The sequence below is a fragment of the Schistocerca gregaria genome, chromosome 6 (genome assembly GCF_023897955.1).
Source record: "Schistocerca gregaria isolate iqSchGreg1 chromosome 6, iqSchGreg1.2, whole genome shotgun sequence".
NCBI classification, from domain to species: domain Eukaryota; kingdom Metazoa; phylum Arthropoda; class Insecta; order Orthoptera; family Acrididae; genus Schistocerca; species Schistocerca gregaria.
The window spans coordinates 171,740,908-171,885,086 of NC_064925.1; the positions used below are offsets into that span (position 1 = coordinate 171,740,908).

The following is a 144,179-nucleotide window of genomic DNA, read 5'->3' on the forward strand; positions in this document are numbered from 1 at the left end:
AGAGCTCAGATGTCAACCCAGTTCTAAGCAAAGAAGGGAAGGCGGAAAGGTGGAAGGAGTATATAGAAGGTTTATACAAGAGCGATGTACTTGAGGACAATATTATGGAAATGGAAGAGGATATAGATGAAGACGAAGTGGGAGATTCGATACTGCGTGAAGAGTTTGACAGAGAACTGAAAGACCTGAGTCGAAACAAGGCCCCCGGAGTAGACAACATTCCATTAGAACTACTGACGGCCTTGGGAGAGCCAGTCATGACAAAACTCTACCAGCTAACGCGAATTCTTTACAGACGAATGGAAAAACTGGTAGATGCAGACCTCGGGGAGGATCAGTTTGGATTCCGTCGAAATGTTGGAACACGTGAGGCAATACTGACCTTACGACTTATCTTAGAAGAAAGATTAAGAAAAGGCAAACCTACGTTTCTAGCATTTGTAGAGTTAGAGAAAGCTTTTGACAATGTTGACTGGAATACTCTTTTCAAATTCTAAAGGTGGCAGAGGTAAAATACAGGGAGCGAAAGGCTATTTACAATTTGTACAGAAACCAGATGGCAGTCATAAGAGTCGAGGGGCATGAAAGGGAAGCAGTGGTTGGGAAAGGAGTGAGACAGGGTTGTAGCCTCTCCCCGATGTTATTCAATCTGTATATTGAGCAAGCAGTAAAGGAAACAAAAGAAAAATTTGGAGTAGGTATTAAAATTCATGAAGAAGAAGTAAAAACTTTGAGGTTCGCCGATGACATTGTAATTCTGTCAGAGACGGCAAAGGAGACCACACCTGGTGAGACAACGGCTAGAAAAATCGGTACAGTCAGTGCACTGAACACTGTATTTCTCTCTGAATGAAATCAACCAGTCTGATTTCTATTTCAGTCACCGAAGCACCTGCTGGTGTTCCCCTTGTAATAAGGAAGCCTGAGCCCAGGATCTTGTGGTTTCGCTGCCCTCTCATTTCCTAGAGACAACAGCTGCCTGCTTACCCTTCTGTGTCCACATTATGCGGCCACACACTGCATCGACAGTAAGGGGATTAGAAGTCCCAACTCCACAGTAGAGTTCATACTTGTAGGTGTCCGCCGACTGACTCATTGTTCCGTCCCCACTTGCAGCTCCCACTGCAGCTATTGTGACGCCTTCGACCTCCTACGTTGCTTCAGATGAGTCAGGCCAAAGTCCAACTGCAGGTCCCTCATTATCCCTGGACTCGTCAATCTCTCGCACCACAGCTATCGGTGGAGGCAGTCACTGCACCTCCCACTCCACCGTCCCCAAGTGCAACTTGCTTCGACTAGCCTCGACCGTCACCACCAAGCACAGCCATTCCCTACATTGACTGTTAGCCACGCATCGCAGGCTTTCCAACTGCTCACCGTGGTCACGACGCTCGCTTTCAGGGGGTGTTTCCTCACTGCGAGCAGACCAGCTGACTGGCCTCCAATCTTCAGCACTTTGCCAGCTAACCTGGACGTGGCACTAACAGCGCCACAGACTCTGCGCCAGGGCAGCTCCACCACACCAACTCGGTAGCATGGAAGTGTTACATGTCAAGAATTTTAAATTCACGGCGCATTTTGCATCATACGTTATAGCTACAAGGGGCATTCATTAACTGATGTAAAACTTTTTTTTTCTAAAGCAAGTTGGTTTTAATCATCATATTGGTCCCCTCTCTTTTGGATGCAAAACCCTATTTTTCAACATAGTGTCCGTTCAACGCAACAGCTTTCCCCACCATACTGAGAGGGCGAGCATGGTACCACTCTACTGGTCGACATCGGAACCAACGTTTTCGCTGCATCAATAACCTCCTCATAGCCCAAATACAGCTGCCCTCAAAGTGCATCCTTCATTGGGCCAAACACACGGAAGTCGGAAGGTGCGAGGTCCGGGCTGTTGATTCGATGAGGAAGAACAGTCAAATGAAATTTTGTGAGATCCTATCGGATTTGATGACTTGTTTCAGGCCTTGTGTTGTTGTAGAGAAGGAGAAGTTCACTTTCAGCTTTGTGGTGATTTCTTCAATTTTCTGAGGGTAACACGATACACTTCAGAGTTCATCGTTACACCATTGGAGAGGACTACAAACAGCATAATCCCTTCAGAGTCCCACAAGACCGTCGCCATAACTTTACAAATTGATGGTGTGGTTTTAAATTTTTCTTCGGAGGAGAGGTGGTATGTCGCCACTCCATTGACTGCAGTTTTGTTCCTGGTTCCGTGTGATGAAACCATATTTCATTGCCTGTGACGATTTTTTACAGTGAATTTTCACAATCTACCTTGCAACTCACAAGCAGTTCGACACAGATAGTTCTTCGTTGTTCTTTACGATCATCTGTCGGGCAGCGAGGAGCTCAATGGGCACACATCTTTGAATAGAGCAACTGGTGGACGAATGCGTCAGCGCAGCCAACAGAGACGTCCGGTTACGTACAGCGAGTTGTCTGATTGCGATTCATCGAAATATTCGAATAATGAGGGTGTACGTATGTTCCAGCATCGGTGCAGTCACAACTGTATACGGCTGACCGGCACGCAGAAGATCACATAGGTTTGTTCGATGATGACAGACGCCTCCCCCAAAGACGCATTGTGCTTTTGTTCACTACCAGGTCTCCGCATACATACCGCAAGCGACTATGGATACCTGAAATGCTCTCGTTTTCCGCCTAAAGAAACTTAATGGCAGCTCTCTGCTTGGAACGCAACTCCGTTACAGACGCCATTTTGACCGCTGTGTGTAGCGCCTCCACCTACGGGAAATTCATGAAACTATAGTGGCTGAAGCGGTAATATTTCACGATGTCCCACAATACCACAATAAATTCCGTATTTTTCAACCGAACTTGGTGGAGAAACAAAAGTTTTGCATTTCTTAAAACTGTTTATATCCAATGAATCTCCGCCTTGACAACCTACTGTACCTACTGTAATCTCATCAGGAGATCTCGGTAGGATGTTCCTATGATATGACCCACTGTAGCATAATTTGTTAACACGACACTGTGGCAGTCCCAAAAGACACAGAGGCACCTTGCTCCACAAGATGATAGGTCGTCCATTTTTTCGGTGCTGGGAAATCCATTTGTTTTAACTTTCTTGCTTTACTCTTTTTCTCGGGCTCATAGTGATACATTTGTTACTCGTTCGTGGCGATTACGGGCGAAAGATGTGTCATATTGTCCTGAGCATCTGCAACATAACTGCTGCTGCCTCAGTTAGACAGGCTCTTTGAATGGACGTAAGCATTTGTGGAACGCAGGTGGGTGGGAGGGTTTCTGTCGTGTTGGAAACTCCGTGCAAGATGTTGAAAACTGATTCATGACTTCATGCCAGACTTCCAGTTTTCCCAGTACTTCTTTATGATACCTCAGTCTTCGACGACCAGGATGCCATTCCTCTTGTGATTCGTGGTTCTTCTCAGAGATATAACCTGTCACTTCGTTGTGTTGTGCAGCAGAGCAGTATGTTTGGTGCAGCCAGAAAATTTCCGAAGTCCTTCTTGGGTTAGGCCAGAGGCAGAGCAGAATGTGTCAGTAGCCAGGAAGAATTTCAGACAGGAAGAATCATCGATGGTGCAGCAACATGGAATCTACTGTGACGTCTGAATAGAGTCAGCGCTCGAGCAAATGATAGCAAAATAACACCATGCCAACGGAGATATCTTCATAATCCTGCCAGTGGAAAGTTAAGTTAGACACCACTCAGCAAACTGACGTGGTAGAAAGAATGAAAGTGAAGTGATGTACTGAAGAATACAAGAGAGCTGACCAAATGAGAAAAGCAAGCAAGGCACATGAAGTCGTTGCTGGCTCACTACATCAGAGCACACGTGCTCCTCCTTCAGAAGTATTACTTCCTGGAGTTCTATTAAGTTTGCAGCCATATTGTGAGAGGGGAGGCCTATGTCTGGCTACCCTCTGCTCAATAACTCACCTTCGACCCTCCATGGAACAGCAAGTCTTGTCTTGAGGGCTTGGTCGCTGGACACTTCCACAAACTCAGTATATATTGATGCAGCATTGTTTTGCTTCACAGACAAAAAACGAATTTTCAAATGATATTCTACTCTGTCAATGGGCTACTCTAGAGCTTGCTACGGTTCTATGTTGTGGGAATTTCAACGTGAACGAGGATTGCAGAGGTGCACCTACACATAATCAAAAATTTCCGTGCAATCAAAGTAATAAAAATCTTTTGACTACGACTCTTGCCGTCTTTCGACGTCTATCACTGCCTTTATGTGTCCAGCTGCAGATATTCAACATGAGTTGATAGTTTGTGTCATTAAAGCAAACGCTGGTCTCACACACTAGAGACGGAGATGCAAATCCCGGCTCAGATATCCAGATTTAGATTCCCCATGATTCCCGTAACTTGCTTAATGCAGGGGAAGGTTCTGATAAAAGACCGATTTCTTTCTCCATCTGTCCGTAACCTAAACTTTGCTCCGTACCTAACAACCTCGTCGTTGAAAAGGTATTAAATTCAAATCTACGGTGTTTCTTACTTATGGTGAGCTAACACTGCAAGGCTCTGTGTTAACATATAATTAGCGACACTATACCGTTTCCACAATAGTTATCTCAGTTTAGCTGTATAGACTGCTCGACCCCAGTGGCACCAGCTACGGGTTTATCACTTTCACTTCGTAAGCGTGTGATAACTGCTGGGACGCACTAGATCATTTCTCCATACTTACACGATTTTCCGTGACATAGCTTCTTGCTGCATGCTGTTTTTCATTAGTTTGTGATATCTGGTTTTTTGTGGTCCACATCGTAAACGCATACGACTTACGTCCAGACAGTATTTCGTTCCGCAGCTGCGGTACAATCGCAGTTCGGTGCATATGTGGTAGTTGCTTTGAGTCAAGGAGATGACATCATTTTGTGTTGGCAGTGTGGTTTTTATGCTATACACTGCTTGTTTAGAATAACGAAGTTATCTAACAGTTCTGCCGCTTCTTAAATTACATATGTAATTTGTTTTTTGAACGCGAAGAACACCAAATGAAGTCCACATTCATCAACATATTTCCGAGGTTTACGGAGAAAATGCGTAAGTGATTCAGTAGTAAAGAGATTTTCCAAATGTTCAACGAAGAACGCGATCAAGAGAACGATGACGAACGGAGGGGGTGTCCATATTTGGTTAATGACGAATTGGTTCGTGCGACTGAAGAACTTGCAAAGAAGAAGCGCAAGTTTACAGTATCTGGTAATTCTAAGAACTACCCCCAAATTTCAAGATCACTTCTTCATGAAATTGTTTCTGAATACTGAATATTCGAAAACTGTGTGCTCATTGGATGCCACAAACTCTCACAGTTTGACAGCACACTTGACTTCTTGACACTTTGCAATAAAGATGGTGATGATTTTCTAAGCAAGATGGTGACCAGAGACGAGATTTGGGTCGCTTATAAAGCCCTTTCGTAACGACGATCAGTAGAATGCATGCTCCCTGCTTCACAAGAGTGATACCTCGAAAAGTTACGTGTGCAGTCTTTTGCGAAGGACATGGCATTCGCTGGTGTATTTTTTACCGTGACCAGAAATAAAAACACCAATGTTAACTCTGAGACGCTTATGAAACCACATCGCAAATACAGAATGAGTGTCGCAGAAAGCTCACAAACGGTATCGTTTTGGTTCATGACAATTCCCGACCTTACAACGTGAACTAGGCACAACAACTCTTATAGGACTTCGACTGATCATAGTTTGACCACCATCCCTACAGCCCTTACCTTGTCACCAGTGACTTCCACATCTTTTCCCCTGAAAACTTTTCTTGGTTGACGATACAAGGTTCTATGAGGAAGGTATAAAGAACTATTTTCACGCTATGACAAGTACCAACAAAATGCTGTGAGCCATGTAGAAAGATAGTTTAAAATTTTCAGTTTTTTCCTGTAAATAGTTTTCCATTAAAATAGTTCACATTTATTGTTCTGTCTCAGTTACACATTATGTTGACCATAGTGGAAATAGCTTTTCTGGACCCGTGCTCGTTTCGTATTTGTTACCAAACGGTATTGTTTATCTGCACATACGTCATATACTCAGACACTGAAGTTCACTTCAGATTCTGCCTTGACTATTTACCATAGTGAGTTTCCACCAAAAGATTAATAGATTGAAGAAGAGATTGTTCTTTGTTGAAATATCTTGACTCACTGTCACTGGTCTGTCCGCCAAAGGAGGCACAGGAAAGCTACACAGCAGGTATTTTCTGTGATTTGTCAAAGGCATTCAATTGCATGAACCACAACATACTTTTAAATAAATATGAATTCTATAGTGTCACAGGCAGTGCTGCAAAATTGTTCAAGTCATACCTCGCTAACAGGAAACAAAGGGTGTCAGTGCAAGGGACTAGTGAATTAAGTCATCAGTCATCATCAGAATGGGAAGAAATTACATGTGCTGTCCCACAAGGATCCATCTTAGGGCCATTGCTTTTCCTTGTCTACATTAATGATCTCTCATCAGTTACACTGCCAGAAGCTGAGTTCGTTTTGTTTGCAGATGACGCAAGTATTGCAATAAATAGTATGTCGAGTATAGTTCTAGAAAGATCTGCTAATGATATTTTCATGCATATTAATAAATGGTTTAAAGCCAATTCACTGACATTAAACTTCGAAAAGACTCACTATATGCAATTCAGAACCTGCGAGAGGTTTCCATCCAGCATATGCATAAATTATGAAGAAGAGCAGATAGAAGAGGTTGACAGTCTTAAATTCCTGGGATTACAACTTGATAATAAATTCAGTTAGGAGGGGCACACCATAGAAGTGCAGAAACGCCTTAACAAATCTGTATTTGCAATTTGAGTGTTAGCAGACATGGAAATGGAAAAGCTTGCATACTTTGCCTACTTTCATTCCATAATGTCATATGGTATAATATTTTGGGGCAAATCTTGAAGTCAAACAAAAGTTTTCAGGGTCCAAAAGCGTGTAATACGTATTATTTGCGGAGTAAATTCACGGACGTCCTGTAGAAACCTCTTCAAAGAACTGGGTATACTAACTGCTGCCTCCCAGTATATTTACTTCTTAATGAAAATTGTCAAAAATAATTTATCTCTTTTTCCAACAAACACCACAGTTCATACATACAATACCAGGAACAAAAATGATCTGCACAAGGACTTAAAAGCACTTACTTTAGTTCAAAAAGGGGTCCACTAATCAGGAACACTCAATAATTTGCCAGCAAACATAAAAAATTTAGTTACAAATAAAGATCAGTTTAAAAGGAGCCTGAAAGGCTTACTAGTGGCCAACTCCTCCTACTCCACTGACGAATTTTTTAATAGAAACAAATGATATATTGTATATATTCATACTGTTAGTATTGTTATTTCATCTTAAAGAAAAAAATTACGTGTTCCACATCTACAATGATCTCCTCAGCACGGATCTATGGAATGAAAAAGTAATCTAATCTAATCCAATCTAATCTACCATATGAATATGAAATTTATTGTAAAACACGTAAACAATGTTCTCAGACAGAAGCTAGGTTGAAAAACACAACAACCGAAAACAAGTCATTTCTTGAATATTGAAAGAAGAAGAATAGCACCCAAAATCTAAAGCATCTGAAAATACAGCAATTAAATGGAAGTTCCAAAATCCAATCTCCATTTGCTAAGCATTTCACAATCAAAGCCAAGATGGGACGTGCTGTGATTAAAGTCCCAAGAGGAATAGCAAAATTTGAAGTTCCGAAGGGACGCACAAAAGTTTATGTACAGCATGTTGCCGATGGAACACAAAGACAAAACTCCAATGGTCTAGCTCTTTAGTTGGCTGCTCGCAGAGGTGAAGGTGGATGTGGACGGCGTGGTCGAAGCGAGGGCTCCAGAGTGTCATCTTATTTGTGAGTATGCTTTTGTAATCATCGCAAGGCGCAGCAAACTCCTGTAACGTATACCACGCGCGAGCCTATATACTGCCAGGATTCTAGGATATTGTAGGTACTACTTTCGGTCACATAGCCCAAAGAGGTCAAAAGGTCCAAGGGACCAGTGGCGTCTGGCGGGCTTGGGTTGCTGTCTGGTGCTTGGGTGGAAAATGGCCATTCCTTTCCCGTCGCCTGAACATGAGTCTCCTGTGACGTCCGTTTCCACATAACCCGTTTGTGTTGTTGGTTCCTAGTTAGACAGGTGTAAGGTCTCGACACAACAGTTTCGACAATTTTCCAAACCAGTTATGTTGTGGACAGGACTGTTGACAGTTTTAAAAATATCGAGAATCCGATGCATCGATATTTTAGAAGTTCACTATCGGTTCTCTATACATCTGATAAAAGTACTATATATCTATGTATCGACGAAAAAAGTATGGACATACCTGCCTATAAAAATATTAGCTGCACATTGTAAATATACTGCCAGTTTTAGAGCTATAAACCGATTTAATATCAGATACCCTGTAAATCAACAAGCTAGAAGCCTGCCTACACCACGTAGAGCAAGAATTGAAAGGAAAACTGTGCACGTTCATGCTTGGCGGTAACCACTTTGCTACCAATGGTAACTGCATGTAAGTGGCCGAGAGGTTCTAGGCGCATCAGTCTGGCACCGCGCGACCGCTACGGTCGCAGGTTCGAATCCTGCCTCGGGCATGGACGTGTGTGATGTCCTTAGGTTAGTTAGGTTTAAGTAGTTCTAAGTTCTAGGGGACAGATGACCTCAGATGTTACTATAGTGCTCAGAGCCATTTGAACCATTTTGTGACACAATAAAAGGTATCTGATGGGTCCGTCGTTTGGTTTCGCCCAGAACGCTTCATGTTGTCTTCACTGGGTTTTTTCTGCAAACACCAGCGACCTAGTAGTGGCAGTGTCGTAACTGCGTGGTGAAGCTAAACGTTGCAGTTTCTGTTGGTAGCGCCGAGGGCTAATTACGTCAGCACTTCCTTTCACACATCTCCGCCCACTGCAATGACCAATCTTGTCATTTAGATTTTTGTTCATCATTTTCAGAATGTCGACGAGAAGAAACATCACATTGGTTCGATTAAAATTGTTTTTAATGCTGTTTCTTTATATCGTAAATCTTGTTATTTCATCTACACCGCCACCCGCCACCCGCCATATATACTTACTTCACACAGTGAAAGAGGACGTGATGAAAGCTCAAGAAGTAGTAAGACTTCTTCACGCAGTAAAAGTAAAATTGTGTCTTACTACAATTTCAAAAGAACAAATTCATATATTTTTCCGATATTTGTGAAAAAATATTATATAAGATAAAAACATATAAAATAAAAAAAATATTGGCGCTCGATTTGTCGTTTTTGTATCGATATATCGGGGTAAAAAATATAGCGAGCACATACTGATGTTTTTTGAAAAATACATCGATATTTCATCAACAGCCCTATGTAGACCCATTAAATTATTCAATAAGATATTCAGTTCGTCGTCGGAGGCATCAGTTCACAGCATACACTATTTTTTTCAACCAGCACCAACCGCCGTCCGTAAACACTTATAGTTATATATTGTCAGTATTGTAATACTTTGGAGAACATTAACCCATGTTGCTTTGAATGTACACCACAACCTTTCACGATTAGAAGGTATAAGATGTATTTGAAGACAAATCATAAATGAATATACCTATCTTCGTTTCTCTCACTACCTCTGTGAAACTTGCCGCATCCTTGGTCAGTAAAACAGGAAGGTTGTTAACGCCAGACACCTTAGGTAGTATTTCTTTGCTTTGCTGTGGGTCACATGATATGACATCTGATGACTTCCAAAATGGTTACAGGGTTGAATACAAGTTGTTCCAAACCATTCTTCTGTGGTTTTCCATAGGACCAGTAGCAGGGGCAGCATGCATCCAACAATGCATGTTTACATTAAGGATAATCTCTGCTAATCAGCTTTAATTGTAGAATTTTTTCACCATATCTAAACGCATTTCGCATTTGAGTACGATTTTAATTGTCTCAATGTGACAGCAGTTTACGATTTTGAACCACACACTGATTCATGACAGGTTTGTGTCCCTCGTTTTGGTTTCCCTAACGTACTGTTTCTGATAATGCTGTACTTCATAATAGAAAACTTTTGATTTAATGTCATCGCCGACACCCAGGTGCAGTTTTAGCAATCCTTCCAATTTAGTATACCTCTTGTGATCAGCATTGTCATAAACTCTGTTAGCTTTGCAAAATACACACAGTGCTTATCCTAAATCCACGTTATATGATCGCCTTGTCCACATTCGCAACCATTTAGTTTGCATCCTGCATGTAGGGCCTATAACAGTTGTCAAATGTATGATTCACAAAGGGATCGAAACTGGTCCATGAGCACGTTTGTGTTCGAATAAAGTGAGCCGTCACCTGCTCCATTTTTTCTCATCCTTTTTAATTTACGTTCCCACTATTATCATGATTTTCTGCGAACAAACGCTTATGAATAGAAAGAGCTGCTTTTTGACGTGGGTCACTATGTTTCTAAATTTCAACTGCTCTCATTGTTTTCCCTTTATTTAAACCCACATTTGTAAGTATGTAAGTAACCACTTTACAGCATGACAATTCAGCTGTTGCAGAACAGAGTCGCAGATGGACCCGTTGTTCAACTATATGATTTAAATTAATCCAAGCGAAATCTTGCTGACATGATATACCTGTTAGTGAAAAATGTACAGAAGTCACTTCCGCCGCGCGGGATTAGCCGAGCGGTCTAGGCGCAGCAGTCATGGGCTGTGCGGCTGGTCCCGACGGAGGTTCGAGTCCTCCCTCGGGCATGGGTGTCTGTGTTTGTCCTTAGGATAATTTAGTTTAAGTAGTATGTAATCTTAGGGACAGATGACCTTAGCAGTTGAGTCCCATAAGATTTCACACACATTTGAACATTTTTTGAAATCACTTCCAAGCTTGTATATGTACAGGGACGTTCTATATTCAGTCATTCATGCAAAGTTCACACAAACTGAATATGATGGTGAGATTAGGCCCCAGCACACACTTACATCCTGAAGTAGGAAAGAAATAACGACTGGTAACATTGGTGGCCAATAATTGGAAAGATCATTAATACATTACCACGCGTAATAGGGCGTAGGAAAACCATTGGCATTCAAAACAGCTTCCAGTAGTGTCGTAATTGATAAACATAGGATCTGTGTGGTTTTCGAAGGTATATTATACAACTCTTCCCTAAAAATGATGGCAAGTTAAGATGGTGGTGGTGAAGGCGGATAGTAGTCACATACCCTTCTCTCCAAAGCAGAGCACAAAGGGTCAATAATATTGAGATCTGGTGACTGTGGCGGTCAGGAGACAGTTCATTCTCGTGCTCACAGAACGAGTCCCGGACGATGTGAGCTGCATGAAAAGGGGACCCGTCGCCTTGGAACACAGCATCACAATTCGGGAGCAAACATTATACCACAGGATCGAACCGATCAGCCAAAATGATCACATAATCCCTTGGCAGTAGCGTTACCTTGGGTGGTACCCATGGGCATCACAGAATACCACGATATGGCGGCCCAAATAATAACCGAAAACCCGCCACGTTTCTCTCTGCGGACGTAAACTCATCTAAAAGTTGAAAACAGTGTGCAACAAGGGTTATTCGACCAAATGACTTTCTTACACTGCTCCATAGTCGAAGTTTTATGGCCTTGGCGACGCATTTCTCTGTTACATAAATTTTCCTCACTGATGAGTAGTTTTGGAATTCCATATCGCCCTGCTATTGGCTGCTTGTGCAACTCGCTTCGTGATGTTTTGGTGCTGACGGTGTCCGCGAGGTCAACATTCAGTTCAGCAGTGTTATTTTCCGTCACAGTCCTCTTCAATGATTGTGTCTCACTATCACTCATCACACACTTTCGTCCACGTTGTGATGCCGTTCTTCGACTTTTCCAGTATGCGATGTAAATCTTCAGTATGGTGCCTCTTGAATCACCAACACTTCGGGTACCGTGGTTACGGAACCACCCACCAAACGAGTACCAACAATTTGACCACTTTCGAAAACACTTATCTCTGCCACAATGGACTCACAATTGCAGTGTGTTCTGACAACGACTGACACTTAACGTATTGACGTCATTATGTAGGGGCACTTTGTGGGCAGATTTTTTTTTGAGTCATCAGTGTTCTGTCTGCTTTAATGCGGCCCGCCACGAATTTCTCTCCTGTGCCAACTTCTTCATCTCAGAATAGCACTTGCACCTTTCGTCCGTAGTTATTTTCCGGGTTTGTTCCAATACCTGCTTCCTCTACAGTTCTTGACCTCTGCAGCTCCCTCTAGTACCATTTAAGTGTTCCCCTGATGTCTTAACAGGTGTCCCGCCATCCTGTCCCTTCTCCTTTTTAGTGTGATCCACATATTTCTTTTCTCTTCGATTCTGCCCAGAACCTCCTCATTGCTTACCTTATCAGTCCACCTAATTGTCAACATTCGTCTGTAGTGCCACGTCTCAAATGCTTAGATTCTTTTCTATTCCGGTTTTCTCACAGTTCATCTTTCACTCGTATACAATGCTGTGTTCCAAACATACATTCTCGGAAATTTATTCCTCGAATTGACAGCTGTGTTTGATACTAGTAGACGTGTCTAGGCCGAAATACCAGTTTTGTCGATGCCAGTCTGCATTTTTTGTACTTCTTGCTTCTTCTGTCTTGGGTTATTTTGCTTCCAAAATAGCAAAATAACTTCGTTTATGTTGTGACCGCCAATTTTCGTCTTATGTTCCTCATTATTCTCATCTCTGCTGGTTTTTATTACTTTTGTCTTTTACCAGTTCACTCTCAGTCCATATTCTACACTCATTAGACTGTCCATTCCATTCAGCAGATCATGTAATTCTCGTTCACTTTCACTCACGATGGCAATGTCATCAGCAACTCGTATCATTAATACCCATTCACCTTGAATTTTAATTCCACTCCTGAACCTTTCTTTTATTTCCATCATTGCTTCTTCGATGTACAGATTGTACAGTAGGGGCGAAATACTACGTCCCTGTATTACGTCCTTTTTAATCCAAGCACTTCGTTCTTGTTGGTCCATTCTTATTATTCGCTCTTAGCTCTCGTGCATATTGTATATTAATCGTCTCTCCCTATAGCGTACTCCTATTTTACTCAAAATATCGAACATCTTACAACATTTTATATTGGTGAACGCTTTTTCCAGGTTGACAAATCCTATGAATGTGTTTGATTTTTTTCCAGTGTCGCTTACATTATCACCTGCAACGTCAGAATTGCCTCTCTGGTGCCTCTAAAACTAAAAGTCCGTCCGAACTGGCCTTGGAAAGCCCAACGGTACCGACCGGCCGCCGTGTCATCCTCAGGCCACAGGCGTCACTGGATGCGGATATGGAGGGGCATGTGGTCAGCACGCCGCTCTCCCGTCCGTATGTCAGTTTACGAGACCGGAGCCGCTACTTCTCAATCAATCAAGTAGCTCCCCAGTTTGCCTCACAACAGCTAAATGCACCCCGCTTACCAACAGCGCTCAGTGGACCGGATGATCACCCACCCAAGTGCTAGCCCAGTCCAACAGCTCTTAGCTTCGGTGATCTGACGGGAACTGGTGTTCCCACTGCGGCAAGGCCGTTGGCCCTCTGGTGCTTCTACCTTCGTTAAAGAAAAACTGATCGCCATCCAACAGATCCTCAATTTCCTTTCCCATTTTCTGTACGTTATTGTTGTCAGCAACTTGAATGCATGAGCTGCTAAGTTGATTGTGCAATAATTTTCGTACTTCTCACCTCTTGGAATCTTCGGAATTGTGTGGATGATATTTTTCCGAAAGTCAGATAGTATGTAGCCACTCTCATACATTCTACACACCAATGTGAATAGTCGTTTTGTTGTCAATTCCCCCAATGGTTTTGGAAACTCTGATAGAATGATATCTATGCCTTCCGTCTTCTTTGATAGAAAGTCCTGCAAAGCTCTCTTAAACTGTGATTCCAATACTGGATCCCCGATGTCTTTTAAATCGACTCCTGTTTCTCTTCTGCCACACCTTCAGTGTACTCTTTCCACCTAACCACTCTCTCCTCTGTATTTAACAGTGGTATTCCCGTCGCACTCTTAAAAAAAATGGTTCAAATGGCTCTGAGCACTATAGGACTTAACATCTTAAGTCATCAGTCCCCTAGAACTTAGAACTACTTAAACCTAACTAACCTAAGGACATCACACAGATCCATGCCCGAGGCAGGATTCGAACCTGCGACCGTAGCAGTCGCGCGGTTCCTGACTGAAGCGCCTAGAACCGCTCGGCCACTACGACCGGCTTGAACTCTTAATGTTGCTACCATTGCTTTTAATTTCACCGATGGTTTTTCGAATTTTCTATCTGCTGAGTCAGTCCTTCAGACAACTTTGTCGGACAGTGTATATGAAACACATCATGTCATAAGAGAATTTAGAATTTTATACATCAGCGATAATTTTCTTGCTCCAGGACTGTTGGGACTGTTACACAAACTGCGTAAATCCCAGCTTTAAAAATGCTACGTCAGACTCAGAAAGTTTTGAAGTAAGTGCATCACGCACGGTCGTTCTGGCTGGACGGCAAGCAGTGCACTGGGAACTAAATTCGCGTTTAGGATGTACAGCCGCTACAAGGGTCCAGGATTTATACTCTTATAAAAGAGCCGAGGCGACTTTTAGCTCCGGAGAACACTTGTTTGCTGGAGGGAGGCGGACATGGCCGGCCCGGCAGCCAGCGGGAGGCGGGAATAACTTGGCGGGCCGCCTCATAAAAGTCTCCGGAGTTATCAGGGGCGGCCAGTGGCGCAGCGCCGCGTCCGTGCTGCCCTTGCCTGCAGCCGGAGAGCTCCGTGAAGGGGAAGGAGGTGGGGTGTGGGGTGGGCAGCAGCAAAAACCCTTCCTTAAGGGCAGCGATGGGTTAATGTTCACTGAACCAACAACTTTACATTTACGTCGCATGTCTAATAAAATAAATTCCAACACCACGAAAGCAGCCTGTAACAAACGTCAAATCAGCAGTAAGTTTACTGCGTTTCTTATTGTTTGCTGGTTACTTCCAAGAGCTGTTTGACCAACTTTATAACGCAAACTCTTTTAAATAATGACACAATATAGCATTTAAAATATCGATTTGCAAACCTCATTTTTTTGTATTGTACTGATTTGCGAGCGTGCTTTTAAATTCCTTAAAAAGCAGAACAAAAGTACGTATAGTTAGGATTGCTGTTTTGATTTTACCCTAAATGTTATTAGTGACCGAATTTTTATTTATCTTTTACAGCCTCTTCGTATTCTTGCACAGAATAGGAGTGTAACTTTTTCCTGCTTGTTGAACAAGGTTATTGGGTTAATTCTTTCACGTATTAATTAATTTCTGAACAAAAAGAGAAAAGAAGTTAATTTTACTCTTCGTTCTTTTCAGATAATCCCTTACAGTTTCATAACACCAGATACAACATGTTCGACTTGTTCGCACAAAAAGAACGTACCATACACGACTCGTTACCCACAAATACCCGATCCCGCCAAAAGAAAACTGATGAAAGACATACGTAGCTGTACAGAAATACTATCTGATAAGCACATAAAATTATCATTGTCTGTTATACGTTTACAATTTAGTACTTGATATTTTTACTTTTAAATTCAAAATTAGTACTTTAAGTGTTCGCGAAAATTGTAAAAAAATAACAATAATAAACATTACTGAAGCTTTCAAGATTACAAAATATGACAAATATTTTGTATGACGATATTTCTTCCAAAATAACTCTTCCATATATATTTTCACATTCGTAAATAAACAAACTAAATTTTAGCAACTGTTTGGTATCAAATGAAAATCAAAAATATAGTTCTGCAAAAAGCTCATTGACACTTTATTGAACGTATCACTCTTGTCTGTCCTGTACAAGCCTCTGTAGTTCTGCTACACAATGGAACCTACCGTCATTTGAACTGCGTACTGTATTTAAGGCTTCGTCTCCCTTCGTCTCTCACACTTACTTCCATTACGAAATTGACGATTCCTTGATGTAACCTATCAAAGGATCCCTTCTTTTAGTCAGATTGTGCCACAAATTTCTCTCTCTTCGATTCAATACCTCCTCATCAGTTATTCTACCTACCCATTTAATCTTCGGTTTATCTCCGTAGCATCAGATTTCAAAAGCTTCTGTTTCCCTTTTATCGGAACTGATTATCATCCATATTTTCTTCCGAAAAAAGCTAAACTCCAACAAAATGCATTTAAAATAAACTTGTGAACACTAAAATGTGTAGTCGATAACAACAGATTTCTCTTTTTCAAAAATGAGTTTCTTGGTTCCATTCGACATACTACATCCTCTTTAGTCTGCATACTACATCCTCTTTAGTTCTCCATCAGTTATTTTGCTATCAAAATATCAATATTTATCTACAACTTTTAGTGCCTCATTTTTAATCTAATTCTAACAGCATCATCTGAATTAATTTAATTATATAATAATAATATATTATATAATATTATATATACAATTATATATATATAATTATATAATATATTATATATTATATAATAATAAAAGATCAGAGTTCGAACAGAAAGGTTTAGGTGTTCGTTTTTCCCGCGCGCTCTGTTCGGGAGTGGAATGGTAGAGAGATAGTATGATTGTGGTTCGATGAACCCTCTGCCAAGCACTTAAATGTAAATTGCCGAGTAATCATGTAGATGTAGATATTCGATTACTCTTATGTTACTTTTATTTCCATTAATCCTATAACCACTTTTCAATACATTATGTTAAGTAAGGTAACTTAACTGCTTTTTGAAGTCCTTCGCCAACTTTGACAGATCTACACTGTAATCACCAAACGACAAGGTGGTTGTTTCTTCTCAGTGATTTCTACTTAGTTTCCTCATTGCCTGCGTAGTGTACAGACTGAATAACATTGGGGAGAGGCTATACCACTGACTCATTCCTTTCTCACTACTGCTTCCTTTCCACGCCAGTATACTCTTATACACTGACGAGCCAAAATATTATGACCACCTGTTTAATACTTTGTTTGTTCGTCTTTGCAACTAAATTCATCAGCTACTCTGTGAAACAGAGATTCGACATTTTGTTAGTGGGTTTGTGGAAGTATGTGGCATCAGAGGTCATGTACTTCGCGTAAATAACGGACCGCTGATTTGTGTACGCGGTGATGGCGCCCGGTAGCGACCGAGATGGGCTCCATAGTATTTTCATCACGCGAATTTGATCGCCGAAACATCAACATGAGTTCATTACAATGCTCCTCAAACCACGTAGTACGGTTCTGGCTCGGAGACTGCTGAAAGAAGACATCGCCATAGGGGAAAACATCAAGTACGAAGGGATGCAGGTGGTTCGCAGCTGTCAGCGCGTCTTCGATTACTACCACAGCTTCCATGCAAGTGCAGGAGAATGGCTCCCACAGTATAATACTGCTCCCACCAGCCTGCGTCCGTGGCTCGCTACACACGTCGAGTCGCCGTTCACCTCGACGACGTCGTTTGAGGAGACGACCAGCGACCTAGTGTAGCAAAGGTGTGATTCACCCGAAGAATGGACACGTTACCAATAATCGGTGGTCGAATTCCGATGCTCCCGTGCCAACTGCAATCGTAATTGACAGTGTCATTGGGTCAACATGTGAACACATAGGGATGGTCTGTTGCGGAGCTCCATGTTCAACAAAGTACGATGAACGGTGTGCTCCGAAACACTTGTACGTGCACCTGCACTGTGCTCATTCAGCAGAGATGCCACAGATCACCATCTGTCCTACTTTATAGAACAGGTAAGCCTCTGAACCTCACGTTCTGTCAAGAGTCCTGGACGTACAACAATTTAGCGCCTAGTGGTAGTTTCACTGTCCTTCTACCTCTTTCCGCAGTTGCTCACGACAGTAGCACGTGAATACTCGACAAGCTTCACCGTTTCGAGATACTCATTCACAGGCTCTGCGTAACAATAATATGTCCTTCGCCAGAGTTACTTCTCTCAAGTGATATTCCCATTAGCAGACCATATATTCGCAAGCCGCATACCTGTCCACGTCTGCTCCACTTATTAACTGTTGTTATCGCGTCACGTGTGCGCAACGCCACCAGAAGGCATTCGACGTCACGGTGGGCAGTGGTCATAATGCTTTGGCTTATCAGTGTATGTGACAATAACAGTTGAAGATTGCGGTATGAACGTAAGTTAAACATAATGACCAAAGTTTCTCAGTGTACATACTAATAGAAACTTGTACTTGAAGGTCCATATCATCAATCGGAAATCCAGAGATAAAGAAGATGGAAGTACGTAATGTGTGGCTATGGAAGAATGTTAAACATTGTGTAGGTAGATAAAATACGAAGTGAAGAACTGTTTAAAAGAATGAATGTGATGAAAATTTAGGCTGGTCCCGGCGGAGGTTCGAATCCCCCCTCGGGCATGGGTGTGTGTGTGTCTGTCCTTGGGATAATTTAGGTTAAGTAGTGTGTAAGCTTAGGGACTGATGACCTTAGCAGTTAAGTCCCATAAGATTTCACACACATTTGAGCATTTTTTGATGAAAATTTAGAAGGCACTTACCACAAGAAACCTTAGATGGGCGTCTGCAACGGCATCCAATGATCGTGAACAAATCGTTGTAAGGAGTAAGAGATGGGACACTTAGTACCCAAGTGACAAACTAATCCAGACGGCGTATTTCTCCACTACAGAGATTAGAATATCCAAAAAAATTATAAAGGGCGCTGAATGCTACAGTTACTTAGAGATGAAAAAAGTAGCACAAGATAGGAAAATATGGAGAAAACCACAAAACTAACAGAACGACTGAAGACAAAAAGGGCCTTCTTAGATGTTTAAATTCAGTACTCTTCCTCCTCGTGTGAAGGGCGATTTAAGGGAGTGAAATAGTTACAATGTTACTTTACTTAACATAGTTACATTTATTAATATAACATGTGATAAAATTCTAAGTTAATAATTTCTGTAACTAGGAGTAAGTTACATATTTCACAAAATTTTGCAATGCTTTTCTGGGTCTCCTGTAGACAATTTTTTAATCAATTTAGGGTACTAACAACAGCTTTTCTGTAAAGACATTTGCTTCATGGTGAAGTCTGTCATTTACATTCGATCATCAAAACAATAGTAGTTTCGAAAACTCTAATGGAAATAAAACAAAATCTTCCACTAGTCACAACATAAGCTGACTACTGTCGAGACATTGCTCGCATCATGATTGTCGATGTAATAATCACGTGATATTAGATGTGACACTGAAGCCATGGACTTGGTCGACTTTATTTTTATTCTCTTGGGTGTGCTGCACACGTCCTGCACTCATTAGACTTCAGCTGTTAAATAATAAATCCTGCTGTAAAGTGACTTCAGTTTGTTCAAAATTGAAACTACTGACGCTACTGTGTCTTTTTACATATCTTCCAGACTACAAGCGAACATTTTCTTTCTTATTCACCATGTAGAGACACTACACTAATGAATGATGTTTGCAAATAATAGAATGCACACTGGAAAATAGTTGCACTGCAGAATGGTTACTTTGGAAACAATTACACTGCAAAATGCTACACTGAAACACTGTTATGCTAGAGAACAATTTGTTATAGCGCTGCTGTAACATCAGTAAATTTCTTACAGTTTGCTGTAACGTAACTAGCTGATTCTAGTCGGAGGTAGTAGTAACAACTTGGAATTGTTTGGAACTATTTGTAATTTGCTCACTGATCTAAAGGACATTGTGCAATAATGTGTACATATGCTTATCCAGAGGAATGGTAGTCATCGTCTATCACCAAGACTTACACCTAGCAGCCTTCTAACTTTAGGATGCATAGCCAGAATTATACGTATTTAATCAATAGGATTGCAATTATAAACGAACTTAGAAGGCACAACCTGAACTGACATCATGATGATGCGACTGAAAGTGCTGCCATCTTGTATCTTCGTGTTTGTAACAACTCTTGAAAGCTGTAACTTACAGTTTTCTGTGGCAGCAAATAGTGTCAACATCAGTACCGCAAACATTCTGGACATCCCTCAGCTATGAGGTAGGACGATGAGACCGACTATCAGGCGCTTTGTTTTGTAGTTAATAATGGAGAGCCTGGAAAATCTTGTTATTGATTTTGGTAACATAAATTATGCCGAAAATGGTAGGTTCATTAGCAAGAAGAATTCAAATGTCCTTACACCCATTACAAAATCGCTTTGGTTACAATGCTATGATTTTTATCTTAATTTTATTGTAACTTTATGTGAATGTAATAACACACATACATAGACACAAAATAAAAAAAATGATATACAATCTTCATATGTTGCTATGTCAGCCTGCCTTACAGATACATTTTATTTTCATATAAACTCTTAGATGTTAAGCACTATTCCTTTTTTTTAATGCACAGACAGTAAACATTGTATTTTGCTTGCCCCACACCTTTCAACACCCCCCTTAAAGTAAAATGTTTGTTTTAATGACTCTAAATCACAAGCTTCACATATTTAGTTATCACACAGTCATGGTAATTGTTTCATAATAGCATTTCTAAATTTCTCAACTCCTTGTAGACTTTTGGTCAGTATGTCTGCTAATCATTCTTCTGTATTACAATATTTTATCTTGAACAAATCTTCTCTGTATTGTTCGCTAACATAGTGAAATTTTACATCTATATGTTTGCTTCGTCTAACCAATTGTCCTGATTTGATCATTTGGATAGCACTTTGATTGTCTACATGAAGAATGATTTTCACTTTTCTTCTGGTTAACTCTTGCATTAGGGTAAAGATGTGTTTTATTTCTTTGGTGCATTCTGCTACTGAAATATTTTCTGCTTCAGTTGATGAAGTAGCTGTCACACTTGGCTTCTTGGAACACCAACTAATAGGAGCACCATTATAAAGAACTACGTATGCACTTATACTTTTTCTGTCACTTAAATCTTGTGCATAATCGATATCACAATAAACATTTAGATGAATACTGTCACTTCTTCACTTTCTTTTTTCTTATTAAAAAATCATAATTCTTGGAACCTTGTAGATATCTAAGAGTTCTTTTTACATTTTTGTAATTCCTTTTCTTGGGGTCTTCTGTGAAACGGCTCTCATAATTTACTGTAAAAACAAGATCTGGTCTGGTTTTACGTGACAAACAAAGAAGGCTTCCTATGGCTTCATGCAAATTCAATGTGTTCGTTTTCTGGATTTTCCTCATTTGTCTTTCCCTCTGGAACTAATGGAGTCTCCATGGCCTTATAGTCAGTCTTATTGAATTTTCTAGTACTTTCTCTGCATACTGTTATTAGTGTAAAAATATTCCATCGATTATTCCATCGACTGTCTTCATTATTTGTATCCCTAAGTACATATTTGGATTGTCTACCATAACCATTTCAAATTTCTTTTTAAGTTTCTTTAGTATATTTTCAATTTTCTCCAAGTCTTTTGCCATTATGATTCCATCATCAACATGTATAGTCATGTACATTTCTTCAGTTGCATATTTAAATATGGACTGATATGATTTCAATTGAATTAGTTCTTCTGATTTTAGGAAATTTCTCAAAGTTTTATTCCATCTGGATGTGGCATGTTTCTTCAAAACACAGATTTTTCCAGCTTCTTTGTATCCTTCAAGGTATCTTCATAAAAATTTCTTCATCCAGTTTCCAATACATAAATGCTGTTTTGACATCAAACACTCTCATGTAAAAACTTTTCTCTGCTGCCAGCGAAAACAACAGTCTCAATGAACATATATCTACTACTGGGCTGAATAATTCCTTGAAATCTATATCATTTTCTTGTTGACAATCTCTGATAACTGGACTGGCCTTATCTCATCCATCATCCTTGACTTTAAAGATCCATTTGCTTTCTGAGATTTCTTTCCCTTTTGCTTCCTCTGGACTAAGCAACTTCCATGTTTCATTCTGTTGAAGAGTTCTCTTTCTTCTTCAATTGCTTCTAACCAATTTTCTTTGTCTGGACCACTCATACATTCTTGATAGGTAAGTAAAGCTGTTTCATAATCATTATATTTTACAGATTTTTTAAAAATTAGTTCTTTTCCTAAGGTTGTAGTTTCCTGTGTCTTCATTGCATGTTATTACTTCTTGATTTTCTTCTCCTTGATTTTCATGGTCTTCTATTTCATTTTCTTGCTTGCTAGTATCATTTGATAGTTCACTAATAACAAAATTTTTCTGTGGTTTCTTTTGTCACTTTCTGCTCAAATTCAACATCTCTTGACACGACAATATTTCTTCTTTTTTCATAAAACAGTCTGTAGCCATTTGGTGCATAACCAACAAAAATGTATGCATTACTTCTTAAATCTAGTTTCTTCAAATAGCCTAAATTTTTGGCAATGACTGTTGATCCAAAAAATTTGAAGTCTTGACAGATCTGGTCTTTTCCCAAACCACTTCTCTGCAGGTGTGGCATTCTGATTGATAGTTGGGCTTCTATTGATTAAATATGTAGTTGTCGATACTGCCTCTCCCGGTAGCTCTTTCTTTAGTTTGCTATCGAATATCATAGCTCTTGCCTTGTTCATTGTTATCAGCTTTAGTCTCTCTGCTTTCCCATTGAGCTGAGGGCTATAAGGAATACTATAGTCTAGCACAATCCCTTTCCTTCACACCAGTTCTTAAACTCAAGGCTGGTGTCTTCACCACCTTTATCACTTCTTACTTTTGTATTGAACTTATTTTCAGTTTCTAACACATATTTTCTTATGAATCTTTCAGCCTCTGACGTATAACTTAACAAGTAGGTTACACAGAAATGAGTGAAATCATCTAACACTGTCATGTAGTGCCTATATCCAATAAATGTTGTTGGTTCTATATCTCCACACATATCAGTATGTACGATTTGAAGAGGTGTTGTTGCTGTTTCCCTCACAGTAGATAATGGTTTTCTTGTTAATTTAGCTCTCACACACACTTTGCACAATTATTCTGCTGAGCATAAACTATTAGGAACTCCTTCACACATTCTCTAGATCTTTGAAGTACAGCTTATGGCTGGATGACCTAGTTTCTTATGCCATTCTCGTTTTTCCTCTTTTATCCATAGTGATTGCATTCCCAATTTAATGTTCACTTCATACAACCCATTTCTTGTTTTTTTGGCCTTTTAAAACAAGTATTTCACCTTTATAGGTTTGAACAGAATGTTTAGTAAATACAACTGTATAATCTTTATCAGTGATTACATTTACAGACATCAGATTTCTGCTCACTTCAGGAACATACATAACATCTTTTAGACACCGTTATCTCCCACAAAGTTTCCTGTTGCAACTATTTTCATTGATCCACCTTGTTTCGTAACTTTTTCAATACTATCATAATGTCTCACATTTGTTAACTTGCTCACTTCATTACACAAATGTCCTGTACATGCAATATCAGCAACCATGACCATATCTTCTTTTTCATTAGCTTCTTGTGAAATCTTTCCCTTGTTACATTCATATGCAATATGTGCAATGTCTTCCATCTTCTTTTCTTCATCAATGTCTTGTTTCTTATTTTCTTGAGTGCTTCTATGTCTTCAAAAGTGCAAAATGATATTCTTTCACTGTCTTTGTTCTTAAAATAACAATCTTCTTCTTTGTGTTTAGTCTCTTTGCAGTGAAGACAGGCCTTGAAAGATCTCAATTTTGGTTCTTAAATTTCATTTTTATTTTTGAAGTAACGCTCTTCTTCTTTGTGATTATTCCTCTTGCATATAGAACAGTGTTCTTTCTTAGGCTTCTTGCATTCTCTTGTAAAATGTCCACGACCACCACAATTTTTACAAATTATATCTTTTATTTTATTTTTGTTAAACCCAACATGAAAGGCAATACTCTGTTCTTGATAATTGTTTTTTAGTCGTTACTCTTCTCTTATAACCCTTGCAATTAGATTTTCCATAGTCTTCTCACCACTGGGTGAAGAATCCCATGCTGGAGAAAAATGTTTGTATTTTTCTGGCAAAATAGACAATATCTTGGGTATGATCATAATATCTGTCATCTTTTCTGACTGAGACGATTCAGTTCAAGTACTATATTCTGCAGTGCATTTATATTACTAGCTATGTCTCTGGTTTTATCGTACTTGAAACTATAAAATCCTTGAAGCAACTGCTGAGTTCTTTGAGATGCATCTCTTTTATAAATTGCTTTATCATACATTGCCTTGGAAGTTTCACAACACACTACACGTGGCTTTACCTTTTTATCAACTGTTCTCATTATAAAATGTTTTGCCTTGCGGTCCATTTTCTGACATTCTTTCTGTTTTTTTAAAGTTTTGCTATTTTCCAGTGTTTCAGTTCCATTCACAAAATCACACAGGTCTTGCGTATTAAATAATATTGTAATTTCAACATCCCACAGAATGAATGTACTATTATTTTTAAGTACTTGTATATCACGAAATTCTCCATTTTCTTGAAACATCTTTAACTATTTTCTTCCTTATTCATGCATTCTATTTTTAGCTTTTCTATTTCTTATTGTACTGCGCCCATAACCTGCTGTGATTTTTATCTTATTTTTAATTGTAACTTTATGTGAATGTAATAACACACATACATAGACACAAAGTAAAAAAAAAGCACTATACACACTTGATATGTTGCTATGTCAAGCTACATTACAGATATATTTTATTTTTATATTAACTCTTATATGTTAAGCACTATTTTTAAGGCACACACAGTAAACATTGTATTCTACTTGCTCTGCACCTTTCAACATACAATCTGTGATCAAGAGGAGGGATGGTCTGCAGTTTTAAGGACAGAGATGTGTGGAACGTTTAACAACTATCTACATGTAAATTCAGCAAGATCATATCTAAAGAACATGGCATCAAGGCAAAACTACTACTTTTCCTGCACAGGACAACAATGTGACAGCAAGAGGGATAGTGGAAAAATCGACAAGGAAACGTTACAAACCATTTCGATTAAACAAAAACATCCTATAGTTATACCATGTAAAGTGAAATTTGCTGACGTTAAAAATGAAAGGATGTTCTAATGAACAAACTGCCTGGCACATTGCAGCAGCTCCATATAGCTGACTATTACCTCATAGGTTCTGATATACAGCAAGATTTTGTTTGTGATTTTTAGAGAATGCAGAGGTACGATTTCGTAACATTAAACGATAACTTCTGTGTACAAGGGGACTACTAAGAAAACTGCAGTGTGATTGTAAATGACAGTAGGACACTGGGGTCAGACTGTTTAACGTGGATGAGCTCTATACCTAAAATACTTATACCAAAATTAAATGTCTCATTAAACGCCCAGGATTTAACAAAGTTATTGGTAACCGTCTTATCGATTTTATAATTTTCCTTTATTCGCATCTATGAGATACTTTTATATCTTTCTTGGTTAATTAACATAGTATTACCAGACCGGAAACTACGATTTATTGCTACAGAACGGATGGTGTGTTTGGCTCTGGGAATGTGACTTAACACATTCCATCCCTAAAATACATATACCAAACTTAAATGTCTCATTAAAACCCCAGGAGTGAACAAAGTTATTGATAACCATCTTATAGACTTTATAATTTGCCCTTATTCGCATCTATGAGATACTTTTATATCTTTCTTGGTTAATTAACATGGTATTACCAGACCGGAAACTACGATTTATTGCTGCAGAATGGATGGTGCGTTTGACACTGGGGATGTGACTTAACACCATCAAACAGTACTTACAATGTGCTCCACTGTACTCTGCGCCAGTCACCTCAACAGAGTGTAAATTATCAAACAGCTTACAGAACAGTCACTGTGTTATGTTTAACACTGCTCTGCAGTTTTCTAGTGGGGTAATAAGAATACATGAAATTTGACTGCTTGAATAGAGTCGGGGGGACTATAAATGTGATTATATTGAAAATCTTAATAAAAACTTACTAGTAGTCGTCGGCTGATACTCGTATCCGAGTTTTCATTTCTCTCCTGAGATTTCCTTTGTCACGGTTCTGGCGTGGAAATGTCGTTGATGGCTTAGCAATCCAATTCTCGCGTGGAACAGGCGGTCACAGACATTACAGCTGATGGAAGGTGGAGGACGTGGCTGAGCCTGGAGAAGTTTACGTCTCCGGCGTTTGTCATTCTCCATTCTTCGACGCTCCAGCTCAAAGTTTTGAAGAGCATTTGAGGTAACTGAGCGCCAGCGACTTCAATCTTCTGCTATTGTGGACCAGTTACTCGGATCGATGTTCATGTTTTTTTCAGATTTTTCTTGTACTGATCCTTGTAACGTTTGAGAGGGACGCCTCGTGGCCATTTTCTGTGCTCGCTTCTGTGCACAGCATTCGGCGTGGAAGTCTGTCATTTTCCATCCGCTGGACATGTCCGACCCATCTGAGTTGATGCCCAATGATAAGAGGGCACAGCAATATAACGTCCAGGTTTCGCAACCATATAGCAGGGTGGAAACGACTACAGCTTTGTACACCATCAGTTTGGTGCACAGTGTTATGTCTTTATTCAGGGAGACACGCTTTTTAAGACGTCCAAATGCTACATGGGCAGCACATCTCCACATCTTTTCTAGATGAGCAGTTAGATGACAGTATGCTTCCTAGGTAGAGGAAGTGGTCCACTTGTTCCAAGGGTGTATCATAAAAGAATATGCTGAAATGAGGAACGGAGGAGCCGGGAGTTGGCTGCACCATCACCTTTGTCTTTGGAATATTGATGGAGAGACCAAATCATTCGTATGCTCTGCTGAAGGAATCAACTGACAGCTGCAACTCTGCAGGTGAATGGGCTGGAGAAGCAATGTCATCAGCATACTGCAGCTCTGTCACACGAGTGGTACTGGTAAACCTTTTTGAATGGAGTCTGGACTGGTTGAAAAATCCTCCATCGAACCTGTACTTTAGTTCTATTCCTGCATCGTTTACGGATGTCTCGTAAAGCATAGCTGCCAGACACAATAACGTTGGTGCAAGAACGCATCCTTGTTTAAGCCCACTTGTTATTGGGAATTCACCAGTTGTTTCATTCTGGCAGAGGACCTGTCCAGTTATATCATCGTGGAGAGCTTTAATCAAGTCACCAAAATGTTCAGGACAGCCGAACCGTTTTAAGACCATCCACATGGCTTCTCTGGGAACTGTATCAAAGGCCTTTTCTAGATGGTAGAAACCAAGTAGTAAAGGCTTTTGCTGTTCTCTGCACTTCTCCTGTAGTTGTGCACAGAAAATCATGTCAATTGTCCCTCTTGAAGGTCGAAACCCGCATTGAGACTCAGGTAGTATAGTCTCTGAAAGTGTCTGGAGGCGATTTAAAAGGATTCTTGCAAAAATTTTGCCACTGGCAGAGAGTAGAGATATTCCCCAGTAGTTACCACAGACGCTTCTGTAGCCCTTCTTGAAGATGGTGACAATTGTGGAGTTCTTCAAGTCAGCTGGTACCTTGCGGGTTTCCCACATTAACAGAATGAGTGAGAAGAGTCTAGTTTTTAGAGGCAAGCCGCCACCCTCAATACACTCCATCGGGATGCTGTCAGGTCCAGGAGCCTTCCCAGGTTTCAGACTATTGAGTGCCTTGCAAAATTCTTGAAAAGTTGGAGTATCAGCCATCCAGGATTGTGGAGGCTGCTGTGGGTCATTTTTGAGAAAATCTCCTGCGGCAGTAGAAGGGCCGTTTAACAGTGAGCTAAAGTGCTCTTTCCAACGATTTAAGATGTCCTGACTTTCAGTAAGAATGGTGGAGTTGTCAGCAGCTTTCAGTGTTCCTGACGAGGAGCGGATAGGTCCATACAGCTCTTTAATACCAGCGTAGAAGCCACGCAGATTCCTTGCATCGGAAAGATTTTGGACTTCTGTGGCTTTCTGTTGCCACAATTTGTTCTTGATTGCTCGTATTTCACTTTGACATTTCTGCTTGAGTTCTTGAAAGTGTGCTTTCTTTTCTGAGCAGGACGGATATTGAGCAAGGGATAGGTAAGCATCCCGCTTTGCATTGACGATGGCTTGGATTTCTCCATGGTTGTCATCAAACCAGTCACTTCTTTTCCGTGCACTAAGACCAACAACATTCTCAGCAGTTTCTTTGATGATGTTCTTTAATGTGGTCCATTCTTGTTCGACATCATCTGTGGTTGCTGGAGCTTTGTTAAGTTGTTCAGTCAGTATGTCCTGGAAGTGTGAGCGAACGTTTTTGTTCTTCCGGTTGCATATGCTGAATTTTCTGCGTGTTGGGTTTGAAAAGTGGGATCGTGGCTTCCTATATTTTGGTGCTCTCAGACGGCTGACTAAAAGTCTATGGTCAGTCCGGCACTCATCGACGTTTAGTGCTGCTTTTGAGATGAGAGTGTCTTTCTTGTCACGCTGTTAAGTAATAACATAGCCAATAAGATGCCAATGTTTGGAGCGTGGGTGCATCCTTGTGGTCTTATAGCGGTTAGACAAGCGGAATTGGGTATTAGAGATGAAAAGCTTGTGCTCAGTGCATAGACCAAGAAGTAACAACCCATTTGCATTGCAGTTTCCGACCCCTTGTTTACCCATAACGTCTCTCCAAAAACGGTTGTCCCTTCCCACTCTGGCATTGAAATCACCAAGTAAAATTAATTTATCTTTCATGGGTATCTTAGAGAGAGTACTGTTCAGTTGGTGGTAGAGCTGATTCTTTGTGTCTTCATCGCCGTCTAAAGTAGGAGTATATGCGGAGACGAAGGTGATGAAATGGGTATTCTAAGAGTCATCAGTCTTTCATTAATTGAGACAGGTGTAAGTCGAAAATCTTTCACTAATTTCGTTTTTACGGCAAATCCTGCACCATGGATGCGTGGTTCTTCTGCATCCTTTCAATTCCAGAGGATGGTGTACCCGGAACATACCTCACTAATGTGTCCCTCACCTGAGAGTCTTGTCTCACTCAAGGCAGCTATGTCTATATCTAGCCGGGCTAGTTCTTGGGTGATGAGAGCGGTTCTTCTCTCTGGCCTGTAATTGTTCACGTCCAAGAGGGTCGTCACATTCCATGTCCCTATTGTCATAATCATTTCATTCTTCTTTTGTTTACGTCCACAGTATAAGGTGTGGCCTACTGGGTGCAGATTACCAGCCCGGTTCAAGTGTGACTTCCGATGTTTAGCCCACATTTTCTAGGGCCTTCCTCATTCAGGGCGGGCAGCGGTCATCCTAAATAGGCCTGCCCAGTCGCAGATGCAGGGCCAGATTCCCGAGTAGTCACACGGGTTCTCAGGAAGGCGACCATCACACACCTGCTGCCAATGTGAAGGTCCAGACTAGTAGCTTCCAGCCTCACTCGGAGCCTGCTACCATCGTCCTTATCCCATCGCCATTGGTCTTTAGAGAAAATGACAGGAGAAATTGCCATTTGCGTGAGTTTGTTTAAGGTGGATTCCAGCTTGCAAGGAAGTGACACACACTATGATTCTGGAATAGTTCATCACGGCACATATGTATGTGACATGTGACTTCAGGTATCAGAACTGCAACGAACTGCCGCGAGCTCAATGATGGCTGAACGGCGCCTTTACATCCAGTTCGTCTGGCATGACCTCTTCCGCCTCCACGATCGTTGAGAACCTGGGATATAAGATTCTTCTTCCGCTCGTTTCGGCGTTGGGTCGAAGGGTAGATAACAGATACTAGAGCGGAAAGTGAAAGACACCCTTGGGCCTCGGAAACCTAATACTGTTGGGATCGAAGAAACCAAGAGTTGGCCAAGGGAGACCGCTTAGGAAAGGAAACAGGACAAGCCTGACACAAGAAAGTGGCAGTAATGCCAGGCTTAGCTAAGGTCCCGTGTGGTTGCCACCCACACACTCCCAAGACGGGACCCCCTGCGGAAACTTGCTACTTAAATAATTAAAAGGAAAATTTTGAAAGAAGGATAAAAAAGGATTGGAAAGTATTCATATTCTGGATGAACCTTAAGTGGCACATATATTCAGTATCTAACATTCGTAAATTTACTTACATCCGTTTTTGTTACAGTTATTGTGCATGGAGATTGGTATGACAATATTGGTTCCAGGTCGCCCCTCCTCTGCTCTCGCGAATTCTTCTTGTTAGCTTCGATCCTCTTGATACAAGATTCTCGGCGCGTCGCGGAATAATTAACAGGAAATAGCTGTGCGAATAAACTTTGTTATCTTGATAACAGTTTCACTGTACAATTGGATTACATACCTTATACGTAAAAAAAGAAAAGAACTAGATAAAAAGAAAGTAATAACAATAATATGGTTCTTCACAGGCTGTACAAGTCAACCACCTAGACAGTCACGACCAAGAAATGATTATAAACTATTTTTGCCTGCCTATGATTGTAATTATATACCTGTAAACTCTGTGGATATTCCTAACAAAGACTACAATAAAGACGAAATAAATATTACACATTGGCGTTATATTAAAGCTGGAGAAAGACATTTTTCTCAGTCGAGGACATTGTTGCCCCCAGCACTTTCAGATATAGATATTGGCAAATTAGAAAAGTTCCCGTAAATAGTGTGATTCCACAGGTCTTAAGAAAAACAATGTGTCATACAGACTTATACCATTCCCTGTTACAGAAATTTCTCCTTTAAGTACAGTTAATACGTTATGTGTACACAAAAGTAAACAGGAAATTGAAGAGGTCAAGTTCAAAAAATTAAAACTGCAGTATATGGTGAGAGCAACTGCCTTGATGGAACAATACAGACTACAACTGGAAAAAAGAAGAAGCCATTGCACACATGCAAACGAGATATACAAATTTTAAAAAAATCTGGACACAACTGCAAAATATTGCATATGAGCATTTACTGTAAATAGAAATATAAAGTGGCCGTACAGCTGAGTATTGGCGGAAAATGGATTCAAGGACATTTATTATGTTAAAGGATACATGAAAAATCTGTTTACAAACCTCCATTTTTGTGTAGATCTGCTTAAAAGTATTGATCACATTATGTCCAAATGCAGTGGACTGATTATTGTGCATCTAGCAACAGAAAGGCCGTTTCAAACATCGTGAACTTAAAATTCGATAAGGGAAATCTGCAAGAGTGTGAGTGAGAGGAGTTCGTAATGTACACTACGAAGATGTGGAATGCTTTAACAATAGTGTAATGTAGGAAATAAAAGTCAAAATATAACTTCCTGGATGCTCTCAGCTAGGATAATTGCAAAAAGGAAAGGAACTAATTGTTAAGGCCGTACAAAATATAGTTTTCTATTTGTATTTGAGAACATATATTCTTTTTATTTATCAGATTACTGGATGGAAAAGAAATTAGATAATTTTGATGTAGATTTCATCTAAGTTAAAAATTCAGCTTGATTTTATTAGAACTACAGCAAACAAAAATAAGAATGTGTTCTTTTCAGTGTGCGGAGTTATATGCAAATATTAATAAAGATTTTGTACAATATTATTGGTTTTCTTATTTGTTACCCTGCAAAAAATCTTAAAAGAATCTAATTTTATAGGTCTTTCAGATAGTGACGTTGCAAGATAGCCAAGACGGTAACTGAAACGAAATAGCTGATAACATTGTTACACTTACTTCGTACCTACATGATTATGAGTCATAGATTTGTTACGTGGCTTGTGCCATTATGGTAGGACATTGACCAACCGAAAATGAAATCACGAATGTAAACAAAATGAGTGACGGAGAACCTTGTTATACTATTGGAACAAAGGAGAGTTGATGCAGGGACTGCCAACAGAAATGTAACATAGAGTGTGCATGGAATTTTCAAAAAACGTTAATGAAGTAATAGAAACTGGAGTATCTTTGGTGGAGATTAACATAGTGACCAACCCAAAAGAGTCAAAGTAGTTTTAAATGTGCAGGTCATATGTAGTACATTCAGTGATGCTGGAAGGAGTGACAGTGTCAAAGATGTATGCAGATATGACACTCTGATCAGGAACGTCTACAAAGGTTTCTGCAGATGTAAGGAAAGTAAACTCAGGACAAATCTCACACCCCTTTGATAAACTGGAAGAGGGCAATGTGACCACTGTTTAACGTTCCCAGTGAATGTGACTATGGGACACCGTTGTGTAGAATCAGTGGCAGTCTTTTCTGTAACTGGCTATGTGATAGGAAGATTGGTTAATATTTTTGTTGGGTCACACATATCCTGGGCAGGTCAGGGTGTATTTTGTGGAATACGTTTGAACCCACCACCTTTGAGAGTAGGTGATGTAGGTGAGGAATGTTGGGTTTACAGGTGGGGGATGAGACTTCTGGGCTTTTGTGGATGTTCTCGTTACTCTGGGCATAAGCTACAGTGCCATACTTGGCCTAGATTTCCTAATTAAATATCAGGCCAAAGTCAATTTACGACAGTGAATAGTAGAAGGAAGGAAGACTAGGGTTTAATCTCCCATGAACAATGACATCATTACAGACAGAGCAAAAGCTGGGATTGTTTCATGGCTGAGAAAGAAAACTGGCAGTGTCTTTCCGAAGGAACCATCCTGCTATTCTGGGAAATCATGGAAAACCTAAATCTGGATGACCACATGCGAATTTGAACCATCGTTCTCCCAAATGCTAATCCAATGTGCTACCCACTGCAGCACCTCGCTCAGAGTCACAGTGGAGCTTGATGGGACATCATTCCACCTTGGTTTTACTGCTGAAAGTTCCAGACTTTCGAAATAAACGCCCAAGATGTCATGGAAGCCAATTAAACTTAACACACGGTCCCTTTGACTCGACTCGTAGGATATAATACTGAAAGATATGGGGAAGGCGATCTGGGTGGACTTAGCAGCTAATCTTCCAGTTAATTATATGTGGTTGATAAATGGATGAGGCGCAATGTTTGATACAAAGTGTTTTGTTCTACATACAGGAATTTTATGGAATCTGTATAGTGGCCAAGAATGTGGACAATTTTGCTTCAAAAGAAGTGAAACTATCGCATGGAGCACTTGTAGATAACTTAGAAGTGTTAGAGAGATTTGAGTTGGATAGAGATTTCAGTGTAGATTCTGTCGATTTAGCCGTGCTAAGTGAGGAGGTATCGCATTTAGGACATGGTAGGGAGGATATGTAGAGATTTTTAGGGGAATACATGGATTTATTTAATCCTTCTGTGCTATTGCCAGATACACCACTAATGTAGTACGATATTCCCACTGGGAATGAACAATCTGCATACAATAAACCATACCAACTTCTGCACAATCTACAACCAGTAATGGCTCACCAACTCTATGACGGAATTGCAGTAGACTTGTCCTTGGAGAGCACCAGTGGTCATTTTTCCCAAAAAAACGTTCTCAGATAGCAGTAAAATTTTCAGATTTTGTTGTGACTGTAAGTAATGAAATCAACACACTGGTGACCACGTACCCAGTGCCTAACTTTACAGAGATCTTGGATAACCTGGTCTAATGATATTACTTTTCTACTGTGAGTCTGTGAGCTGGGGACCACCAGTTAGAAGTAGCACTAGAGCATCCACCCAAGTTAGCGTTTATTGTTCCATCTGGTAAATATCAGTAACACCGGCAATAATTCGATTTGAAATATGCAACGCCAACTTTCCAATATCTGTTAGAGTGGTACTACGGGATCTGAAATCAAAACAAGTATGGTATTCCTGCATCACAGACTGTATTTTCCAAGGCCATCCAAGAGCACGTAGTGTGTTTACAAACAGTCGTTGATCAATTACATGTAGTGTGACTGACACTTACAAAAGTATAATTTTGTATTACAAGAAGTTCACCATTTAGGCCCTGTTATAGACCAGGATGGTGTATGAACTGACCTATGACTTGTACAAGCCTTGAAGGAATTCCCAACACCTAGACCAAAAAAAGAAGTATAGTCGCTTTTCGGCCACACTAATTGTCATAGAAAATTCATTCCAAAATTCTCAGAGGTAGCGAGATGCCTTCGATATTAATTAACGAAGGGAGAAAAATTTAATTGGAGTCTAAGTTACGAAGTTACGTTGTTTAATTAAAGGATGTATTGAGAACTGGTCATGCTCTCACTTTGCCAGACTATCAGAAACAGTTTATACTTCTATGTGATGCCAGCAATCATGCCCTAGTGTGTGTATAGAGCCAAGACTTACAAGTTTATGGAACAGAGTACTCAATAGCTTATGGTTCTAGCCAGCTCCCTAAGGTGAAGAAGAGATGTCCAACTACAGAAAAGGAAATGCTGGGATTAATGTATGGCATCATTGATTTCCGTTGTCATATGTTCAAATGTTCAAACGTGTGTGAATTCCTAAGGGACCAAACTGCTTAGATCATCGGTCCCCAGACTTACACACTACTTAAACTAACGTAAACTAACCTATGCTAAGAATAATACACACACCCATGACCGAGGGAGGTCTCGAACCTCCGTCGGGAGGGTCCGCGCAGTCCGTGACATGGCGCCTCAACCCACGCAGCCACTCCGCGCGGCTAAGTGTTACATGTACATATGATGTTTTAAGGTAACAACAGATCATGCATCGTTGAAATGGCTTATTATCCTTGAAGATACTATAGATCACGTGACTTGATGGACTTTATGGCCTAGTGATTTTAATTTTTGCATCGACTATGCAAATCACATAGTATTATCGACGGACAACGTCGCAAAATACTCGCCTAGAATGTATTGGTGTAAATGTGGAAGAATGGCACAAAGTTCAGTCTGCTGAGCTGCATTATCAACAATTCAAGAAGTAAATGTAATACAGCACTGACAAACGGTGTGCTGTACAGGAAAAGGAGATGTGGCCAGTGCATTGTTATCCTGGCAAGTTAACATAATGAGTTATTGACACACGCTCATGACTCTGAGCACTATGGGACTTAACATCTGAGGTCATCAGTCCCCTAGAACTTAAGGACATCACACACATCCATGCCCGGGGCAGGATTCTAACCTGCGACCGTAAAGGTCGCGCGGTTCCAGACTGAAGCACACGCTCATGATTCCACTTTGGCAGGACATGGTACTTGAAGAGGCATGGGGTGCTACATTGCAGAAAATTATTGGTGGAAGGTGAAGAAGCGTGATGTAGAGCAGTTGTAAAGAACTGCATTCCTTGTCTGCAGAGAGCAGACAAAGTGTACCTTAGGCGGACAGACCATTCCAAATTATCCGTATGAACGTTCTTGCCTCCTTTGCACACACACCAGCAGGTAATCTCTTAGTACTATATGTGACTGATTATTTCTCGCATTTTGTGCCAGCGATTGCTATACTGAATCAACAATCAGTCGCACAGGTAGTTACTAATCAGCTGATATTTACGTCTGGTACGTCAGATACAGGTTAACGAAGCAATTATGCCATTATGAAGTAAAGAACTAATGCATTACACTTCTGACTGGTTTGATGTGGTCCACCATGACTTCCTTTCCTGCACTAACCTCAACATCTCAGAGTAACATTTCTGCTTCACATCCTCAATTACTTGTTGGATGCGTTCCAATATCTGCTTCGTCCAACGTTTTTACCCCCAATAGCTTCCTTTAATACTGAGGAAGTTATTTCCTGATGTCTTAACACAAATCCTATCACCCTACCCCATCTTCTTGTCAGTCTTTTCCATATCTTACTTTTTTACAAGGTCTACTGACAATCACCTCATTCCTTATCACATCAGTCCGCCTAGTGCTCAATTTCGTATTATATAGGAGTGTCAGGATACAGTTCACCAGATAGTGTATTTTTGCCCAGTAACGGCTGAGACATGAAAAATGGAACGTAGTAAGAAACTTAGACCGCCTTTTGAATGATTCGTCGAAACCGGCATCAGTGACAGAATACAGGCTTATATGGGACAAGAAAGAGGAAGAAAACCGGCCAGAGCCGTATCAGAAAAGCCACTCAGGAACTCGCTTTAATATACTGGGGAAAAAAAAGGAAAATCTAAATGCAGACGACGGGATGGTGATCTGAACTCAACTTCTTCCGAGTTATGGCTTAGTGCTCAAACCAATGTGCTACCTCGCTCGTTAAGCAATAATAAGTCGTTTTTACTGCGAGCGTTGCGTTAAGCCGCAACTGATACTAAAAGTCTAGAAGGCAGTCTGAATCCCCGTGGAAGTGGAGACGTGTCTCCTTTATGGATATGCCTTGAGGCGCAATTCAAAATTCTAAGGAAATTAAGTTTAGTACCCGGTTGTTAATTTTCTTAACGGCATTTATACGACGTCTGAGACTTCTCTCAATCAGGGATAATAACTGGAATGGCTTTCGAATGATATAAATTTACGTTTATGCTCTAACCCCCCCCACCCCCCTGCTCTTCGCCATGCGATGCTGTACTGCGATGTGAACGTAATTGCACAAAACATTATTAAAACATTTGAAGCAGAACCGATTTCATATCAGCAGAACTGTAGACTCTGAGAAGAGCCTTCATAAAAATCAATTACGTAGCAGAGATAAAATCTTTGTTGACATGTCAGGTACTAATGATGAGCTCTTTCTAACCAATTGTATTTGTTTTGGGTACTGTTTTATTAACAGTGTAATTTTTTTTCAAAAGGCTTATTGTTTCATTACCTCCTCCTCTTAGATCTAACCCACACTTGTTTGCTATTATACAGATGGTACAAACCTTATTCGTTAAATATTTGACCACTTCAAAAAAGTATCTTTGATGTATTTGTATGGTCATTCGTCAACCAGAGCACATACTGTTTGTGCTGACTCTATGAAGAACACAAGTTACTGATGTACACTATCTGACAAATTCAGTGAAACACCCAGAATGGGAGGAGGAAACTAAATGTGGTGTTACTTCAGTAATTACAAAATGATTCAGGTTTACATGATAGTATAAGCCCACTAATCAGTGTGACGCTGGATGTATGCTATGATTTGGCAGGACAGAGGCTTCGTAAGGCTGCTGCATCCTCTTCTGAGGAAAGTTGACCCACAACTGTTGCCACCGACCCTTGAAATCCTGAATGCTTGCACTGGGAATGACGTCCGAGTTCGTCCGACACGTGTTCTGTCGAGGTTGTATCTGTTATTCTTGCTCGCCACATGAGTACACAGCATCACGCAGACAGTTAATACAGGGTCAAATGGCTCTAAGCACTATGGGACTTAACAACTGAGATCAGCAGTCCCCTAGATTTAAATCTAACTCACTTAAGGACATCACACACACAGCCATTCCCGAGGCAGGATTCGAAGCTGCGACCGTAGCAGCAGCGCGGTTCCGGACTGAAGCACCTAGAACAGCTCGGCCACAAGGGGCCGGCGAAGTTCATACAGGCACGTGTCATGTGTGGATGAGCAATTTTGAACAATGGCATCACAATACCGTCGCATTAGAGGACGCAGTATGCCTGTGACGCACCTTTGTGCCATCAGAGTTCCCTCAATACCAATCCGAGACGTACCCAACGGCTCCCCGATCATAACGCCAGGATTAACGCCACATGCCCTCCACAAACCACTGGAAGAACGGCAACTCTCTCCAAGTCGTCGCCAAAAACACAGACCATGGTCATCTGCGGTAGTGCCGAAAACCGATTCATCGCTGAACACAATACGACGTTCATCAGCATTCCATGTTTTCCAGTAACGGCACCACACCACATTGTGATGGGAGTGGCACCCCTCACGTAGGACGGTAATTCCCTAGTCTGGCTGCTCCGTGTATCTGACCAGAGGTGCAGAATGACAGAGAATGTTGCAGAGACCTCACAACGGTTCTCACGTGGCCTGCTCGAATGTGAAGGTATTGTGATATGCCTGGTGAACAATACGACGATCCTTCGGTCACATGTGATCCACCGGAAGCTAGACGACGATTGTGTCTGCCCTGACGTTCCCATGCAGCTCAACATGACATCCAACTACTGCCACATCCAAATGGATATTGGATATTACACGATTAGACCATCCGACCAAATGAAAATCCGCAATGAGGCCCCGTTTAAAACTGTCTGCTGCTGATAAAGCTATCAGACATGAGAAAGCGGCATCTCCACGTCTTCCACAATGATCACTCAATACCTGACACTGTTCGGACCTGGTAGCAACATTAACCTCAATAACACTAATGCAAGCTGGTGTCCATGCAACCAATGACAGAGAATGCAATTGTAGCCACTTACATACCCACCGACGATGTGTACCTGTGCGAAGTTAGATTGACATCCTACCTGCCTTCTGGATGTTTCAATTTTTTTCATGCAACGTATCTACGAGGATTGTGTCTTAGATTTCACGTCAGGCAGACCTACTGGCCTGGACAGCATTGGTATTCGAGGAAGATTGTACAACTTTCCAACTGCTTCTATTGTGTAACTAGCGCGGCAACCACTACAATTGAGATAGTTAAGGTACCAGTCCCAGACCAGTACATGATTTCCGTCGTTCAGATTTGATTGTGGCGGGTAAAGCTTCTGTCTGTTGCAATTAGAGCTTTCAGCATCGACACAGGGCCATGGTAGTGTATTTAGAGTACCACCCGCCATATGTATGGAATGTGAGTCTACAAAGCACCACCACTGATTGCTCGAGCGTCGTAATCTACATACTGCCTATTAGTCATAGCCCAGATATGTGCAACATGCGAGGTATTCCATTAACTTACGGGTATGCAGCCCAATATTTCAACAGGATGGACTAACGCAGCTGACAAATCTCGAGGTCCTGGATGACTTGGCACCTCTGAACAAAGGCACGAAGTACGCCTTCACTTTGAGCCAGATGGTGACATCTGTTAGCCGGCAGATAAGTCAGGGCGAACACGCAGGTTTGAAAGCAGTCAATTCCAAGGCACGTTCCTCGACATCTTTCATAAACACAATGGCAGTAGCAGGTGAAAACGGGCTAAACGGGCTTCCCATCGCAACTCCAGCTACCTGCTCGTAGTATTAGTCGTTGAATAAAAAGTAAGTGGTGCCAACACATGTCGAAATAAGTTTGTTAATTCAGCACTAAGCCTAACCTCAATCAACCGTAACGAATCAGAGAGAGGAACACGAGTGAAGGGAGAGCAGATAATAACTTAATAGAATATCCGACTCATTCAAACGCACTGCCTCTAAACAACGCAAGAAACACGGCGAGTTCTTAATGTGGTGCTCACTCGTCCAAGTATAGGGCTCAAGGGAGCTGCTAGTTGTCTTGCTACAGGATATGCTGGAGCACCGATACCACTCACAATGCAAAGTGCACTGTCGCTCTTGCTGTGATGTCGTGATCAAAATATTGTTCCAGCGTTTGCCAAAGTTGCTTCCTAGGTAGAACAATTCCTAAATCATCCACTTCGTGTTCACTAGTCCTGATGTTCAGTTTCTCACTCTCCTGATTGCTGCTGCTCCTCGTTATTTTCGTATTTCTTCGATTTATTCTCAATCCATATTCTGTACTCATTACACTGTTCATTCCATGTAACAGATCGCGTAATTTTTCTTCTCTTTCTCTGAGGATAGCAATGACAACAGCGAAGCTTACCATTGATCTCCTTTCACCTTGATTTAATTCCACTCTTCAACCTTTCTTTTGTTTCCATCTTTGACTCTTCGACGTATGATTGAACAGTAGGGCGAAATACTAAATTCCTGTCTCACACGCTTTTTAATCCGGTCACTTCGTTCTTGCTCCTCCGCTATTCCTGTTTCCTCTTCGCCCTTGTACATATTGCATATACCTATCTTTCCGTATAGCTTGCCCCTATTGTCCTCATACTTTCGAACATCTTGTACATTATCGAACGCTTTTTCCAGGTCGACAAATTCTATGAACGTGTTTCGATTTCTCTGTACTCTTGCTTCCAATATCAACCGCAACTTCAGAACTGCCGCTCTGGTGCCTGTACCTTTCCTAAAGCCAAATTGATCGTCATCTAACACATCCTCAATTTTCTTTTCCATTCTTCCGCACATTAGTCTTTTCAGAAATTTGGATACATGAGCTGTTAAGCCGATTGGGCAGTAATTCTCCCATTTGTCAGCTCTTGCAATCATCGGAACTGTGTGGATGATATTTTTCCGAAAGCCAGATGGTATATTGCCGGACTCATATATTCTGCACACCAATATGGACAGTCGTTTTGTTGCCATGTCCCCCAGTGATTTTATAAATTCTGATGGATTTTTATCTATCCTTCACAATATTTGATATTAAGTCTTCCAAAGCTATTTGAAATTTTGAAACTAGATCCCCTATCTCTTCTATACTGATTGCCGTTTCTTCTTCTATCACGTCATCAAGCAATGATTTTGGAAATTTTGATGGATTTGTATCTATCTTTCTACAATATTTGATATTAAGTCTTTCAAAGCTCTTTCAAATTTTTATATTAGATCCCCTGTCTCTTCTGTATTGACTGCCGTTTCTTCTTCTATCACGTCATCAAGCAAATGTTCCCCCTCATAGATGCCTTCAATGTGCTCTATCCACCTATCCGCTCTCTTCTGTGCATTTAACAGTGGAATTACCACTGCACTCCTAATGTTATCTCCCTTGGTTTTAACTTCACTGAAAGTTGTTTTGACTATTCTATATGCTCTCTCAGTCCTTCTGACAATCATTTGTTTTTCGATTTCTTCACATTTTTTCTGCAACCATTGTACCTTACCTTCCCTGCAGTTTCTTTTTATTTCATTCCTAAGTGAGCTGTATCTATGTATTGCTGAATTGCTCTGAACATTTTTGTACTGCCTTCTTTCATCCATCAACTGATATTTCTTCGCAGTTACTTTCTTTGTACCTAAGTCTTTCTTTCCAGCTTTTTGAGTGCCCTTCTTAGAGATGACCATTCCTCTAGAGCTCTACTGCCTACTGAGCTATTCCTTATCGCAAGATCTGTAGCCTTGGAGAACTTCAAGCGTATCTCTTCCTTCCCTAGTACTTCCCTATCCCACTTCTATGCGCATTGATTCTTCCTTACTAGTCTCTTAAACTTCAACCTACTCTTCACTACTAATACATTGTGATCTGAGTCTGCATCTGCTCCTGGGTACGCCTTACATTTCAGTACCTAATTTCCGAAACTCTGACTGATCGCGATGTAATGTAACAGAAATGTTTCCGTATCTCCCGGCCTCTTACAGATGTCTCTCCTTCTCTTGTGATTCTTGAACAGAGTATTCTCTATTACTAGCTCAAATTTATTTCAGAACTTATTAGTCTTTCTTCTCTCTCATTCATAGTAACACGCCCCATATTCTCCCGTAATCCTGTCTCCGATTCCCCCATGGCTATTAGATTTTTGCCCCCCCTTTTATGTACTGAATTATCCGTTCAATGTCCTGGTATATTTTCGCTATCTCTTTACCGTTCGCTTGCGAAGTCGGTATGTATACCTCAACTATTGTCGTCAGTGTTGGTTTGTTGTCGATTCTGATGAGAAGAAGCCTGTTACTGAATCACAGTAACTCACACCTGCCTAGTCATAAACAATCCTACTCCCTTTATAGCATTTTCTGCTACTGTAGATATTATCCTATACTCATCAGACGAGAAACTCTTGTTTCTTTCCATTTCACTTCGCTGACACCAACTATGTCTAGACTGAGCGTTAGAGTTTCCCTTTCAAGATTTTTTAACTTCTCTGCCACTTCTAAAGTTCCACGGCCCGACTCGTAGAACGTCAACTCCTCGATGATGATTTAATCATCTTCTGATGTTCGCCTCCTCGTTGGACCACCTCGCCCCCCCCCCCCCTCTCCTCCCCAGCTCCGAGAGAGAGACTATCTCGGAGTCTTTTGCCTGTGGAGAGAGAAACATGACACTTTTTCAGTTATAGGCCACACTTGTTGTTACATAATACGTGCCTTTAATTCAGTGGTTTTCATTGCTTTCTGCGTCCTTTATCATTTCTGATTATTCCTCTTTTAGGGGCAATTTTCCAGCCCAAGGACGAGAGACCCTGAAACACTGTCACCCTCTTTGACATGGCCTTGGCTGAATGTCGGCGACTTCCATGCCTGATGCCTTCGACCGCCATTACCAACGACTTTTATTGTAAATTTAACCTGTGGTGGGTTTCGAATCCAGACCGCAAACGTTTTGATTTCTAATAAAAGACGCTATCCCTAGACTACGGGTCGTTGTCAACTATTACTGCAAATTTATTTATGAAAGATTTTGAGGAACGTGCCTTGGCGTCGGCGACTGTTTTTTTTTAGACATCTAGACGATACTTTTGCTGTTTAGTGTCATGTTAGTGAGAATTTGAACGACTTCTTATAACACACGAATTCAGTCCACCCGAATATTTGTTTCACGACGGAGGTGGAAAAGGATGGTTGTCTTCTCTTCCTTGATGTTTTGGTCAGGAGGAGAGTGGATGGTACAATGAAAGATACCCTCTACAGGAAGCCTACTCACACTAACTTCTATCTGTCGGCTGACAGTTGTCACTATCTGGCTCAGCGTAAAGGCTCACAGGACCCATATCGTCCCGGACTCCCAGAGTTTGTCAGCTGAATTAGCCCATCTCGAAGTCACTTTTCGTCGGCGTAGTTTGAAACGTCCCCTTTGAAAAATTATACATGACTGTGCATAAACTGACACACAATATTTTTAGCGCAACGCAATCTGACTTTCAATAATACCTACAAAAGATTGGCCCTGACTTACATTAACCTATACATTTCACAAATCGCTTACCTCACTAAAAATCTTCGTTACTCCAACTACTACAATACAGCGAGCGCCACTACTGCCAGCTAAATAAAAGATTCAAACTACGGAAGTTACTAACTATTGATAGGCACAGTTATCAATTGAAAGATTTTAATAGAGAACAAACAATGTATTTACCTTAATAGTCATAATATATATAGCAGTTCATGACATCAATTCTTACAAATTTCAAAACTCTGCCATCTCTCTCCCCACGTCCACCACTGCTGGCGGCTCACCTCTAACTGCGCAACGCTACGCGCTGTTAGCATCCAGCTGCCCAACGCTACAATGGCGAGTATTACAACAATGCCAACCAGCCACAGACTGCGCACAGCACAGCACAGCACAGCCAGTGATCATCATACAGAGCGCTACGTGGCGTTACCAATAAAAAAAACCTAAACAGCCTACTACTCCCCACAAAAAAATTTACAAACTGTTTTGGGCAGTGGCCAATACAGATTTGAAAAATTTTTTCATCATTACAACAACAAAGATATCAAATGCACACACTTATTGATACAATGTTGGTCAAAAGCTAAAATTTTCTTACAGTCCATAAAGAGAGTCCTGATCGTTCATCACAGTAAAATAGCAGTGTGTTTCTCAAAGTCTGAGCAGTAAAAGAAATGCACACGGAAGTTGTGGATTTCAAAGCAGTCTTGAAGAAGTAGTGTTGGCCTTCAAACGGAAAGACAGTGCTGACTCTTGACATGCAGACAGGTAATGGGCCACAACAGAGCAAACCCACAGCAGAGTCAGTCGAAGTTTTGAAGAATATTGGTAGGTTGGTCATCACAGAGCAGACCCACTGTAGTCCTGGTAGAGATTATGTTATTGGTGGGCCACCAGAGGTGCAGACCCACTGCAGTCCTTGTAGAAATAATGGTATTGGTGAGTCATCAAAGGTGTAGACCCACTTCAGTACTTGTAGAGACAGCCAGCAGACATCTGTTGCCATTGTGCAGGTGCACAATCACCATCGAAGAGTCTTGCGGAGAATATAGCAAGTCCATCAACCACCACTTGTGCACGCACAAAGTTTTTGGAATTGTCCTTAGAACCAGCAATGCTGTTATCCAGTCCTTTGCTGAATTATTAACACACGTGCAAACACTATCAGTCCCTACTTCTCACATATTGTCCATATACTATGACCAACAGAAACGTGTGCAGTGAAATGAATCTTAATTTGAAGAACTGGTGTCTATTCAATCATAAATTTAAAACATAAAAATACAATTACAAAGGCACAAAATACATCATTAAAGAACATAACAATACATACGGAAAAAGAGTGGTTCTATTTTGCGGAAATATGATGTGGAGTGTGTTTTACTATCGCCTTCTAACATCAGTGTCCTTTTAGATTCCCTAAAGGATGATCTTAGTTTATATAAGACGGGTGCCTACCATATTCCTTACAGTTGTGGCATGTCACATATTGGTCAGACTATCAGGACTGTAGATGACCGATGTACTGAGCATAAGCAGCAAACGCGATTACAACAGCCGAGTAAATCCGCCATTTCAGAAGATTGTCTTGGCACGGTCATCCTACGGAATATAACACGGATATTCTGGTATGCGCTTCCAGCTATTGGTTAAAAAATGATACAAATGTCTCTGAGAACTATGGGACTTAACATCTGAGGTCATCAGTCCCCTATAACTTAGAACTAACCTAAGGACATCCATGCCCGAGGCAGGATTCGAAGCTGCGACCGTAACTGTCGCGCGGTTCCAACCTGAAGCGCCTAGAGCCGCTCGGCCACACTGGCCGGCCCAGCTATTGGGATAGTGTTGTTAAGGAAACTATTGAAATTAAATTAGCAAGTAAGTGTATACATAGATATGGTGGTTTTTGTTTAAATTCTGCATGGAATCCTGGTCTCTCAATCCGGGTCTCTCCATTGTCAAAAAAACAGAGGGACAGAGTTTATGCTATCTCACGCACTGATTATTAATTTCGCTATCGATAACTTCTGATGTCTTTCTGGTTTGTGATGGCGCTAGTGTTTATAGTGTGTGTGTGTGTGTGTGTGTGTGTGTGTGTGTGTGTGTGTGTGTGTGTGTGTGTGTGTGAGTGTTATTTTTCCGGAATTTTTCTAAACCCCAAGGTATTAAATTCCCTGCCACAGCACTTACTTTCTGCACTTTTTCGTTGAAAATGACAGTGTGTACTCCTGTAGAAATATCGGCGGTTGTCAATGTCACCCGGGTACATATCCGTAAGCTATTTGAACACTGTATACGCCGGAAGAAATTTTTCATGTGAGGTTGCAAGTATAGCACCAGCACATTACTGTACGGCAGCGTGTTAAGCTCATTCTATGGGATTTAACGATACTTAAAAGTAAAACAACTGCCAATCTGCACTGAATGAGCTTTAACTGCATAGACGATATACGGTTGTTGTTGCTGGCTTACTGTTGTTGTTGTGTCCTTCACTCTGAAGACTGATTCGATGCAACACCCCTTGCAAGTCTGCACTGTACGTACCTATTGTAACCTACATGGACTTGAAACTGTAACTGCAGTAAAGTCTTGATCTCCGTAAGAAGTTTTTAGCTCCCAAAGGGCCCTTCACTATCAAACCGACGAGTATTTGATGCCTCTGGATATGTCCAGTAAATCAGTCTGTTCCGCCAGTCAAGTGGTGTCATAACGTTTTTCTCTCCACAAATGGTTCAAATGTCTCCGAGCACTAAGGGACTTAACATCTGAGGTCATCAGTTCCCTAGAACTTAGAACTACTTAAACCTAACTAACCTAAGGACATCACACACATCCATGCCCGAGGAAGGATTCGAACCTGCGACCGTAGCAGTCGCGCGATTCCGGACTGAAGCGCCTAGAAACGCTCGGCCACCACGGCCGGCTTTCTCTCCACATTTCGACCCAGTACTCCCTTTGAGTTCTTTGTTCTTAAACGTTCTCCTGTGGCCCTATATTTCAGAAGTTAGCATTCTCTTATCTGTACTGTATGTCACCCATGTTTCATTTCCTAACAACAGCACACAGCAAGCAAATACTTTCAGAAAAGATTTTCTTATGATTAAATTTACATTCAATGTTAAGAAATGTCTCTTTTTATTATACTTTGTTCTAGCATTTTATATCCCTTTACTTGTGCTATCATTGATAATTTTACTGCTAAGATAGCGAAACATGTACTAATCTTATTATATTCTGTCTCTTTTCTTAAAATCATTTTATATGATTAGTTCCATTACCCTTTTTCTAGTTTGCTTGATGTTCAACCAATAACCAATTTTATAAACACTTTCCATTCTTTTCAAATGATATTCTAAGTGTTAAGCAGTATTTGAACGAACTACAATGTCATCAGATAATCTTACCGTTTTTCCTCCCTGAAGTTTAACTCTTTTTCCAAATTTATCTTTAGCTTCCTTTAATGAAATATAATGACTACGAATTACACACATTTACATGTTTTGGGAGATCACATAACAAAGTCAGCGCTAGAGTACACAAGATGTAGCACTTACTAGTAAAAACATACTGCCAGTGAAGCTACAGAAAATAATTTGTAAAATTGTACCATATGAAATGATGAGATTTCCACGTGAAATGTGTGTGTGTGTGTGTGTGTGTGTGTGTGTGTGTGTGTGTGTGTGTGTGTATTGGTGAGAACTGATCTGGGTTCTGATAGGTTCTACAATCATTATTACGAATTTCCTGTATTTTCTGTTCTGTGATGTGTTCAAGTGTTTCGTCAGTTATCTTGATTATGGTTACCTCTTTATTCTGAATTATAGTTTCCCTGTAACTTTGTGACGCTACTAGAGTAGCTATGGCAACGGCTTTGCCGCAGTGGATACACCGGTTCCCGTCAGAACACCGAGTTTAAGCGTTGTCGGGTGTGGTCGGCACTTGGATGGGTGACCACCCGGGACGCCATGCGCTGTTGCCATTTTTCGGGGTGCACTCAGCCTCGTGACGCCAATGAAGAGCTACTCCGGTCAACGAAAACCATCGTAATGGCCGGGAGAGTGGTGTGCTGACCACACGCCCCTTTTATCCGTATCCTCAGCTAAGGATGACACGACGGCCGAATGGCACCGATGGACCACTTGTGGTCTGTAGACAGCGTGAGTTAAGTTGAGTTACTAGAGCAGTTGTCGACACAGTTACGAGACTGACCCATGCTACCAAACAAAAATTTTTACGCAAAATTCAATGTTCTGAATCCGTTTCCTGTTGGTCCATTTAAATGAAATGTTGCTCGGTATAATAGAAAATAGCAGTCAGGCGAGTCCAAGAGATAGTCTGTATATGTGATGAAGTTTTGTAAATTAATGTATTTCGAGAGAAGCCTGTTTGCCCTATACGTATGTTGATAATTATGTTACCATTGCAAACCTGATTTAGTCTTTTCCATTTTCTGTAAGTACCAGTTGTGTGTGTCACTTTGTTATAAATGATAGTGAGAAGTATTTGACTTTGTCTCCAGCTATTTGGCGTAATTGGAAAGGCCTCCACTTCAAAAGGAATATTTGCTAGCATGGAGAGAACTGGATTTTTGTTCAGACTACATAAATAGAAAAATGCAGACAATCATGGTTAGACTTTATCTGTTGGTCTATGTGACACCATAAAACAATTTATGTTTTCTTCAGTGCCAAAAACCAGAAATATAAACTCCTTCAGATGACTGATCCACACTTTGTCTCAGAAGCAGGACTAAAAATACTCATCACGTTTAAGAACTTAACAGGCACAGTTGCCAGAAAACGAAATGTTCCGACCACCATCCGAAGCAATGTATCAATGTCTACCACTAATATCGCGCTATCCTCTAAAATCCTACCCTTTGCATACGTTATTAAACAGAGCAGTGGAAACCAATTAAGTCCTTCCATTTCCTAAGATCATATAAACTACCTCTTGTAACTTATTCTCCCTATCCATCAACCACACGTCTGCAGTCAGCAAGATCCTTCAAAGACTCCCTACCCAACCAATCATTCAGCACGTATCAACATTCCTAACCAATCATTACATTCTGAGAACTCGATAGATGATCTAATATTTATCAGTAACGAGTTCAAGTACAGCAAAACAAGTAGAAAGTCGGTCCCGAAACAATACCAGATTACTAGACCCAAACTGTGTACAGACCTGAAATAACGCTATAAAAAGGAAGGTGGCCGATTCTAAAGAACATTTTAACGTGCGATGAAACTTGCCCAAAAGACAAAGCATAAAATGGAACAAAATCAGCTCACATGTCCGAAGGAAATTCAACTCGCAAGCATCAGCGGGGAAAATCATGTTGAACGTCTTTCGGGATGCCCAAGGTGTCGCCTTTCGTGATTATTTGGAAGACAAGCATATAATAAACAGTACCTACTCGTTAGACATGCTGATGAACAAAATGAAACCAGCCCAAAGGCATGATATTGCTACACGACAATCCTCGCCCTCGCACCACCCAGCTGAACCAACACAAATTTAAAAATATGTTGGGAGGTACTGTCTGATCCTCCCTACAGTCCAGATTTGGCACCCTCCAGTTATCAGTTTTTTTCCCTCAAGGAGTCATTCCGAGGAAAAATGTTCAGAAAAGACGAGGGAGGTAAAGAACTTGTGGGAAAGGTAGCTCAAACACCAAGAAAGACTTCTTTGCATAAGTTATAAGAAAACTAAATCATCTTTGGAGCATCTGGATTAATATTGGTGCGGATTATGTTGAGAAGTACTAAAAGTTTTATTCTGAAAGAATACACATTTTTTTCAACATAAATTTGTCTGTACCTCATACAATCAACCATACTCTCATTCATATCGCAACGTATTTGGGACCGGCCCTTACCATGCACCATGCACAAGTTTTCTCTATGGTGTCTTCATCCTTCTAGCTAGAAAACTCTTATTTCCTCCAGCCTCATTAATGCCAAAGTTACCTATATCTCTGCCCATCCTAAACCTACAAATCCCTTCAAGGGATGAACTTCGACTCATCTTCTGCATCCACTCCAACTCACATTTTTCTTCAAGTCGGCCAGTTCCTAAACGTCCTTCTCTTCCATCTTCGAAATCTGCATATTAACCTGAATACCTACTAACTATTCCACACAGCCAATATTCAATACTATAATCTGCAATCGAAGTATTCTGATGCTATTAGCGTAACACCTCATTTTCCATACCATGTCCATCCCCTTCCGCTTTAAACCTATATATATTCTAAATTAAATTCCTCCACCGCATTTTGCTGTCTCCATGAGAAAGTTAATCCCAGGAACTACCGGAGGGATTTTGGTATGGTTTTAATTAATAGATAGACTGATTTACGAGGAAGATTTGTTTATATAATTCATTAATACTAGGCCAGAAAAGTCTCCCGGCCATGGAAAATCGCTAATTTATTATATGTTCATTACCAAAAATGCATCTCAAGCCCGGGTTCCCGGGTTCAATTCCCGGCGGGGTCAGGGATTTTCTCTGCCTCGTGTTGGCTGGGTGTTGTGTGGTGTCCTTAGGTTAGTTAGGTTTAAGTAGTTCTAAGTTCTAGGGGACTGATGACCGTAGATGTTAAGTCCCATAGTGCTCAGAACCATTTGAACCATTTTTGAACCAAAAATGCAGTCTGCAATGACATAAACACTTTTCTGCATCTAAAAATAGAACAACGTCAGCGTGTGCCACCATTTCTCCTACCTCATGTTCCGTAATCATCGTTAGCTGTCTCCCGCCACGTTTTCTAAGGTCCTGTTAGAGAAAATCTGTTTCAGATCAATTGTGAATATGGTCATCTTCGTACATCACTAACACCGTCACATAATGACAGTATCATCACTGTCTTCGTTTCACTACTGTGTAAAACAATCTGGGTATTTTAGTAATTCGACAATATGTCAACTATGTACAGTTCAAAACCACAAATATCACCTCAGTTGTTATACTTTACGGGCGTTTAGTAAACTATATTCCCTTTTGTCCCGGGTGGAACTCAGTTCGCCCTTTTTTCACGCGATATACTGCGAACAATGGATGGAGGGCAACAGGCAGATTTCATATTTCTAGATTTCTGGAAAGCTTCTCACACGGTGCCCCATTGCAGACTTAAAGCAGGTACGTATACATGGAATAAGTTCACAGATGTGTGAGTAGCTCGAAGTCTTCTTAAGTAAGAAAACCCAACATGTTGTCCTCGGTGGCGAGTGTAAATCAGAGACAGGGGAATGGTCAGGAGTGCCCCAGGAAAGAGTGACAGGTCCGCTGTTGTTCTCTAAACACATAAATGATTTGGCGGACAGGGTGGGCAGCAGTCTGCGGTTGTTTGCTCATGACGTCGTGGTGTACGGTAAAGTGCCGAAGTTGAGTGACGGTAGGAAGATATCCGGCCGGTCTGCCCGAGCGGTTCTAGGCGCTTCAGTCTGGAACCGAGAGACCGCTCCGGACGCACGTTCGAATCCTGCATCGGGCATAGGTGTGTGTGATGTCCTTAGGTTAGTTAGGTATACGTAGTTCTAAGTTCTAGGGGACTGATGACCTCAGAGCCATTTGAACCATTTTTGGTAGGAAGATACAAGACGACTTAGACAATGTTTCCAGTTGGTTTGATGAAAGACAGCTAGCTCTAAATGTGGAAAAATGTAAGTTAATGCGGACGAGTTTTGAAGAACAAACCTGTAATGTTCAGATACATTATAACTCATGTCCTGCTTGCCACAGTCAAGTGGTTTAAATATTACTGGGAGAATTTTAGGAAAGAGTGGTTCACCTGTAAAGGAGACCGCATATAGGACGCTGGTGCGACCTATTCTTGAGTACTGCTCGAGTGTTTGGTGTCCTGACCAAGTCGGACTAAAGAAAGACGTCGAAGCAGTTCAGAGACGGGCTGCTTACCGGTAGAATCGAACAAAACGCTAGAAAGAGGTATGGAGATGCTTCGGGAACTCATATGGTAAGGGAAGGCGCCGTGGTCCCCCAAATCTCCAGTCAAAAGGATGGACATACAAAAATAGGAAATTTTGGTTTGAGGTTAGGAAATGAACCAATTCTGGGAGAAAGAGGGTACTATGATAACAAAGGAATGGTAAAAGAAAATTTCCAAATGCCACTGAATAGTACAGTAGGATCTTAACGTAAATAATAATTCGCAATATTTCAGCGTAATACATTTAGATAAAAAATATACATAACGAACGAAAAAGTGCCACCTTTATGATTACAAGGTGTACAGACATAACACAATTCAAGAAATTTATGTTATTTAAAGAACGTACAAGGCGCACGAAAGAGACGTCAGCCATTGCTGATATTTGCAGAGGCTCTGTGCGTCTGTCGTCCTTGGCTGAAGCGCCGTGTTGGAAGCATACGGCGGGATGAAACTCGGCATCCAGCGCTTGTCCTTCCGCGCTGCTCTCGAGGGACGTCTGATGAATGTAGGCCTAATGGCCGCAGCATTCACGTCCGAAAAAAAAATCTCGTTATCAAAGGAAGACGCTGCAGGGGTGCCAGGAAAAGACGTTACGTATCTGCAAACTCCAATTGCTGCCCAGAATTCGGAGGCAACAGCGATCATTAGAGTTCCATTTGTGGAGGAAATGTAAGCGTCGTTGTCGACAAATGCTCTAACTACGTCTCTTCAAAAACTGCTCCGCTTTGTGTTGTATCTAGATACAGTAGGAATAGTTTGTTTCAGAACCTACCGTGGGGCTTGAACATATCCGTTTTCAAATTAGAAACTCGATTGAAGAGAAGGCAGAGAGTGTGAGAAAGACTGATTTTAAGGTGGCGTTGGTAAACAGCTTCTTCCAGTGGCTAATTACTAGTGTGGTGCTCTCTGCCGTATACATGGTGGTCCATTGATAGTGACAGGGCCAAATATCTGACGAAAAAACTACAAAGAACGAAACTCATCTAGCTTGAAGGGGGAAACCAGATGGCGCTATGGTTGGTCCGCTAGATGGCGCTGCCATAGGTCAAACAGATTTCAAGTTAGTCTTTTTTTTAAATAGGGATCCCCATTTTTATTACATATTTGTGTAGTACGTAAAGAAATATAAATGTTTTAGTTGGACTACATTTTTCGCTTTGTGATAGATGGCGCAGTAATAGTCACAAAATATGGCTCACAATTTTAGATGAACAGTTGGTAAAAGGTACGTTTTTTAAATTAAAATACAGAACGTAGGTTCGTTTGGAGAATTTCGGATGTTCCAATGTGATACATGTACCTTTTGTGAACTTATCAGTTCTGAGAACGCATGCTATTACTGCGTGAAATACCACATTAATGCAATAAATGCTCAAAATGATGTCCGTCAACCTCAATGCATTTGGCAATAACTGTAACGACATTCCTCTCAACAGCGAGTAGTTCGCCTTCCGTAATGTTTGTACATGCATTGACAATGCGCTGACGCATGTTGCCAGGCGTTGACCGTGGATCACGATAGCAAATATCCTTCAACTTTCCCCACAGAAAGGAATCTCGGGACGTCAGATCGACGACCAACCCACCTGTCATGAAATATGCTATTCAACACAACTTCAACCGCACGCGAGCTATGTGCCGGACACCCATCATGTTGGATGTACATCGCCATTCTGTCATGTAGTGAAACATCTTGTAGTAACATCGGTAGGACATTACGTAGGAAATCAGCATACATTGCACCATTTAGATTGCCATCGATAAAATGGGAGCCAGTTATCCTTCCCCCCATAATGCCGCACCATACATTAAATCACCAAGGTAGCTGATGTTCCACTTGTCGCTGCCATCGTGGATTTTTTGTTGCCCAATAGTGCATATTATGCCGGTTTACGTTACCGCTGTTGGTGAATGACGCTTCGTCACTAAATAGAACGCGTGCAAAAAATCTGTCATTGTCCCGTAATTTCTCTTGTGCCAAATGGATGAACTGTGTACGACATTCAATGTCGTCGCCATGCAATTCCTGGTGCATAGAAATATGGTACGGGTGCAATCGATGTTGATGTAGAATTCTCAACACCGACAATTTTGAGATTTCCGATTCTCAAGCAGTTTGTCTGCTATTGATGTGCGGATTAGCCGCGACAGCAGCTAAAACACCTAATTGGGCATCAGCATTTGTTGCAGGTCGTGGTTGACGTTTCACGTGTGGCTGAAGACATCCTGTTTCCTTAAATTAGAAAATTGCAGCGAAATGCAGCAAGATCTGCAGCTGATAGGCACTTGGTGCAGGGAGTAGCAACTAACCCTTAACATAGACAAATGTTACACAAACTGAATTTACGTAAAGTCGTGAGACTTTGATCAAATGTGGCGAACGTGACAAGAGTTGATCATAATCGGTTGCTTAGGTCTGTGTTAAGTGTAACCTTTAGTAACACGTGATTTGACGTGATAGAATTTTCCTGAAATTTTGTTGCATAGATAAGAAACTGCACAGAGACGTAACTTAAAGTGCTTGTAATAGATTTTGCTGAACAACAGGAAGGGAAATTTGCAAAAAAAATTGACAGAAAACTACTCACAAACGTTGCGAAAAATTTTATTGGAGTGTAACGCAAGGCAGGAAAGAGAAGATATAAACCGGAAATTAAACCGTGGTAAAGAAGTGGCAACAGAATTAAAAATGGAGCCGTAAAGTGACACAGCACATGGTAACAATGTACGTACAAGCGAACATGAAAGGTCCACCTGATTACCAACAGATGACACCTGTAGTGAAATGTGTAGCTGCGGGTGGGGCCGATGACATAGGATTTGAAGACAGTGTTTTTATCTTTTTTCAGAAACATAGTCGAAACCAGTCACTCCACGTTAGTGAATGTGAAAAAGGTACAAGAAACTCACTAACCATAGGACGGGATACTAGATCAGAGTGTAGTAGAGGTGCAACAACGATTCGAGGCTGAAATAATGCAAGTGTTAGGGGACATGAGTGGCCACGTGATCATCGTGACAGGGAGTATGAATACGTCAAATAGCAGTAGGGCTGTTCTGCATACTCAGTTCACAACTCAAATGGAAGAAAATAGCCAGAAAATGGAGGCTAATGTTGATGATAAGATGAAGGAACTGAAAGCTAATTTTACGAGTGCAATGAATTAATTAAAAAACGATAGTAAGAAATGGGAAAACAAATTGGAAGTGAAGGTATCTATTTTGACTCAACAAAGCGATAGAACAACAAAGCTTGATAAATCTATGAGTTCCATGAAAAAGGAAATATTAATTGTTACTGGTATCTACAGTTTATACGTGCATAAAATTATTGTCTTTGTCAAATATCTGACTCTATCGTGAAGAGATTTTGTAAGAAAGGAAATACGAATGTTTAGTAGAGAAGCTGATAGGGTTCACTCCATATACAGCAAGTACCATTGACGAAAAGAAACAAATGCTTCTAACTAAGATGAATAAGCAAGCAGAAGTCAGGTCATGATTAAAAGATAAAACGAAGAAAATTTAATATTGGGAATTTAGTTTTGGTTAATATGCATGAAAAATTAACTGAGTTCAACTATGAGATAACTAAGTTTCAGTTCATGTAGTAATAGCCCATTTGTAGTTGTAAACTGTCCCAATACCACTGCATATTACTAATAGTTTCCTACACAAAGAAAACTGCTGGGACTACGTAACATTACAGGCCTAAGAAAATATGAACCAAGAAGTGTGAGTGGTAATAATCAGCATTAAAAGAATAATCTGAATAGAAGATACATAAATTAACATGTTATATTAATGTAGCAATCTGTGAAAAAAAATTTAAAGTGTTCCAGATGTTATACTACTATATAGGTATAAAATGACTGACTTTGTCAAATTTCTGAAATACCTCTTGTAGCTTGCAGTCACTGACATCACTTAATTGATGGTTGGAAATGCAACATCGTTGTTACAGGCAGTCTGCGAAAATCAATACACAGATAATAGGTTTGTTTATCAATATCTCATCTGCTACCAGTCACGATTTTCTTTATTTTATTTTTCGCACGACACTTTTCAGGAAATGCGTTTTTCGTGTTTGTTGATCATTCCTACATGATGTTGTCGATGTGTGAGATTCTGCTTCATTTCGTTGACTTTACTGCAATATATAAGAAAACACGCGATTTTTAGTTGGTTGTCGATCTATTTGTGAAGTTAGTGGCGAAATTTAGAAGAAAACACAAAAAGATCGACAACCAGCTGAAAATCACTTTTTTTCTTATATGTTGCAGTAAAGTCAACGAAATGAAACAGAATCTCACACATTGACAACATCACATAGGAGTGACATAACAAACACAAAAAACGCACTTGAAAATGGGAATCATTTCCCGAAACGCGTCGTGCGAAAAATAAAATAAAAAGAACCGTGACTGGTAGCAGATGAATTATTGATAAACAATCCTATTGTTTTCACAGTCGCAGGCTTTCAGAACCATTTAAAATGGATCAAATCAGTTCATAGATGTTGGCCACTGATGAATCGTGTATATGGTTGGAGTTAACCCCCTCAACAAGGCCTGAAGATGGTGCAATGAAGCACCGAAACTGGTAGCCACAAAGTAAATAACATCGGAAGGACGCCTGGAGATTTTCCATTTTATTACGTAACTGAAATGCCGAAGTCCCTCAAACCTCCAATCAGAAGGATGGACATACAAAACTTCTAACTTATTCGTCAAAGTGGAAATTCCCTTACCCACGTGTGTTACGAATCTTCCCCGACAGCCAGAAATCTACATTCACATTGCAAGATACTTTCAAGAGATGGGTATTCGTCTCTAAATTCCAAGATGAGAGGACACCGAAGCACAGTAATCACAATCCTTGGTAGGCTGAACAAGTGTACACCAGCAACTGATACCAGAAGACGAAAAGTGTGAAGTCATTTTATAACTGGTTATATCTATATAGTGCTAATCTCTATCCTGTATAATTTTTTCCAATTATGAACCCCAAAAACTTACTCCAGTGAAATACAATTGCCAGTTATTAAAATTCTTAGCGTAAGAATAAGAAATTGTATGCGATTTTGTTATTTGTAGCGACACTCTGTAATTAAAAAATAGTGAGGTGTATCGAAAATTCACTTTGAACATGAAAAAGAATGTGCTACTATAAATATATCAATAATAACTGGCCAAATATCTGGGCAGGTTGAGGCCAAATAAAAACGATAAATTAAAAAAATCTGCCCAGACCATGAAGCGGTTGTACACCTGCCACCAGAGAGCCATTTTCTGCTGCCGTGGAATTGTTTACATGTTGGATATTGATTCTGGGTTACTTGCTTGTGGTTTCAGTCGAAGAGTTACGCTTAGGCTAACAGTGCCAGTCAACAATTGTCGATGTTTCAGTTGTATTTTATGAGTTAAAATGAATTTGTCAACATGCTCTCTAGAAAAGATAATTATAAAGTATTCAGTCACATTAATGTGACCACCGTGTGCATTCATCCTCAACGCGCAATAACCACTCACAGACGGCAGTGGCAGCCCTAGCATTGGAGGGTATACAGGGTGAGTCACCTAACATTACCGCTGGATATATTTCGTAAACCACATCAAATACTGACGAATCGATTCCACAAACCGAAAGTGAGGGGAGGGGCTAGTGTAATTGGTTAATACAAGCCATAAAAAAATGCACGGACGTTTTTTTTAACACAAACCTACGTTTCTTTAAATGGAACCCCGTTAGTTTTGTTAGCACATCTGAACATATAAACAAATACGTTATCAGTGCCGTTTGTTGCATTGTAAAATGTTAATTACATCTGGAGATATTGTAACCTAAAGTTGATGCTTGAGTACCACGCCTCCGCTGTTCGATCGTGGGTATCGGAAAGCACCGAACTACGTAGGGATCCAAAGGTAACGGTGATGGACCTTAGGTACAGAAGAGACTGGAATAGCACATTACGTCCACATGCTAACACCTTTTTATTGGTCTTTTTCATTGACGCACATGTACATTACCATGAGGGGTGAGGTACACGTACACACGTGGTTTTTCAATTACGGAGTGGAATAGAGTGTGTCCCGACATGTCAGGCCAATAGATGTTCAATGTGGTGGCCATCATTTGCTGTACACAACTGCAATCTCTGGCGTAATGAATGTCGTACACGCCGCAGTACATCTGGTGTAATGTCGCCGCAGGCTGCCACAATACGTTGTTTCATATCCTCTGGGGTTGTAGGCACATCACGGTACACATTCTCCTTTAACGTACCCTGCAGAAATAAGTCCAGAGGTGTAAGATCAGAAGAACGGTCTGGCCAATTTATGCGTCCTCCACATCCTATGAAACGCCCGTCGAACATCCTGTCAAGGGTCAGCCTAGTGTTAATTGCGGAATGTGCAGGTGCACCATCATGCTGATACCACATACGTCGACGCGTTTCCAGTGGGACATTTTCCAGCAACGTTGGCAGATCATTCTGTAGAAACGCAATGTATGTTTCAGCTGTTTGGGCCCCTGCAATGAAGTGAGGACCAGTGAGGTGGTCGCCAATGATTCCGCACCATACATTTACAGTCCACGGTCGCTGTCGCTCTACCTGTCTGAGCCAGCAAGGATTGTCCGCGGACCAGTAAAGCATGTTCCGTAGATTCACTGCCCCGTTGTTTGTGAAGCCCGCTTCATCGGTAAACAGGTAGAACTGCAACGGATTCTCTGTTAATGCCCATTGACAGAATTGCACTCAATGATTAAAGTCATCACCATGTAATTGCTGATGTAGAGACACATGAAACGGGTGAAAGCGGTGACGATGCAGTATGCGCATGACACAATTTGACTCAGTCCACCGGCTCTCTAAATGTCCGTGTACTCATGTGTGGGTTCATGGCAACAGCAGCTAACACACCAACTGCACCCGCTTCTCCTGTGACGGACCTGTTACAGACCCGTTCGCGTGCTACGACCATACCTGTTGCATACAATTGGCGGTAGATGTTTTGCAATGTGCGGAACGTTGGGTGCTCTCTGTCCGGGTACCGTTCTGCATACACCCTGCAGGCTTCAGCTGCATTTCGTCGACACTCGCCACAGATGAGTATCATCTCCGCCTTTTCAGAGTTCGAATATACCAATAACAATAGCAGCAAGCGCTATATGCGGACACTGCGACAGCTAGTCCAAACCACAACAGTGCACTACAGCAACACTCGCAAACACGGTCGTCATCGTAAACATGTCCCTGCAGATGCTGCTCGCCGACCGTGGCCCGTGTTTGTTACAACACGCAACTGAACGTCGGAGGTTTCAAGCGTCAACTTTAGGTTACAATATCTCCGGATGTAATTAACATTTTACAATGCAACAAACGGCACTGATTACGTATTTGTTTATATGTTCAGATGTGTTAACAAAACTAGCGAAGTTCCATTTTTAAAAAAACGTAGGTTTGTGTTAAAAAAACATACTTCCGTGCATTTTTGTATGGTTTGTATTAGACAATTACACTAGCCCCTCTCCTCACGTTCGGTCTGTGGAATCGGTTCGTCAGTATTTGATGTAGTTTACAAAATATATCCAATATCCAGCGGTAATGTTAGGTGACTCATGCTGTATAACATGCGTCAGAGGCGTGAGAAGGGGGGGGGGGGGCGACGCCGAAAAACAGTACAATCTTTCTTGTAATGCGGAAACAGGACGATTTGTCTGACGTCCAGAAGGGCAGGATCACTGACTTCGGGCCAAAGGTGGAAGCATTTCCGAAACTGCGAAGTTTGTAAATTGTTGGCGTGCCGCCATTGTCAAAGTATACCGTACTTGGCAAAATGGCGCTATCCAAAACCGGTGCCGAAGCAGTAGCGGTGTACCGTGAGCCATAGATAAAGGGGGTGTACGAGATGTGTACGGGCTAACAGACATGCAGCTGTTGAGAAACTGACCGTCCAGATGAACCAATGTGCTACCGACTGTGTCTTCTCAGCAACCGTCCAGGGAATGTTGCTGCATATAGGTCTCTGCAGCAGGAGTCTGATTCAAGCACCCATGCTAACGGCTTATCATCGGCGACGAAACCAACTGGACGACCAGTGAGTGACTATAGGTGCCGTTTCAGATCAGTCACGTTTTATGCTTCATCGGATAGAGGCCATTGACGAGTGCGGCGTGAAACATCTGGAATGAAACATTGCAACAATCGTGAGAAGGGTCCAGGCTGGAGGAGGGAGTGTGGTGGTTCAAATGGCTCTGAGCACTATGGGACTTAACATCTGAGGTCATCAGTCCCCTAGAACTTAGTACTATTTAAACCTAACTAACCTAAGGACATCACACACATCCATGCCAGAGGCAGGATTCCAACCTGCGACCGTGGCAGTTGCGCGGTTCTGGACTGAAGCGCCTAGAACCGCTCGGTCACCGTGGCCGGAAGGGAGCGTTATGGAGTGGGGAATATTTTCATGGTATTCCCTAGGTGATCTCGTCATTTGGGAAGGCACAGTGGATCAGTACACGTATGCATCAATCCATGCGACCAGGTGACACACAACATGCAAACTGATTTTCCTTGGTACGATGGCATCTATCAGCAGAACGATGTGACGTGTCACATAGCTTTCAGTGTACGTGTGTGGTTCGAAGAGCATCAGGATGAGTCTGCCTTAATGACCTGGCCACCGGACTCCCCCGATTTAAGGCCAATCGAGAATCTACTGGACCAACTCCATCGAGAAGATGGCACTATGGACTCTCAAGCTGTCAGCCCACGGCAGGAGTCAGCGTGGCTCCCCATCCCTGTCTGTACCTTCCAGAACATTACATTTACTCTCTTCTAGACGTCTATCAGTGGATGTGATTATTCAGTCTTGTCACATGTGGTCACATTAATGTGACTGGACGATATATCTGAGTCATTAACAGAGGCTTGGTTATAATGTAGTTTGCTTCCATCGGAAATATATGTTAAACTGATGGTGAAGATGTCCGCCGACTGCAAGACAGTAACTAGTAAAGAATGAGACGGAATTGCATTTTTCCCTTTCTTTCTGTCTGTCTATGTCGTACTTCATCTCGCTTTTCTAACAGTAACTCTCTACTGGGTAGACTGATAGAGAGCGATGCTTCAACCAGAAGGTTGATATTATCATTACAGAGCCTGAAAAGTCATTCTGTTACGTATGTACCATGCATGCATGTTTAATGACGAAATTTCGAAAAACCAGCTTTCTCATTACATTCTAATAGATCCGTATTTAAAGACGAAATTTTGAGAAACCAGCTTTCTCGTTACATTGTAACAGATCTTTATTTCATTGTGAAATACGAATAAGAAAACTGATGTTCTCCAACACGCACAATATACTCCAGAAAGCTTGAGAATCACTTTAAGGATCTCATACGTCACCGGGTTAGCTGCTAACTGAAATGTTCATAAATTAACCAGCTTAACATCAACTCACATTTCTTTTGCAAGCAGTGAGTCTAACGTGGGAGAAAATAGTAAAAGATAATATACATATAAATGCTTCACAGAATTAAAACGAAGAAATAATTAAAATAAAACGTTTAACAGGAATATTTATCCCGTTAACTCAACCATCACTGCTTAAATGGATATCACTTTGCAACACTTCATTAATTAAACCGTTTTGGCATTTCTAGCTTCATTTTCATCACAGAGTCTGATAACCATAACTTAATAAACATTGAGATAACTCTCATACAATACTTGACGTTGCTTTAAGGGTATCACTTCGGCAATAAATTTCTCAAGATATTTCTTCTCGGTGGGAAGCTTCGAAGGCAGGGCAGGCTGTAATTAATAATCTTCCTCGGAACAGCTCGTAAAGCTCTAAATTCGCTTCTGTTCTTCCGAAATGGCTCCCCTGACATGCAAGTAATAGCTGTTCTCCGGCTTGAGTGGAAAATTAGTTTCATCCGACATTTTATACAACGGCGTCTTCTTTAGATAGGTTAAGGGCAGCGATGAGCTCACTTGGCTTTGCATACTGAAAGCCTAGACGCCCCTATCACGGTGACCGACTTTCGAAATACTAGCGCCTACATAAAATAGGAATATTCTAAATGGCGAACCAATTCATTTTGTTTCTAAAAGGCGAGTTTTGTGTGATTTACAACTAAGGTTGTTCATACAATGTAAGCTTAAACTGCCGGTAGTGTCTTCACTTAAAACTTCCGGGCTGATAGGCCGTGGTCGAAGTATAAACCTGTCTCCTGACGTTTCGTCTCCCGCAGTCAGAGATGAAACGTCAGGAGACAGTTTTATACTTCGACTACGACCTATCAGCCCGGAAGTTTTAAGTGAAGAACTAAGGTTGCTGAAATTCAAGATAACTCTTACAGTATATTTCAAGTTTGTAATTTTGCTCTTCCTAGTCCATGATTCTGTCATTCAAGCTACATCAGTCCACTTTCCTTCAGTAAGTTTGAATAGTTTATTCACAGTGTTTAACTGACCGTAACCAATATTTAATTTGGATCGGTCCATCTTGGTAGTGTAGAGTAAACGACACTATTTTCCTCCTACAATCGGTCATGTGTTCAAGATATATTTGCAAATTCATCTTCAAAATAAAAAATTTGTCTGCTACGGACTGTTCGCTTATTTGAAACTGCCAGCACATCAAAACTGTGTGCCTTACCCTGGAAACGAGGCTCTAGGCTGGAGTTATGCCATGTTTCCGCAATATCCTTTCGCCCAGGGCTGTTAGTCCCTCACGGAACGCGGGAGAAATTCTGTGAGGTCTGGAAGGTGGGAAATGAGGCACAGGCGGAAGTAAACCTGTGATGGTGGATTCCGAGTCGGGGATGAACAGCTCCGTCGTTAGAGAACTTTCCCTGGAAACAAACATGTCAGAGTTTCGAGTCCCGGTCGGTTTCACACTCTTAATCTGCCGTGAAGTTTTACAATTCGCCGCAGAGCGAATATTCGTTCTGGGTCCACCGCTACGTAGTTGCCTATTGACACTTGTCGTCGGGTCTCACTACTGACCATTGTCCAAATTAGCTTTGTTTTGGAGGGTACAGTTTTTTAACAGATTGATGCACCTGTGTTAATATTCGAGATTCCATGTGACGCTGGTGTAAGTAGTCCTATTCTGGACAATCGACAGACTGCCTGGCTGCTGACTGACAAAAAGACTCTTGTAACTGCAGGCTGGTTAGCTTCTAGGTACAGCCTGCGTTGAACCGAGTTCCTCAGAACTAGAAAAACATCTACAGGTAGTCTCGATGGCTTAATGTCTTTCTTTTCTTTCCTTTATCTGATTCATTCTCTACACAGGAATGAGATGGTAACTGCTCTCCAACTACATCTACATCTGCATCTGCATAGATGTTGTATGTTAACCGGGGACCCAGAAACGACTGAGAGGCTCTGTCTCCGCCGCAGCCGCAGTGGTCCACATCCCGACAACGACTACCACAGTCCACTTCACCCCTCCGCCGCCCCACACCGAACCCAGGGTTACTGTGCGGTGCGGCCCCTGGTGAACCCCCCCCCCCCCCTCCCCGCCTTCACCCGGTGAACTTCTCACATCAGACGAGTGTAACCCCTATGTTTGCGTGGTAGAGTAACGGGGGTGTACGCGTACGCGGAGAACTTGTTTGCGCAGCAATCGCCGACATAGTGTAGCTGAGGCGGAATATGGGGAACCATCCCGCATTCGCCTAGGCAGATGGAAAACCTCCTAAAAACCATCCACAGACTGGCCGGCTCACCGGACACGTCCGCCGGGCGGATTCGTGCCGGGGACCAGGTGCTCCTTCCCGCTCCGGAAAGTCGTGCGTTAGACCGCTCGGCTAACCGGGCGGGCTTCTACATAGATATTCAGCATGCCACCATACACTGCTTGGCAGAGGCTACCCTGTACCACTGTCATTTTCTTTCCCGTTCTACTCGCAAATAGAACGAGGGAAAAACGACTGTCTGGTTCAAATGGTTCAACTTCTGTTAACTTCTGAGGTCATCAGTCGCCTAGAAATTAGAACTAATTAAACCTAACTAACCTAATGACATCACACACATCCATGTCCGAGGCAGGATTCGAACCTCCGACCGTAGCGGTCGCTCGGCTCCAGACTGCAGTGCCTAGAACCGCACGGCCACTCAGGCCAGCAAAAACGACTGTCTCTATGCATTTGTATGAGCCCTAATTTCCCGTATCTTGCCTTCGTGATCCTTACGCGCGATGTTGTTGGCGTCAGTAGAATCATTTGGCAGGCAGCTTCAAATGCCGATTCTCTGAATTTCTTGAATAGTGTTTCTCGAAAAGAACGGCAAATTACCTTCAGACCAACATAACTGGTTTACACAGACTATCTGTCTGCTTAAGCCAATTATGTTGGCCGCTGTTGCATCGTATATGTGGATCGTGATAACCCCTTCAGCATCAAATAAGGCATGAAGATCGCGCATTGAAGAGCCGAAACTGGTACTGCACGATAAATAAGATGGTAAGGACGGCTGTAGGCGTTTCATTTTCTTACAAACATTTCCAGGGTTCTTGTAATTTCTTCTGTGTAACCAACTCTCCCGGCATGAATTTTCAGCCTTTTCTCCTATGACGTAGTTTCAAGTTGCTTTATCCCAGGTTGCTTCGTAGTCTTAATATGCCCATACAATTTTAGGACTCGTTTTTTCATGTACATGTAAATTTTGGTATACGTTTGAACTTTCATATTTGCTATTGATTCAAGGGCTACCGTGGTCTAGGGCTAGAGTCACTGATTGCTAATCAAAACGTACTTGCACCTACGTTCGATTGCAGTCACTGTTCAAATACTGAGTAAAAATCGGCCGCAGTGGCGATCTAATAGTTTGGGTCAAAGAGGACAGAGGAGCGGACGGGAGTTCGAGGCAACTTTTGCATTTGGGGTGAGAAGTAGGACCTAAAACGTGGAAGAATCAGAAGACTGTGGAAACCGCACTAAAGGCACACTTGAGTATCTGACAGTTAGTTGAAGAACTGTAATCTGCTTTTGGAAAAATCGTTATTATTATAATTATTATACAGGTGATGTGCACTTCAAAATGCTTTCCAAACAGACGTACCAATGGAAATTGATGGAATGAGTAACTGCCATCCGGGACAGTCCTGCGCCATAGCAACGCGCGTCGACATACTATGTTTTTGGCGGCAGTAGAATCATTTGGCAGTCAGCTTCACATGCCGATTCTCTGAATTTCTTCAATACTGTTCCTCGAAAACAACGACGTCTGCCCTTCAGGCCAACATAATAGGTTTACATAGACTACCATCGATACAACAATTACATTGTGAACTATTTGACCATCCGTCCTACAGGGTGGTAAAAAGTAACGTGCCGCGCCGCAACACCCAGAGACTATTTTCCCAATTTGCGTCTGAAACGATGCCTTGGCTGGCAATAGTTTGAAGATGAGGAGGAACGCTAACATGGAAATCGCTCTTGACATTGTTGCACCTGTTTTTCCAAGTTTGCACATTTTTCTTTTTCTTCGTCCCTATCTCTTCATGACATATATCTCTTCTGTGACCCCACTGCTGAATATAGAGTTTTGGCCTGAAATAGTTTGTTACGGAAGACTTTGACGTCACGTGCACTGTTGTGTGGAAGCGCTAGTCTGTAAATATGCACCATGTGATCGAAAAAAATTTAATTACAATTTAAGTGCTGCAAATTCTGTTTTATCCTCTGAAATATGGATTTCATATTCGGGCAGCTTTGACAGCCCATAACAAATACATGATAAAATTCATGTTGTTAATATAACGACTGTATGATTTCCATCATTTCACTGTCTGCATAATAAATGTTTTCATCCGATTTGTTATGTATTTTCTTGATTGATATATACGCAGAATATTGTAAGTCATCAGAAATTTAATTTTCGATACTAGTTGCATGTTCTGTAAATAAAAAAATCGTAGAGAGATACTAAATTAAATTGTACATTTCTCCTATTAACTGATTAGGATCTTATCCCCCCCGCCCCAGCGAGTGTTGCCTGACAGTAACTGGTAAGTGTACCAAGTTTGTTTGAAACTAGTCCTATGATTTGGTAGAAGACGTGGAACACACATACAACACACACACACACACACACACACACACACACACACACACACACACACACACTGACGCATTACCTGGTATTCATTTTGCTAATTTTCTTTTAGAAACGAAAACAAAAAAGAACTGCGTTTTTAGCGTACCCAGAATATAGGGAAAAAAATCATTTCCATGTATTCGTGAAAACACCTTTGAAATTATGCAGTAAACACGCTGTGAGATGATCCTGGGCCGTTTCTGTACGATGGACGCAGCTGCATCGCGTGTCTGCAAGACAATTTTGCAAATGTCTCTGTGGCAACGCCTCTCTAAAGCTCTGTAGACGGCTATTGTTTCCGCTTGCTGCATTTCGCGCTTCGTAATTGAAAACTGTCAGCCACGGTGTCAGGCATCAGGGATTCCTTTAAGCTAACTCTACTAGGAGCGTCTTAGCAGTAAAGAATAAATGTAACAGAACTCCATGCAGGATCTGGCAGTTTTTCATATATCTCAGTGTTTATGACGTCACACATCTCTTGAACTATGTGTCGTACGATGATGCATTTTTGTGTAGGTACATTTTGCGGCATACGTGAATACTGACTGTGAGATGTGTTGCGATTAGATTTGGTGGCAAAGAAGTAAACGACGTGTATGATGAGACATTTCTTTACACAACTCGGTGTTTATGACGTCATAATTTGTACTTACCCCCATGGCGAGTGTTGCCTGACAGTAACTGATACGTGTACCAAGTTTGGTTAAAACTGGTCCTGTGGTTTGGGAGAAGATGTGGAACACACACACACACACACACACACACACACACACACACACACACACACACACACATCTATAGATAACACCTATAGATAACAAAAGAGGAGATTGGGCAGGCTGTCAATATCCGTATACCCCTCAACGCGTTTACAGTATGAAGTGCTTTGTTGAGTCATGCATTATCCTGCTGGAAATTGCCGTCTGGTACCCTGATTCTCAGGGGTATGGCAACAGGGATTCTAATTGTTGACACAAACTCCAGAACATTCAGCCTCTCTTCAACAAGGATCACATCACTCCCGTACTGATATCCAATAGCTCCCCACACAGTGTTTCCAGGAGTTGGAGAAGTATGCGTACAAAATCAATACTTCCTGTGACCTTTCACCAAGTGGCATATGGACACGTTAGAGTCGATCTGATCATCACAAGTCAGAACGGGAGTGGCCTCTGACTGCCCCATTTGACTAATTCTCCATTAAACAAACCTTTCTTGTCTGTAATACGGCATCAGGGGTGAACGACAAATGGTAACTCGAGATCTCAAGTTCGCTTTTAATACCTACTCCCGACGGTTAACTGTTACACTCTGCCTGCAACTCCTGGCTGATGGGAGTTGTTGTCGTCGAGCCAGTGAAACAATACTTCTATCTTCTCTTAGACCTTCTGGAAGGACTCAAGCCTACTCTACTTGCGACCCCGGTGAATTGCGTCCATTTAGTCACCACTTGTCCAGCAGTCACTGCACCACAGCAAACTGTTTGTGTGATCTCTCAGTAATATGACCCCATGTTCCTCGTGTCAACGATTTGACATCTAAGTCCACAAGACAGCGATAAAATGCGTTTGCACGTTTCCTGGGCACGTTGTGTTTCGATCTCAACCTGGAAAGTTCCAGTAACGCTACATATAAAACAGGAATGATGTACTCACGCCATTATTCATCCGTAGGAGTGGCTTTTTTGTCCTAAAAAGAAAGTTGGCATTAGGACTAAAATCGCTCGATCGAGATAATCACAGTGCACACAGTGTAATACCTTTCTTCACAAGTTGTATTAGAAATAACTTGAATCCGTAGTTGGCATAGGACCGGGGTAAATAGTACCTGCATATGTAGTGGATTAATTAAATCCGATCAATGGGAAACATAGCTTCTATTTATTTGTTTCCGTAAATCGTTTCACTCTGCGTCCAAGACAAAAGAAGGATTTTTTCACCCCCTGACATAGCTTGATAACGAGGTTATTTCGAGGTTCTTACTTCGATATGCCTCCAAGATGAAGAAAATAATGGCAGACGAAATTTACAAGAAACACAAGAGAAATACAAAGCTTGATCTCGTGTACATTATTAATAAGCGCTGGTATTGTAACGTATCCCAATAAATGAGGAAAGACATTAGAATTGTAATTGAAATGCCAATATCGCTTTGTTCAAGACTCGAATTGTTCGGAAGCAGGGACAACGTCACAATGATCACTGTAGGAACACAAAATAGAAAGAAAGCTAAGATAACTTCTGTTCTTAATAACTTATTTGCAGATGATCTATTTAAGTAGACTAGTATCGCCAATTCGAGCGCTTGTATTTATTACGCAGTGAAACTGAGGTTTTAAATATAAGTGGTTGTAATTTATTCATATGCAGATTCTTAGTGCTCACCTGAACAGTGTGCGGTTTTTAGATCCTACCTGAGTGCTATGAGGAAATGAGTGAGAAAGGACGAAGAGGTAGCATGAGAGAATGAATGAAAAAAAATCAGGAAAATAAATGCTTTATTCTACAATTTAACCTTACAAAACCTCACTGTAAACCATATTTTTACTAAATATTCTTTCGTAATACTGAACTACACGAACAATTAGGTCAATAATAGTACGCTGTTCACAGCTAGCTCGTTCGCCAAGTTCATTAAATTGTAATTCTTCATGGATTCCAGGAAATTCTGGCATTAACGTTGGAACAGGTAATTCGAATAATTGACATGTCAGACTATGACCATTCAAAATATCAGTTTATAATAGTGTTCTGCTGTGAGAAATTTCTTTATTCTATTCCCTTAAGAGATCTGCGCAATGAAATATTCTAAATTGGAGCCACAATATTAAAACATCTGCTGGTATGTTCAACGCACAAATTACACCAAATAAACGATGCGTTTGCTTTGGCAAATTCAGTTCCTTTGCTTCATTTAAGCATTCACGCCATTCATTGTCATTTGAAGCAATACTGCGAGCGTGACATTCTGTAGCAAATACCTTGTAAAGAATTCAATTACGAGTTCTAGCGTCGTCAAGTGATTTAGGACGACAAACGTGGAATAATAGCAAACGTAAATGAAAAGTTCTAACTCCCTTGGATACACTACATACATGTGTGTAATCATTTTATCGTCACCACATGCTCCCTTGTTCCATTTTTTAGCATCTACCCAAGCATAGTGCAAAGACGTGTCAGTATGGATCGGTTTCAACTAGTGCAAAGAATAACAATTTTCAACTGCATCCCACTCTTGTCCTACTCCGAAGTAAACACTTTGTTTATGTGGCAGATGAATATCAAGCCTAATGGTAGTGTGGGACTGAAAATACGATGGGAATTCACAAATTTACCTTACCACTTCACTTGATCTGACATTACAGCCATTCACACAATTGCTCCCTTCATCCATCTGATCTACATTACCATGTATCCTTTCACTGCCTACTGCTACAGATGCACAATCGTGTCCTTTAGGGCACAGTGTGGCTATTCTGCTATGGAGTTAATCCTCCTGAAATAAGAAACGCAAAAGTGCGCTAGTTCCTCACAGTCAAGGTCGTTTTGCCTTCAGTGTGTGCCCGTACCTCCATGCCGCCGCATGTGGTTGTAATAAGGGTGTTTCCCGTCACAAATTTGACAGAACAGAAGAGCAAACTCTAAAGGTAAGCAAATTATTGTGGGTTATTGCCATAGTTAAAGAATACAACCTAACAAATTAAGGCGTACCATGCACAACAAAGTGAAATTCTAGAATCTTTTTTATCCTTATGTAACAACGTAGGTTATGCAGTGTGTGTATCAACAAATACTGCTCGCTTTTCCCGCAAAGGTTTGATATGCCGCGTTTTACTAAATACACTCGGGGCCACTACGACCCATACAGGTGGGGCTATAAATAATTAGTTTAACTGATATTTTACTGCGAAATTCTAGAGAAAACGTTTTCTTGGTTTCTTTTCAGAAGGTCTGCACATGTTGTTGTTGTGGTCTTCAGTCCTGAGACTGGTTTGATGCAGCTCTCCATGCTACTCTATCCTGTGCAAGCTTCTTCATCTCCCAGTACCTACTGCAACCTACATCCTTCTGAATCTGCTTAGTGTACTCATCTCTCGGTCTCCCTCTACGATTTTTACCCTCCACACTGCCCTCCAATGCTAAATTTGTGATCCCTTGATGCCTCAAAACATGTCCTACCAACCGATCCCTTCTTCTAGTCAAGTTGTGCCACAAACTTCTCTTCTCCCCAATCCTATTCAATACCTCCTCATTAGTTACGTGATCTATCCACCTTATCTTCAGTATTCTTCTGTAGCACCACATTTCGAAAGCTTCTCTTCTCTTCTTGTCCAAACTAGTTATCGTCCATGTTTCACTTCCATACATGGCTACACTCCAAACAAATATTTTCAGAAATGACTTCCTGACACTTAAATCTATATTCGATGTTAACAAATTTCTCTTCTTCAGAAACACTTTCCTTGCCATTGCCAGTCTACATTTTATATCCTCTCTACTTCGACCATCATCAGTTATTTTACTTCCTAAATAGCAAAACTCCTTTACTACTTTAAGTGTCTCATTTCCTAATCTAATTCCCTCAGCAACACCCGATTTAATTTGACTACATTCCATTATCCTCGTTTTGCTTTTGTTGATGTTCATCTTATATCCTCCTTTCAAGACACTGTCCATTCCGTTCAACTGCTCTTCCAAGTCCTTTGCCGTCTCTGACAGAATTACAATGTCATCGGCGAACCTCAAAGTTTTTACTTCGTCTCCATGAATTTTAATACCTACTCCAAATTTTTCTTTTGTTTCCTTTACTGCTTGCTCAATATACAGATTGAATAACATCGGGGAGAGGCTACAACCCTGTCTCACTCCTTTCCCAACCACTGCTTCCCTTTCATGCCCCTCGACTCTTATGACTGCCATCTGGTTTCTGTACAAATTGTAAATAGCCTTTCGCTCCCTGTATTTTACCCCTGCCACCTTTAGAATTTGAAAAAGAGTATTCCAGTCAACATTGTCAAAAGCTTTCTCTAAGTCTACAAATGCTAGAAACGTAGGTTTGCCTTTTCTTAATCTTTCTTCTAAGATAAGTCGTAAGGTCAGTATTGCCTCACGTGTTCCAACATTTCGACGGAATCCAAACTGATCCTCCCCGAGGTCCGCATCTACCAGTTTTTCCATTCGTCTGTAAAGAATTCGCGTTAGTATTTTGCAGCTGTGACTTATTAAACTGATAGTTCGGTAATTTTCACATCTGTCAGCACCTGCTTTCTTTGGGATTGGAATTATTATATTCTTCTTGAAGTCTGAGGGTATTTCGCCTGTCTCATACATCTTGCTCACCAGCTGGTAGAGTTTTGTCATGACTGGCTCTCCCAAGGCCGTCAGTAGTTCTAATGGAATGTTGTCTACTCCGGGGGCCTTGTTCCGACTCAGGTCTTTCAGTGCTCTGTCAAACTCTTCACGCAATATCGTATCACCCATTTCGTCTTCATCTACATCCTCTTCCATTTCCATAATATTGTCCTCAAGTACATCACCCTTGTATAAACCTTCTATATACTCCTTCCACCTTTCTGCCTTCCCTTCTTTGCTTAGAACTGGGTTGCCATCTGAGCTCTTGATATTCATACACGTGGTTCTCTTCTCTCCAAAGGTCTCTTTAATTTTCCTGTAGGCAGTATCTATCTTACCCCTAGTGAGATAAGCCTCTACATCCTTACATTTATCCTCTAGCCATCCCTGTTTAGCCATTTTTCACTTCCTCTCGATCTCATTTTTGAGACGTTTGTATTCCTTTTTGCCTGCTTCATTTACTGCATTTTTATATTTTCTCCTTTCATCAATTAAATTCAATATTTCTTCTGTTACCCAAGGATTTCTAGCAGCCCTCGTCTTTTTACCTACTTTATCCTCTGCTGCCTTCACTACTTCATCCCTCAGAGCTACCCATTCTTCTTCTACTGTATTTCTTTCCCCTATTCCTGTCAATTGTTCCCTTATGCTCTCCCTGAAACTCTGTACAACCTCTGGTTCTTTCAGTTTATCCAGGTCCCATCTCTTTAATTTCCCACATTTTTGCAGTTTCTTCAGTTTTAATCTACAGGTCATAACCAATAGATTGTGGTCAGAGTCCACATCTGCCCCTGGAAATGTCTTACAACTTAAAACCTGGTTCCTAAATCTCTGTCTTACCATTATATAATCTATCTGATACCTTTTAGTATCTCCAGGGTTCTTCCACGTATACAACCTTCTTTCATGATTCTTAAACCAAGTGTTACCTATGACTAAGTTGTGCTCTGTACAAAATTCTACTAGGCGGCTTCCTCTTTCATTTCTTAGCCCCAATCCATATTCACCTACTATGTTTCCTTCTCTCCCTTTTGCTACACTCGAATTCCAGTCACCCATTACTATTAAATTTTTGTCTCCCTTCACTATCTGAATAATTTCTTTTATCTCATCATACATTTCACCAATTTCTTCGTCGTCTGCAGAGCTAGTTGGCATATAAACTTGTACTACTGTAGTAGGTGTGGGCTTCGTATCTATCTTGGCCACAATAATGCGTTCACTATGCTGTTTGTAGTAGCTTACCCGCATTCCTATTTTCCTATTCATTATTAAACCTACTCCTGCATTACCCCTATTTGATTTTGTGTTTATAACCCTGTAATCACCTGACCAGAAGTCTTGTTCCTCCTGCCACCGAACTTCACTAATTCCCACTATATCTAACTTTAACCTATCCATTTCCCTTTTTAAATTTTCTAACCTACCTGCCCGATTAAGGGATCTGACATTCCACGCTCCGATCCGTAGAACGCCAGTTTTCTTTCTCCTGATAACGACATCCTCCTGAGCAGTCCCCGCCCGGAGATCCGAATGGGGGACTATTTTACCTCCGGAATATTTTACCCAAGAGGATGCCATCATCATTTAATCATACAGTAAAGCTGCATGTCCTCGGGAAAAATTACGGCTGTCTGCACATACAAATGAAAATACCTAAGTGTTTCATGATCCAAGCAAGATATGAAACAAGCAGTAATAAGTGTCATAGGCATGCAAAAGGTCAAAAAATGCATACTTTGGAAAAGTAGACAACAGTGGTATAAATCAATAGACATTGTAAGGAAACATGGTGTGAACTGGAGGGATAGAAGGCTGATAAAAATCTATATCTGCAAGAGAAAATATGAGTACAGGCTGGCAATGAGGTGGCGGAGGAGAGCACAATTGGAAGGGGAGTGAGGAAATTCCAGATATTTGGAGCACATTATTCAGAAATGTTTGAAACAAAATAGAGGACTCCAGGTTGCTGATAAGAGGATAGAATGTATTCAATTTACGGATGACGTGTTATAGGCAGAGCGAAGGAACTGTGACTGCAATGCTAAAAGAATTAAATAAGATCTGTGACGAATTTGGAATGAGAAATAATAAGAAAAAGACAAAATGTACGATGATATGTGTAAGAAAAGTAAGAACAACTATAAAGTTATGACGTGATTTTAAAGTACAAGTTAGTGGTTTCAGATGTCCAGCAAATATTGTTAGAGACGATATGAGATGTGATAAGGAGGTGAAAACACGCATAGCAACGGCCAAGGAGGCATTTAATAAGGAGGCTTATATATGGGTGCATGGACAGGGACCTGAGCAAGAACTTTATATGGAGCGTGGCATTCTACAGAGGGAGACGTGGGCACTGAAGAAACAAGAAGAAAGAAGAAGCATTTGAGATGTGTATTTGCAGGAGGATGGCATGGACGGTGAAATGGGTAGACAGAGTGAGAAATGAAGAAAGTAAATATAGACTTTATGGTACAACGTAATTATTGTCAAGCGACTGTTGTCGAACATTAACGCTGACACCATTATCACGCCGTGTGTACAATGGATATCCATTAACTGATTATCATGTGATTTCACAGAAATCTTTAGGAATTTTATTTTGTGCATCTTCCATCTCCCATAGACAGAATTTTGATTAAGTGAACATCATGGTCCATGCATCATATGTTTCACAACGTTTCGTATAGTTCGACTATCCGGAATTTCTTCAAATTGTATTTTATCAATATCACTAATGTCTGCTATTTTATCGATTTCCCAGAAGTGGTTAAAATATAGGCCTGTAGCAACCCTCTTTTTTGAAATTCAGTAATGTAAATGATTGCCTGAATTTTACCAAAAATACGTTTCATTACTACTGCATCAAATAATTCTTTTAATAGATCCTTGAATATGTGCACAATAATTCCGGGACGAAAATTATCAGATGTATGTGGATCAATGTTGTTAATAATTTCCGATCTGTTAGGATTTCATTTCGATGCAACAAATAATGAAGGCTTCCCAAAAAGTTGAACAATGAACATTGCATCCAAATAATTTTTATACATATTTCTTGGAGAAGGCAAAATAACTCTTCTTCTAAAAATTTACAGTATCATTGAGGTTTAGTTCGTAACTGATCGCATCAACAGACTGATTTTGCCTTACGAAATGGTGTATCGTACGTTCAATACGTACATAGATATCAACAATCCACTGCAAAAATAGTTCTATGAATGATGTAAATGACTGAAATCATCTCTAACTGAAAGGCAAGAGCATACATATTGCAACATAGTAAATTCATTTCTAGATAATGGACGTATTTTGTGCATTATGGAATAAATTAACATGCCAACCAGTGTCTCCATTAGGAAATAATGGATATACTAATGGATCTACTGAGGAATCTAAAACCGAGATATTTCTGAATGCAGCAGTGTTTAAAAGAAATCACCGCATTTTTTTCGAGTAGTGGCTCACCGTCACATTTGGTAAAAATATCGGATACATCAGTTTGAATTGCATCGCCAGATTTCTAAAGTTTTATTAACCGTAATAACCATACAAATTTCTCTATTTTAATTTTCCACTCTTGGACAATAGTCTTTCATTACAGTGAAGGAACACACAAAAGTATTACTGAGTTCTAATTCAATAGCAATTTCATAGTTTGCATTGGTATCAGAACAGCATGGTTGATTTGCTTGTTCATTTAGTCTCTAGCGAACAGTTGTGTCGATGTCATAAAAAATCAATTGCACTTAACATGGTGAATAGTCTTAGCTAGAAGTCATTGGACCTGACGTGCGAAAAAAAAAAAAATTGGTGCATCTTAAAGTGACCCACTCTGCGTAATGCTCTGTATTTTGGCCTCGGAACTGACCATAGCAAAAGCTGGATTGGAGTTACTAATATTATTGAAACAATTCTTTCATTTCTCTTGAATTCTTGGATCATTTGAAGGGCGTCCTTGATAAGGTGTGTTGAAAAATAAATTTTATGTTAACGCTAGCAAATTAACTTCTCCCTTATGACAGCACAAGGTGAATGACGTATCGCGTACAGCAACCTCTGATGCTAAATGTTTCGCATTACAAAACCTGCACTGTAAATTCATCAAACCGCAATTGTAACAGTTAAAATTATGTGTAATTACCTTCAGTATGCATTTAAAGGTATCTTTCAATAAAACAGTAGCATAATTATTATGAATGTCCACACTGTTATTACCTTGTATACGCTAAAATTGTGTTAGCGTAACTCTGCGTCCTTCACTCCGACCCGTTAGCGTTATCCTTTTGGGCATAACCTAAAGCAAATATGGTTTCCGTATGGTAAGTGAAGTCATAAGTCGTAGTTACACAAAATGAGAAATTAAAAATTAGGAGCTTACTTCGAATTTTCTGGCAACGACGGCAAATGACCACGAAGTTACTGTAACAGAAAAGTAAAGGAAATAATGACGCCAATATACATCGTAGCTGCAAATGAACCAGGTAGACATCAACGGCCCTAAAATGCGATTCCAGGAAACGTTATTACTTGCGTGTGTCATTTCTACAGTGATACCTCATCGTCATACAGGGTAGAGATTGGTAGAACTTCCAGTATCGATGTTCACATATTGGGGATTTTAATGCATGATAGAGAAATCGTTCTGCAAATTTAAACACCTGGGGTCGTACATACAGAGGGACGGAAGACTGAGAAGCGAGATACAACACCGAATAAATTCCTGTTGGAACAACTGGAGGAAAATGAGTGGAGTGTTGTGTGACAAGAAGATGAGCATTGGGTTGAAAGGGAAAGTGTACAAGTGGGTGGTAAGGCCTGCTATGATATAAGGGGCAGAGACATCAATCACACTAGCCCGGGAAAGGAAGATGGAAGTGGCGGAAATGAGGATGCTGAGGTGGATGTGTGGGGTAACAAGGAAGGACAGGATTAGAAATTAATTTGTTAGAGGAGCTGTGAAAGTGGGACCCATGGGGAAAAAGATACAAGAGAGAAGATTAAGGTGGTACGGACACTTACAGAGAAAAGGAGAAGAGTATATCGGAAAATGAGTTGAAGATATAAAGATTGAAGGAGCGAGAAGGAGAGGAAGACCGAAGATGTGGTGGAAGGATAAGATATCCGGGGACCTAAGGGAGAGAGGATGGAAGAGGCAATGAATAGAACACTGTTGAGGAGAAGGATCCAGAAGAGCAACGCCCACCCTACGTGACGTGGGACAAAGTGACGATAAAGAAGAGGAAGAAGAAGAAGAAGAAGAAGAAGAAGAAGAGAAGGTATCTTCAGCGGTACGACTATGAAAGCCTCTACTTCCTTTTACCACTCTTAACGAATACGTTCATACATGATAATTTTCTTTGTGTATATCTATAGCAAAGTGCCTTTCGAATGATGTAAGTTTCATTGACTTCCTTGAATAATTCATATTAAACATCGGTACTTCAATTTTCGTGTTCAAGTATTAACATCATGATTTTGTTACCTGTTTTAGTAGTCGTCAGTTCAACATCTACGTTGGCGAGCAGGTAAGTTTGGAGAAAGCGGACCGTGACTGAACGCAGTATAATGTAACAGAATTATTTGGATTGCACTAGAAAACATGAATCGGAGTTCGTTACATAAATTTAAACTGCAAAGGTTCGACTTTATTTATATGTTGCAAATCTGCACGGTGACACGTCACCAGATTGATCGCGCTCAACGTAATTAGCACTGAAACATGACAAAAGATTTCACACTGCGTTAGTAAAGGGTAGTAACATCATTTTTGATGAATAAAACATAGACGAAGTTCGTTTTTATGGTTGTTATTATTTTAAATATGTTACGAGCAAATAACATGTGATACTTAAAGTATGATAATCGAACAAGGAAGACAGACAAGAGACAGGAGGCGAATCATGCCTCAAACATTTATAAAATGAAGATCGAAATTTATCAGAGATCTTAGATAATCACAGTATTACACTTCACTTCGAACTTTTTTAATTACACTAAATTAATTTATTAAACAATGGTTCATGCAATAAGCAAATAGAGGGTTTACCTCTACGCTCATATAGGCAAATTCCAGGGTGTACCCACGCGTCCACCACTGACATTCAAACGACAAAAACATTGAAAGGCAATGAACACAATTTGTAGGATCACACTTATTACATTGTAATATCACATATCATCCAATTTTCTCCCCCTCACCGTTTTTTGGCAAAAATACATTTTTATTCCAGGAACTGGTGACTCCTCCCCTGCAGTGGCTTCTACTAAGGGAGAAAATTTGACAGCGAGCCACTGGGAGGCAGTCGGCTGTCGAATAAGTTGCCACACCGGAAAAGCGCAGGAACATCTCGTTCCAAAAGGGCGTGTCGCCTTGTCATGTGAGTGACTTCTAATGAATAAGATACGGGGAAAATAGTTTTTCCAGAGGCACTCGGCCGAGAATCATATTTTACGCTGATGGAAATCTTTTAACATGCGTGAAGACGCCCCAAAAGCCTACGCAATAATGTAGAACAAAATCATGTACCGTTATAGTGTGAGAATGCCGCAGGTTCACTGAAGGGAGTGAAAGTAAATTTCGGTTGAGGAATAAAAATTCAAGTGGAAGAGAATCCAGTGTTCACGTTGATAGACTGCTAGCCCTCTTGACAGTGTAAGGAAAACTTTGACCTACTGAGAGCCACACTGAGAACATACACTACCTGGTCAAAAGTATCAGCACAGTTATTAGGGTAGATTAAAATGAGGTGGTCTACCTGCCACAATTGTGACGGTTACAGCTTCACTAGGGACACTTTCACTTTGATGAGGCATCTTAATGTCAGTGAGGGAGTGGCGACCCATTCTCCTTGCAGAGCCGGAACCTATGAAGGAAGGCATGTGGCATTGGGTTCAAATCCGCACTCGGGGTACGTTCCACTTCAGGAATGTTACTGTCGACGAACCACAGTCTCACAGATGCTGTATCACGACACAGTCCATTGTCACCCTGATACAATCATTTATCTCTCCGAACTGTTCCTCAACTGTGTGCAGTGCACAATGCTGTAAAACGTCTCCATATCACTCAGCATTTAGAAGTTTTCTTATGCGCTATAAGCTGACTACACCCTAATAACAAAATCACCCCATACTGTAACATCGTTTTCTCCGTACTTCGCAGTCGGCACCACAGGTGATGGCATAAAAAGTTTTCTAAGCGTTCGGCAAACGCAAAACCTTCCACCGGATTGCCATAGGATACGGCGTGATTAATCGCTTCATATCACGTTTTTCCTCTGATCCAGTGGCACCGCTCTTTACACAATCTCGAGCATCGCTTAGGATTAACTACCAAAAAGCGTATCTTAGGACTAGCTGCTCTACCGTTGTACCCCACTCTTTTTAACCCCACAGACGCATTTTCCTGTGTAAATCACAATTTCCTTTCAAATAAATTATAATATTATGGAGTAACAGTAAATGCTGAAAAATGGTTCAACTCTTACATCTCTACCAGGAAGCAAAGGGTGTTATTAGGAAAGAGACACGTATTTAACTATCAGGCAGCATCCAGCTGGGAACTAATCAGATGGGGGTCCCACAAGGTTCCATCTTAGGGCCTTTACTTCTTGTGTGTCAATGACCTTTCACCAGTAACATTACCAGATGCCAAGTTCGTTCTGTTTGCCGATGATACAAACATTGCAATAAATAGCAAATCAAGTGTAGCCTTAGAATGATCAGCTAATAACATATTTGTGGACATTAATCACTGGTACCTAGCCAATTCTCTGTTACTAAACTTCGAAAAACACACTACATGCAGTTCAGAACTTTTAAGGGGTGTCCCACAAGTATATGTCTAACATACAATGACAAGCAGATTCTTGGGATTACAGCTTGATAATAAATTCAACTAGGAGGAGCACACCACAGAACTGCTGAAGCGTCTTAACAAATCTCTATTTGCAGTGCGAATTGTGTCAGACATTGGGGATATAAAAATGAAAAAGCTGCCATAATATGCTTACTTTCTTTCCATAATGGCATATGGGGATTATTATTTGGGGTAATTCATCAAGCCAAGCTAAAATTTTCTGGGCACAAAAACGTGCAGTAATAGTTATATGTGGTGTGAACTTAAGAACATCCTGGAGAAGCCTGTTTCGGGAACGAGGGATACTAACTACTGCTTCCCAATATATTTATTTCTTGATGAAATTTCTCATTAAAAATATATCACTTTTTGAAAACAACAGCTCAATTCATGGAATAAATACTAGAAATAAGAATAATGTTCACAAGGATTTAAAGTCACTTACTCTTGTACAAGAAGGCGTGATTATTCAGGAACACACATTTTAATAACTTACCAGCAGCCATAAAAAGCTCAACAACCAATTAAATTCAGTTTAAGAGAAGCCTAAAGGATTAATTGGTGGATTTGTGACCAATTCCTTCTACTCCATTGATGAATTTATATATATATAAAGTTGGTTCTACTGAGCGTCTTAATATATATATATATATATATATATATATATATATATATATATATATATATATATATATATATATATATATTCTACACAATTTCAGTGCAGTAATGTGTTCATTGTAAGTAAGTTAAGTGTGTGTATAGGGGTAATGTATGTAAGACACTATGTAAATTGTTTATTATGTTAAATACTTTTCTGGTGAAATGTTGCATTTAAAAATATTTGTGTGTATAAACAGTGGTTGTTAATTTAAATTTGACAATTTAAGAAATGGTCACGCTTAGGAACACTGTAAGAAATAGGTGTTATCTGAAAGCTAATGTGCTTTTCCTTGAAACGAAAGTGGCTCTGGGGAGTGGAAAAGGTGCCAAGGGCGGATTGGCGCGCCACCTAGAGCAAGTGCGGGTTAGTAAGTCACACAAGTCTGTAGGCAGCAGTGATTGGGACAACATCTTTGTGGAGCAGGAAAAGTTTCACCTGAAAATTTGCACAATAATGCCTCGGATGAAGACTGCAAAAGGCTTACGGCATAGCTGCGAGTTGTTGGGTTACTGTATGTAAAACTGAACTACGCCAAGAAGAGAAATTGAGCCCATACAGCAAGTACAAGCAGGCCGTATTGTGGGTAGTGTAGCCGTCAAATTGTTCGCCACAGCAAGCCTACAGCCACCAGATAACTTTTTTTTTACTTTTGTACAGCGTGAAGCATTAATTTAAATTGTGTTTTAATAATCATTCTTGAAGATTAAAGAAACTGATTCGCCCTGTTATAGCATTCTAGTCCCACACCTATATAGAGTTCCTTCCTGGTGTTTGATTAATCAGAGTATCCTGTTTTACAGACTTATGAAGTGCCAAGTTAATATAAAGATTCAACATTTAAATTGTTTTTGTGTAAATTATAAAAAAAATTCTTAACTATTGCAAAGTGTTTTAGTAAAAGTTTGCTTAAGTAAAATTCAATCAGAGTGAAGCCAAGTTACTAGAATCTGTTAAATGTCTATACAGAATTAGTGCAAAGAAAGTAAATTCCAGTAAGAAAGGGCTTCTCTTGAAGCGAAATGTTCAGTATAAAAAGTTTCTGCTTTAGTATCTAAGTATTTTAATATTTAACTTTGTTGATTACGGAAAGTTCGTTTCTAACGGTCCCCCCTGGCCAAATTTTTTTAGCTTACTTGAAGTTATCTACTGGGCTTTTTCTCTTTTAAAAATGTAATGTGTAACAGTGTAGTGCAAAATTCTTTAAGTGGAGTAATATTTATTTGAAGAACCAAATTAAACAGTAGCAAGAAAGTAGGCAAAATTCGTACTTCTGCTTGTCCAATACTTCACTGTTTCATTGCCTGGATATGTGGCGACCATTAGAACATGTTTTAAACCGCTAAATGAACTTGGATCTGAGTTGTCCTAGCTTCAGTATAATGTTTTTCATACTGTGTTTCCATCTAACCGCTGGCTAAGATCTGAGGAAAAGAAGTGAATAGTCTGAGTCACTTATCCATTACATTCAACACACAGTCAAATCCTGTAAAATGAGTAATTCTGTACATTAGCTTTTCCTATAAACAGGAGTATCCTCTCACAGTGTATTTTATTTGGAAACTAAACTAAAATTTACATGGCAACATACACAGGGTTTCTGTTATTTAGGTAAAAGCATAATAAATTACAATAGTAGTGGTAGGGTTATACTTGGTTTAACTGTGATTATTCATTCACTTTTCCACTATACAGTCACAGTACCGAAAGTCCACTAGGGAGACATTAAAGATTGAAATGTCCCTGATGGACTCAGATGACATCCAATGACTAGTCACTGACCCACCCATACTGTTGTTGCTGTTCCTTTACTGGCAACAAAATACTCCCTACCTCCTTTTATACTAGCAGGTCCGTCCCTATGACATATAGTGGTCGATTCCGCAGGGCTGTCAAGATACTTTTGATCAAACAGTGTATACTGCTGCTCATGAAATTTGCAATACTTGGGTGTATCATAGGAGTTAATAGCATTTACTTATTGTTCGTTTGCAGCATAGAAGAAATAATAGACGATTAAACTTATGATTTGGTCGTGTATGGGATCCATCTCTGCAGCAATAATGGCTCTACCTCAGCCGGCCATCGAGTCAGACTGAACTTGGATGACTGTCAGACCATGCCATTTCAGCTCTATCTCAGAGTCCTGGTGATCCAGCCTCTCGCCACGGCCATATGTTTTTAATACGTCAGAGATCTGGAAGAGATGTTGAGCAGGTAAAAAGGATCCAAAACCCTTTGTACCGTTATAAGTCAACGCTCAAAGGGCTATATGTGAGCTTGTTGATGGTATCACGAGATCTCGAAGGTTCTGCACTGCCACCATCTTTAACAAATACTATCAAAGTTACTGGCCACGCGAACCAGAGATGGTCGTCTTGTATGCATTAAAATCACTGCCTTCAAGGAAAACAACAATCAAATGCGATTTATGAACAATAAGCTCGCTGTGCAATCCTTCCTCACATGCAGAATGTGGAAGTCGTAACTCCTACAAACTTTGTACTGTTGATTTGAAATGTTATTTATTTGAACAACTAAAACAGTTTGGCGTTTGCTGCATTCCGTCTTCACGACGTTGCAATTTCAATTGACTTAGTACAAAAAATAGCCTAAGATTAATCAAAGCAAAGACGAAGGTGATGAAGGGTGGGAGAAACTAGAATAGCGACTTGTGTAGTATGAAAGTTGGAAACGACACAGTAATGGAAGAAGTAAACAAATTCTCCAGTCTAATAATTGAGACTATAAAGGTTGACCAAAGCGAGGAACTCATCAGAACTGGACTGGCGCGGGTAAATTTAGCTTTCTTCACTAAAAGAGTTCTGCAGATACCCTATACTCATACGGAAAAGAGGAACACAACGTTATATGTAACTGAAATGAGGAACTTCGAAATACCTAAGAAGAAGAAAGTGAATGGATTCAAATTGTGGGACTATGGATAAATTGAGCCGTGGCGAGCTGGTGCCAGGCTTATTTTGTTCTTGTATCGTTGAGATTGATTGTGGTTGAGGTAAGCTATCTTAGCTTCTCGCGTGTCTTATCTTGCGGCTTCGTAGGCGAAGCGAGTTGGTTGTTAGCCTTCGACGGATAACCCTCGAGATCTCATGTCATTCGCGGAGGACACCAGTGTGATGACCGTTACACGTTGTGCTGTGAAATTGGTTGGGCGTTTTATTGACTGGGCAGCTCGGAGATACAAGTTCTGTGACTTCGCTGGGAACAAAGTTTGAAGGGAAGCGGTGAAGCTGTGGAACCCGCTCCCTCGTATTGTGTGCTTCATATGGAGTAACTCGTAATTGTTTGTTCACCGACGCACTCAGAGATTTTAAATTTTTTATTCTTATGGGAGACTTTCTTGGCCTAGTTAAATGGTGGCTGTTATATGAAAATTTTCTTACAAGTTTTTTGTCTCTTGCAATCAAATGATTTTATGTTGCTGTTTTTAATGTCTGCACCCTATTAATACAGTGGTCCATGTGTAAGTGAGTCAAAAGTTCTGCCTAGTGTTTATGTTTCAGAGTTATTGGAATGTCTTTGTAATTCAGACAGAAACTTTTAATTGTGCCAGCGCTTTGGCGGGGATTTAAACGTCATCCGAAGTATAGGCCTGGTAGTGTTTACGAATCTGGCCACTACCGGAATTGCTCACATATCCCCTTTCAAAATTTAGTATTTATATTCCTTCCGTCAAGGCGGGTTAAGCTGGTAAATATATATTTTGTATGTAACCTGTTTGTATATGACCTTATTTTGTTAAATATTACGGACTGGCAACTGGCTAAACCTTAAACTGCATAGCATCTGCTGAGTTCCTTCTGCAGTTTTGTCTAATAATTTTTTATTAACACGTCTGAGTACGTAAACATTTATTTTTTTGAGATCAGTGTCTCTGTTGTAGTTTTTTTAAAGTGATTCTATCATGTTAAGTAATGGCATCTTAGTTTGGCACTAGGGCTCAAGTGTTATTAAGTCACCTTTTACCTGTGATTGTTTCATTATATCTATTTTGAGGGAAGTCTTACATGGGAGTTTGAAGTTCTCAAGTTTGTCAGTAACTTCCTTTTCTTAATTTGGAATTGTTTGTTACAGTACTGAGGACGTTTGGTTTCTAATTGTATTTACAAAGTTTTATCTAGTGGTTCGTCCACAATTTGTAATTGTCAATTTTATTTTAAAAAAGGGATTGTGAGAGTACTGTGTACGTTGGGTTCCTAATTGTATTCGCTAATTTTTATCTAGTGGCTCGTTCACAATTTGTAATTCTCAAATTATTTTTTAAGGGCGTAATGCCAATAAAGTGTCTTAATTATAGAGTGTGGCTACCAACCATGATTCCATCTCGCTTCCTCTTTTACGGTATTTAAGATATGCTGTGCAAGTGTGGTACGACTAAGGAAGTACGAATCATAAATGTTAAAAATTAAGTGGACAGGTACACTGACGGGTCAAAACATTGACTATCTTTTTAATAGATTGTTGGTACGTCTTTGGAAAGAAATGCGCCACTTATTCTGCGTATCAGAGGCCCGACAGTTTGTTGGTAGGTTTCTGGAAGTATGTGGCACTAGATGTCTATCCACAGGCCCTGTAATGCGCCTAAATACCATGCCGCCGCTTAACGCACGCGGTGAAGACGCCCGACAGCCACACAGGTGGGTTCCACAGGATTTACATCAGGCCAATTTGGTCGCCGAGACATCAGCGTGTGTTACCTATAATGCTTCTCAAACCCCTGTAGCACGGTTCTGGCTCCGAGACCAATTACATGCTGAAAGATGACGGCGCCGTCGGCGAAAACATCAAGCATAAAGGGATGCATGTGGTTTGCAGCTGTCTTAGATTACTACAGGTCTCGTGCGAGTGCAAGGGAATGTCTCCAGTAGCATAATACTGCTCCGACCAGCCTGCGTCCGTGGCGCGCTGCACGTTTCGAGCCGCCCTTCACCTACACTCCTGGAAATTGAAATAAGATCACCGTGAATTCGTTGTCCCAGGAAGGGGAAACTTTATTGACACATTCCTGGGGTCAGATACATCACATGATCACACTGACAGAACCACAGGCACATAGACACAGGCAACAGAGCATGCACAATGTCGGCACTAGTACAGTGTATATCCACCTTTCGCACCAATGCAGGCTGCTATTCTCCCATGGAGACGATCGTAGAGATGCTGGATGTAGTCCTGTGGAACGGCTAGCCATGCAATTTCCACCAGGCGCCTCAGTTGGACCAGCGTTCGTGCTGCACGTGCAGACCGCGTGAGACGACGCTTCATCCAGTCCCAAACATGCTCAATGGGGGACAGATCCGGAGATCTTGCTGGCCAGGGTAGTTGACTTAAACCTTCTAGAGCACGTTGGGTGGCACGGGATACATGCGGAATTGCATTGTCCTGTTGGAACAGCAAGTTCCCTTGCCGGTCTAGGAATGGTAGAACGATGGGTTCGATGACGGTTTGGATGTATCGTGCACTATTCAGTGTGCCCTCGACGATCACCAGAGGTGTACGGCCAGTGTAGGAGATTGCTCCCCACACAATGATGCCGGGTGTTGGCGCTGTGTGCCTCGGTCGTATGCAGTCCTGATTGTGGCGCTCACCTGCACGGCGCCAAACACGCATACGACCATCATTGGCACCAAGGCAGAAGCGACTCTCATCGCTGAAGACGACACGTCTCCATTCGTCCCTCCATTCACGCCTGTCGCTGCACGATGTTGGGGCGTGAGCGGAAGACGGCCTAACGGTGTGCGGAACCGTAGCCCAGCTTCATGGAGACGGTTGCGAATGGTCCTCGCCGATACCCCAGGAGCAACAGTGTCCCTAATTTGCTGGGAAGTGGCGGTGCGGTCCCCTACGACACTGCGTAGGATCCTACGGTCTTGGCGTGCATCCGTGCGTCGCTGCGGTCCGGTCCCAGGTCGATGGGCACGTGCACCTTCCACCGACCACTGGCGACAACATCGATGTACTGTGGAGACCTCACGCCCCACGTGTTGAGCAATTCGGCGGTACGTCCAGCCGGCCTCCCGCATGCCCACTATACGCCCTCGGTCGAAGTCCGTCAACTGCACATACGGTTCACGTCCACGCTGTCGCGGCATGCTACCAGTGTTAAAGACTGCGATGGAGCTCCGTATGCCACGGCAAACTGGCTGACACTGACGGCGGCGGTGCACAAATGCTGCGCAGATAGCGCCATTCGACGGCCAACACCGCGGTTCCTGGTGTGTCCGCTGTGCCGTGCCTGTTATCATTGCTTGTACAGCCCTCTCGCAGTGTCCGGAGCAAGTATGATGGGTCTGACACACTGTTGTCAATGTGTTCTTTTTTCCATTTCCAGGAGTGTATATGACGGCGTTTGTGGAGACGCCCATCGACCTAGTGTAGCAAAAATGTGATTCACTCGAAGAGCCGACACGTTACCGTTGATCGACGGTCGAATTCTGAATGTCCCGTTCCCACTGCAGTCGTAATTGAGGATGTCGTTGGGTCAACAGGTCAACACGGAGATGGTCTGCTGCGGAGCTCCATGTTCAACAAATTACGATGAACCAGCATAGTGTTCTATCGACAGTGATCATCACTATTTATCCTACTTCACAGAGCAGACAAGTCTCCGAACCCCGGGTACTGTGAAGAGTCGTGGGCGTCCAACTATTTAGCGCCTAGTGGTGGTTTCACTGTCTTACCGCTTTCTGTAGATGCTCACAACAGTAGCACGTGAACATTCGACTAGCTTCTCCATTTTAGATATATTCGTTCACAGGTTCTGCGTAATAATAATGTGCCCTTTGTCAATGTCGCTAATCTCCATATAGTTCCCCTTTTGCAGTCCATTTCTGCGCTCATGTCTGCTCCGTATACATGCTTTTGCTACCACGACACGTGCCCGCAACTTTACTAGATGGCACACAACATCGCGGTGGCCGGCTGTTATAATGTTTTGATTGTTCAGTATGAAGTAAAGAACTAAAGTAATGTAGCGACCCGGCATATTCAGAGCCGCTACGTATCAGGATGAGTGAGAGAAATGGTGCGGGAGAGGGCACATTTACGCCGTACACGGTGAAGCAGTGGTAACATTAACAATTGTTTATTTCGAGCAGCAATCTACAGGGCGACGACTGTCCTCAAAGCCGTACACTGCAGCTGGTTGCGGAATGTGATGATGGTCCAACGGCGCCTGTGATCTGCATTGCCCTGGGTCGTGGACATATTTCACCATGACCACGGCACCATGAGGCCTAGAAGCTGACGAAGGAGCGGCCGTAGCCCTCCAAGAGCCTCTGGAGTCTGACCGGCCATGCACTCGCTCGCTTACTCATGGTCCCATGTTGTGCGTTCGGGCCGAGCAGCAAAGCCCTGGTCTCCCACTAGGGATCATCCAGGACGCTGGCCGATAACGTCTAGATGGCTAAGAAGCAGTGAGGGCGAGACGCCCCCGCCGGATTGTAGATAGTCTGTCGCCTGAAGTCCTCGTAGGTCTCGGAGGTCGGACGCTGTTGGGCCACAAATGTGGCGTGCCTCAGGCCAGAAGTTGAAAGGTTGATCAGGCAGCCAGTAGATCTCCATCACTCGAGTGTTTGTCGCGGCTGCTCTGAAACTCAACAAACTGTCTTTCTCTCTGCTTCCAGACCCAGACAGAGTAGTTGCACAACTGAATATCTTGAGCCTCTAGTCTGGATTATTTATACACTTACTAGTTGTTACCCCACTTATCAATTAAAATGATCTGAAATATGCATATGGCTTTATTAGCCAGGAGACCCTGTCCGGGATGCTCAGCCTCTTGGTGCAAGAGGTGGCAAGTTCCTATGGGACCAAATTGCTGAGGTCATCGGTCGCTAGGCTTACACACTACTTAATGTAGCTTAAACTGACTTACGCTAGGGAGAACACACTCACCCATGCCCGAGGGAGGAATCGAACCTCCGACAGGGGGAGACGCGCGAACTGTGGCAAGGCGCCCAGACAGCACAGCTTAGTGCAAGTATTTTTATCTGATGCCACTACAACGGCTTCCCCGTCTGTGATGATAAAATGACGGTGTGGACAACACACAGACCCAGTCCCTAGAGGAGAAAATCCGACCCAGCCAGGAATCGAACATGCAACGCCTTGACAGACGGTGAGCAACGCTATGTGCAACACCACGATCTGTTGAAACATGTCAGTGGTGTTCTTATCGTGTGTGATAGTGACAGTAATAAATGACGTAGACTTTCTAGAATTATTAAATAGCGCTAAACTGATGAACAAAGGGAATAAATACTTTGTCGTTTTGTGCAGCACAAATTTTATAATATTTGTACATGTAGTAAAGTGAGCTGCTCTCATGTGTCTGCTTCTAGCACGTAGCTACATTCTCATATCGTAATCAAATGCAGCTTCCTAAGTTCTACGTGTAAAAGCAGACGATTCTCTGTTTGTCCTACAGCATTTAAATGACGAGGATTTTGTGAGTCTTAAAGCGTCTCAAAAACTATACAGATGCGTGGCGCTCAGCGATCAAAATGCAAGGGGCTTTTGACTGATTTTAGCGTGGAAGCATGGATCAAACATGTATAAGCATTGTATAAGCGCTGTATTCACTACGCTGAAGCGTATTATGACGAACATTTCAAACAATAAAAGTACTTTCACAAATATGATAAAATTCAAAATTGAAAGAGTAAATAGTTTCTTGACAGGGTAATTGTTTCGCGTTATATTCTTCAAATCAACAAATATCTTGTACTATACACTTTCTAAAGTAGATTTCAAGCCCTCTCCATTCCAAATTACAGCAAATTCGATTCAGCGGTTTAATCGTGAAAAGTAACAGAGAGTTACTTTCACATTTATAATATTAGTACGGATTACTTTGCTTCTAACATAGTCCTACGGCGAGAATAAGTGGATTTCTTCCACGTTGCTCGTCTCGTCAGATTTTCCCTGCCTCGCTCTACGGCTCCACAACAAGCACAGGTTGCTAGGCTCACTCACATCCGCACACAGATGCTCTGAGTTATAAGATGTTATTTCACCCTTGATCACACTGTGTTGCGGCGGTAGATGTTATACTTGCTACACACATATCCAAAACTCTGAAGATTTCGTAGGTCGCCTTAAAACTCTTACTCCGCAATCGTCGGATCTCTTAGGAAGTTTCGATGTTGTGTCGTTATTCACAAAGGTGTCCTTGCAGGACTGTTTAGGGCTCAGTAGCAACAGGTTTGACGAGGACATAGTGACATTATTTAAACACTTACTTACTTCAACGTACTTCTTATTTCATGACCAATATTTTGAACAAGTGGACGGTGTCGCCATGGAGAGCGCATGTGTTACCTGATCCTGAAAGCCTGTCAAGTGAAATACATTTGAAGACAGTGTTCCGACAAAACGGTTGTTCTGAGAGACAGATAAGTAGTGCATTCAGGCCCAATCGAGTTCGGCCTATGGTGCAGAATGAAGATACGAAGACACCCACCACTTTAGCCTTTTTGCTGTATTTTGGTGCCACGTCATCATCCTCGGAAGATATGATATTAAGTGTGCTTTTCGACCATCTGTAAAACCGAGGAACCTGTTGGGATCGATTAAGGTGTTCTTGGCCTGAAGAAATGTGGTGTGTACAAGATTCCTTGCCAGTGTGGGGAAGCGTATGAAGGCCAGACATTCCGCACAGTACAAGAACGCTGCGATGAACATCAGTGTCATACACGCCTACGTCAACCGGAAAAGTCGGCGGTTGCGGAACACTGTCTGAATACAGGACATCGCATGATTTATAAAAAGACGGAAGTTTTATCCCCGGCATCATCTTTCTGGAATTGCATCATTAAGGAAGCAATTCATATCCGTACAGCCGATAATCTCATCAACAGGTATGCGGGATTTCAACTGAGTGCCGCCTGCAACCTGGCATTGGCTGCTATTAAATCACCACGAGAAAATTAAGATATTTATCGACAACAGACCCGCCATAACATTGGTCTAGTAGAGTTTTTTTTAGTGAGTGACATCTGGCGGCACTGTCAGTAAACATAGTGCACAGCGCACACGATGGAGGACCATTCTGCGATTTTCGGCAGAGGGTGTTTCAGTGTGGCACCATCTATCTGCAAATCATTGCGCATGCGTGATTTCCGCGACTACGCATTCTTCGCAATCGTGTTCTGCACTATGTGATCAAAAGTATCTGGACACCCCTAAAACACACTTTTTCCTTATTAGTTGCATTGTGCTACCATCTACTGCCAGGTAATCCATATCAGCGACCTCAGTAGTCGTTAGACGTCGTGAGACAGCAGAGTGGGGCGCTCCGCGGAACTCACGCACTTCTAACGTGGTCAGGCGATAGGGTGTCACTTGTGTCATACGTCTGTACTCGAGATTTCCACACTACTAAACATCCCTAGGCCCACTGTTTCCGATGTGATAGTGAAATGGAAACGTGAAGGGACGCGTACAGCACAAAAGCGTACAGGCCAACCTCGTGTGTTGACTGGCAGAGACCGCCGACAGTTGAAGAGGATCGTAATGTGTAATAGGAAGACATCTATCCAGACCATCACACAGGAATTCCAAACTGCATCAGGATCCACTGCAGATACTATGACAGTTAGGCGGCAGATGAGAAAGCGGATTTCATGGTCGAGCGGCTGCTCATAAGCCAAATATCAAGCCGGTAAATGCCAAACGACGCCTCGCTTGGTGGAACGTAAACATTGGACGATTTAACAATGGAAAAACTTTGTGTGGAGTGACGAATCACGGTACACAATGGGGCGAGCCGATTGCAGGGTGTGGGTATGGCGAATGCCCGGTGAACGTCATCTGCCAACGAGTGTCGTTGTGTTGGCAGAGGAACCAACACCGTGTTACTAGTGGGGGCCGAAATGCACGCACTTTAGCTCACGCAGGCTGGCATGAGGTGGGAAGGACTCTACTGACGTGAGGTCTGGAACATGACAAGGAATTAGTATTCTGAAAGCGGGCGTAATCAGTTTGATACTTAACTTTAATCCATTAATGATGAACGTCGCTCTTGACGGTACATGATTCACAATATTATCTGTTCCGAATAGTACCTGAATATGGCGCCTTGTTAGGTCGTAGCAAATGACGTAGCTCAAGGCTATGCTAAACTGTCACCTCGGCAAATGAGAGCGTATGTAGACAGTGAACCATCGCTAGCAAAGTCGGCTGTCTAACTAGGGCGAGTACTAGAGAGTCTCTGTAGACTAGACCTGCCGAGTGGCGGCGCTCGGTCTGCAATCACTGACAGTGGCGACACGCGGGTCCGACGTATACTAACGGACCGCGGACGATTTAAAAGCTACCACCTAACAAGTATGGTGTCTGGTGGTGACACCACAAGAGTAGTGCCAACAGTAAAATTCGGATCATGTTTTTCATGGAGGGGGCTTGCACCCCTTGTTGTTTTGCGTGGCACTATCGCAGCACAGGCTTACACTGGTGTTTTAAGCACCTTCTTGTTTCCCACTGTTGAAGAGCAGTTCGGGGATGGCAATTGCATCTTCCAACATGATCGAGTACCTGTTCATAATTCACGGCCTGTAGCGGAGTGGTTGCACGACAATAACATCCCTGTAATGGACTGGCCTGCACAGTCCTGACATGAAACCTACAGAACATCTTTGGGATGTTTTGGAACGCCGACTTCGTGCCAGGCCTCACCGACTGACATCGATACCTCTCCTCGGTGCAGCACTCCGCGAAGAATGGGCTGCCATTACCCAAGAAACTTCCAGCACCTGGTTGAACGTATGCCTACGAGAGTGGAGGTTGTCATTAATGCTAAGGGTGGGCCAACACCTTACTGAATTCCAGCATTACCGATGGAGAGGGCCACGAACTTCTAAGTTATTTCCAGCCAGGTGTCCGGATACTTCTGACCACATAGTGTGTCTCCCAGGTCATCGACATGCCGATACCGTCACCCATACCCAGCCACCAGCAAAGTTGAACCACCTGAATATGTCTGACTGTTGCTCCGAGGAAATGTTGTGGAATTTGCACTATGTGACCCGGTGGCAAACGCGCGAAGACTAATTCAAACATATCCGCCGGGAAAGCTTGAAGAGTCCTTTATCGTTGGCTGTTGCGTAAAATGTTCAAAGGCGTCCATCTTTGTATCAGTAGTCTTGTGCTATATTTGGCAACTTTGAGGAAGCTATATATCAGAATCGCTGCGTACTTCATATTCAACAAGAGATATGCTGCAGCGGTTAGAACACTAGACTCGCATTCGGGAGGACGACGGTTCAGACCTGCGTCCGCCCATCCTTATTTAGGTTTTCCGTGATTTCCCTAAGCCGCTCCACGCAAATTCCGAGATGGTTCCTTTGGAAAGGGCACGGCCGACGTCTTCCCTTATCCTTTCGATGGGGTCGATGACTTCGTCGTTTGGTCACCTCCCCCAAATCAACCAACCAACCAACTTAATATTCGAAGCACTAGATTTTTGACAGTAGTAGCTTCATAAATACATTAAGATTAGCAAAGGATAGGGAGAGTTGAACAGCAGTTGACAAAATGGAGATTTATTAAAAATTTGGCAACAGGAAGAACTGCTGACCCAAGAAATGAAGTAATACTAAATTCAGGTTGAGCAAGTGCTCATTAAATTTGTATTGCAAGTACGAGAATGTTACAAAAAAACAACAGCAAAACAGGTGTTCAAGAAGGACTTTTTGATGTTCAAGTCAGTCGACAGCGAAAAACTGTCTCTGGCGTTCTCCATATCTGCCACATAGACTTTTCCGCTAATTTTGAGTTCGTCAGACACAAGCTTCAGATCCTCACAGGAAAACAGCGGCTATAAAAAATTGAGTGTGGTATAAAAACGTGGCAGGTACGTTTTACGTTTGCCCAGCCAACTAGTCTGTGATTACAGAGAGAATTACAAGTGACCTTTCGGGCGCTGCGGCATCCCCGGAACGCTTTAAACTGCACGCAGCCTGGCTTCGTTCGCGAATTTGCGAGTATAATGCAAGTGGTTTACCAGCGTATCGGTGCATCGCGGAATGCATATGCAACGTCACGACGCTCTATTAGGCTCGGCTGGTCTCTGATAAGCGAAACGTCAGTGCTTGTGCAGCGGCGCGTTTGTAAATGATTGTGGCTGCAAATGGGACGTATCATTCGGTAATCGTCGTCAATGTGCGGTTATTTAGCTTGTTACTGGTAAAAATAAAATCGAGGACTGTTAGCGAATTAAGTTCCACATACGTAACACACAGCGGTTAAAATTTATCGGTCGATGTCATAAGTCTGTAGCTATAGCGAATGCAAATTTGTGATCCTACGGATACCTGAAAGAGGAAAAATATTTTACGCTCGGCCTTAATGCATCCCATGTGAGCTCCATACGTAATATTCCCCAAAACATATACGAATGCTTCGCCCGCTACACAACAAAATCAGCGACACTATCTTCAATAACTATAGTGGAACAGCAGAAGCTTTAGGAGTCAAAACAGTAATTACACAAGTATGTATGATTGTCCCTACATCATTTTCAATATTTTTTAGAACTTAATCACACCTTTTATACGTAGTTGAAATATACATTGCAAAAAAATGGTTCAAATGATTCAAATGGCTCTGTGCACTATGGGACTTAACTTCTGAGGTCATCAGTCCCAATAGAACTTAGAACTACTTAAATCTAAGTAATCTAAGGACATCACATACATCCATGCCCGAGGCAGGATTCGAACCTGCGACCGTAGCGGTCGCGCGGTTCCAGACTGAAGCGCCTAGAACTGCTCCGTCACCCCGGCCGGCTTATACATTGCAGACGGTGGGAGTTTGTCTCATTAGGCTGAGACGACCAAGGTAATCGCACTCTCTGTCCTCGAGCTCCAATATACAGATGTATTCAACGAGGGGTACATAAGATTGGCGTAAATCTCAACAACAGGAAAACACAAATTTATCAACTTCACAAAATACATTCTGTACACGCAGCCACAACACTTGAAAAGTGTATGTATTAGGAGAAATAGTTATGAGAGAGTTACATATCATGAGAAATGTTACATGATGGCAATTATTGAACTATATGGAAGAAAACTTAAATTAATCACAAACTATGGCGTGCACGCACTTTATTCAACATGTAAACGTCACTACAGATATTCGGGTTTAGGTTATGACATGTTCGCTATCCCAGCCATCCTTAGCGATGATGTGGCGCAGACGAATAGCGAAATTCTGCATGACTAGCTGAAGTGCATGAACATCGACGCTGTCGATGAGCTCCTGAATTTTCAGCTAAGCAATGGTTTTGGGATTACTGCTGTACACCTTGTCTCTAATATAGCCCCGCAAAAAGGCGTCGTATGTGTTCAGATTATGAGAATATGTCGGCCAATCGAGGCCCATACCAGTGGCCTCTGGGCACCCCTGAGGCACAGTGCAGTCCTCAAAGTGCTCCTACAGGACATCAAACACTCTTTTGCTTTGATGAGGTCGAGTTCCGCCTTGCATGAGCTACATCTTGTCGACATCAGGGTCACTTTGGAAAATGGAGACGAAATCATCTTCCAAAACCTCCACGTATCGTCCGGTAGTCACCTTGCCATCAAGGAATAACGCGCCGATTATTGCGTCACTGCACATTGTACACCACACAGTCACCCGTTGAGGGTGAAGAGACTTCTCAATTGCAAGATGCGGATTCTCAGTCCCCCAAATGCACCAATTTTGCTTATTAATGAATCCATCGAAATGAAAGTAGACTTCGTCGCTAAACCAAACCATGAATCCGCATACCAATTCCCATCATCCCCCGCGGCCAACCCTATCGTTTGAACGTCCTACCGCAAAGAAGCTATGACAATGTATTTAATATGGTTCAGTAATTGTCATTCTGTAGTTTTTTTGGTATATTTGACAGTTTGTTTGGAATGTGTACGACTATGAGCATCTTTTCATGTCAGAACACATGAGTGATACGTATTCTCTGGATAGCAGAGATTGGAGTGTTATTGAGCATAGCTGGGACGAGCCAAGAAGTTGGAGGCAGTTGTCTACCGGAGGTGGAGAGAGGGTGTTGTGTCACGGCATAGTGAGAAGCTTGGATGGCGGACGTACCACAACAAGAAATGGGATGCTCCCTGAAGTGTGAGTGAGGACAGAAAATAATTTTGACGTGATTTCATAAAGAGACGAACTTTTGGAAGAAGGTATCATACATTAAGTTTCATATGTTGCACGCGTTAATCGCGATGTATTGTAGTTTGAAAGATTTCATTGTGAAACAATATCTAAGTGCTGGTGTCCAATGAGAATTATCAGTCATGTGTTCAGAACTCTAGTTAGCCTTCCCCGTCCACTGTTAGTTGAAGTATTTCATTAAGAAAGGCAAAGAGTGAATCTAATATAATTTAAAGATCGCGTAGAAAAGTAAATTTTATGGACTTGCCAGGTCAGCCGAGAGGGCTAATGCGCTGCTTCCTGGACTCGGGTAGGCGAACCGGCCCCATATCGAATCCGCGCGGAGGATTACCGACGTCGGTCGGTGTGCCGGCCAGCCTGAATGTGGTTTTTAAGCGGTTTTCCACAGCCCGCTAGGTGAATACCGGGCTGGTCCCCACATTCCGCCTCAGTTACACGACTCGCAGACACCTGACCCCGTTTGCAAAATGGTTCAAATGGCTCTGAGCACTATGGGACTTAACATCTGTGGTCATCAGTCCCCTAGAACTTAGACCTACTTAAACCTAACTAACCTAAGGACATCACACACATCCATGCTTGAGGCAGGATTCGAACCTGCGACCGTAGCGGTCGCACGGTTCCAGACTGTAGCGCCTAGAACAGCTCGGCCACCCTGGCCGGCCCCCGTTTGCACTATCCCATGAATTCCACTAGACGCAGACAACAGGGGTACACTATTTCCGTCCCGGGGGGTACGGGGTGGCGGCAGGAAGAGCATCCGGCCACCCCTCTACATTAACCTTGACAAATCCGTTCCTAACAATGTCGACCCTGCGTCAGCGCGGAACATGGCACCAGTGAAAGAAAGGAAGTAAGTAGAAAAGCAAATTTTATGGTGTCCAACAATGCTAAAGGAGGGATATAGTTACTTTAGTAACATGCATTTCTTTGTCATTAAAGGGTTTCAGCATAACTGCAGAACTTTCCTACTCGTTTGTAAATATTTGACTGTACTTTATCCCCAATATTCGATGAAAGATAGATTTGCAAAACCTGCACTGTTACGCCTTGCACTATTGCGTGGATAGTGGACCATATTTTCAGATAAGAAAGAAAAGTTTAATCTGCTGATGAAGCCTGATAAATAATTAATAAGATAAGACAGTTAGCCATGCAGTGACTTACTTCGAGTGCAGTCTGTTCGGCACTTTATATTTTTGCAGTGTACAGACAGCGTAGAGCTCAGTTGTCCGTTGTAACGTTGAATCTATGGACAATACTCATTTTCGACTGAGCCGTGCCACCAATAGACACGTCGCGTCACGCTCACGAGTGTATTCATCTTTGACAAGAAGGCGTGGCTGGTGGCCTGCTACGCCTCACCGGTAGGGGGCTCGCTCCTTTGAAGTACGGCCGCCGGACAGTGTGGTACGCTGAGGAGCAGAGTCAGGCTTGGCTCACGATTTTACTCCGCATTGGCTCTAGTGATCTCGTGGGTCCGTGATTCGTCTCCGAAGTCATCCCTGGTGCACGCCGGGCGTGCTGGCAGTGGCTACTTAGACGGGTAACGTGGGCGGCTGAGATGAGCCAGCTGCCTGGTGTTCACCGCCGTATCGGCGTCGTTGTGGGCAGCAGCTAGCAACGAAGGAGTTCTCTCACTGGGGGGAAAGCGACTCTTATACCGATGTCACCCTGTGTTCTGTAGCAGTTTGTCGGGCGCATATTACGGCTGAGCACGTTTCGAAACTATTACTGAACTTAAGCTCGTTGTGTCACACGCTGTGACGTTAGGGCGAGGCAGTTTGCTGTGCGACCAGTTCTTTCAGTCTTTTCCTTAGCTTTAACCGACAGTGCTATGTATTCTGCCCCTAGTGTTGCTGTCTGTTATAAATTTGACTCTCCGGTGCCGAACAAGCCGGTTTTAAATTGTTAAATATGTGTATGGAAAATTCAGCTGCTCTTAAAGTGTTTCGGGAATCCGTAATTAATAACACCCCCTTCAAATTTTGTAGTTCATAAAAGAACTCTGAAGCACTCCCCACTTGCGCTTCTTCTGACCAGATAATTTAATAAGAGTAACTTGCGAAAATTGAGAGAGTTAATTGTGCCCCGTTTCTGTGTATTGACGGGAGCTGCCATCCTTACTTACAAGGGAAACTCCCCATGCACCCCTTCAGATTTAGTAATAAGATTTCCAGGGGATAGCCCGTCAAAAGCTGGATACAGGTGGAACATGAAAACAGGAAGATGGTGTACTGAACAGTTGAAAAAGAAGAAAACTCGAAACGGTCAACAATACAAGCTCAAGACGTGCAACATCGAGTAAACCTCAGTAGCGGCGGCGTCATAGTTACACGATGAGGGTGCTGGAATGCTAAAGGGCAGGTCCATGTTCAAATCTCCCTCGTCCCCAACTTTTTTCTCCACACAATTATGAACTGTGCGTCCAATCATTGATGTGTCTGTTCGCTGTATTCAAATTTGTGTCTGTGTCGTTGTGTAACGTCCGTTTGCAACAGCGAGATGTAAGGAAGGGACCTCCAGGTGTACGTACCACCTGTTTGTTCTACACACTTAACGCATGTTATGACTCTTACGTTCCGTTTTGGAAGTTTTGACGCCTGAATTGCTTCGTTGTAATACAGTTCACACCCGATTATTTGTTGTTTTCATTTCTGTGAGAGGTCTATGCGACATCTCGTTTGGTCTCACTGTTCATCACATTAATTTGCGACTGTAACATGTTCTTACTACATGACTCATATTTTATTACCAATGTATAGTATGACAATTGCCAAGTCTACAGAAGGAGAACAGACGTCAGTGACCCGACGGTAAGTTCATAACATTGTAAAGGAAAAAAAATGGGGCACGAGGGAGACTTGAAGACTGATCTCCCGCTTTGCAGTCCAATCCTGTGACCACACAACCACGACGCTGCAATTCTTGCAATGCGCTCGATGTTGCACGTCTTGAGCTTGGACAGTTCACTGTTTCCATTTTTGCTTCTTTTTTCGCAGTTCAGTACACCTTCTCCCTGTTTCCATGCTGGACCTTTCCTCAATTTTTGACGGGCTCTCCACTGGGCCATTATACCACTAAATCTGAGGGGGGAGGGGGGGCATGGGGAGTTCTCATTGTTAGCACTGGAACTCGCTGTACCGTAGACTTCAAGTGCAGTAAATGCGACGAAGCGGGTGTGCATCTTCATTCTTCGTTTACTGGTTTGACATGCAAGCAGTATTTGGATATAGGTCATTTGTTACGGAAGTTGATTCTTATCGAGTTCAAGTTATTTATTCTAATATTAGCTCTGGCGCCTGTGCGTCGTTATTTAATTGCTGTCTCTAGAGAATTGTTTTAAACTAATTCAGACTGTGCCCTCTGCTTTTTGTGGGAGTACATCTACTTTCATTAAAACTACTGGGGTTTTAAATCAATTTTAAGTAATTATTTAATTGTCCTGTCAAGCATATTAAGTGACTGAAAAGAGGGTTCTAATTTTTGTTCGAGCGCAAGTGCGTTCAGCAGCATTTTGACCTTCGGGTTACTAACCTTGGTGCATATCTAATTTGCCTTCTGAATCTGTTGGTAATTGAGTTAACGTGTGTATCTTGCTCGCTGTTATGAACGCATGAGCGTTGTTATATTTACTGAGTGATTATAATTAAAGTTAAGCATTCAAACCGTTGTAGAAATAACACCACCGATCAGAATGACGTCAAATTGCAACGAAATATTATCGGACAGGGGTAAAACGTATGTCAGAAGAAAGATAATAATGGAGGAATAAATGGCGCTGTAAACACCATAATTTAATAGTGGACGACTACAAATGACAAATGAATCCTGCAACAACGCCTAAGGTGTACGTTTGACATTTAACTGTACTACTCAGTGTGCATGGGTGTACAGGTGTGACACTGTTAGTTACGTAAGCCCATTGCCACGGTAAGGTCATATCACATCGGATGGGAAAATCGGTTTTTAATTGCCATCAGAGAAGTTTGGAAGGAAAACATAGGTACAAAGAAGGTAACTGCGAAGAAACCATGGGTAACAGAAGAAATACTTCAGTTGATTGATGAAAGGAGGAAGTACAAAAATGTTACGGTAAAAACTCAGGAACACAGAAATACAAGAAGAAATGAAGAACGAAATAAATAGGAAGTGCAGAGAAGCTAAGACGAAATGGCTGCAGGAAAAATGTGAAGACACCGAAAAAGATATGATTGTCGGAAGGACAGACTCAGCATACAGGAAAGACAAAAAAACTGTCGGTGACTTTAAAAGCAAGTGTGGTAACATTAAGAGTACAATGGGAATTCCACAGTTAAATACAAAGGAGAGAGCGGATAGGTAGAAAGAATACATTCAAAACCTCTGTAAGAGCGAAGATTTGTCTGATGGGATAGAAGAAGAAACAGGAATCGATGTAGAAGAGATCCAATATTAAAATCACAATTTAAAAGAGCTTTGGAGGACATAAGGTCAAATAAGACAGAACGGATGGATAACATTCCATCAGAATTTCTAAAATCATTGGGGGGAGTGGCAACAAAATGACTATTCACATTGATGTGTAGAAGGTATGAGTCTGGCGACATACCATCTGACTTTCGAAAAGCATCATCCACACAATTCTGAAGACAGCAACAGCTGACAAGTACGAGAATTATCGTACAATCAGCTTAATACCTCAGGCATCTAACTTGCTTACAAGAATAATATACAGAAGAATGGAAAAGAGAATTGAGGATGCGCTAAACGACGATTAGTTTGGCTTTAGGAAAGAAAAGGTACAAAAGAGGCAATTCTGACGCTGCAGTTAATAATGGAAACAAGACTAAAGAAAAATCAAGACACGTTCAAAGGATTTGTCGACCTGGAAAAAGCGTTCCACAATGTAAAATGGTGCAAGATATTCGAAGTTCTGAAAAGAGTAGGGGTAAGCTACAGGCAGATACGCGTCATATACAACATGTACAGCGGCCAAGAAGGAATAATAAGAGTGGACGAACGAGAACGAAGTGTTCGTACTAAAAAGGATGTAATACAAGAATGTAGCCCTTCGCCCCTACTGTTCAATCTGTATATCGAGGAAGTAATAACGGAAATCAAAGAAAGGTTCAGGAGTGGAATTAAAATTCAGGATGAAAGGAATCAATGATACTATTAGCAAATGACATTGCTATCCTAAATGAAAGTGAAGGAGAATTACATGATCTGCTGAATGGAAAACTTTAATGAGTACACAGTATGGACTGAGAGTAAATCGAAGAAAGACGAAGGCAATCAAAAGTAGTAGAAATGAGAACAGCGAGAAACTTGACATCAAGGTTGATGGTCACGAAGTAGATGAAGTTAAGGATTTCTGCTACCTAGGCAATAAAATAACCAATGACGGACCGAGCAAGGAAGGCAACAAAAACAGACTAGCTATGGCAAAAAAGGCATTCCTAGCCAAGAGAAGTCTATTAATATCAAATATCGGCCTTGATTTGAGGAGCCGGCCGTGGTGGCCGAGCGGTTCTAGGCGATACAGTCTGGAACCGCGCAACCGCTACGGTCGCAGGTTCGAATCCTGCCTCGGGCATGGATGTGTGCGATGTCCTTAGGTTAGTTAGGTTTAAGTAGTTCTAAGTTCTAGGGCCCCCCCCCCCCCCCCCCATGAACCATGGACCTTGCCGTTGGTGGGGAGGCTTGCGTGCCTCAGCGATACAGATGGCCGTACCGTAGGTGCAACCACAACGGAGGGGTATCTGTTGAGCGGCCAGACAAACGTGTGGTTCCTGAAGAGGGGCAGCAGCCTTTTCAGTAGTTGCAGGGGCAACAGTCTGGATGATTGACTGATCTGGCCTTGCAACATTAACCAAAACGGCGATGCTGTGCTGGTACTGCGAACGGCTGAAAGCAAGGGGAAACTACAGCCGTAATTTTTCCCGAGGACATGCAGCTTTACTGTATGATTAAATGATGATGGCGTCCTCTTGGGTAAAATATTCCGGAGGTAAAATAGTCCCCCATTCGGATCTCCGGGCGGGGACTACTCAGGAGGATGTCGTTATCAGGAGAAAGAAAACTGGCGTTCTACGGATCGGAGCGTGGAATGTCAGATCCCTTAATCGGGCAGGTAGGTTAGAAAATTTAAAAAGGGAAATGGATAGGTTAAAGTTAGATATAGTGGGAATTAGTGAAGTTCGGTGGCAGGAGGAACAAGACTTCTGGTCAGGTGATTACAGGGTTATAAACACAAAATCAAATAGGGGTAATGCAGGAGTAGGTTTAATAATGAATAGGAAAATAGGAATGCGGGTAAGCTACTACAAACAGCATAGTGAACGCATTATTGTGGCCAAGATAGATACGAAGCCCACACCTACTACAGTAGTACAAGTTTATATGCCAACTAGCTCTGCAGATGACGAAGAAATTGAAGAAATGTACGATGAAATAAAAGAAATTATTCAGATAGTGAAGGGAGACGAAAATTTAATAGTAATGGGTGACTGGAATTCGAGTGTAGGAAAAGGGAGAGAAGGAAACATAGTAGGTGAATATGAATTGGAGCTAAGAAATGAAAGAGGAAGCCGCCTAGTAGAATTTTGTACAGAGCACAACTTAGTCATAGGTAACACTTGGTTTAAGAATCATGAAAGAAGGTTGTATACGTGGAAGAACCCTGGAGATACTAAAAGGTATCAGATAGATTATATAATGGTAAGACAGAGATTTAGAAACCAGGTTTAAAATTGTAAGACATTTCCAGGGGCAGATGTGGACTCTGACCACAATCTATTGGTTATGACCTGTAGATTAAAACTGAAGAAACTGCAAAAATGTGGGAAATTAAGGAGATGGGACCTGGATAAACTGAAAGAACCAGAGGTTGTACAGAGTTTCAGGGAGAGCATAAGGGAACAATTGACAGGAATAGGGGAAAGAAATACAGTAGAAGAAGAATGGGTAGCTCTGAGGGATGAAGTAGTGAAGGCAGCAGAGGATAAAGTAGGTAAAAAGACGAGGGCTGCTAGAAATCCTTGGGTAACAGAAGAAATATTGAATTTAATTGATGAAAGGAGAAAATATAAAAATGCAGTAAATGAAGCAGGCAAAAAGGAATACAAACGTCTCAAAAATGAGATCGAGAGGAAGTGCAAAATGGCTAAACAGGGATGGCTAGAGGATAAATGTAAGGATGTAGAGGCTTATCTCACTAGGGGTAAGATAGATACTGCCTACAGGAAAATTAAAGAGACCTTTGGAGAGAAGAGAACCGCGTGTATGAATATCAAGAGCTCAGATGGCAACCCAGTTCTAAGCAAAGATGGGAAGGCAGAAAGGTGGAAGGAGTATATAGAAGGTTTATACAAGGGTGATGTACTTGAGGACAATATTATGGAAATGGAAGAGGATGTAGATGAAGACGAAATGGGTGATACGATATTGCGTGAAGAGTTTGACAGAGCACTGAAAGACCTGAGTCGGAACAAGGCCCCCGGAGTAGACAACATTCCATTAGAACTACTGACGGCCTTGGGAGAGCCAGTCATGACAAAACTCTACCAGCTGGTGAGCAAGATGTATGAGACAGGCCAAATACCCTCAGACTTCAAGAAGAATATAATAATTCCAATCCCAAAGAAAGCAGGTGCTGACAGATGTGAAAATTACCGAACTATCAGTTTAATAAGTCACAGCTGCAAAATACTAACGCGAATTCTTTACAGACGAATGAAAAAACTGATAGATGCGGACCTCGGGGAGGATCAGTTTGGATTCCGTCGAAATGTTGGAACACGTGAGGCAATACTGACCTTACGACTTATCTTAGAAGAAAGATTAAGAAAAGGCAAACCTACGTTTCTAGCATTTGTAGACTTAGAGAAAGCTTTTGACAATGTTGACTGGAATACTCTTTTTCAAATTCTAAAGGTGGCAGGGGTAAAATACAGCGAGCGAAAGGCTATTTACAATTTGTACAGAAACCAAATGGCAGTCATAAGAGTCGAGGGGCATGTAAGGGAAGCAGTGGTTGGGAAAGGAGTGAGACAGGGTTGTAGCCTCTCCCCGATGTTATTCAATCTGTATATTGAGCAAGCAGTAAAGGAAACAAAAGAAAAATTTGGAGTAGGTATTAAAATTCATGGAGACGAAGTAAAAACTTTGAGGTTCGCCGACGACATTCTAATTCTGTCACAGACGGCAAAGGACTTGGAACAGCAGTTGAACGGAATGGACAGTGTCTTGAAAGGAGGATATAAGATGAACATCAACAAAAGCAAAACGAGGATAATGGAATGTAGTCCAATTAAATCGGGTGATGCTGAGGGAATTAGATTAGGAAATGAGACACTTAAAGTAGTAAAGGAGTTTTGCTATTTAGGAAGTAAAATAACTGATGATGGTCGAAGTAGAGAGGATATAAAATGTAGACTGGCAATGGCAAGGAAAGCGTTTCTGAAGAAGAGAAATTTGTTAACATCGAATATAGATTTAAGTGTCAGGAAGTCATTTCTGAAAATATTTGTATGGAGTGTAGCCATGTATGGAAGTGAAACATGGACGATAACTAGTTTGGACAAGAAGAGAATAGAAGCTTTCGAAATGTGGTGCTACAGAAGAATACTGAAGATAAGGTGGATAGATCACGTAACTAATGAGGAGGTATTGAATAGGATTGGGGAGAAGAGAAGTTTGTGGCACAACTTGACTAGAAGAAGGGATCGGTTGGTAGGACATGTTTTGAGGCATCAAGGGATCACAAATTTAGCATTGGAGGGCAGTGTGGAGGGTAAAAATCGTAGAGGGAGACCGAGAGATGAGTACACTAAGCAGATTCAGAAGGATGTAGGTTGCAGTAGGTACTGGGAGATGAAGAAGCTTGCACAGGATAGAGTAGCATGGAGAGCTGCATCAAACCAGTCTCAGGACTGAAGACCACAACAACAACAAGTTCTAGGGGACTGATGACCACAGCAGTTAAGTCCCATAGTGCTCAGAGCCATTTGAAGCCATTTTTTGATTTGAGGAAGAAATTTGTGAGAGTGTTCGTGTGGAGTACAGCATTGTATGGTAGAGAAACATGGACTGTGGGAAAACCGGAACAGAAGAGAATCAAAGCATTTGAGATGTGGTGCTAGAGGCAATGTTGAATATTAGGTGGACTGATAAGGTAAGGAATGTTGAAGTTCTACGCAAAATCGGAGAGGAAAGGAACATGTGGAAAACACTGATAAGGAGAAGGGACAGGATGGTAGGACATCTGTTAAGACATGAGGGAATGACTTCCATGGTATTAGAGGGAGCTCTAGAGGTCAGAAACTGTAGAGAAAGGCAGAGATTGGGATATATCCAGTAAATAATTGAGGACGTAGGTTTCAAGTGCTACTCTGAGATGAAGAGGAGAGGAATACGTGGTGGGCCGTATCAAACAAGTCAGAAGACTTAGGACCAAAACAAATTGTCCTGAGATCAAAAACCGCATAAAAAGCATCGCTCTTATCGCTTCTAATTGCCCTGAGACCAAAAACCGCATAAAAAGTGTCAATTACATCGGTTTTTAATTGTCCTGATGCCAAAATCCGCATAAAAGCTTCAATCAAAAACAAATCGTATAATTAATTTCCGTGTGACTGGTGTAAAAAAAGTTCAATATGCTGTCCACCGTTTTCTCCAACAAGTTGGAATCGAGAAATGAATGTTCCAGAACTGATCAAAGTGTTTCCGGGGTAACATTCAGAATGTGTTGCGCAATGCGTGCCTTCAATGCAGCTAAGTTTACAATCGGAACACTGAACACAGCATCTTTCAGAAAGCCTCACAGCCAGAAGTCATACGGATTAAGATCACGTGATCGCCACACTGAGGCTGTAGGGAAATGGCGGCTGATTATTCTAGCATTTTCGAAACGGTGCTTCAGCAGTTGCTTAAATGGATTCGCAATGTGCGGAGATGCGCCATCTTGCATAAAAATGATTCCATCCACACATCCGCAGTTAACGCAGAACAGGGAATCAGCGATCATAAAGCAGTTACTGCATCGATGATTTCAGCCGTAAATAGAAATATTAAAAAAGGTAGGAAGATTTTTCTGTTTAGCAAAAGTGACAAAAAGCAGATTACAGAGTACTTGACCGCTCAACACAAAAGTTTTGTCTCAAGTACAGATAGTGTTGAGGAAGAGTGGACAAAGTTCAGAACCATCGTACAATATGCATTAGATGAGTATGTGCCAAGCAAGATCGTAAGAGATGGAAAAGAGCCAGTGTGGTACAACAATCGAGTTAGGAAACTGCTGTGGAAGCAAATGGAACGTCACAGGAAACGTAAACGTAGCCAAAGCCTTGCAGATAAACAGAAATTAGACGAAGCGAAATGTAGTGTGCGGAGGGTTATGCGAGAGGCGTTCAATGAATTCGAAAGTAAAGTTCTGTGCACTGACTTGGCAGAAAATCCTAAGAAATTTTGGTCTTACATCAAAGCGGTAGGTTGATCAAAACAAAATGTCCAAACACTCTGTGATCAAAATGGTACTGAAACAGAGGATGACAGATTAAAGGCCGAAATACTAACTGTCTTTTTCCAAAGCTGTTTCACAGAGGAAGACTGCACGGTAGTTCCTTTTCTAGACTGTCGCACAGATGACAAAATGGTAGATATCGAAATAGACGACAGAGGGGTAGTGAAACAATTAAAATCGCTCAAAAGAGGAAAGGCCGCTGGACCTGATGGATACTAGTTCCATTTTACAGAGTACGCCTTCCTGCAGCGGTGTACCGTAGGTCTCTAGAAGAGCGTAGCGTTCCAAAGGATTGGAAAAGGGCGCAGGTCATCCCCGTTCTCATGAAGGACTCTGCAGGAATCAACATGGGTTTCGAAAAAGACTATCGTGTGAACCCCAGCTCGCGCTATTCGTCCACGAGACTCAGGGGGCCACAGACACGAGTTCCCAGGTAGGTGCCGTGTTTCTGGACTTCCACAAGGCGTTTGATACAGTTCCCCACAGTCGTTTAATGAACAAAGTAAGAGCATATGGACTATCAGACCAATTGTGTGATTGAATTGAAGAGTTCCTAGATAACAGAACGCAGCATGTCATTCATATTCCGAAGCAACAGTGATTTCAGGTGTGCCGCAGAGGAGTGTCGTAGGACCGTTGCTATTCACAATATACATAAATGACCTTGTGGATAACATCGGAAGTTCAATGAGGCATTTTGCGGATGATGCTGTGATATATCGAGAGGTTGTAACAATGGAAAATTGTATTGAAATGCAGGAGGGCCTGCAACGAATTGACGCATGGTGCAAGGAATGGCACATGAATCTCAATGTAGACAAGTGTAATGTGCTGCGAATGCACAGAAAGAAAGATCCTTTATCATTTTGCTATAATATAGCAGGTCAACAACTGGAAGCAGTTAATTCTGTGAATTGTCTGGGAGTAGGTATTAGCAGTGATTTAAAATGGAATGATCGTAATATAAAGTTGATCGTTGGTAAAGTGGATGCCAGACTGAGATTCATTGGAAGAATCCTAAGGAAATGCAATCCGAAAACAAAGGAAGTAGGTTACAGTACATTTGTTCGACCACTGCTTGAATACTGCTCACCACTGTGGGATCCGTACCAGATAGGGTTGATAGAAGAGAGAGAGAAGATCCAACGGAGAACAGTGTGGTTCGTTACAGGATCATTTAGTAATCGCGAAAGCGTTACGGACATGGTAGATAAACTCCAGTGGAAGACTCTGCAGGAGAGACGCTCAGTAGCTTGGTACGGGCTTTTGTTGAAGTTTCGAGAACGTACCTTCACCGAGGAGTAAAGCAGTATATTGCTCCCTCTTAAGTATATCTCGCGAAGAGACCATGAGGATAAAGTCAGAGAGATTAGAGCCCACACAGAGGCGTACCGACAATTTTCCTTTCCACGAACAATACGAGACTGGAATAGAAGGAAGAACCGATAGAGGTACTGAAAGTACCCTCCGCCACACACCGTCAGGTGGCTTGCGGAGTATGGATGTAGATGTAGATCCACGCTGTTGGAGAGCGGGGAGAGCTGGAATGACGTGGTTGCGCAAGAGAGACTCATAGGGCTTACCAGTGACGGTACAGGTAACAGAACCGGAAATACCTGTCTCTTCGAAAAAATACGGCCCTCTGGAAAAATGATGAAGTAAATCCGCACAACAAAGTGACTTTTCCAGTATGAAGTGGTACTGGGTGATTTGCATGTGGATTTTCGATTGCCCATACTCGACAGTTCTGTTTATTGACATATCCTGTCACATGGAAGTGGGTTTCGTCTGTCCACACTACCTTCCACAACCAGTCATTGTCCACTTCCATGCGATCAAGAAATTCTAAAGCAAAGGTCTCTCTTGCTGGCAGGTCAACAGAGAGCAACTCGTGCACGTGAGTAATTTGAATGGATAGCAAAGAAGGATGTTTGGTAAAATTTTATGCACCGTGCTCACGGGTATGTTCAAAGTTCGTGCAATTCTCCGTGCACTACACGTTTGCACACCACCACTCGTCTCCTCCTGCAATGCTATGGCCAAAGCTTCCACTGACGTCAAATCAGTTCGTTTCTTCCCTCTACCAGGTTGCACACCAAAGGAACACGTCTTTTCGAATTTCAGAATCATTTTCTCCAGACCCACGATAGTCATCGGACCAACGCCTTTTTTCAAGCTTTTCAGCGTCCGAAACTTCTGCAGAGCGACGTGTGCACAGCCATCATTCTTGTAATACAGCTTTACAAGGAGGGCGCGATCCTGCATTGAGACAGTCATGGCGAACGTCGCAGACGAGAAATGAGGAAAAACCGTGTACTCGGCGTGTTTATGCCAACTTCAGTGAGTCGTGCGCCTGACAGGCGTTCTCATTTACGAATACGGACGCATACAGCGCCATCTAATCATCAATTTTCACACTATTTTTTTTCTTCTGCAATACGTTTTCCCCCTTCTCCGAGAATACTCAGTTGCAATTTGACGTCATTCTGACCAGTGGTGTTATTCCTACAGCTTTTTAGAAAGTTTAAATTTAATTATATTCACCCTGTACTTTGGCGTAGACTCCACTCAAGGATAATCCTATTCGGTTTTAAAAAGACTCTTGTCACCAGTTACATAGTGTAGCCTATTAACTTCATCTAGTGTTACGGAATGCATTTCAAGGTTGTTTTGTGTGTATGTTTTAAAGTGAAAGGAGTTCTCAATTCCTTGATCAGCCTAACATGCGGAGCGTCCTGCTTAGCGTTCCGACATCAGGTTTCAAAATTTTTCTCTTCAATGTCAGCTGGTATCATTCACTGGCAGACTTAATTTCACATTCTCAAATAACTTGGTTATTACAATGAAGTGTACTTACAATTAGTGTCACGAATGGTGTTCAGTGTCTGTTTGCCAAGTCCTTCCACCTCCAAGGCAGCCAAAAGCTGGCTGCGTTTCAAGATTTCATGTAAATTCAATAGATGCTTTTTCATGACAGGGTACATTTTTGCTACGCAGCAGTTAGCCATTGTATGCGAGTCTTTCATGAAAAAGCTATACAGTGTATTACTAAGGACCATTCTCTATATTCAATCTTATTTACAGTTGGTTAAACCCAGTTTAGTTTAATTGATAACACCCACATCAAAAGTAATTTGCGTAGTTATGTTGATGTTTGAAAGTAGGGTAGCGAAGACCAATCTGTATCAGAATAAGTAAACGGAAATTTAAAAGTCACTGGCTTTTACATCTCCAGCGAGAGAATTTTGGTTCACACGCAGTTAACAGTTAACGAATTTCAATTTCTTCAGTTAGGTTCACACTCAACGGTGGAATCCTGAGGAATGTTGACACCTTTCGTTATCTTGGCAGTCAACTCTCAATTAACGCAAATATTGACGCTGAAATCCAGCATGTGCTAGCGCTTTTGGCCGGATCATCGACAATCGAGGTCTCAGCTCTCTGACTAATATTTTGGTCAATATCAACTCTCATATACTGAAGTGAGGCCTAGATCACCTATAGAAGACACCTACGGCTCTTCGAGAAATATCAGCGCCACCACAGGTAATCGAAACGGCAAGGCCGGAGTATCATCAGTACTCTGGAGGAAACAAGCACTGCCAATGTAGGGGCCCCTCATCATCAAACACCAGATTCGTTGGGCTGGTCATGTTACCGACATGCCCGGCACCTGTTAAAACAAACAATGTATGGCCAACCCAAAAACGGACAACGAAAACAAGGTCAACTGAAACGATACAAAGACGTCCTGAAGTCGCAGTTTAAAAAAAAATCCATTTTGGCACCGGCAGTCTAGAAACCACTGCCTCCTATCGTCCGAACATCGCGACGGCATGCTTACGATGAATTACAGTACATAGAACTACAATGGCGAAGACAGAGATCGGAAGAGTGGAACCGCAAGAAAGAGCAAGGACACCTGATGAGCGATAAAACACGTCCAGGCTTGTTCCATTCTCACTAAACTCTCCCAATGTAATAGGGTCCGATGTATGCACCTACACATTTCAGAAAACGTACTTGAAAGACGAGGGATGACAGATATATCCTCGGCGTAAGTCTCCAAGAGGACATCACATGCACAGTTACTTGGAGAGGGATACGAGCAGAAGGTATCTCCTGCAGCAGGCGTGCCCTCTATTCGATAATGCAGCCCGTGTGATTCAGGCACTCTAAGACAGTTGCACACTAATGTGAACCTATTAAAAAATGAACTCTTATTCCTCCTTTTTGAAGTACGTGTAGTGTTCGGTGTCATTGGCGCAGCTCCGAATAGGGAATAACTATGCAATGGTCGGTTCTGAAGGTAGTTTGGTGAACATGGTATATGCCAGAAAATATTGGTTTCATCGATACTTAATTCAACATATTCACTTCAGAACTGCTATTGCAGTGAAATATAAGAAACAAGATAAGATATGGCAACTACAGGAATGGAACACATTTACACTTCAGAGCAACTGAACTGGAGGCAGCTGGATAAGAGAAGGTATTCCTACCGCCAGACCAAGAGCTTGGGTATAGCTCAAAATGAGCTATGCTCTAGGTATCTGCATTTCGGACTTCAAATCGTTTTCACACATGTGAAATGGTCTGTATCTCAAAAAATATTCAGTTCTGGACGTTGTAACCCCCCCCCCCCCCCCCAATCTAAACGGTTAACGCCATAATATGACCGTGACTGCGTGTGCCAAATGAACTTGATTTTGGGTGAGGCTATCGTCTGCGAAGAAACTGTGATCTGTTAGTGGAGAGAAGTGTACAACAAATCGTTCTAATGACCAGCCTATTCTACTCCTGCACGTTCTACTTATTTGGATTTTGTTTAATAGTTATAACAGAGCCAACAACCACATAAAATAGGAATGTGGTACCACGTGACTCAAAGGGTGCATAACAAAACTAATTGAAATACGACATAAATTAATTAACACAGTGCCCAGCCCAATCGGACACTGTCTGTCCAATGTCGGATCGATAATGCGGACACCATGGTTGTACGTGTAGCAACAGAAGCATACACAAGTTTCTGGCAACAGAATACTTTGCGAAATAATAATGTACAAAGAACTAAATGGTTAATACTCAGAGATGTTAGTTCGGAAAAGGTATTTTAAAATTATTGTCGAAATGTCAATGATTTACTAGAGATAGCTCTTTTATTGCATAAATGATGTACACAATCTCAGACTAACATTTACTTACGTCCGCTAGTTTCCTGGATAGGGCAAACTACATACTTTGAGCGGAATGTAATTACTATGAACATTTATTGGATCAAATAAGCAACTGTTGGTTTTCAGCAGATTGACAACCCCGAAATACGAACCATGCCAGTATACAATAGCATTATTACAATAGACACAGATGTGAAATACGTGAACTTAATTTATTTTTGCCTTTAGATTGAAATTGCCAAAACTACTTTAATTTTAAGTTACTTTATTTTACTTTATCTTCACTCTGTTATCAAGAATGATATTTCCCTTTGAATATTATTGAACAACACTGTTTACTTACTGAGGCTTCATTATTAATTACTTTTCGATAGCTTTCAGCGAACAAACAAAACTGGCAACGACATTCTTTTAATACTTTAAACTATTTAAGCAACGACACTCAGGTAATCAGTAACTGGAAAGGAATCGGATCCTAAGTAAGTGACAGTGACAAGATCAGGTACCTACAGTTTCTACGTAGTACACTTAATATTGAAATAAAATCCACTAAGAATGTCGCTGGTAATGCCTCACAAAGTTTATGACGTTAACAAAAGTAACACAACCTTACAGTTCGTAGTGCATGCTAAGCCGTCGTCTTCGTCGTCATCCACATTGCTCCCATTTCTCCATGTAATATTTCGGGCACATCTTAATTCACAGTGACTAATTATGGGGCAGGATCTTGATGTTATTGGAGCCTCCAACATCCGCCCACACGTGGTGCCTCACTGGTAACAATACATAGGCCCGACAATGTCCGCCAGTCTTACGTCCCACAAACAAGTAATTCTCCTGCTCGCTCTGCTCTGACGTCACCCGCGCCTTGCTCTGACGTCACGCTCGTGTCCAGAGACAGAGCACCTACACAAGTCTTTACTATCTGACAACGATATTGTTTTTTTAACTTTTTCTAACGGCATTAACCAAGAATAAATACATCACAATACAAAATAATTTATACTGCTTATTGCAAATGTCACAGTTCTAATCAACACACAGTATCTAAAAATTTACAGAATAAAATAAGTACACCATATTTACAGTGAACACAATCCGCAAGAATCTCAGGTAGCACATGTATATTGTAGTGTCACAGCATATCTGTAGAGGTCGCAAAATGCCAAGCAGTCTGCACAGAATTTTTTGTCTTATTTTGATTAGTACTACCTGCTAATAGAATATGGGACGCATTTATTACCACCACATACGTGACTATAACTGTTACTATACTTACGTTAAATTATAAACTTATCAATATGCCACAATATGAGGCAATTTGAACAATGGAGGGAGGGAGAAGAAGAGAGAAATTATTTACAAAGCAGTTATTAAGGATCTCATTGCTGGAAGAGGATAGATACACTATATGTTGAATATCTAGCTACCAGTAGAAGTAATTATGACGTCGGATGTATAGCAGTAATGTAGAATATGTACTTCTCTACTGAAAGAAGTGAGATGGTTCTAATGGCTCTGAGCACTATGTGACTTAACTTCTGAGGTCATCAGTCCCCTAGAACTTAGAACTACTTAAACCTAACTAACCTAAAGACATCACACACATCCATGCCCGAGGCAAGATTCGAACCTGCGACCGCAGCGGTCGTGCGGCTCCAGACTGTAGCGCCTAGAACCGCTCGGCCACTCCGGCGGCGAAGTGAGATGGCCAGAAGAATTTTTGACTATCACGATCCCAATTAATAGAAAGAAACACAACAACTAACGTGAATAATTCAAGACTGTCAGCCTAATACCGCATGCATCAAAGGTGTTGATAAAGCCAGATTTATTAATGCAGAATGGTATAATATTCACACACAAGGAACACACAGCACGTGATCGGAGGAACTTTGATTCGCAGCGCCATCTACCGTGGCAACAATGCATTTCCAGACACATGTTCATAGGATCTCTTTTCCTCTCATTCCAGTCGGGCATCCGTCCCTGCAATCTAACGGTTTTATTAATATTCACCCTGTATACTGCAGTTCTCAGACTATAACCTGTGCTTTAGATGTGGAAAATGTAACACACTGATTGTACATGTATTATGAAACATGATTCTAACCTACAGGTTGTATACGTATTCTAACTAGGGCCTGCAGCATGAATTAAGTCGAAATATGACACTTTAGAAGACGTCAATTCCAGTACCTACAATATACTCTTTATTTGCCTGCGTTTACATTTCTTCACAACGAGCTTTCATTTTTCGGTCTACATTGCCATTTTCCAGTGCATCTGTGACTGTTGTGATCAATAAAACTTATTTACGTCTGACTTATGAACAGTAACATCATTTTTATAAATTACATTTTTATTGACGTCCTGTTGCCAACGGTGAGCTGTCTGTTATGAAATAATATTATTGTATCCAGAAATTTTTAACATATAAAATTTTGGTCGATAATTGTTTGTCAGCTATTCGACAGTTGGGATCCTTAGATCCTATATGTTCGCAGAGGTTTCTTCTTCGGTAGTCAAAGATATTGTGTTTTTTGCACACATACTTCTTGGTTAATAATTTTTGTATATGTGTTCTGTGATTTCCTATGTTCATCCTATCTCGTGGTCGAAAATTTGAATAAAATTTTCTAAGTGGAGCCTGTGTTTCAGTTCAGTTTGTTAATTGAGTAAGTCACTTGGTAAATTCCTCGTAACTGTGTATGTGTCTAATTCTTCCTAAATAATCATTGTACGTTTTCTCGATATTTTGTGTAAAACTTCTACCCTGTTTTCACCGTGTTCTGCTCCGTGCTTTTCATTTTTAAGATGTAGGTGGAAAGTTATCGATTGCTTTTACATGCTCTCATGTATTTTTTTAACCTAATGTTAATATTTCTTCCCGTTTGTAAAATGTAGAATTTTGTACAGTTTTCACAAGAAATTCTGTAGACCCCCGGGATCGGAAATTATGAGATTATGGCTTTTCCTGATCGAATACATGTTTTGAGATTAACAGTCGTGCAAAATGTTAATTCTAGAATTTTCTTGTGTAAAATTTCGTTCATTTTATTCGTTACCAACAGAAAAACCTAAAATACAAACCCTACACATTGTATACCTCCTAATATGGTATCGGACCTCCCATAGCCCAGTGTAGTGCAGCATGGACTCCACAAGTCGTTGAAAGTTCCCTACGGAAATACTGAGCCATGCTGCCTCTATCGTCGTCCATAATTGTGTTACCGGTGCAGGATTTTGTGGACAAACTGACCTCTCGATTGTGTCCCAAGTCGGACTATCTGAGTGGCCGAATGATTCACTCGAGCTGTCCAGAATATTCTTCAACCAATCGTGAACAATTGTGGCCTGGTAACATGTAGCATTGTCATCCACAAAAACTGCATCGCTGCTTCGGAACATGAAGTCCACGAATGGCTGCAAATGGTCTCCAAGTAGCCGACCATTACCATTTCCAGCCGCTGATTGGTTTATGGACCGGAGGACCCTGTCCATTCCATGTAAACGCAGCCCACTGTCTTTTGGACCCAGTACTAGCTTGCAAAGTGCCTTGTTGACAGCTTGGATCCCCAGCTTCGTGGGCTCTGCGCCGCACTCGAACCTACCGTCAGCTCTTACCAATTGAAATATGAACTCATCTGAAGAGACCGCGGTTTTCCAGTAGTGTGAGTAGGAACCGATATGCTGACGAGACCAGGAGAGATGCTGAGGCGATGTCGTGCTATTAGCAAAGGCACTCGCGTAGGTCGTTTGCTGCCGTGCCGGAGCCCGTTAGCGAAAAATTTCGCCACAGTGTCCTAAAAAATACGTTCGCCGCACGTCCCACGTTGATTTCTGTGGTTATTTCACACGGCGTTGCTTGTCTGTTAGCACTGACGACTGTACGCAAACGCTGCTGCTCTCGGTCTTTATGTGAAGGCCGACGGCCACAACGTTGTCCGCGGTGAGCGGTAATGCCTGAATTTTGGTATTATCGGCACACTTTTACACTGTTAATCTCGGAATATTGATTTCCCCAACGATTTCCGAAACGGAATGGCCCATGCTTCTAGCTCCACCTACTGTTCCGCGTTTAGTCTGCTCATTCTCGTGGTGCGGCCATAATCACGTCGGAAACCTTTTCATATAAGTCAACTAAAAACAAATGAAGACTTCACCAATACACTGCCCTTTTATACCTTGTGTATGTGCTACTACCGCCATCTGTATGCTTGTACATCGACATCTTTTTCTTTTTTTCTCAGTTTTTATATGAGGATATAACACTGAAAACAGGATCTACAACTAAACCAAAACTAACATACGTCCAAACGAATTATCTGGGCCACACAACGAATAAAATGAACGAACATTTACACAAGATAAATCTAGAATTTGCGTTTCCCACGATCATTAATCTGAAAACATGTATTCGATTAGGGAAGGTTAAAATCTCTAAATTAGACAGACGGAAAGAAAGATCAACATTAGATTTTAAAAAACATACGAGAGCATGTGAAAGTAATCGATCAACTTTCTACTTACATCATAAAAACAAAACTCAAAGTAGTAAACAAGGAAAACACTGTAAATATGAACGTAGTATGAATGTTTTGGAATAATTATAGATGTAGACACAAGAGAAATTTCACTAATGACTCACTGAACTTACAAAACAACCTAAAACACAAGCCCTCCTTAGAAAATTTTACTGTAATTTTTGTCAGCGGGAAAAGATGTCATATGAAATCGCAGATAACACATATACAAAAATTTTTAACCACATACCATCTATGCAGCAAACCACCATCGTTGACTACCAACAATGAAAAACTTCTAAACATAAAGCACCACAACACATCACAAGATCCCTACCGTAAAAGAGATGCAAAAAAATTATCACAAATAATTTCATACTGTAAAAACTATCTGGTTATAATAATATTGTTTCATAAGAGACAGCTCACAGTAGGGACCTGGATGCCAAATGATGATCAATTCCAACTAGACGTAAGTAAAACTCTAATTTATAATAAAGATGTTATTGATCAGACATAAGCCATAAATATGGTTCATTTTTCACAACATCCACATGTGCACTTGAAAACGGCATTTTAAGCCGAAACAGGCTAGCCCGTTGTCAGGAAATCTCCAAAAACAAGTAGACAAAGATTGCATTGAAACTACAGTTGACTTCTTAAAAAATGCCGTAGCTCGGCTAAGTTCATGTTGCAGGCCCTTCTGAGGAAAATCGGTAGAAGTTATCATCAAAAGAAGATATGAGGAACATATCTAGTTATTTGCGTCTACAGATCAAGGTCTTGAAATTAATCGAAGTGAAAGCAAAATCATCCATAGTGCAACACCTCAAGCACATCGGAGTAAAAATATGGATGAAAGAAGAAATTACAAAGAAGTTATCACAGAAAAATGTATTCAACCAAGAACTGTAATTAGCTCACTTAAGACTATGTAATAACTTAACACAGCTAATATTCGATTATGCAAAAAGATTTACAAATACGTAAACGCACAAGAAATATTTGGAAAAGTTGATGGATATTAAATACTATAGACAATAACCTGAACAACAAATTACGTTACCTTCCAATTCTGTACACGCATAAATAATCAAAGGAACATGGAACTTACGAAAAAAGAAACTGACTTAATAGAAGCTTAAAATATAACCTAGAGCCATAGGTTACGTAGAACATCAATTAAAGAACTAATAGCAGCAACAGCTATCGATATGTTTAGCCTGTGCATGTAGGTATTCTTTGTGTCATTCTGCGTTTAGACGTTATTACGATCACAGAGTGCCTGGACCGATGACTTTGATCCCTTTACTGATTGACGTAAAGACCAAACCTACTTAGGGCTTAGATATAATTTTACTTTCGAACCCGCTGAATGCTTCATACATGACTCTCCTTATACTAATTTAAGCTTTGTTGAGTTTTTGTTTGTTGTCGAGGCTTAGGCTACGTTTATATCAGAGAGAGAGAGAGAGAGAGAGAGAGAGAGAGAGAGAGAGAGAGAGTGAGAAAGAGGGAGAGGGAGAGGGAGAGGGAGAGGGAGAGGGAGAGGGAGAGGGAGAGGGAGAAGGAGGGACGGAGAGCATTTTTCTAGTATAGCTTTTGAACCATGTTGTGTTTTTCCTGTCCCTCACAGCTGCGCTCGGCAGATGCTCGTCTGAGAAGCTTTGTACAATGTTTTTCAACTTTCCCCATTTGTCCATAACATCTTCATTCCTGTATATGAATGTTTCATGTTTACCACTCAGGTACTGAAACATTCGTTGGTGAATAGATGCCACTTGCTTGAGGTCTTTAAAACTTCGTTCCTAAACATGGTTCTGAATGTTCTTTCAACGAAGTTTGTACACAGGTAACCTTAAAGTTTAGTTACCTTCTGTGGTAGATCGTATGTTGTGATTGTGGAGCTTACAGCTCTCGATAATTTCATTTTTAGCCACATTTCAACCACAATAAGATCTTTTCAGACATTTTATAGTAGCACGCCGATGTGTGTAAGCGTTGTTTCGAAAATGGAAGGTGAAAAAAGCCCTCCGAAACGTCGCCGATACCGGTTAAGAAACAGGTGAGATTTTATTTGATTGATGTAGCACGAGAACCTTTACTGGCATAGAATGTAAATGGTTTTCTATGCTTCTACTATCGACTTATCCTCTTCTCAGCAGTCGCTTAACATTATGGAACGGTAATAAAGTGTCGACTGTTTTCTTCAAATTTCGCCCTGTGTTGAAGACTACTGTCGTTATCAAGTGTTGAAACCTCAGGTGCTTCTCGTATAATGAAGCTGAGATTATTATTGCGAACCGTAGAAGTATATCAAATGACCCTGTGTCTTCACCTCAGAATAGTTTTGATTTCGGTAGAAGCAGAATTCAGAAATTACAAGAGAAACTAAGATGTGTATCGATTGCATCGGCTTGTCAGATATTCGGCAGTATTTATTCTCTGTTGCAGATCCTTCCGAAAGCTTTAGTTAACTCGAATCCGTACTCATTACAACAGCAACATTGTTGTGCTACAAATTTAGGCGATCCAGTAAGCGCAAAGCCATTAAGATGGTCCCTATTATTCTTGCAACTGCTCGGTTTCACGTTTTATGAAGTTTGTTTAAAGTGCATTTCTCTTCGATCCATAAAACAAAACGCTGTCTCTTTCTTCTGGCCTGCAGATAAATTACTTTCTCGTAGTTTCGAGGCGATAGCTGTTGATGAGAGTTGGCAAGTTAGCTAGTCAAGACGGAAATTAAAGAATATGGAGCGGTAAAACTTAAATTAACGGAATTTCAGTGCATTCTTCCACTGTATCTTGTTTTAAGACAGCTGAAATTAAAACACTGAACCTATCGAAATATGTGCATTGCTGCAATATGTTCACCGCTCGAAGATGGTTGCTTAAACGTATATTGCAATCCATTTAGCAAATAATTTGGCCAGTTCTGGGATATATGTATCTATATTGCATTCCTAAGCAGTTAATAAGTATATGCAATTACTCAATCAGTGGAAAAGAAGTACATTCTTTATTTTACTTTAATGTAGTAATGACTTTAAGCTGTCTTTGACATTTACCAAAACTATACACATATTAAGAGTTTCGTGAGACTGTGACTTGCTACCAAAGGCCAGATTACCTCAGTATTAAACAAATACCGTCCAGAACAGTACCAATGCTAATATGAATGTACTAGAGTGGTAATAGATAGGTAGATAAGTAAAACGAATCAAAGCAATCTAATAAGAGAAAATGCTATAATAATAATGAAAATGAGGATGATAGTGACAGTAATGGAAACAGACACTGTGTGCAATGTAGATCAGAATGAAGATCCTCAAATACTGTACTACATTCACCATAATACTTCACCTTAATGAGTCATAAACTTAATGAGTCACAAACTTTGTGCGTCATTGCCAGCGACTTTCTCAGTGGATTTTATTTCAGTAATAAGTGAACTAGGTAAAAATTGTAGGTACCTGATATTGACATTGTCACCTACTTAAGATACAATTGATTTCCAGTTATTGCTACCTTAATGTCGCTGTTTAAATAGTTAGAAGTATTAAAAGACTCATTGCTAGTTTTGTTTCTTTGCAGAAACCTACCTAAAAGTAATTAATAATGAAGTCTCAATAAGTAAACAGTGTTGTTCAATAATATTCAGGGGCAATGTCATTCTTGCTAACTGAGTGAAGACAAAGTAAAATAAAATAAATTAAAATTAAAGTAATTTTGGCAGTTTCAATCTAAAGGCAAAAATAAATTAAGTTCACGTATTTCAGAAGTGTGTCTATTGTAATAATGCTATTGTATACTGGCATAGTTCGTATTTCGGCGTTGTCAATCTGTTGAAAACCAACAGTTTGCTTATTTGATCAAGTATATGTTCATAGTAATTACATTCCGCTCAAAGTATGTAGTTCGCCCTATCCAGGAAACTAGCGCACGTAAGTAAATGTTATTGAGGGTATGTACATTATTTATGCAACAAAAGAGCTATCTCCAGTAAATCATTGACATTTCGACAATAAGTTTAAAATATCTTTCCCGAACTAACATCTCTGAGTATTAACGATTCATTTCTTTGTTCATTATTATTTCGCAACGTATTCTGTTGCCATAAACTTATCAAGCTTCTATTGCTAAAAGTAAAGCCAAATTGTTACGTGTTAATTGGTGACCGCATTATCGATCCAACATTGGACAGACAGTGTCCAATTGGGCTGGGGACTGTGTTAATTAATTTACGTCTTATTTCAGTTAGTTTTGTTTTGGACCCTTTGAGTCATATGGTTCCACTTTCGTATTTTATGTGGTTGGTGGCAGTGTTACAACTATTAAACAAAAAAGAAATAAGTGCAACGTGCAGGAGTACAATAGGCTGGTCATTAGAACGATTTGTTGTACACTTCTCTCCATTAACCGACCAGAGTTTCTTCGCAGACGATAGCCTCACCCGAAATTAAGTTCATTTGGCACACGCAATCATTGTCATATTATGGCGTTAACCGATTAGTTTGGGGACAGGTTACAAGGTTCAGAACCAAATATTTTTGATATACAGGCCATTTTACATGTGTGATAAACGATTTGAACTCGGAAATGTAGATACCTAGAACTTAGCACATTTTGAGCTAGACCCAGGCTCTTGGTCTGGCAGTAGGAATACCTTCTCTTATCCAGCTGTCTCCCGTTCAGTTGTTCTGAGTGTAAATGTATTCCATTACTGTAGTTGCCACATCTTATCTCGTTTTTGCTTCTTATATTTCACTGCAACAGCAGTTCTGAAGTGAATATGTTTAATTAAGTATCGATGAAATCAATATTTTGTAGCGTATATCATGTTCACCAAACAACCTTCATAACCGACTATTTCATAGATAGCTCCTATTCAGAGCCGTGAAGCCTGTGATATCGAACGTTACACGAAGTTGAGGAGGAGTGATAAGAGTTCATTTTTTAACAGGTTCACATTAGTATGCCTTAGAGTGCCTAAATCACACATGCTGTATTATCGAATAGAGGGCACGCCTGCTGCATATCCTTCTCCAAGTAACTGTGCAAGTGATGTCAAAAAAAGGCTCTAAGCACTACGGGACTTAACAACTGAGGTCATCAGTCCCCTAGACTTAGAACTACTTAAACCTAACCAACCTAAGGACATCACACACATCCATGCCCGAGCCAGAATTCGAACCTGCGACCATAGCATAGGCAAGCATACTTCTAACGAAGAGTCTTTCAATTTCAACAAGTCCTCTCAGAGTGCGTCATTCGGCAGTCGCACTAATATCGTGTCACTCAGTAATGAAGCTGTACATGACTGTATTCCGGATTATTGTCCATATATCTAAAAGTCCCTCGACAGCCCTTGTGACCGTGCAATCCATCCGCTACGTGATTAACTTTGGAGCTTTTGACCGCTGAATAACTAATGACTAGCTGACTCCATATGCATTTGAGAATCAAAATGTTCAAGCAATCTGGATCTGACCCTATCTTATGAGAGGGCTTTGGACGCTGTCTCCGGGTTAAGCTGTTGTTCGAGATGGTATCTCTCTGGTCCTAAGAAAACAAAAAAAAGGCATTGCTGCCCGTTACCGGATATGTCGTAATGCAGGATGTGCTGCTTCATCCTAGCGACGTAGTTAGTTCATGGTTCGACTAGAACGACAGTTCTGTCTGAGGAACGCCTTGATCAAGGTGTCGATTCTGGAGTAACGGTCGCATACCTGTGAAATTGAGCCTGAAACTGCAGTTACTCTGTCTTTTATGGTCTTTCTACTCCAACGAATAATAATACAGTACTTGCTAGTTGAAAGTGATAGACTGAAGGCCATCGTTTAGAAACAGACAAGTTAGTTGCACAAAATGAAAGTGCTTGGTCTTATTGAGACTGTCTTGAAGCGAAGTTCATGTAAATATCCAGTTTTTCGTCAATGAACGGAGTCAAAGTTGTAAGTAGGCTGTTTACGTTTTCTTATTGGTAACGCCACGTAGCGCTCTGTATGAAAAATCACTGGCTGTGCCGTGTGCAGTCTGTGGCTGGTTTGCATTGTTGTCTGCCATTTTAGTGTTGGGCAGCGGCAGCTGGATGCTAACAGCGCGTAGCGTTGCGCAGTTGGAGGTGAGCCGCCAGCAGTGGTGGACGTGGGGAGAGAGATGGCGGAGTTTTGTAATTTGTAAGACTGGATGTCATGAACTGCTATATATATTATGACTATTAAGGTAAATACATTGTTTCTTCTCTATTAAAATCTTTCATTTGCTAACTGTGCCCATCAGTAGTTTGAATCTTTTAATTAGCTGGCAGTAGTGGCGCTCACTGTATTGCAGTAGTTCGAGTAACGAAGATTTTTGTGAGGTAAGTGATTTGTGAAACATATAGGTTAATGCTAGTCAGGGCCATCCTCTTGTAGGGATTATTAAAAGTCAGATTGCGTTGCGCCAAAAATATTGTGTTTCAGTTTAAGCACAGTCGTGTATAAATTTTCTAAGGGGACGTTTCAAAGTTCCACAAAGGTTTAAGTTCTTCCCTCCAGGCACGGAGTCTGCAGTCAAAGCACTGCAACAACAGTTTAAGCAAATATAATTGCGAAGTTTCGGCGGTAGACATAAAAGTTTTCTGGGTATGGTATCGCGTCATAATGTATAAAACTACAGTTCCTGGAGCAAAGTTAAGCAAAGTTTTACAACATCCACAACCACGAAGTCTGGTCAGTCAGCGGCGATGCGGTAGCGGCAGTGTCTGGTCGGTGGCGCACACGGCGGCATCAGCTTGGACTGAAGGTCCGATATGCGGTCCTAGCTCTGTGTTAAATGCCCGATGACGGCCGTGGGCCGGCCTAAATGTTCTCCGAAGGCAGGGTATCTTGGGATCTACTTTCCGTGACGTTTATTCCCGAAGCAAATAGGTTCGCGCGGCCCACGATATCTGGCGGTGGTTTTTTGACGGCCAAGTGGAAACCAGGAAATCTACTTTTTGCCTCGCAAGAGAGCAACTCCTGACTCTTGGAAGTATGATGTGTTATCAATATTGCATGCGTAGAGTCGTTTTTGTTGTTGTTGTTGTGGTCTTCAGTCCTGAGACTGGTTTGATGCAGCTCTCCATGCTACTCTGTCCTGTGCAAGCTTCTTCATCGCCCAGTACCTACTGCAACCTACATCCTTCTGAATCTGCTTCGTGTATTCATCTCTTGGTCTCCCTCTACGATTTTTACCCTCCACGCTGCCCTCCAATGCTAAATTTGTGATCCCTTGATGCCTCAAAACATGTTCTACCAACCGATCCTTTCTTCTAGTCAAGTTGTGCCACAAACTTCTCCCCAATCCTATTCAATACCTCCTCATTAGTTACGTGATCTATCCACCTTATCTTCAGCATTCTTCTGTAACACCACATTTCGAAAGCTTCTATTCTCTTCTTGTACAAACTATTTATCGTCCATGTTTCACTCCCATACATGGCTACACTCCATACAAATACTTTCAGAAACGACTTCCTGATACATAAATCTATACTCGATGTTAACAAATTTCTCTTCTTCAGAAACGCTTTCCTTGCCATTGCCAGTCTACATTTTATATCCTCTCTACTTCGACCATCATCAGTTATTTTACTTCCTAAATAGCAAAACTCCTTTACTACTTTAAGTGTCTCATTTCCTAATCTAATTCCCTCAGCATCACCCGATTTAATTTGACTACATTCCATTATCCTCGTTTTGTTTTTGTTGATGTTCATCTTATATCCTCCTTTCAAGTCACTGTCCATTCCGTTCAACTGCTCTTCCAGGTCCTTTGCTGTCTCTGACAGAATTACAATGTCATCGGCGAACCTCAAAGTTTTTATTTCTTCTCCATGAATTTTAATACCTACTCCGAATTTTTCTTTTGTTTCCTTTACTGCTTGCTCAATATACAGATTGAATAACATCGGGGAGAGGCTACAACCCTGTCTCACTCCTTTCCCAACCACTGTTTCCCTTTCATGCCCCTCAACTCTTATGACTGCCATCTGGTTTCTGTACAAATTGTAAATAGCCTTTCGCTCCCTGTACTTTACCCCTGCCACCTTCAGAATTTGAAAGAGAGTATTGCAGTCAACAATGTCAAAAGCTTTCTCCAAGTCTACAAATGCTAGAAACGTAGGTTTGCCTTTTCTTAATCTTTCTTCTAAGATAAGTCGTAAGGTCAGTATTGCCTCACGTGTTCCAACATTTCTACGGAATCCAAACTGATCGTCCCCGAGGTCGGCTTCTACCAGTTTTTCCATTCGTCTGTAAAGAATTCGCGTTAATATTTTGCAGCTGTGACTTATTATACTGATATTTCGGTAATTTTCACATATGTCAGCACCTGCTTTCTTTGGGATTGGAATTATTATATTCTTCTTGAAGTCTGAGGGTATTTCGCCTGTCTCATACATCTTGCTCACCAGCTGATAGAGTTTTGTCATGACTGGCTCTCCCAAGGCGTCAGTAGTTCCAATGGAATGTTGTCTACTCCGGGGGTCTTTTTTCGACTCAGGTCTTTCATTGCTCTGTCAAACTCTTCACGCAGTATCATATCTCCCATTTCATCTTCATCTACATCCTCTTCTCTTTCAATAATATTGTCCTCAAGTACATCGCCCTTGTATAAACCCTCTATATACTCCTTCCACCTTCCTGCTTTCCCTTCTTTGCTTAGATCTGGGTTGCCATTTGAGCTCTTGATATTCAGAGTCGTGAAATAGCAAAATGCATATGCAAAAATTACACTGAAGAGCCAAAGAAACTGGCACAGTAGCCTAATATCGTGTAGGGCACGCAGAAGTGCAACAACACCACGTGACATGGACTCGACTAATGTCTAAAGTAGTGCTGGAGGGAAATGACACCATGAATCCTGCAGGGCTGTCCATAAATCCGTAAGAGTACAACGGAGTGGAGATTTCTTCTGAACAGCACGTTACAAGGCATCCCAGATATGCTCAATAATGTTCATGCCTGGAGAATTTGGTGGCCACCGGAGGTGTTTAATATGAGAAGAGTGTTCCTGGAGCCACTCTGTAGCAATTCTAGGCGTGTGCGGTATCGCATTGTCCTGCTGGAATTGCCCAAGTCCATGGACTTAAGTAGATGCAGGTGATAAGACAGGATGCTGTCATACGCGTCACCTGTCAGGGTCGTATCTAGACCTATCAGGGGTCCCATATCACTCCAGCTGCACACGCCCCACACCGTTACAAAGCCTCCCCCGGCAGGGTCCATGGATTCATGAGGTTGTCTCCATACTAGTACACGTCCATCCGCTCGACAGAACCTTACTCTTTCAAAATTCAAATATTGGTTAACAGCTGTCAGACACTAATTCAAAGCTGCATAGGAGAGTCTTCTTTTATACTCTGTGGCCACTAATTCTTACTTGCCGGTAGAAATAGAAAGTTATCGTTGGAGCTATTACAACATATGCGATTTAAGAGTGGGAGGCACTCATTATATAATTGTTGTACAACAGCCTTCATTTAATTGATTTCATAATCACTACTGCAAATAAGCACCGCATTTGAGGATGAGCGTCTCTGTTGTGCACTGTCGCGAAACTCAATTGACCGGTACGGCACGAAAAGCTTGTCGGCAATTAATAATCTCACAATTTTTTCATAGTCAACAATACATTGTATGTGAACAGTGTTGCATCTGCGTAGAGCTTTGCACGTTATAAGGTTGTAAAAGCATAGTGAATAGAGTAAAAAATGACAAATATTTTGTACTTAATAAATGTATGAAAACCGGAAATGAAAGTGAGAGAATTGAATAGTATACTACGTGTCAAATATCATAAGAAATAGATGAGCCAAACTCAGACATCTCTATTTAAAATCCTAGTAATTGTACTGATATAGGAAGAACAGACTTAGCCAGTACCTCTGCTGGCTTTGAGTGCTCTTCTGGTCAGTATTTCCGACGTCGGAAATTATGTTGAAGGAAAGGGGACTGACAATTCCCTAATGTATAAAGGTACATAAAATCTATAGTAACCTGCAAGGATTATAATTTCAAAAAATAGCGTAGATGGTATTTCGATTGGACTGGTTATCATTATTTGCATTTATGGTTTATTCTGAAGCATGATTTAAGAGAAATACAGATCACAGCCGCAGCTGGGCACTGAATTAAATTCAATGGCGATAAGTGAAAATTTGTGTCGGATCTGAACTAAAACCAGATTTCTCGCTTTACAGCGGCCGCCTTAACTGTTTTGCCTATCAAGCCATGCTTCCTTCCCCAATACAAATTCTCAACGTCCCCCGTCCATTCACTCTATTGCACAGTTTTTCCTGATTTCCGCAAAAGTGTGGATATAGTGTGCCTCCGCACGTAGGTCATCATTACTGTCAGGGCTCATATATATATATAATAGTGTCTCTGTGCTTTGTGCCTGTGTGCCTTGAAGGTACTGATGATAACCTAAGTATTGATGCACACTATGTCCGCACTCTTGCAGGAATCAGGAAAAGCTGCGAGCAATGAGAATTATGGATAGTGGATGCTACATGTGTAGTGTGCGACAGGTTGAGAATTTTGTTTGGTGGGAAGGGCGACTGGTCAGCCGAAACCTTAAGGCGACCCTTCGCACAAAACGGGAAATTCGGTTTCCAGCCCCGCTCCAACTCAAACTTTCATTTGTGGCCATTGAATTTAATTCATTGCCCAATTGTGAATGCGGCTCCTATCTGTATTCCTCTTGAATCATATGTACGGCCGCTGTATCAAAAACGTCCGAGAGAACAGACACCAAATATGTAATACTATTCTAAAGCAGTCACAAGAGCGATTTCTAAGTTGTGTGTGTTTTCTGACCATGTATAACGCATGGTAGTCCTCATGGCGCATTCATATGCCGTCCATCCACCAATTTCATTAAGTTTCACAAATCTAAAAGAATGCATACGAATTCCGAACGGCATAAAGATGAAGCTGAAAAGTCAAGTAAGTTTGTTTCCATTAAAAAACTAAGAGTGTAGAAGAACTCGACTATGAGAATCTTGCGAAATGAGTACAAACTAATAGCGCTAAGTTTAAATAAATTGTTTTTCCGTATTTTTTAAGAATGTAAAATTGAAATGTTGTTTTTAATGAATTATTGCAGTTTAGAGTAGACGAAATATTGCAGAAACTTTTTGAACAGCCCCTAAAAATGCCACTTATGTTTATTTTTTAAACCAAAATGATCTGGTTTCTAAAATAAACCTTTGAACCGTGATTTATTTTCAAATCATATCCTTAAAAATTTATTTTATTTACTATCAACTCATCAAGAACATTAACACATTTAATCAAACTATGTGAGCGTGGAAGTAGTTGCCAGAGAGTAACTGATGAAATCATTTTATTTTAATAAATAGGAATTTTATTCACTTTTAAAAGAAAGAGATTTAAAATTATAATCAGAAAGCACCCCCTAAATATCAAAATTACAATTTATTCAGAGGCAGTAAGAAACAAGTTTCGACTGTATGAGCTTCTGGGCAGAGAACCTTGCCGCGCCCTTTTGACACGGCCGTAGTTACGACCGCTCACAAGAGCCTCTGAAAGACTACACTGGTGCAAATCTGAAACACACTAGATAACTTTAAACTAAGAGTTTTAACAATCTACACAAGCACACAAACTATGCAACCCCCTGTAGGATGGATTGTAATGGTACCAAACACTAACAATTAAAATATTAACCTTGCCACCGAAGGTGCAACTTTATTTCAACTTCTAAGAAAAGTCTTACGGCGAAAAGGTGGCAACTTTATATACTAAAATGACCATTTAAATAAAAGCCCATGAAATGCAATCTTATATAAAATTCTGCAAGGTTGTCCAAACAATAGTTAAGATGCTCTACAGAACACAGATACCGCCTCTCAAGAACATAGGCAATAATATCAAAGTTTCAAAAGATCAAAACATATTTCAGGTATTAGGCCGCTACACTCCAAGCAATAAATTCGTTAACACATCAAATCCGACAAACATGACAGAGGCAGCTACTAACGTACGGTAGTTTGATAGGGAGATTACCGATCAACCCGAACCGCAGGTTGCTCTAACCCGCCCCTATTCCACGAGGGAAAAACCGACCACCCAATTTATAAACAACCACCTTCCCGCGGGTGGGCAAACGAAGAAGTATGGTGGGACGACCACAAAGCAAAACGGCAGGTGATCTCACCAAGAAAGCAAGTAGAATTTAACAAGAGTGAATCTAACAACATATCACCAATCACTTAACTTCTAATAGATTGCGATTTCTCGAGAAGACCTGGCACAGCACCCCCAAATCGCTCTCCCGCTCTGCCAGCCACTTCAACGGACGGAGGAAGGCGGGCCGATCTCCCGTCTCACGGCGTCGCAGCTCGCACCGGCCAGACTGATGTAGGTTGACTCCTGTTGCGCTCGTGTCGACCCCTCGCTATACGCCGCGGCCCACTGGACTCACGTGACGACCTCACATGCGCCGACGCTCAAGACGGACAAGTCATCTTGTGTCTCAGTGCGCGGCCGACCAATCGATCGATCCAACCGCCAATGACCATTGCCTGAACAAACTCGAGCAGACTGGCGGCCTAATGCGCAGACTCAGATGCAGGAACTAAGCCCCGACCGGGTGACCACTCGCTGAGTTCTCTTACTGGAAGAATGGAAACACTCTTAATTTGCCGGCTTTAAAGGTTGATCCGAACGACAGACAGACACTAACTGCCTAATAAATGCGGACGAGAGACAGACTATCAAGCTGGGGACCAGAGACTGACCCAGACTGACTGACTGGCGAGCTCATAGCGTCCCTTAAATGCACGTGAACAGGCAACCTTTCCCCTTTCCCACCAGAGGGAGACACCAAAGCTGCGATTGCCACAGCGGCGCCACCGCCAGAAACGGAGAGCGACTGCTTCACACTACGCGCTCTTCAAAACAGCAATTTTTACCACGGCTCAACCTTGCAGTTGTATGATATGCATTACAGGTTGTGAGTGGGCGGGAGATGTTGCTTCCACATAAGTAGATTTTAAAACTGATTTTTAAGTTCGTGATAGTGGTTCAAAAGCGTAAAATATGGGTAAAACTTAGTCGTACGAATTTGGTACCACAATAATTAATTGAGAGATTTGGGTATACGACGGCACCAATCTACAGTAAAGTAAATGGCGGGAAAATGTAAAATCAAAGAATGTAAAAATAGGTCTTTTTATAACTGTACTGTTAGCATGTTCAGGTTTATAACATCGACCAGGTATTAAAAGTGCACTGTAGAAACCAAAAGGAGAATATGATGACCAGGTAACAAGATTCTCAAATTTTTAAATCGCATGTTTGCGGAAAATTTTTTGCCCCCGCCGACAAAAGAATCTGAGGGCACTCTTTGAGAATAGACTGAAGAGAGACGAAAGTAATGAGTAGTAGAAGAGATCAGATGAATAGTAAACCCTGCATCAAAATTGATGACCTAAAAGTAGACGCATTTAACGAATTGAGCTATTTTTGAAGCAAAATAGCACATGACGGTCGAAGCAAAGAGGACATAAAAAGCAGGCTAGCGCAAATAAACAGGGTATTCCTGACCAAAAAAAAATCGTGCAGTATCAAACATACCCCCTCAGTCTGAGGAAAAAGATTTACACGTTTGGAGCACCGCATTGCTAGGTAGTGAATCACGAACTGTGGGAACACCAAAAAAGAAGAGAATCGAAGCGTTTGAGATGTCTTGATATAAGAGGATGTTGAGAATTAGGTGTAATGATAATATAAGAAATGAGGAGGTTCTCCAGAGAATCGGCCAAGAAAAGAACGTTAGGGAACTACTGACGAAAAGAGACAAGATAACAGGACATGTGTTAAGACATCACAAATAACTTCCACAGCACTTCAGACAGCTGTGGACGGTAGAAACTGCACACGAGAGGAATTTGTGGCGGGCCACATGCAACATGTCAAAAGACTGATGACTCTAAAGGAAAAAAAAGGAAGAAAAATCCATTGGCAACTCGTTTTAATTCGTGACAAAATACACTGGAGACAAGAAAGAAAAATTACATTGCGTTTACTAAACTTCTTACAACATGTCAGAACGCCCTGAAAACCTGTCTCGCCCCTTCCCGATGCCTCTATGAGATGTCTATTGGGTGATTCAAAAAGAAAGAACAAATTTCAGTTCTTTATTACAAACCATAAATGACAGAAACACAATGCGCATGTCACTGTATAGAGAAAAGTTCAAAGTTTTATTTTCGCACAGACTTTATACCTTAGATTCATCATGAACATCATGCGTTGCTCGAGAAACATCGAAACGGCAGCCCATTTCATTCCACACACGAATCTACAGGTCCATGTTTATTGAGTCAACATCTTCAAGAGTTCGATTACTCAGCTCTAGAAGAGTAGTTGCCATAAGTGGGACCAAGACTCTGTCTTTTATGTACCCTCACACACATAAAATCGCAAGGTGTGAGGTCGGTGACCTGGGAGGCCAAAAGCAATGAAGATCTGGTTGTGCACCACTTCCAATTCAACGTTGTGGAACGATGTTGTTAAGATAAAGCCGCTCCTCAAGATGAAAGTGAGACGGGGCGCATTCATGCATAAAAATGATGTCATTGGAATCTTAATGAAGCTGAGGAAACGACCAATTTTGTAAAATGTTCGCTTTACACGTTCCTCCTCAAAAGAGAAAAGTCCATAACTTTGTGAATAGGATCGACACAAAACACGTTCTCACATTATGATGGTTTACTTTGCTCGACAGAAGAAACACTGATTTGTACGAGAGAACGAGTCACCTGGGAAAAGCGTCCACCGCCATGTTGTGGAGAAATGACATGGAAAATTTTTATTTTTTGTTATGGTCGCCTTGACGCAGTTGCTGCAGTGATTGCAACTTACAAGGCTTCGTATGCAGGCATCGTTTCAGAACGCGCCACACCGTTGTTTGAGGAAGTTGACCTTACTGTGATATGTTCGACATTTTCATCAGCCGTGCGTAACCGATCAGTGTTTTCCACTTGTGTATGCAGCCAACTTCCATGAATTTTTTTGACAGTCGTAAATCTGCTTGTGCAGAGGCGACTTCTGTTGAATCAACAGAGCAATTCACGTCGCATTTGAGCAATGAATTGCTTCGCGCAAATTCCAGCACACAAAATGATTCTCTTGTGGTACAGTCGCCATGTTGCTACAAACAAACTAACTTTGAATCCTCTATGCGGTGACATGCGCAATATGTTTCTATTTTTTATAGTCTGTCATAAACAATTGAATCTGTTCTTTCCTTTTGAATGACATGGGATAATGGCAGGTAAAATCTCAATTCTGTTCAGGCAGTCTTGATCAGACAATCGGCGTGTCGAGTCGACCTGGACATCCATTTTGTTGCGGTGTGCTATTAGGCTTCACGTAATTCAGAGAGCTATTGCTCTTGCGTTAAAAATCATTGACGGTGTTCGTTCTAGAAATGTTAACAATGCAGCCTTGAGATGAAGAGATATCGGCGCGAGCTGCGGCATGATGCAGGTCTTGCACGCTTTGCAAAGCTCCCGCAAGATGGCTGTAATATCCATAGAAATCTCTTAGCGAACCGTAACATCGCTTGATCTCTCTAGAGTAAAACCTGTGTTTGATACAACTCGAAGCGTCCTATATTCAACAAGTTTACCAAAGAGGTGTTCGATCTCCACCTAATCTGAGCGCCAGTATACAGAAACATACTGTTCATATACTACCGGAACTGCTGCGAGAAACTGTAAATCATGTCGTTTTACGGAAGCATCTTCTCGACAACGTCTCCCGTGCTCATACTGAACAAACTGTGGAAGCGGAGGTTAATAATAAAATAAACATTACACCTTTCTTACATGTTTGACCTTTTGTGCTCACGTCCCGTTCGTAATCCGTTGCATATGGAAACGTTTCTATACGTCTTTCTTGCATTCACAGCGCCAGATTTGCAACTGGTAATTCACTCCTGCCGCGCAACGTTTGGGAGTGGCGCGCAGCTTCTTAATTACACTTGCTCTAATTCGTGTTCCGTCATGAGTACAGCAATTCTGCAAGTAGGTCAACCTTCCGTAATTACAACAACAGGTATTCGATGCATAGTGTTGCCAACCTAGTAGACTGCCCACTGAACTGAAATCACATCATGAAATCGATATACTCTTCTACAGTTAGAACTCTTTTCTGTGTGCAGTTGTGTGCTTGTCTGTGAACGTAGAGCCAGTTGTCTTCAGATATTCAAGTATGAGAAATTTTCATGCTTATTATACCAGTCACTGAGGATTGGAACCAATAGATTAAGATTTTGGTGTATGTTCTTAGATTTAGGCGATACTTGTAAAGCCTCAACGATACTTTTCTTACAGGAAAATCCATACCACCTCTTCAGCAGATCGATACGTCTAACAGACAAAGTGATGTCCTAAAACATTATGACCACTGCCGACCACGAGATCGAAGCCACATAGTTGGGTACAAGGCATGTAGCGTAAGGAAAGTACAGGGTACTTACAATTTAAGTGCAGCTACTCATAGAGGTCCAGTGGGCACTGTAATTATCGTATGGCAGTGAAACAGGGTACATATTCCAATGCTTTAATGCAGAACCGATTTACGCTGGAAAAGACATTAGTTCCAATTCTTGCCACCGTGTGTAAAGCTGGCGCTGTGAATGCAAGAAAGACGTATAGAAATGTTTCCATATTATGTAATGGATTACGAACGTGAGATGGGCAGAAACGGTCAAACACGTAAGAAAGGTATAACGTTGGCTTTATTATTAACTGCCGCTAACATAAATTGTTCAATATGAGCAACGGAGACCTCGACGAGATGCTGCTTCCTTATAACAACATGATTTACAGTTCCTCGCAGCAGTTACGGTGGTATATTAGCAATGTGTTTCTGTATACCGGCCCTCAGATTAGGTGGAGACCGAACACGCCTCTGGTAAACTTGCTGTTTTAGATATTCCGAGAGTCAAAACACACATCTATTCACTTCAAGTGATCTTGTAGCCTATGCATCTGGTAGACGTTTGGGGATAATACGTTCGTGGATGGTAGCAATAAGCAGATATTTCACTGGGCGAGCGACATGAGACGTGGTCCCACCTTGCATGAAAACAATGGTTTCCACACAGTTGCGATCTTCCAGCAGTAATCACTTGCTGTACAAGGAAGTCTCAATAATGTGCAGACGTCACTGTACCCGTGACAGGCCCTCTGGCTGTATTCTGTTAAAAAAACAAGGGACCAAGAATAAAGCTGCTTGAGAACAGACGGCACACAGTGACATACGACGAATGATTCAAATGGTTCAAAAGGCTCTGAGCACTATGGGACTTAACTGCTGAGGTCATCAGTCCCCTAGAACTTAGAACTACTTAAACCTAACTAACCTAAGGACACCACACACATCCATGCCCGAGGCAGGATTCGAACCTGCTACCGTAGCGGTCGTGAGGCTCCAAACTGCAGCGCCTAGAACCGCTCGGCCACCCCGGCCGGCATACGACGAATGCAGTGGATTTTTGTTCAGAACACGTGGTTGAACAGTATCCCAAATTCGGCAAACCTGTATATTCAACTCTGTACCCTGAAGTGGAAAATGTGCCTCGCCACTCCATTGAATATTTCCCGGCCACATGTTATTAATTTCGATCCATGCCAGAAACCGAAGATAAAATTCAGATTGTTGCTGCGGATCGTGAGGTTTCCGCTGCTGCACCGTCTCGACCTTGTGCGGCTACCAGTGTAAAATAGGTCACAAAACTTTCCACACTGTTGACCAGGGTATGGACAGTTCTCGTGACACTGCACGAGCACTAACACTCTCCGGTGCAACCTCATCAATAACTTCCACAGGGATAGGAAGCCTTCCTTTTCCAGATGTTATACGAATCGCACCCGCGTTTTCGAAATTCGTTGTCATCTTCTTTAAATCATTTAATGTTATCTACACTCTCCCCAGACCTTTCAGTCGGCGATACTCTCTCAATGGAGCAAGTTAACCTGTGGTTGTGTGAGGGTGTCCCTAACTGACATGCAAATTAGGACCATATCACACCAGCAGATTCATACCGCACTCATGAGGGTGCACGTCAATTACACGCAAGGAAAGACGTTGAATTAATTTGGCCCCTATGCAACATCTTCGTTTGGCTAAATTCACATAAATTTAATTAACAGATTGATTATTATTTCATCTCCATGACGGGTAGGAATGTATAGGAAGCGTGTAGTTTCACAGAGAAAATTCTGACCTAGAATATTACAGTGATATATATTGACTCAACAACATCAAATTCTAATATGTGCAGTATAAGAATATTAGGCACCATGAGTTACTGACAAGTTTACGAACAAAAATAGGTAGAGGCACTGGCAATAGGGGATCTGAGCAAATTGCAGTGAGGCACCTATATGTGACATGGACCACAATGAAATGCTAATTAATTGTAATCCAGGTTAATGCGTCAGTCATCGAACGCTTTGCCACACTTTGCTTCCCCATTGTTAATGAAAGGTAAGAGGTTCTAAGATCATCCGCTGTGAAGACGGGGCTGCTGAGATGGGACGTGAAGTCGATAGGCCGAATCCCTGTTAGCCGGATTCCCTGTTAGTCAGAGTAGTGTATCTTACCACAAAGAGCAAATTTCGGCATGTAGACGACCGTTGCGATTCACGGTCGGATGCTCTGCTGCAAGGATGATGGCATCTCCGTGAAATTCTATCTGTCCATGTGACCGGACAGGTAAAACCATAACAAACTACCCTCCGACAACGTACGGAAGAGTAACTAACATGCGACCCCTAAGATGAACTGGACGGCTCTCTTTGCGTTTTCTGCGCTACGGCTTCGCCAGAGCTTCCGCTCCGTTGCGTTAGTCCGGCCCGATTTTTCTGCCAATCAAATAAAAAATTTCCCCCCCTACAACATTATGTTACTGTACTCACCAATCACAGCCCTTCCCACCACGGTAGCAATAGTCTTGAGCTGACGTAAGAATAAACCTTCGAATCACAGAGTGGGACATTCTATGCTAATTACGTGGTCTACGTGTGACACCACAGCGGCGCAACCCTCGTCGAGGTGGACGCCCGCGTCCTCTCTCTCAAAACACGCCGCTTTGGACAACAGGGTTCGCCCTCGTAAGATGGTGTCGGCGGCGTCCGCTAGCTGCCGGTTTGTAACATCAAAAGGCGAGCCGCGTTCGACGTCCTACGGCCGATGACGACTCCCTCTCCCATTCTATTCAACCGCCTGGCCGGCAAGGCGATTGTATAGGCCGGCCACCTCGACGGTGGTCTCAAAGTGGGGATAAATGATTCAAAAACTTATGTCTGCTACTCATGCAAATTATTTCCCTATACGTCGGTACAGAGCATCCGACCACTGATTTGCATAATGAAATGCCCATCGGTTTTTTAAATGCAGTTTGAATACATGCAGAATCAAACATGGTATTGGAAGATGGACAAGCGTGATAGGGCCAGAAGGCCTGCCACATTACAATGCAGTACTGTAATTGCTGCTGTTCATAAAAAGCGGTTTCACTAACGATGCACGGTCTCTCTTCTTGATAGCAATACTGTTCACTCACGTTATGGCTTTTCAAACGACAGCGTGGATGTCATGTCGTTGTACGGACAGTGTACAGCGCCAGATTTACAACTGACGGACAAAATTAGAACTAACGGTTTTGCCAGCTTATATCGGTTCCACCTTAACGAATTAGCATATTCCAAGATGCTACTCCAGACGGGTGTAAAATGAATCTGAGCAACGGAAAATAATAAACGCTAAATGAAGATTTGGCCCTGTCTGACTACCCTCTGAAGAAGATCTTAGGATCTCTTAATTCTATAAATCACAATTTAAACATAAATGAATAATGACGGCAACTAATCCTACTAAATGATAAACGTTCTTCCTGCTTATCTATTTATTATAGATTTAAAAAAAGCCTTTACATTTCCTAAGTAAAATTACAAATCAATTGCCCAACTCCGCCTCTTATTATGACTGCGCGGTCTAATATCAATAACGCGAAATGACTAACATCATCAACATACCAAACACTACAACACACTACATCTGATCTATGGTGGTGTGGAAGCTCAGTGGAAATAAACTAACGTGATCACAGCTGTTTAGCTTTCATAGCCCTAGTAAGTCGAAGCAGTTTGCGATATCACCGTATGTATTGCGTCTAGTGGGTCGAAGCGATGGTTCCCGTACTCTTCTGCAACGATGTAAGAACTCCAGCCACAAATAAACTCTTTCAAACACTAGGACGGCAGAATGCTGTCCTCTGACTAATATACACTAATACTGTCGTCTCCTCTCTGTGTTCTACAGACGAGAAACGCGAACTCCCAGCCACAAGGACCGAGATCAGATAACGTCTCAACGTAAATATAGGCAGAGGAAGTGCTCTCAATTACTGACTGGTGCATGCCCAACGACGACTTCTAACCTGGAGGTGAAGCCCAGAATCGTATACGTTCGCAACAGTACAGTGTCTAACTGTTCTGACTATAAACTCTCCTGAGAGCAAAGACAGCAAGTCCGTCTGTACCAACAAAGCTGATATCGAGCGACCGTCACACACGGGCACTCGCAACTGAAGACCTCGTCTCTCCACCGCTGGCCTCCCAGTAAGGCTCAACTGCCCACCATCGTAATTCCGAAAACAAATCATATTCCCGTAACCGTGGAATATTCTCCCTCTCTACAGATTCTTCCGAACGCCGACCAACCATATTTTAGTCTTTTGTCGTTCAGCGCGGAAAGTTTGTGAGGAAAAACCTATACTCGTACATTGGTACGCTTCTGAGTAAAAATCCTTGGAAATAACTCGGCTTGCGTGGTTTCCGAGGTGCCGCTTCTTCGTTCCTCGCACCTGTGTCCCAAATTTGCAGAGTTCGGAAGTATTACCCGGTTATCCTTTCGGCCCTACTACGATAGCGGCCGACAACGGCCGGTCGCCCCTGTATTGTGTCTTCGCGCTCACGTGTCACGACGTCCGTCTAGCTACTTCCTGTGTTTAAGCAGGACCAACACACCTGTGTGGACCTTTCATCCAGGGCTTGAGTTCCGCCTGCCGTTTCATCTCCACTGGCGTTCCAACCTCTACTAGTATAAGCAATCATTCATTACGCCATGCCGGCCGCTGTCGCCGAGCGGTTCGAGGCGCTTCAGTCCGGCACCGCGCTGCTGCTACGGTCGCAGGTTCGTATCCTTCCTCAGGCATAGATGGGTGTGATGTCCTTAGGTTAGTTAGGTTTAAGTAGTTCTAAGTCTAATGGACTGATGACCTCAGATGTTAAGTCCCGTAGCGCTTAGAGCCATTTGAACCTTTTGAACCATCTTAACGGCAACGTGTTGTTGCTGTTTACGGCAATTGCTTGGTTGCCTCTGTTGAAGCCGGGAGGTCACTAGTGGTATTTGGCGTCGACCAACATGTTCATTTCTCCTACAGCGCTCTCTCCACTAATGCCGTCATTACTGTTGAGAATTTACGCCGTTTCCACAGTCATATCTTTATCTAAAACATCAGTCTGTACAGAAATCTTCAATTCCTCCATTAGTGCTTGGAGCTATTTGAACCATTATGCCGTTCTAATAATAAAGACACTCCGCCGCCTTTCATGCAATAAGCGTTAACAATTATTTACAAGGCGTATGAGACAATGTCAGTCTCCTTTATACACTCCTGGAAATTGAAATAAGAACACCGTGAATTCATTGTCCCAGGAAGGGGAAACTTTATTGACACATTCCTGGGGTCAGATACATCACATGATCACACTGACAGAACCACAGGCACATAGACACAGGCAACAGAGCATGCACAATGTCGGCACTAGTACAGGGTATATCAACCTTTCGCAGCAATGCAGGCTGCTATTCTCCCATGGAGACGATCGTAGAGATGCTGGATGTAGTCCTGTGGAACGGCTTGCCATGCCATTTCCACCTGGCGCCTCAGTTGGACCAGCGTTCGTGCTGGACGTGCAGACCGCGTGAGACGACGCTTCATCCAGTCCCAAACATGCTCAATGGGGGACAGATGCGGAGATCTTGCTGGCCAGGGTAGTTGACTTACACCTTCTTGAGCACGTTGGGTGGCACGGGATACATGCGGACGTGCATTGTCCTGTTGGAACAGCAGGTTCCCTTGCCGGTCTAGGAATGGTAGAACGATGGGTTCGATGACGGTTTGGATGTACCGTGCACTATTCAGTGTCTCCTCGACGATCACCAGAGGTGTACAGCCAGTGTAGTAGATCGCTCCCCACACCATGATGCCGGGTGTTGGCCCTGTGTGCCTCGGTCGTATGCAGTCCTGATTGTGGCGCTCACCTGCACGGCGCCAAACACGCACACGACCATCATTGGCACCAAGGCAGAAGCGACTCTCATCGCTGAAGACGACACGTCTCCATTCGTCCCTCCAGTCACGCCTGTCGCGACAGCATTGGAGGCGGGCTGCACGATGTTGGGGCGTGAGCGGAAGAAAGCCTAACGGTGTGCTGGACCGTAGCCCAGCTTCATGGAGACGGTTGCGAATGGTCCTCGCCGATACCCCAGGAGCAACAGTGTCCCTAATTTGCTGGGAAGTGGCGGTGCGGTCCCCTATGGCAATGCGTAGAATCCTACGGTCTTGGCGTGCATCCGGGCGTGTCTGCGGTCCGGTCCCAGGTCGACGGGCATGTGCACCTTCCGCCGACCACTGGCGACAACATCGATGTACTGTGGAGACCTCACGCCCCACGTGTTGAGCAATTCGGCGGTACGTCCACCCGGCCTCCCACATGCCCACTATACGCCCTCGCTCAAAGTCCGTCAACTGCACATACGGTTCACGTCCACGCTGTCGCGGCATGCTACCAGTGTTAAAGACTGCGATGGAGCTCCGTATGCCACGGCAAACTGGCTGACGCTGACGGCGGCGGTGCACAAATGCTGCGCAGCTAGCGCCATTCGACGGCCAACACCGCGGTTCCTGGTGTGTCCGCTGTGCCGTGCGTGTGATCATTGCTTGTACAGCCCTCTCGCAGTGTCCGGAGCAAGTATGGTGGGTCTGACACACCGGTGTCAATGTGTTCTTTTTTCCATTTCCAGGAGTGTATATTGATATATACGATATACAGCCTATCAAATGATACCTAATTGTGTTTGTAGATCACGGCAAAGCATGTGGATGGATGCTTGTAAGGTGCAAAATTATACCCACCTCACAATATCTACCAACTTCCGTTGCCATACGATAATTATCTTCGAGGGTAGCTGCACTTTAATTATAAGTACCCGCTACATAAATGGAGCAGAGACGAATGAGGAATCATTCTAACGACAAATCGAACCGCTGACATAAGCGATTAGTTATGGCCCTGGCCCTAGGAAAGTGCATCTCGAAAACTGTGGAGTTGGTCGGCTGTTGGTGCACTACTGTAATGAGTAGTTACACTGTCGGATAAGTATCTGTCTACGCTTATTTAATGATGAATTGACCACTGGACCTAACAAGATGCTGACCAGCCAGTACAAAAAGAGGTGGGGAGTATTGTATTGTGAGTACAAAAACAATAACCGCAGAGTGGGTCTGTCAGGAGAGATACCGAGTGAGGTGGCGCAGCGGTCAGCACGCTGGACTTTCATTCGGGAGGGCGACGCTTCGAACCCGCGTCTGGCCATCCAGGTTTAGGCTTTCCGTGAGTTTCCCAAAATCACTCCCAGCAAACACTGGAATAATTTCTTTGAATGGGCGCGACCGATTTCCTCCCCATCGAATGAATCCTGATTTGTGCTCAGTATCTAATGACCTCGATGTCGACGGGACGTTAAACCCTATTGCTTCTTACTTTTTGTCGTGATAACACAGTGAATTCCAACTTGGACTCGCCATGTCAACTGAGTAACAGCTGTGACATTTCAATCCTTCTAAAGCTACACGCGTCAACTGTGGGTGATGTGATTGCGAAGAGGAAACGTGAAGGAATAGCCGGAGATAAGCCAAGACCTGGAGGACCTCATCTACTGCCGGCCGGAGTGGCCGTGCGGTTCTGGTCGCTGCAGTCTGGAGCCGAGCGACCGCTCCGGTCGCAGGTTCGAATCCTGCCTCGGGCATGGATGTGTGTGATGTGCTTAGGTTAGTTAGGTTTAAGTAGTTCTAAGTTCTAGGCGACTGATGACCTCAGAAGTTAAGTCGCATAGTGCTCAGAGCCATTTGAACCAACCTCATCTACTAACAGGCAGGGACCGTCGAACACAGAGGAGGATGGTTCGAAAAATTCGCATCAAAACAACGGACGGAATCGTCTGTCTCATGTCCTCAAAATTTTGATTTTTTTTTTTTTTCACACAAGTCATTATTATCTATTGTGACTGGGAGTTCCGAAATGCTACCAGCGTCCCATATAGCATAATGGCTGTGTGTAAAGAGTTGAAAAGAATGGGGTACAATGGTAGAACAACAAGTCATAAGCCACACATATATACAGGCAATGCTAAGGAAAGCTTAAGTTGATGTAAAGAGCAACGCCACTGGGTAGCGGATGACTGGAAACGAGTGATTCGGAGCTATGAATCATGCTATACTCTGTGGCAATCCGTTGGGACGTTTTTGGTTTGACAAATACTTGGAAAAAATTACCTACCATCATGTATACTGCCAATAGTGGAATACGGAGGAGGTAGTGTTATGGTGTGGTGGAGTTTTTCGTGCTTGGGTTACGGTCCCCTTACAGCGCTTAAGAAAATACTAAATGCGGAAGGATACGAACACATTTTACAGTGTTGCGGTCTGCGTTCAGTAGACGAAAAGATCGGAGACGGTGATTGTATCAGATTGGTAATATACCTGTCATAAAGTACCGTCTGTGAGACAATTGTATGTGGACAATAATGTTCTTGAAATGGACTGGCCTGCCAATAGTCCCAACCTGATCCTAGTGGAACACCATTGGGATGAATTAGAAAGTCGACTTTGCTCTTTGCCATAGCGTCCAACTTCTCTGGTTTCGGTTCTTGAGGACGAATCGGCTGCCATTCCTTCACAGAGCTGCAGACATCTCATTGCAAATGTCCCGATAAGAATTCAAATCATCGTAAAGGCGATGGGTCAACACATCCTACATTGAGGCCCACTGATAGATGTCCCAATACTTTCGAGGTGGTAGTGTACGGAAAGTCGTTGAAGGACGATGAAACCACAAGGTGTTTTACGACCACGCCTCATCACAGAACGAGGTGTTCGGAGGCTTTCTCGCTCTTTGAAGCAGAATAGGTGGCGTTAAGTGGCAGATCTGCCGGCAGAGTACAGGTGCAGGCACAAGTGTTCCAGAAAATACAGTTCACCCCATAGTGTAGAATACAGGACTCCGCAACACACTAGCCCTATGTGCTCTCATTTCGACCATATGAGTCAATTACGAGTTCAAGAACTACACAGTGACAGAGATTGAATGGTGAATCAATGGAAATGTGTCACCTGATCGAGTGAATCATATTTCTTGTTCCACCAGTTCGATGGTCGTGACAGATATACCATCGCCCAAAAGAAAACTGCTCGAAACACCCACCGCACCACTGACGCTGGCAATCGGAGGTAGTATTATACTATGGGGGCCATTCACATGGGCTTCCATAGGACGTGTGGTAGTATTTGAAGGCACCATGATAGATGTGGACTACGTGAACATTATTGCTGGCCAGCTGCATCTCTTTATGCTTGTAGTCTCGCCCGATGGCTAAAGCAGTTTCCAGCAAGGTAACTGTCAATGTCGCAAATCCAAAATCTTGCTGCACTGGTTTGAGGATTATGGAGGGAACTCATGATGACATCTTCGCCACCAAATTCACCTGATGTGAACCCAGCGGAACAAATCTAGGACGGTATCGGGTTTCAGATCCACGCCTTCAGTCCGTAATGTATGGAAACTGCGCGACCTGTGCATAGACATCTGATGGGACATACATCCGGAAACTTACCAAGGACGTTCCCAGTCCTTACCACGCACAACCGATACTGCATTGTGTGCCAAAAGTATCTGGTCATAATGTTTTGCGACATCAGTATATACAGTTCGTTTTCATAATAGCAAAGTGCATACGACAAGTAACAAGTAGAAAAACGAACAGTAGTTACCGGAGGAAAAATGTTCCTACCAGAGCCAAAAAAGCGAATATCCTCCACTTTATTAAACGATTGACTAAAAGGTGGGGTACCAGCTGTCTCATTCTACCTTCTGCAGCACCTCTAAAATTTTTCACAAAAATATTGGCATGAAAAAATACTGGCAGCCTCTTTAACATGCAAGTCACCTCTCACGCCTACGAGGTGCTCCAAGTGAAACTCGCTCACACCAACCAGTCCATCACTTTAAGTCTCTCTTGCCCATCCACTCCCAACTGTCCATTATCACTTACTCATTCGATCCAACTGATTGTCATTTCCTCTTTGGGCTCTCCAACTGTCACTGACTCCTGTCACACAGCTACAATCTCCTTCTTTCTGTCCTACTATTACTGTATCCTCTCACTGTTGCTGTCTCCCTCTTGCTCTCTCTCTTACTGCTGCTATGTCACTCATTATTTCCCATTGCTGCTGTCTCTTCCCTCTGTCACTACCTCTGTCTTTCTCGTCGTCACTATCATAGATTGTCTGGCTCTCACCCTCTTCCAGTTTCTCCTTCTTTTATTCCTCTCCCACTGGTACTGTCTGCTCCACCTTTTCCGTAGCACTGTTCTCTCACTATTCACCATGTTCCACAGCCACTATGTCCCTCTCTTTCTCTCACACTGACATTGTCTCCTTCGTTCTTTCTATATCACAATCACAGTCTACTATCTTCCAGTATTTATCCCCCTGTCGCAGGTTCGAGTCCTCCCTCGAGAGTGGCAGTGTGCTGTCCTTAGCGTAAGTTAGTTTAAGTTAGATTAAGTAGTTTGTAAGCCTAGAGGCCGTTGATCTCAGCATTTTGGTCCATAGGAACTTACACAAATTTCAAACAATTTCAGATTTCCAGTATTTATTATTTATCCATATCTTTCACATTTCCACATTCTCCTTCTCTCTAGCATAAAAAAGTGCTAATATGTCTGGATTCCAGTATTTTTGCGAACATTTTTGATGCTGAGGGAGGTAGAATGAGACAGCTGGTACCAGTCTTTTCAGTCAGAATCTTTTAACAAAGAGGAACATATTCGCCTTTTTTTGCTAGTCAGTCAGCTGTGAAGCACTGAGACATTCTTATTTGAGGCATAGTAGTGTGCAGTTGAGTTTTCCAGAGAAATAGATTTGTTATTTGTGAATCTGGGAGAATTCTGGAATGTTTTATTATCGGGATGAAAACACAACTATAATACTTTCTTGTCCTTTGTAATGATGGAGAAATTTTGGAGAATTTTTAAAGATATGTTGGTAATTTTTATAATAGAGGATTTTGTAGTTTTACATTGCTGTCTTTTTCGCAATAATCAGAGTTTCAGTTCTCAAAAACGGTTCTCTTTAAAGTAAAATTCACCTCTATGATTCACAGTGAAGTATTGAATTCTATCATGTGTGCATTGCACATTATGTCACACAAAGGAACAGACTGTTTCTTACAAAATAAATAAATTACTGAAGAATATGTAACTTAAGCTGCTGCATCTACTGATTTGTATTTACTTTGAAGAACATCAGTACTCGAGGCACAAAAACAACATACTGAACAAGAGGTAAATCCCTTTTATTTCAGGGCAGGTCTCACCTTGCATTCTTGTGCAAACAGTTGTAAGATGGCAAGAACTTTGTCCCTTACATGAAGTCATTGAAGATCACCTAACTCACGTTGAGCGAACAGTAGGGCTGAACAAAATGACTGACAAGGCACAATGCATCTTGTAGAGGGTATAGTATGGACGTAGTGGAATAATTAATGTCGGGTGATGGTTTTAAAGTAATTAACATGACATGAAAACTTTGTGGAAACGAGTCAATTTACTGGATGCTAGTTTACCCCAGGGAAGTATTTAGAACTGACCGTGGCCAGACGGGGAACGGCGAAGGGAAGCGACAATAGGCAGCTTAGGGCGGCTCAAGCTCTGAGAAAGCGGTAACGCAGTGCGGCCTCCAGCCGCCTTAAGATGAGTGACAGCATGGGTGGTTGACCCCAACCCCATGCTGATGTGCCGGGAAACAGACGGAGAACTTTACACCTGTTGATGAATGTCCGTCATACCGTTTTCTGTGAAACATGCGAGAAAGCCGCGCAAAGCTACGGTGGAGCGGTCAACAGAGGTCAAACTATGCGTGTTCGTGACTATAGCAACTTCATGCTGAATTCATAGTCCGCAGACTCTGAAGTAAATTAGGTGAAGAGCGACAGCATGAAATACACCGGCCTCCGATGGGAACATAGGACCAAGGAATGTGAAGTACTCTCCTGGGAGTCAGAATTACGGAAAACGTGGTGTTTGTGCAGACGCTAACCTTGATGGGTGGCCTGGTGGGAGCTAAATAGAAGAAGTTGAGAGGAAGGGAAATTTTGTGGGAATTTGTTCACTTCCCAGAGCAGGCATTGGTCGGCGCTGGGAAGCGACGCATAATTAACGCGGTTTGCTCTGCAATTGGCGTAAGTGATTTTGCTGGAGGGGAAACCGAGGCGAAGATCGGACTGGCAGAGGTCTCAGTAGAGGTCTTCGGTTCCCAGCTTGCCTAGAGTGCGGACGTGGCGTTCTTTACTCAGCTTGCCTGAGAAACAGTGAGCATCTCTGCAGTTTAGGACTTAGCAAATGGAACGATTGAGCTTGGAGATAGAAAGTTTTGGTTCAGCTACGTGCTGAGCAAGATAGCTAGGAGTGAATAGACGAGCACACCCTTGCAGCACCACGAGGTCGGCCGATGTCCACACAACGACGCAGCTCCGCCACGCTGTATTCGCTGATACTGTGCCCGCTCCGACCACTGATTAATTTGTTGGATCACGTCGACAAAGTTTCCCAAGGGTTTCATGCGCCGTGTTCTGTAGAATTCTTCTCGCACTTCGCATTACGCCTGGGTCAGTCGATAGGAATATCGAGCTTTACTCCACGCAAACGCAATTTATTACCACTGCCTGGTAGGAGAGTCATGTAATGTGATGCTTGAAGCTCGTGAGTTAAAATAAATTTGTGATAATCGACTGCATCTGTTTTCATTCAAGTAGTTGAAATCCCAAGTCACTTTCTTAATTAATTTTATGCTCAACATTTGGATCTGGTGTTCAATAGCTGCATATAACATCAATGTGCACCTCTTTTTAATTAAAAGTGATCAATTCGGAATCAATTAATGTCAACACTGCCTCCGCAGTTCAATCAGGAGTCACAGGGTCTTATTACGTTTTTGCGTTATCCGATATTGCGGCAGTTTTGCACTCTCTGTTGATCTGTTAGTCAATTAGCTGGGATGAACACACGCCAAAACCAGATAAGTGACAGGTGGGGTGTTACACAGTGCGTGGTCAGGATTGTCATCTTTCGTGCTAGCTAGTACGTTAATTTTCGGTGGACAGTGTTGGTAATTTCAAACAATTATTTTCTTCTAAGGAGAGCCTTAGTTTATTTTTGTGGATATTCTTAGTCTGACATTGAACTCCATTTCACGCATCGTTCATAAAGTGCTTCAGTTCCGGGTTTTAGTTATATAGTTTTCATTGAGCACACTATTAATTTCTTTTGGCGTTTAATTAGATTCGTTTTATTTATTTCTCCAACGGACTCGCCGCAATGGTATCACCAGTTACCGCCAGATCACCGAAGTTAAGCGCTGTCGGGCTGGGCTAGCACTAGGATGGGTGGCCATCCGGTCTGCCGAGTGCTGTTGGAAAGCGACGTGCACTGAGGCCTTGAGAGGCAAATTGAGGAGTTACTCTGATTCCGTAGATTTTCCCGGCGTTCTTTATGTTTGTCATCTTCACGGCTATCGTGCCAAATATCCATTGTGCGATCGCTGAGTACACACGCCGGAACTGAATGAGCACCAGAAACGCCGGCTCCGTTATACCCCGGGTCGAGGCCACTGCGCCTGCGCGAGAAGCGGAACAGCTGCCCCCTTCGAAGCGAAGCCGCCGGCGGTAGAAACTAGCGAAAGTGATAAAT

At 41.9% G+C, this 144,179-nt stretch overlaps 1 protein-coding gene and 1 pseudogene across 1 annotated transcript; one reads left to right on the forward strand and one right to left on the reverse strand.

Annotated features, from left to right (window-relative positions):
* Nucleotides 1-14,666: 14,666 nt before the first annotated feature.
* LOC126278782 (uncharacterized) lies at nucleotides 14,667-65,387 on the reverse strand. The gene is made up of 4 exons (XM_049979059.1): nucleotides 65,382-65,387; nucleotides 27,028-28,421; nucleotides 23,420-23,612; nucleotides 14,667-15,008 (listed from the first exon to the last, which is right to left on the reverse strand). The coding sequence occupies exons 1-4, from the start codon at nucleotides 65,385-65,387 to the stop codon at nucleotides 14,667-14,669; spliced, it is 1,935 nt and encodes a 644-aa protein (XP_049835016.1).
* Nucleotides 46,517-46,634, forward strand: LOC126279168 (5S ribosomal RNA; annotated as a pseudogene).
* Nucleotides 65,388-144,179: the final 78,792 nt, after the last annotated feature.

Excerpts from the sequence above, each read along its gene's own strand:
- LOC126278782 (XM_049979059.1), bottom strand. Across the intron at positions 23,613-27,027 it reads GGATGCGTTCTTGCACCAAC|ACATAGAAGCACTCAAGAAA; the intron begins GTTATTGTGTCT and ends GCACTTTTGAAG. Across the intron at positions 15,009-23,419 it reads AAGTGAGCAAGTTAACAAAT|GCTGCTTTCGTGGTGTTGGA; the intron begins GTGAGACATTAT and ends CGTTTGTTACAG.